The sequence below is a fragment of the Salvelinus sp. IW2-2015 genome, linkage group LG10 (assembly GCF_002910315.2).
Source record: "Salvelinus sp. IW2-2015 linkage group LG10, ASM291031v2, whole genome shotgun sequence".
Taxonomy (NCBI): Eukaryota; Metazoa; Chordata; class Actinopteri; order Salmoniformes; family Salmonidae; genus Salvelinus; species Salvelinus sp. IW2-2015.
This window is the reverse complement of record NC_036850.1, coordinates 6348788-6492966: the sequence shown is the minus strand read 5'-3', so window position 1 is coordinate 6492966 and position 144179 is coordinate 6348788. Positions and strand designations below refer to the sequence as shown.

Sequence of the window (144179 nt, the reverse complement as noted above, 5' to 3'; positions counted from 1 at the left end):
ACCCTGACTCTGCTTGCACAGAACGCAAGAGAAGTGACACAATTTCCCTWGTAAATATTGCCTGCTAACATGAATTTCTTTCAACTAAATATGCAGTTTAAAAAAAGATATACTTGTGTATTTATTTGAAGAAAGGCATTGATGTTTATGGTTAGGTACAYTGGTGCAACGATTGGGCTTTTTTCGCAAATGTGCTTTTGTTAAATCGTCAYCCGTTTTGGGAAGTAGGCTGTGAATCGATGATAAATTAACAGGCACCGCATTGATTATATTCAACGCAGGACAAGCTAGTTAAACTAGTAATATCATCAACCATGTGTAGTTAACTAGTGATTGTGAGGATTTGTTTTTTTAGAAGTTTAATGCTAGCTAGCAATCCTCGTGGATTGCAATGTAATCGGGCATAATCGCCATCCAAAAATGCTGATTACCGATTGTTATGAGAACTTGAAATCGGCCCTAATTAATCGTCCATGCCGATTTAATCGGTCGACCTCTATACCATAATTCACATAAGAATGCCTGGCCTCTAATCCGATAATTARAATGTGTGAAGTCTTTCTCCGCAAAAAAGATGTTACTCAGTCACTATCGATAGCAATCAATGATTAATATTATCTGGTGAGTTCTTACATGCCATACAATTTAATGCTTCAGTTCTATGCACCACTAGTGTTTCCTTTGCTGTGTAGCAACGCAACTGTTTGCTTTGGTTTGTGAAATTCTGTGGGAGTATCACCTTGTGTTCAGTGCACGACTGCTCTATATTTAGGAGTTGTACAGTGCATTCGGAAAGTATYCAGACCCCTTTACCACATGTTACCTTACAGCTGTCGTGTCTTTGGCATCATTAAAGTGAARACTGTTTATCAAATCAATATCAATTCTCTGTAATAATAATTACGTGATTACACTAATCATGGAAATGTAATTAACTAGGAAGTTGGGGCACCAAGGAAAATCTTCAGATTACAAAGTTATAATTTTCCTAATAACTCTTCAGATATTTAAAATCTGATCAATTAGTCGTCTAATTCATGAATTATTCTTTACCTCACGTTAGTCTCATTCCAAACATCGTAAATTGTTGGTTATCTRCACGAACCGAGCCTTTATTATGAATCATCCATACACCAATTGTCTTAATCATTTATTTACTAACTAAATAATCACAGAAATGCATAAACAAACAACACAGTAGATATGGATACAAGGAAATGATAGGGGAGGTTCCCTAGTGGGCTAAGCCGATATGACGGCTTGGTGGACAAAGGGAAGTGGGTGTGGACTGAAAAGGGCGGGAAAGACAAAAGGAGTCACTTCACAGTTGATAATTATATTAATTGAAATGCCAATCCTTTGCACATGAACGCTCACTCATTTGGGAATAATTACAATCAATATATATTTACGACCAGTGTGTCGTTATGATCTCTGTTGAAAGCATCAGTCCTTCTGTTGGAGAGTCAGTTCATCATCGTCTCTCTCTCTCTGCTTCCCTAAAGATCAAAGTCTTTCGTGGTTAGAATGGATGGAATGGATACAGTGTACCATTCAGATATGTTCTCATAGAATAGATGTTTCGGAGGTTGTCGGCATTCGCAATCCCAGGTTTACATCATTTCTAGCTGCAGACTAGTAATTAGTATCTAAAATTTGCTCTTATTCTGTAGGGATCGATAGTCTCAGTTTAACAATTTCCAGCCGTGYAGCCAATGCTCCACATGGTATGGTTAGGAATTCAATAACCTTTCGCAATCACAGCTCACGCTTTGGGTTTGCTTAGTCTTGGTACTCAAACCTGTGCCACCTCAGCTTACACAGAGGTATGCGTGGTCTGAAGAGGATTTCCTCAGGAGGGGTTTTTATTCGTAGCAATACAATTCTTTCACATTAAAGGTTTAACATTACATAATTTCACAAGAATTGGATGCRAACCCCATAATTGATAACTATCTCTCTGAATATCTACATTTATGTGTTTCCTGTCCTCTCTGAGGTCACCAAATGAAACACACTCGTCATACCCGTCCCTTAAGTGTCCANAAATGAAACACACTCGTCATACCCGTCCCTTAAGTGTCCACGGACCAATCCTACCTTCTCACAAGTGGGCATTTTGTATCAAATTCCCATTTGGGGATTTAGGAGTTCGCCATGTGAAATCCTTTGTTCTCTGTGTCTCTTTTTGCATTGCCAGGGGAGAGAGTCTCCTCCAGGAATGTACAACCTGAGACAACAGAACCTGGGTGTAGGAGAGAGAGGTGGATGCCACGATCTATACCCAGAAAGGGCCATATCATGACACAGCCTTGTTCTAAAATGTATTAAATAACACATTTTCCTCATCAATCTACACACAATACCCCATAATGACAAAGAGCAATTATTTTTGTTGACATTTTTGTATATTTATTTAAAATAAAAAATTACYTTATTTGCATRAGTATTCAGACACTTTGTATTGAGACTTSAAATTGAGCTCAGGTGCATCCGGTTTCSGTTGATCCTCCTTGATGTTTCTACAACTTGATTGGAGTCCACCTGAGGTAAATTCAATTGACTGRACATGATTTGGAAAGGCACACACCTGTCTATATAAAGTCACACAGTTGACAGTGCCTGTCATAGCAAAAGCCAAGCCATGAGGTCGAAGGTGTTGTCYGTAGAGCTCTGAGACAGGATTGTGTTGAGGCATTTAAGGCCCCCAAGAACACAGTGGCCTCCATCATTCTTAAATGGAAGAAGTTTGGAACCACCAAGACTCTTCCTAGTGCTGGCTGCCTGGCCAAACTGAGCAATTGGGGAGAAGGGCCTTGGTCAGGGAGGTGACCAAGAACCCGATGGTGACTCTGACAGTAGACTCGCCTCTGTTGAATTGGAGAACCTTCCAGAAGGACAACCATCTCTGCAACACTCCACAAATCAGGCCCTTATGGTAGACTCACAAGACGGAAGCCACTCCTCAGTCAAAGGCACATGACAGCCCGCTTTGTTTGCAAATGGCACCTAAATATTCTGACCATGAGAAACAAGATTCTCTGGTCTAATGAGCCAAGATTGAACGCTTTGGCCTGAATGCCAAGTGTCACGTCTGGAGAAGACCTGGCACCATCCCTACTGTGAAGCATGGTGGTGGCAGCATGATGCTGTTGGGATGTTTTTCAGCGGCAGGGACTGGGAGACTAGTCAGGATCGAGGCAAAGATGAATGGAGCAAAGACAGAGAGATCCTTGATGAAAACCTGCTCCAGAGCGTTCAGGACCTCAGACTGCTGCGACGGTTCACCTTCCAACGGGACACTGACCCTAAGCACACAGCCAAGACAACCCAGAAGTGGCTTTGGGACAAGTCTCAATGTCCTTGAGTGGCCCAGCCAGAGCCCGGATTTGAACCCGATCTAACATCTCTGGAGAGACCTGAAAATAGCTGTGCAGCAATGCTCCCCATCGCTGCCAAAGGTACGTTTTATAAAGTACTGAGTAAAGGGCCTGAATAGTTATGTGATATTTTTTTATAAACTTAAACTTATTTATTTGCTTAGTCATTATGGGGTATTGTGTGTAGATTGAGGGGGGGAAAATGTATTAAATACATTTTAGAATAAGGCTATATCGTAACAATGTGGAAAAGTCAAGATGTCTGGATACTTTCTGACTGCACTGTGTTGCAGAAATCCAACAAGGAAAGTATTTGCAGAACATTCTATGCTTGCTCAGACTTTGAACTGCGTTTTCAGTGAAAATAATAGCTGCACATGCTGCTCGTATACATTTAATCAGATTGACTACAAGTTTCCAGTGTGGTTTATGAGCTCTTGGCTTCTTGTTAATCTGACCCAATTTTGGAAGAAAACATGAGCCTGTGTTCATTCTCTTACTCGGTCAGCATGGGTAACATTCTGAGAAGAGCCATTTTCAGTACTCTGCATGTACATTAGAACTTAATCTCTCCAGGTAGTGTTTCTATCTCTAGATTTTGTCATTTTTGGGGGGATTAATCTAGCTGGAATGTTTGTCTAWGCAATGTAAGTTAACCAGTTCCACATGGTACATGTTCTCAAAGCCACGTCTAAGGGGGAGGGATGAAAGCACCCATAATGGGTTCTGAATGTGCTGCCATTTGGTATCCAGTTTACCTCTATGCTGTTCAGTCCACGGCCTACTTGCCCACAAATACTTGTTTCCAGCTCTGACTTGAGACGACTTGTGCCCTTTTCCATGAAGGGTTCAGCAGTGTTCGACCCAAAACCCTCTGTTAAACAGGACCTGCTGTCTTCTGTCAGCCATGCCCCCGCTGAGGATTTAATCTCCCCGAGATTTAAACAGACAAATTCCAGGTCTGCTAAGTGATCTGGATGAACTGAGCATACTGCCTAAACAAAGTTGGTGACCGGTGGAACGTAAACATCCTCTGACACAGGGATGATGTCCAAATGAAGGCCTGTAGCACATTTTTTTTTAACTAGGCAAGTCGATTTAAGAACAAATTCTTAAATCGACTTGGATAATGCTGGGCAAACTGTGCGCCGCCCTATGGGACTCTATCACGGCCGGATGTGATACAGCCTGGATTCGAACCACGGGCTGTAGTGACGCCACTGAGATGCAGTGCCTTAGACCACTGCACCACTCGGGAGCACATGGTCTGTTGCCTACAGGGCCTATGTGGAAGTTTGTTGCTCACTTATGTTCTTTCAAGTGTCAGGGGTCTTCCTTAATGCTTGTCATATACTTTGTTTTCCACAGCATTTAGGAAATCTCTTTATGGTCCTCTATAGAAAGGTTGCTTTCAAGATTTTTGTTACACAATATAAATTGAATAGAAAAGGAAGTCCGGCAAGGAATTTCATTTTATTCATTCCACCGCCTATTTTTGAGTATTGTTTTTCGACATTACTTTTTTAATTGTAATTTATAGGGTTCCAGAAATKCTAAAGATTGAGCATGTAATCTCTGAGTAGAGGCTACATGCAAAAAGACCCAGATACCTGAGTGTGTGTTTCTGCAGCCTGTCATGTTTACAGACTTAATTTTTTGTAGTATGAATTGTGTGTACTCTATAGGTGGCTGCTCTGCTTTCTGCTCTTATTCTTGTGATTTCAATATACACCCCTGATAACGGACACTATAATATCCCTAGATTCCATAAATGTATGGCATCTGTAGAAAAACATTTCATATTAGTATCTATTGAATCTGAGCCTTTGGCCCCTCCAGGGACTGAATTTGTATCAGTATGTTGAATCCAATGTGAYCTAGATTACTCAAGCTGCTGAAATGTCTTACTTACGCCGTCAGCTGGTTAGTGAATGGAGATTAGTGGTGGTTGACTCACTTGACCCCGCCTTACGAGCTGCTTGTTTTCCATCATCGTTCAGGGGTTATATTACTTGACCCCGGGGCCTCAATCACTGTTGTCGTGCTGCTTCCCCACACCACCCAACTTTTCCACTCTGAGATGGGTCCGAGATATTGACTTTTCAATTAGCAGGCCTTGCTGAAGTGAGCCTCTCATTTTCCTGTTTTGGCGTATTTGTGGGAAATGCCTCTCCTGCTAGCATACATTCCACAGCACCACCCCTCCTCTCCTTGCCAGCAGGAAGTTCAAGGATATTGAATGTCTAAACTGCAATACTCACCAAGGGTATTCTAAGGAAATTGCGATTGTAACATTTTAACATTAGCGAGGTTTCCATCCAATTGGGACACATTTCCATGTGAATTATTCTAGAATCCACATAAAGAAAATGTGTTTTTTTCCAGCCAGTGGTATGTTTACACCAAATGGACTTGTTGTGGATTAAAATCAGTGCGTGATGAAGTGCACACAATGTACCGTTAAGCTTATGTTTTCATGTACCGAATAAAAAAATCTGAAGTTCACTGTTTTCCCATTGCATTTTCAACTCTACCGATGTTTTGTTTTTGTCACAAACTGTTGTGTTAAATAGCATATGTATGTGTCTACTCTGGTCTTGGCATCTGCATTCTGGCCAGCAGCTTGCAGATACAGTGCAGGTTGGCTAGTCTACAGATTTGATATTTATGGATAAGAATATTTTTATTTGTCAAATGACAGTCAAGCATTGGTTATGTCACCAGAATAAGAGCCTCAATATTTATTGGAAAGCAGCATCAAACTCATCACCGTGCACTTTCACTGCCGTGTATTTATTACGGATCTCCGTTAGTTCCTGCCAAGGCAGCAGCTACTCTTGCTGGGGTCCAGCAACATTAAGGCAGTTGTAACATTTTTAAATGTTACAATACATTCACAACACATTAAGTGTGTCCCCTCAGGCTCCTACTCTACTACAACATATCTACAACACAAAATCCATGTTTATGTTTGTGTATAGTGCATGTGTCTGTTTGTGAAGCAACAGTCCCCRCTGTTCCATAAGGTGTATTTTTATCTGCCTTTTTTAAATATAATTTTACTGCTTACTTGATGTGGATTAGAGTTCCATGTAGTCATGGCTCTATGTAGTGCTGTGTGCCTCCCATAGTCTGTTCTGGACTTGGGGACTGTGAAGAGACCTCTGGTGGCATGTCTTGTGGGGTATGCATGGATGGTTGAGCTGTGCACCAGTAGTTCATACAGACAGCTCGGTGCATTCAACATGTCAATACCTCACAAATACAAGCGGTGATGAAGTCAGTCTCTCCTCCACTTCGAGCCAGGAGAGATTGTCATGCATATTATTGTTAGCTCTCTGTGTACATCCAAGGGCCAGCCGTGGTGCCCTGTTCTGAGCCAATTGCAATGTTCCTTAGTCCCTCTGTGGCAGTTGACCACATGACTGAACAGTAGTCAAGGTGCAACAACTAGGGCCTGTAGGACCTGCCCTGATGGTAGAGCAGTGCTTTATTATGGTGAGGTTAATTTATTTAATCTATCTTAATAAACTGCATGGTTTCCTGAGTCGTAGTGGGAGAACCAAACACCATATCAACACTTGACTCTAAATTTTTATTTATTTATTTTTATTTCACCTTTATTTAACCAGGTAGGCAAGTTGAGAACAAGTTCTCATTTACAATTGCGACCTGGCCAAGATAAAGCAAAGYAGTTCGACACATGCAACAACACAGAGTTACACATGGAGTAAAACAAACATACTGTCAATAATACAGTAGAAAAATAAGTCTATATACAATGTGAGGTGAGAAGGGAGGTGAAGGCAAAAAAAAAGGCCATGGTGGTGAAGTAAATACAATATAGCAAGTAAAACACTGGAATGGTTGATTTGCAGTGGAAGAATGTGCAAAGTAGAAAAATAATGGAGTGCAAAGGAGCAAAATAAATAAATACAGTAGGGGAAGAGGTAGTTGTTTGGGCTAAATTATAGATGGGCTATGTACAGGTGCAGTAATCTGTGAGCTGCTCTGACAGCTGGTGCTTAATGCTAGTGAGGGAGATAAGTGTTTCCAGTTTCAGAGATTTTTGCAGTTCGTTCCAGTCATTGGCAGCAGAGAACTGGAAGGAGGAAGAATTGGTTTTGGGGATGACCAGAGAGATATACCTGCTGGAGCGTGTGCTACAGGTGGGTGCTGCTATGGTCACCAGCGAGCTGAGATAAGGGGGGACTTTACCTAGCATGTACTTGTAGATGACCTGGAGCCAGTGRGTTTGGCGACGAGTATGAAGCGAGGGTATTGGAGGCTATTTTGTAAATTACATCTCCAAAGTCGAGGATTGGTAGGATGGTCAGTTTTACAAGGGTATGTTTGGCAGCATGAGTGAAGGATGCTTTGTTGCGGAATAGGAAGCCAATTCTAGATTTAACTTTGGATTGGAGATGCTTAATGTGAGTCTGGAAGGAGAGTTTACTGTCTAACCAGACACCTAGGTATTTGTAGTTGTCCACATATTCTAAGTCAGAGCCGTCCAGAGTAGTGATGTTGGACAGGCGGGCAGGTGCGGGCAGCGATCGGTTGAAGAGCATGCATTTAGTTTTACTTGTATTTAAGAGCAATTGGAGGCCACGGAAGGAGAGTTGTATGGCATTGAAGCTCGTCTGGAGGGTTGTTAACACAGTGTCCAAAGAAGGGCCAGAAGTATACAGAATGGTGTCGTCTGCATAGAGGTGGATCAGAGACTCAGCAGCAGCAAGAGCGACATCATTGATGTATACAGAGAAGAGAGTCAGTCCAATAATTGAACCCTGTGGCACCCCCATAGAGACTGCCAGAGGCCCAGACAACAGACCCTCCGATTTGACACACTGAACTTTATCAGAGAAGTAGTTGGTGAACCTGGCGAGGCAATCATTTGAGAAACCAAGGCTGTCGAGTCTGCCGATGAGGATGTGGTGATTGACAGAGTCGAAAGCCTTGGCCAGGTCAATGAATACGGCTGCACAGTATTGTTTCTTATCGATGGCGGTTAAGATATTGTTTAGGACCTTGAGCGTGGCTGAGGTGCACCCATGACCAGCTCTGAAACCAGATTGCATAGCGGAGAAGATATGGTGGGATTTGAAATGGTCGTTAATCTGTTTGTTGACTTGGCTTTCGAAGACCTTAGAAAGGCAGGGTAGGATAGATATAGGTCTGTAGCAGTTTGGGTCTAGAGTGTCTCCCCCTTTGAAGAGGGGGATGACCGCGGCAGCTTTCCAATCTTTGGGGATCTCAGACGACACGAAAGAGGGGTTGAACAGGCTAGTAATAGGGGTGGCAACAATTTCAGCAGATAGTTTTAGAAAGAAAGGGTCCAGATTATCTAGCTCGGCTGATTTGTAGGGGTCCAGATTTTGCAACTCTTTCAGAACATCAGCTGACTGGATTTGGGAGAAGGAGAAATGGGGAAGGCTTGGGCAAGTAGCTGTGGGGGGTGCAGTGCTGTTGACTGGGGTAGGGGTAGCCAGGTGGAAAGCATGGCCAGCCGTAGAAAAATGCTTATTGAAATTCTCAATTATAGGAAACACTTGTCACCACCGATAAATCCACTATCTTCAGTGCAGTGGGGAGCTGGGAGGAAATGTTCTTATTCTCCATGGACTTTACAGTGTCCCAGAACTTTTGAGTTTGTGTTGCAGGAAGCAAATTTCTGCTTGAAATAGCTAGCCTTGGTTTTTCTAACTGCCTGTGTATATTGGTTTCTAGCTTCCCTGAAAAGTTGCATATCACGGGGGCTGTTCGATGCTAATGCAGAACGCCATAGGATGTTTTTGTGTTGGTTAAGGGCAGTCAGGTCTGGAGAGAACCAWGGGCTATATCTGTTCCTGGTTCTAAATTTCYTGAATGGGGCATGCTTATTTAAGATGGTGAGGAAGGCATTTAAAAAAAAAACAGGCATCCTCTACTGACGGGATGAGATCAATATCCTTCCAGGATACCTCGGCCATGTCGATTAGAAAGGCCTGCTCGCTGTAGTGTTTCAGGGAGCGTTTGACCGCTGACCCATTACGGATGCAGGCAGTGATCGCTGAGATCTTGGTTGAAAACAGCAGAGGTATATTTGGAGGGCAAGTTGGTTAGGATGATATCTATCAGGGTGCCCGTGTTTACGGCTTTGGGGTGGTACCTGGTAGGTTCATTGATAATTTGTGTGAGATTGAGGGCATCAAGCTTAGATTGTAGGATGGCGGGGTGTTAAGCATGTTCCAGTTTAGGTCGCCTAGCAGCACGAGCTCTGAAGATAGATGGGGGGCAATCAGTTCACATATGGTGTCCAGAGGGTGGTCTATAGCAGGCGGCAACGGTGAGAGACTTGTTTTTAGAGGTGGATTTTTAAAAGAAGTTCAAATTGTTTGGGCACAGACCTGGATACTAAGGACAGAACTCTGCAGGCTATCTTTGCAGTAGATTGCAGTAAATTTACTTCGATATGATGGCTATTATATCAATATTTGCACATAAAGGTGTTTCCACTCCCAWTTCTGGCATAATTAATATAACATTTGTTTTTTTCCTTTTCCTAATTTTGTCATTTAACTGCAAGATGTAAATATTGTGCTTTTTATTGTTCCTGGATGCTGTTACCATAGTGATAACCAAAAGATACCTGTTATTCGGCCTTTATAAAATTACACCAAAACTTACGGTTTCCTTCAGCTGTCGTGATTTTCTTCTACGTACGATATGACTTCAATAAAACTGGATGGAATTATGGTTGTCTATCATATTTGTAGGTCCATTACCTATATAAATTCTCAGAATAAGGGTGTAGCTAGCCCATGTACAGTACATGACCTGCTCGTCGAACATCTCGTTCCAAAACCATGGGCATTTAATATGGAGTTTGTCCCCCCCTTTTCTGCTACAACAGCCTCCACTCTGCTGGGAAGGCTTTCCGCTAGTGTTGGAACTTTGCTGCGGGGACTTGCTTCCATTCAGCCACGAGCTTTAGTGAGGTTGGGTGACCTAGGCCTGGCTCGCAGTCGGCGTTCCAATTCCTCCCAAAGGTGTTCGATGGGATTGAGGTCAGGGCTTTGTGTGCAGGCCAGTCGAGTTCTTCCAAACCAATCTCGACAAACCATTTCTGAATGGACCTCGCTTTGTTAATGTGGACATTGTCATGCAGAAACAGGAGTGGGCACAGAATCATCTAGAATGCCCTTGTATACTGTATCGGGCCGAGACCGAATCTTGAAAAATGGCCCCAGACCAATATTCTTCCACCAAACTTCACAGTTGGCACTATTCATGTAGCTTTCTCCTGGCATCCGCCTAACCCAGATCCGTCCGGCAGACTGCCAGATGGTGAAGCGTGAATCATTTCTCCAGAGAACACATTTCATGAAGCTTCCGACGAACAGTTATTGTGCTKATGTTGTTCCCAGAGGCAGGTTGGAAATGAGTGTTGCAACTGAGGACAGACAGCGGTCCCCTTCTGTGAGCTTGTGTGGCTTACCACTTCATGGCTGAGCCTTTATTGCTCCTAGACATTTCCATTTCACCATAACAGCACTTAGTTGACCGGGGCAGCTCTAGCAGAGCAGACATTTGACCAACTGACTTGTTGGAAAGGTGGCATCCTATGACAGTGCCACGTTGAAAGTCACTGAGCACTTCAGTACGGGCCAATGTTTGTCTATGGAGATTGCATGGCTGTGTGCTCAATTTTATACACTTGTCAGCAACGGGTGTGGCTGAAGTAGCCAAAGCCACTCATTTGAAGGGGTGTCGACGTGTGTGTATACACTGAACAAAAATATAAATGCAACATGCATCAATTTAATGTTTTACTGAGTTGCAGTTCATATTAGGGAATCAGTCAATTTAATTAGGCCCTAATCTATGGATTTCACATGACTGGGAATACAGATATGCATCTGGTCGGATGCCTTTCAAAAAAGGTAGGGGCTTGCCTCAGAAAATCAGTTAGCATGTGGTGTGACCACCATTTTGCCCCATGCAGTGCGATGTTAAGTGTTGGTCCCATGTTTCATGAGCTGAAAGAAAAGATCCCAGAAATGTTCTATAAGCACAAGAAGCTTAATTCTCTCAAATGTTGTGCAGGAATTTGTTTACATCCCTGTTAGTGAGCATTTTCTCCTTTCCCAGATAATCCATTCACCTGACCAGGTGTGGCAAATCAAGAAGCTGATTTTAAACAGCATTGCACAGGTGCACCTTGTGCTGGGAACAATAAGGCCACTCTAAAATGTGCAGTTGTCACACAACACAATGCCACAGATTGTTTAGTGTTGCGTTTTTAGATTTTTGTTAAGCGTTTGTGCTGTACGAAGTCCACAGGTTTGTGGCCAAATCCGTTTGCAAAGTTACTTTTTAAAATGAATTTTTCCTTTCAATTGTGAGTTTTCAGACTTGATAGGGAGGCGGCTGGTGTTTAGCAGTGCAAAGTCACACCGTATAGCTTTGGTAATGAATGTCCCCAGAATCCCCAGTCTTCCTTCCAAGTTGTTGTCTGTCAAAGGAAGCAGTTCGACCTTGGCACCACTAGCTAATACAATCAGGAACGGGACCAGGGGAAGTGGATGTATAGGGAAGTGTGAACTCTGTACACGGTTCATTTTTTTTGAGTTGGGAATTTTAAAAATGGATCTAGATTTTGTTTTGACCATTGTTTTAATTTAAATTCAATATTAAATAATTTGGTCAATTGACCATGCAACAAGTGTTATTTTCAGGCATATGCGAGCTCAAGGAATGTGGATGTGTTAGAGTTTTTGCTCTTGAAAAACAATTTTTTGGTTGGCATTAGATAAGACCTGCTATTAATATGGCTGACTAAGTGTGGTGGTGGGTTAACCTCAATGACAGGTCGTCATTTATCTATCTCATGCAACCCCAGCCTGGCTGAGTGTCTGTCTCTGTCAGAGGATTGAGCCGAGGCAGACTAGTTTTAGAGGTGAGACCTGCTCTGTTACTTTCTCTCCCCTCACCCTACGGGATTACTGGATTACACCTTTAGGGTAGACTCATTAGCTCTGTGAGGAGAAGCTATGGGGCCTTTTCTACAGACTAAGGATGTGGCGTAATGCCAGTGGATCGCTTCATCAGAAAATACATGAAAGTTAGCAGGGTCAGGGTGAAAGAAGGGGGGAAATAAAAATACCGTCTAAATACTTAATACTGTTTAAAAAATATATATATATTCTGCCCAGCCACTGCTCTGGTATTAACCCTATGGATGCTTGCCAAGTAGGGCAGTGATTTACTTTTCCCTTGTGATGACAYAGTAGTTGCTGCTGTTGCTTTTGGCAATTTTTCCTGCATTTTTTTCTCTTGAATTTGACTCCCAGAAGTTTGAGTGGGTTGCACATAACTATATCCAGCTCCATAGTCCATCGACAGTCTTACATGTTGTTCTCGCCTCGGTTGTAACAGATAGCCGCCATCATTCTGTGCTGTAAAGGCGACCCCGAGATGTCTTCCAATGGAGACCTGCGAGACGTCGGGAGCTGCGAAAGCTTCTGGGAGGTAAGCTCGACAACTGCACCCTACACCCTCAGGGCTGCCAACCCTGTGGAGCTGACCAATCTAGTGTGGAAGTGGGACTACCACGGGACTGCCCCCTCGGGCAGCCTTCCATCGTTCGCATGGGCAACACGCATAATGAGTCCCTGCTGATTATACATTTCCATGTACCTAGCTACAAGAGGTTCCTCCCCTCATTAGCTCCTCTTTTKCCCCACCCCATCAAGTTATCACTTGCTCTGAGGGAAACTAGCAGCACTAGTCACCTGCTCTATGCATTAAAGGGTCCAGTGGTTGATTATGTAATATGTCTCTCAATTCAAGGGGCTTTATTGGCATGGGAAACATATGTTAACATTGCCAAAGCAAGTGAGGTAGATAATAAACAATAAAAATGAACAGTCAACATTTAACATACAGAAGTTTCAAAAGAATAAAGACATTACAAATGTCGTGTGTGTGTATATATATATATATATATATATATATATATATATATATATATATATATATATATATATATATATAGTGTTGTAACGATGTACAAATCTCTCTCCCTGGCCTGTGGCATTCCCATTTTAACCAGCAAACTAATCCGTCTGATTTTTGTGTGCTATGTTGACAGGTACAAACGTGTTAAAATTTCAGCTCATTTTGAATGGCTTCATAGATACGTATCCTCTGCAGCAGTCAACAAAATAAGCTGAGGCATTGACAGCTGTTTAAGTCTGACATTTACTGCAACCTAAGGCCACTCTTGATGACTGTCCAGATGTTCATGTGCTCTCTGTATTCAGAGGTCAACTGTGGGTTGTCAAATTTTCCCAGTCTTCTCTCTAACTGGTAAATTTGACTAAACCACAAGTCAACGGCCATATTTCCACAACTTTCTCCCTATTTAGCAGATCTTTCTTACACAAGTATATGTCCGTCTTTACTTAGCCGGGGCACTACAAGAGGACGGTGAAGCGTATCGACGATGGACACAAGCTGTGCAACGAGCTCGTCAGCTGCTTCACGGAGCGGGCCAAGATTGAGAAGGGATATTCCCAGCAGCTGAGTGACTGGGCCAAGAAGTGGAGGGGCGTGGTGGAGAAAGGTGAGTTGGCCTGGTAGTGGGGGGACTTTTTAGTTAAAACATTTTTTTAATGCGCAGCACAGAAAGTCCAATTCACTTATCAACCGAATGTCCCTGGTCAACCCTACAGCCTCTGGTCTGGCAGACTCACTAAACACACATGCTTCGTTTGTAAATTATGTCTAAATGTTTGAGTGAGCCCCTGACTTTCTGTAAATAAAAAAAACAAGATGGTTGTGCCATCTGGTTTGCTTAATATAAGGAATTTTATATTTTTACTTTTGATACTTAAGTATATTTTAAACCAAATACTTTTAGACTTTTACTCAAGTACAATTTTACTGGGTGACTTTTACTTGAGTCACCTTAATTTAAAATATCTTAAAATGTTTTGGTTACTACGTGATTTGTGTTATTTAATAGTTTTGATGTCCTAACTATTATTCTACAATGTAGAAAATAGTAAAAATAAAGAAAAAAACCTTGAATGTGTAGGTGTTCTAAAGCTTTTGACCGGTAGTGTAGTTTACTGGTTGGATAATGACTTGACTCTCATTGAATGACTTGGAGCCATGTGTTATTGGAGTGAAACGTGTCCGTTAACCCTGTGACTTCTCCCTACCTGAAGGGCCTCAGTATGGCACCCTGGAGAAGGCGTGGCATGCCTTCATGAATGCCGCTGATAGGCTGAGTGAGATCCACATGGAGCTGAAGGAGCACCTGGCTGTGGAGGACAGCGACAAGGTCCGTAACTGGCAGAAAGATGCCTTCCACAAGCAGATGATCGGAGGGTTCCGGGAGACAAAGGATGCAGAGGAAGGTTTCCGCAAGGCACAAAAACCCTGGGTTCGGAAACTGAAAGACGTGAGTGTTGCTCTACTTATTTTGCTTTTTTAAACCAGTTTAATCTTCGTACATAATCAACCCTGAATGACCAATAATAGATTAGTTGTACATATTGTGGTTAGATCTGTTTTTTTATTAGGATCCCCATCAGCTGTTGCGAAAGCAGAAGCTACTCTTCCTGGGGTCCACACCAAATATGACATAATACAGAACATTAATGTTGCTTGTCCCGTGTGGCTCAGTTGATAGAACCTGGATCTTGCAACGCCAGAGTTGTGGGTTCGATTCCCACAGGAGACCAGTATGAAAAATGTATGCACTGTAAGTCGCTCTGCATAAGAGCATCTGCTAAATGACTGAAAATGTAAAAAAAAAAAAAAAAAAAAAAGAATAATTAATTGACAAGAACATTCTCATCCATTTTAAAATGGCACACAGCTTACATACTTTTGTGTGTATACAGTGGGAAGAAGTATTTGATACACTGCCGATTTTGCAGGTTTTCCTACTTACAAAGCATGTAGAGGTCTGTAATTTTTATCATAGGTACACTTCAACTGTGAAAGACGGAATCTAAAACAAAAATCCAGAAAATCACATTGTATGATTTTTACGTAATTAATTTGCATTTTATTGCGTGACATAAGTATTTGTTACATCAGAAAAGCAGAACTTAATATTTGTTACAGAAACCTTTGTTTGCAATTACAGAGATCATACGTTTCCTGTAGTTCTTGACCAGGTTTGCACACACTGCAGCAGGGTTTTTGGCCCACTCCTCCATACAGACCTTCTCCAGATCCTTCAGGTTTCGGGGCTGTCCCTGGGCCATACGGACTTTCAGCTCCCTCCAAAGATTTTCTATTGGGTTCAGGTCTGGAGACTGGCTAGGCCACTCCAGGACCTTGAGATGCTTCTTACGGAGCCACTCCTTAGTTGCCCTGGCTGTGTGTTTCAGGTCGTTGTCATGCTGGAAGACCCAGCCACGACCCATCTTCAATGCTCTTACTGAGGGAAGGAGGTTGTTGGCCAAGATCTCGCGATACATGGCCCCATCCATCCTCCCCTCAATACGGTGCAGTCGTCCTGTCCCCTTTGCAGAAAAGCATCCCCAAAGAATGATGTTTCCACCTCCATGCTTCACTGTTGGGATGGTGTTCTTTGGGGTTGTACTCATCCTTCTTCTTCCTCCAAACACGGCGAGTGGAGTTCAGACCAAAAAGCTCTATTTTTGTCTCATCAGACCACATGACCTTATCCCATTCCTCCTCTGGATCATCCAGATGGTCATTGGCAAACTTCAGATGGGCCTGGACATGCGCTGGCTTGAGCAGGGGGACCTTGCGTGTGCTGCAGGATTTTAATCCATGACGGCGTAGTGTGTTACTAATGGTTTTCTTTGAGACTGTGGTCCCAGCTCTCTTCAGGTCATTGACCAGGTCCTGCCGTGTAGTTCTGGGCTGATCCCTCACCTTCCTCATGATCATTGATGCCCCACGAGGTGAGATCTTGCATGGAGCCCCAGACCGAGGGTGATTGACCGTCATCTTGAACTTCTTCCATTTTCTAATAATTGCACCAACAGTTGTTGCCTTCTCACCAAGCTGCTTGCCTATTGTCCTGTAGCCCATCCCAGCCTTGTGCAGGTCTACAATTTTATCCCTGATGTCCTTACACAGCTCTCTGGTCTTGGCCATTGTGGAGAGGTTGGAGTCTGTTTGATTGAGTGTGTGGACAGGTGCAGTTAATACAGGTAATGAGTGGAGAACAGGAGGGCTTCTTAAAGAAAAACTAACAGGTCTGTGAGAGCTGGAATTCTTACTGGTTGGTAGGTGATCAAATACTTATGTCATGCAATGAAATGCAAATTAATTACTTAAAAATCATACAATGTGATTTTCTGGATTTTTAGATTAGATTTTAGATTCCATCTCTCACAGTTGAAGTGTACCTATGATAAATATTACAGACCTCTACATGCTTTGTAAGTAGGAAACACTGCCGATTTTGCAGGTTATCAAATACTTGTTCTCCCCACTGTATATAGTGTATGTGGACACCCGTTCAAATTAGTAGATTTGGCTATTTCGTCCACACCCAGGTGTATAAAATCGAGGACACAGCCATGCAATCTCCATAGACAAACATTGGCAGTAGAATGGCCTTACTGAACAGCTCATTGACTTTCAACGTGGCACTGTCATAGGATGCCACCTTTCCAACAAGTCAGTTCGCAATTTCCTGCCCTGCCAGAGTTGCCCCGGTCAACTGTAAGTGCTGTTATTGTGAAGTGGAAATGGCTCAGCCGCGAGGAGGCAGGACACACAAGCTCACAGAACGGGACAGGCGAGTGCTGTAGCACGTAAAAATTCTGTCCTCGGTTGCAACACTCACTACCGTGTTCCAAACTGCCTCTGGAAGCAACGTCAGCACAGTAACTGTTCGTCGGGAGCTTCATGAAATGGGTTTCCATGGCCGAGCAGCTTGTGATCACCATGCGCAATGCACAGTGACGGCTGGAGTTGTGTAAAACTCACCGCCATTGGACTCTGGAGCAGTGGAAACATGTTCTCTGGAGTGATGAATCACGCTTCACCATCTGGCAGTCTGACAGACGAATCTGAGTTTGACGGATGCCAGGAGCGAGCTACCTGCCCCAATGCATAGTTTAATGGAGGAGGTATAATGGTCTGGGGCTGTTTTTCATGGTTTGGGCTAGGCCCCTTAGTTCCAGTGAAGGGAAATCTTAACGCTACAGCATACAATGACATTCTAGACGATTCTGTACTTTGTGGCAACAGTTTTGGGAAGGCCCTTTCCTGTTTCAGCATGCCAATGCCCCTAAGCACAAAGCGGGGTCCATACAGAAATGGTGTGTCGAGATTGGTGTGGAAGAACTTAACTGGCCTGCACAGAGCCCTGACCTCAACTCCATTGAACACCTTTGGGATGAATTGGAACTGACTTGCTGCACCCTCGACAACTACTGTGATTATTATTATTTGACCGTACTGGTCATTTATGAACATCTTGGACATGTTCTGTTATAATCTCCACCCGGCACAGCCAGAAGAGGACTGGCCAACCCTCATAGCCTGGTTCCTCTAGGTTTTGGCCTTTCTAGGGAGTTTTTCCAAGCCACCGTGCTTCTACACCTGCATTGCTTTCTGTTTGGGGTTTTAGGCTGGTTTTCTGTACAGCGCTTTGAGATATCAGCTGATGTACGAAGGGCTATATAAATAAATTTGATTTGAACGCCGACTGCGAGCCAGGCCTAGTCGCCCAACATAAGTGCCTGACCTCACTAATGCTCTTGTGGCTGAATGGAAGCAAGTCCCCGCAGCAATGTTCCAACATCTAGTATAAAGCCTTCCCAGCAGAGTGGAGGCTGTTATAGCAGCAAATGGGGGACCAACTCCATATTTAATGCCCATGATTTTGGAATGAGATGTTTGTCGAGCAGGTGTCCATATACTTTTGGTCATGTAGTGTATCAAAACATTCACATGAAATATCTAGGTCAAATAGGGGAGAGGCGTTGTGCCGTAAGGTGTTGCTTTATCTGTTTTCCGAAACCAGGATTGCTGTTGATTTACGCGATGGGAGTTCCATGCAATAATGGCTCTATATAATACTGTACGCCTTGAATTTGTCTCAGAGCTGTGTGTTAGTTGAATATGCAAACATTTAAGAATTTTCAACACTGACTGCGTCCCTTCTTTCTATAAACAGCCTCGCCTCAACTCTTAGCCAAGAGAGACTATTTATATTATCCCTCTGATTACAATGAAGAGCAAGATGTGCCTCTGTTCTGGGCCAGCTGCAGCTTAACTAGGTCTTTCTTTGCAGCACATGACCACGACCGGACAATAATCAGCATAAGACAAAACTAGAGCCTGCAGGACTTGCTTTTTGGAGTGTGGTGTGAAAAGCATTTTATTTATTATTGACAGAACTTGCCCCATCTTTACAACCATTGAATCTATGTTTTGACAATGACCGTTTGCAATCTAAGGTAACACCCAAGTAATTTGTTCTCATCGATTTGTTCAACAGCCACACTATTAATTACCAGATTCAGCTGAGGTCTAGATCCTAGGGAATGACTTGTACCAAATACAATAGATGTGTGGTTGGTGATGTAAACAGAGGAATTCCCCTGTCCAAGGTGGAGTCGTCTAAGAAGAGTTACCAGCAGGCCCGTAAAGAGGAGAAGACTGCTTTGACTCGCGAGACCCATGCCAAGGCTGACCCCACCAAGTCACAGGAAGAGGTCCGCAAATTTACAGACCGTGTTGAGAAATGCAACCAGGAAGCAGAGAAGGTACTGAAACTCCACATATGTGAACAATAAGTGTTCATCTAGGTAGTCATCAGGTTCCATAACATTTATTTTAGTCAAGAGGCTTGAGGTCATTTCGTTTTTTTTTCTTCTTTTCTTACATGCTGTACTTTAGCTGGAATCCTGATCCTTTATTTGAACCTACTGTTAACCCATGAAAACAAGTAACAAGCCAACCTCTTGAGGATTCAATATGTTTTTTCTACCAGCCTTATAGGTTCAGCTAATGGGACCGTCCAGTCTAAATAGCGGATGTGTCGGTGGAATTAGTGCAGTTACAAAGCTTTGTTTTAGTTGGTGTGCTGTCTAGAGGCAGCCTGTCATCAAGTGTGAAATTGTGGGTGGGGAAGCACATACCGACGCGCCTTTTAAAAAAAAAACATAACTGTTTGGCGTGATGAGGCTTGTCAGGTGGCAGCCTTGCAGTGACAAGCAGAAAGACCGAGAGCTCTTGTTTTTTTTGACTGGCTGGATCTGTGGAGGCTGTTAGTCTTCCACCATGTCTAAACTATAATGAGCTGTAGGATGTGCACTGTAAGGTCCCATTGAAGTCGAGTTAGTAATCAAAAGCTGTCCTATAAACAGAGCTCCACCTAATTTAAAATGTTGGGATAGTTTGTAATTTATACATTAAGTCCTGAGAAACTGGATTTGTCGGTTTACTTGCCCACAGCTAATCTCTTGAGACTACACCCCGTAACGGCTCTCTGTTTGCTCAGGGACGGCAGGCTCCTTCTCTGATAACCAACATGCCGAACATCATTAGCCACACCAAAGCCAAGTGCTTCCTGGCATCTGACAGGAAGTCTTTCAAATTTTATAAATATTTCAAATGGTATAACAGGACAAAGTACATAAACGTATATGGCTAATGCGCTTTTACCAATTACTCCCATTTTTTTTTTTTGTGCACGTAAAGATGGCGATGCTGTGATCTGTGTCTGAAGCTAGATGTATAGTGGGTTGTGTGTCTGGTTTTTAACTCCAGGCAAAGGAGCGCTATGAGAAGGCTTTGGAGGAGCTGAACCGCTGTAACCCACGCTACATGGAGGACATGGAGCAGGTGTTTGAGATCACCCAGGAGGCCGAGAAGAACAGACTGTGCTTCTTCAAGGAGGTCCTGCTGGACATTCACAAACATTTGGACCTCTCCAGCAAGGATGGGTATGACAATCACTCCTTCTGCTGACTAGTACCTCTACCCTTGTAAGTCAACTGTGAAATATCTTGAGTGAGGTCATCTTTTTGGTTTCCGGACACATCTATTTATAGTTAACAAACGTATCTTGGTTCATAAATATATTTCTTCAAAAATCAATCTTCCTCGTCTTGAGTTGGGCACTGGACATTCTTTGCCGCTTACAGGTAGGACGTTGAGACATTAGTCATGTTTAACAGTTGCATAAATTGCACAAGATTGAACAGTTAACTTTGGGCATCTAATAGTGCAACTAATTCGTAGAATTAGCCTACGTTTCTGTTCAACAGTATGTGTACACAAGGAGGGAATGTTCAACCGCTGGTGTTGTCCATTAACTACCAGTCTTTCATAACAGGACCTTACTCTATTTAGACAAGGGCCAGGTCACCATGGAACTGTTGATGGTTGGTCTGGTCTTCCGGCTGAGCAAATATTCAGTGAAATTTTGTCTTATCGCTTGTTATTACCAGAGATTGAGACGAACCTAGTAAAGTAAAAGTTGAGCTATGGGTTTGACTGGATGAAGTCCACCAATCCCACAACAAAAACACCCTCCGTCACACATTCCAACAAAATGTTACTGTGATTTCAGTTTTATTTGTGGAGCTCAGCATATCCTCCCCCCTTTTTTATTATTTTTATTTTTATTTTTTATAAATGTTCCTATAATGAAATGTTTTTGGGAACGTGTGCCCTCATTTTTCCACATACCCCTGTTATCCTGTGTATTCATACCCAAGATGTTCACATTAGATAATTGCGCTTTGCATCCGCACACGTGTTGAACCATCTTGCTCATTGACCACAGTATTGTGTTAAGTGCGGATAATGTGACTCCGGTGATTTAACAGAGGAATTTGTCCCTTAGATTCAAGGTCCTGTACCGTGACCTGGGCCAGACCATCACTGCAGCCAATGACAGCGAAGATCTGAGGTGGTGGAGAAACACCCATGGGCCTGGCATGAGCATGAACTGGCCACAGTTTGAGGTGAAGGACATTGTCTGTCTAACCTTTTTATGTAAACAAATTGTCTATTGACTTTGAGCAAACATGAGTTACAATGCAAATTGCATACTGTAAGCTTATAATAATAAATATGTTGCCTACATTTACTGATTATCAAATAGTATATATGAAACCCAAATGATCTGGTAAAGAAATGTTGTAAAAGGTGTTCACTGTTCATATAAATAAGAAATCTTCCCCATAGAGCCATATTGAGCTTTTGCTTAAACTGTTGGTAAATTCCAAATTGGGATGACACTGAATGGGCCCTTGTGTGACATGTGGACCTGAGTTGGTTCTGCAATGCTGTAGTGCGTTCTCAGAGCTGAAGCCTGCGCTGACCACCCCACACACTGCCCAAGGTTCCTAAGAACTGTCCATTTTTAAAACGGCTCCTCAGTCACCACCTTAACTCTACTGCATATGCAGGAGGCAATTTTTCTATTTTGTGGAAAATTCCAGCTACTGTGAACAAAAAAAATCCTCTACTTCATAATGATCAATTTAAAGCTGGCGATAGCTGGCTGGCACGCAGGAGCATGTTGATCTGGAAACCGGCATTGGTTTACAGTTCCAGGCAAAGCCACTGTGACGCTTGTGGAGAATGAGGCAGCTCTCCTCTGTCGCCTTAGGAATCTTTTGGCATTCCCACTGGTTTTCCCCAGACACAGGGGCCCCTTTGTCCTGGCTGGGGAGCAGCATAGCTCTCTGTAGTGGATCCAGCACTAGGCACAAGGCTTCAAAAGCCCTCTGGTTATTTAGTATCATCCCAAAGATGATGCATCAACATGTGACTGGTGAAACTGTATCCTCAGTTAACTGTTTTTGTATTATTTTTTTTTCTCCGCTTTTCATTTGTATGGTGATTTGGTTTAGATTACAGGTCTGTGAGGTGGCTGTTCTTTTGTGGTGTTTGGGTGTGGTTTTGACGGTATTGATTAAAAAAACACACTAAGCCAGATGAGTACAATAGATATTTCACTCGGTGGTGTTCAATATAAACTATACTGTTTAGAAGAAGCCTCTGTATGTGTGAGTAAACGGTATGTTACCAGCTGGTGATAGTTAGAAAACATCAAATAGTTCCATGCTTTTTGAAGTCTCATATAAATGTTTGTCCAGGAATGGTCCCCTGAGTCAAACCGCTCCATCTCCAACCAGAAGGCGAGGAACAGCCGGGCGGAGGACGTGGTCACCCTGACCAACATTGTCCCTTCAAGCGAGGAGGCACCCCAGACCCCTCAGGAGACCACCAGGTAACTGTGCGCTCTGTGACCTGCACATGACCTATCCGCCCTGCACTATCACTGTAGCTTCTGTACCAAATGAGTTGTTCAAATGTAGAGCTAGAGATGACTCTTTGTCCGACTGCACCACTATTCATGAATTGTCTTCTCAGCTTTAGGACAGGTACTTAACAATGTTAGTGTGACATTCCTCTTCTATAATACAATAGCTGCCTTGTGCATGGAGCAGGAAAGACTAATAATAGTAGTGGAGTACAGTGTCTTGTTATTCTGACTCACTGTTCCCACGGGACAATGGCTGTTTGAGGAGTACTTTATTTTTTATTTGTAATAAAGAATTAACACTGGTACTTGAGGCCAAGTGTTTTTTTTTTTTTCAATAACATAACAAACAAAAGGATGACATAATTATTCTTATGTTAACTTCCTGTTGGTTTGCGCCAACGACGTATACCTCTGAGGTGTTTAAACTCCAATTATTCCAGCTTTTTGAAAAACTGTGTTTGGCTTCTGCTACTATATTCGTCTTGTGTTCTTAACTCCATGGGGGACCACGGTTACTAACTTCCTGTATCCTCAGAGAGCTGCGGCCTCTAATTAGTGTTTGTACTAGTGCTGAGTCAGAGGCCTTGTGTCTGTGCCTGTTTTCATGCGTTTTGAATTTAACCTCCGTGTTCTGTTAAACATACATACACCAGTCACAGTAGATGTTCATACAGTGTCGCTCTAACTTGGCGTGTGAGCACGGAGATCAAATGAAGGTACATTGATTTAATGTGTCACCTTTCATAGAACTTGTTGGGGGGGGGGAAAACCTGTGGTCGCTACCACCCTCTGTTGGTTGAAGTTATTGCTACAGTGATGTAACGCGGGGCCATGTATTCTCATTATAAGACATTTTGTTTGATTTCTGGTTGAAGTCTCCATGTATGGAATCTAAAATGACACTTTAATTGTTTTCTTCATACAGTCCTTGTAGGACTACACAAAGTAATAGATTTGTTTAGCTTTTTTTGCCAAGGTATACTAACCCTCTGCCCTTTTTTTCCCCTTTCCTGTCAACAGAGGGGTGAAAGACTACTCATCAGACTGGTCTGACGAAGACATCCCCAGAAAGGTCATCGCTGCTAATGGGTTAGAGAAGGAAGAGGAGAAGGTAGAAGGTGTACGAGTTAGAGCGTTGTATGATTACACTGGGCAGGAGGCGGATGAGCTGAGCTTTAAAGCAGGTATTAATCCCTACTAATGCTTATTAATGTCACTGGACATCAACACAGACACACACACACACACACACACACACACACGAGGACCAATGTCTGCATGGCAGCCACAGCTCACTTTGTCTTGTTAAACTAGTGGCGTGGATATTAATTCACCATTTGTGGGAAGAAAAAATTATAATAATTTGTTAATTTGGTCAACATGGTGAAAATTTAAGGACAAACAACAGTGGGAGAATTAATACAAGTGTGATTTACACAACATGAGCATCAGATTTGAAGACACTGCAGCAATATAATTTGTATCCTACCACTTACCTTTAAAAAAATATATATATGTATTGTATAGGATCAGCCTTGGTTCCCGTTGGTCTGATTTATTTCCTGATATATCCTTGATATCATTTTCATAGGATATCCTGTTTGAAACATTATTGTATTTACAGCTTTGGTTGAAGATACTCATCCTAATTCTGGATGTTTAACATTCAAAATGGATGTGTACATAATAAGAATGCAATAAATGGTGTGTCAAGCTAAATGATTATCCTTTTTACACTCCTACACCTCAACACTGCAGGTAAGTGTTGCAATTGATAGTCATGACGATTATGGTTTTTGAAATGTGTATGAATTACCTTGAACTGAACCACGTCATTGGTCGAGACTTCACAAAATGCACTTCTTTATCCTAGAATGATTCCTGCCAGCCAAAAGGCACAGGGTAACGTTGTCCGTTATTTTGATTAGCAGCTAATTCCCATGATCACGACGACCCCAGGGGGACCCCCTTGTTATGCTAGTGAAAATAAAGCTGTCGTTAAGGCAGTGCTTGGCCCCTCTGATTGGTGGGGTCACACTCCAAAGTCTCCCTCCCAGTGGAGCTTAACCAGTCTGAGCCCCCGTTAGAGCCCAGTCTAACTGCGAGCTAATGTCCTTGTCTGGGGCGATCTCCTAGATTAGTAGATGTCTACACAGAGGGCGGTCGTGTACCCTTGGATTTGGAGAGGATAATAGGAGTTGAAGTGCCCATGTAGAGATATCTTAGTAGACCTTACTTTAACTCTGATCTGTACTGTGGCCTTGCTTTTGGTCTACTTTGGTTCCAGTCTTGATGGATCACAAAAATCCAAATGATTTGAAACAGGGCAGGGGTTAACAATCCTTTGGAGAAGGAATAAGCCCTTACACAATAAGCTGTTGCTTTCTTGAAGAGCACCTCAGACTAAACTAAGAGATGATATAGTCAATAATTAAGTAATTTCATTTGGATATGGCGAGAACATGATGTACACAGGTAATTATGTTGCCGCCTTGTGGTGGTCCCTGTAACAGATTCAGAAGTACATTACATGAATATGGATGCATGAAATGCACTGAAGATGTTTCACACTCCCAACAGGTGGTGTCAGTGGAATATTCTAGAAATGCATGGGACTGGAAGAAACAGTGTGAGTTATTATTAAGCATGTTCCCCTGTGCTTCCTGCTCTCTCATCACTCAGGTGAAGAGCTAATGAAGATGGGTGAGGAGGACGACCAGGGCTGGTGCAAAGGGCAGCTGGCCAACGGAGATGTGGGCCTTTACCCTGCTAACTACGTCCAGGTCGTCACATCCTGATGACCCACCCCCTTCCTGGGCAAAAAAATGCAGCCAATGGTACCACAGAGTACAGACATCATGAGAATTACCGACAGCAACACCAGCGCAGACAGTCCCCCAGAAGACTGCTTGTTGTATTTGTCGAGACAGCTGTTGCTCTTAATTTCAAGAATAATGAAACGGGGAATACAGTCCAAATTTTWAAACTGTTTCCGTAACTACTAGAGGATTAATACCAAGAATGGAGGTCATTATCCCATGGACTTTATCCTCTGTTTGTGAGAGACATAACCAGTACAGTGCCTTTTGAAAAGGATACCAGGGAAGGATGTCATCCTCTGCCATGTGACTGGCAGCACTCGGCAGTGGTTTAGGCTGGGTGACGATATGAGCGACCCCTGGAGGACAGGATGGTACACAGCAAGTTAACCGATCACGAGAGGGTGCCTCTGCAAGGATGCAGAAACGATCTCACACTTCAGTTGTGCGTCAACTTTTGACATTTCAATAGCTTTCACTCAAAGCACAATTCACAATTCAAGTATTTATTAAGATGAGATGGTATGCACAGTTTTTCACCTGTTACTTGCGGTTTCTTTACAATATGTTGTGTACTTCACATGTTCATTTTCCATAACTTTTAGTATGTAAAAGTACGTAGATACACATAATATTGATAAGGGTATGTTTGGGATAGTTAGTAGATTAAGGTTACAATGCATTCAAACCCACATTGGTTCGATGTGCTTGCTTTTTTTTCAGTCAAATAGCCATACTTGTTAGATGAGGGTATGAGAGTAATTCCATATCGCAAATTTTTACCTACAGTCACTTTTATTAGCATTATAATTTATTTTTCTTGTTTAAATCATTTTAATTATCATTTTTTGCATATGAACTAAACCAACTAAACCAGGGAGAGTAAGACTTGTATAAGTTGATTTAAACCTGTGGGAAGAAGTGAGATGCAGATGTGTACAGCTATGAGACTGTTTTGAGGGCGATGTGAACATGTCTGTCTCCACTGCTCTGCGCTCACTGTGAACATGGTTTTACATGAAACTACTAACAAGCAACAAGCTAATCTATGTACAATTCAGAAATAAACCGTTTAAATCATATCCCAATCCACCAGCTGACTTATTTTCACTTTTTAATCAAGTAGTATTGTCRAATGGATTCTTATGCTTGGAAATGAGTTGTGAACCACAACCATCTGTCTGGAGTTTAATAGAAAAAGTGAGATGAAGTAAATATCACATTTTCTCATTACACATCTTACTGAAGGATACTTTTTAAGACTAATGTCTAGACATTCATTGGTGAACCATGCCCTGTGAGAAACAGAATGGTGATTTACTATAAACCAGTGAACAAACAAGCCATTAAAATTACTGTGTCACATGGGCATAAAAATATTGGAACTTCCTGGATATTAGTCTGCACATTTGTAGTAGGTAGTAAATCTACATTTGTGCTGATAACATGACCTTGAACCCCTTGCATTCCCTGGAGTAGTGTACAGAACCATTTATATAGAATACATTTCCTTCAATGTAGTGACTGAGTTGCTTTGCAATAGCATTGGACTTGTGTGTTCGTTTGAACCAAAACATAATGAAAACAAAGACGGTGTTTACAGTAATGATGGTTATTGTTTCTAAACGAATTCTGAAATCATTTTATTTCTAAGGGATGTATGTATTGAAGTTGATGTTTGAATGTTAAAGTTTAAAAACTTGAATATAAATGCAAAAAATAGTGTGAAAAGCATCAACTGTAAACCATCGTTTTCATACATACACTGAGTATACATAACGGTAACACCTGTTCTTTCCATGATATAGACGGACCAGGTGAATCCAGGTGAAAGATATGATCACTTATTGATGTTAAATCCACTCAGTGTAGATGAAGGGGAAAAGACGGGTTAAAGAAGGATTTTTAATGCTTGAGACAATTGAGACCTGGATTGTTTATGTGCCATTGAGGGTGAATGGGCAAGACAAAAACTGTTGATTTTGAACAAGGTATGGTAGTAGGTGCCAGGCTCACCGGTTTGCGTCAAACCCAACAGCATTGCAGTTCTTTTCACGCTCAACAGTTTCCCGTGTGTATCAAGAATGGTCCACCACCCAAAGGACATCCAGCCAACTTGACACAATTGTGGGAAGCATTGGAGTCAACATAGGCCAGCTTCCCTGTGGACCGCTTTCGACCCCTTGTGGAGTCCATATCTCGACGAATTGAGGCTCTTCTGAGGGCAAAGGAAGGTTTTCCTAATGTTTGATGTACATGGCAATTTAGAGGAAGGATTGTTTTGGGGGGGTGCATGTCTGCAGACTATTTTGGCTGCACATGTCTGAGATGAGTGTTATTGATTTATAAAGTGTCAGGCAATTCAAAATGATTTATCTAAATCATCTGTCAGGATATATTTATGGTTTTTCTATGTTTATTCCACAACCAAAACATTCATTGATATTTTCAAAGACTATTTTATTTGGTGAAATAACTATTTATATTAAATGAACTCTGGATTATGGCTTTGACAAATGTGTGATAACCACAGAGACCTGGGTCAAGTACATTTATTTGAGGTGCACCTAATTTAGCTTGGAGTTTGCAATTTTGGTACTATTCCATTGGATCTATTCTTCAGGTCAAAAATTTGTCAGACAAAGACAAATATTTTAAAGTATTTGACCCAGGTTTGGCTAAATAATAAAATTAAATAATAATTTGCTATCACCTGTCTTGGAAGGCTACAGTAACCTGCACCTTACCAGATGTTTTAACTGCTGAGTGGTTATCTACCTAGATTCCAAGGAACCATCACAATCTCTCACGTTTAAACATTTTTATAATCTCAGTATCACGTGATCCATATCTCAAACAAATTAGTTGATTAAGCTTAAATAGGTAACACATTCCTACTTTGCGGTATCTGTGTATAACAGCAGAAGAGATCGTGCTCATCACTTCACCTGCAGTTTTTCCTACTTCAGTGCTGAACTGCTCAAAGCTAGCACAACTAYCAGTAAGAGTGTCCATGATTGAGTCTTTGAATCAAGAGATGGAGATAAAACTGTCCAGTTTGAGTGTTTGTTGCACCTCGTTCCAGTTGCTAGCTGCAGCGAACTGAAATGAGGAGCGACCCAGGGATGTGTGTGCTTTGGGGAACTTTAACAGAATGTGACTGGCAGAATGGGTGTTGTATGTAGAGGATGAGGGCTGCAGTAGATATCTCAGATGGGGGGGTGAGGCCTAAGAGGGTTTTATAAATAAGCATCAACCAGTGGGTCTTGCGACGGGTATACAGAGATTACCAGTTTACAGTGGAGTATAGAGTATGTGTCCTATAAGGAGCATTGGTGGCAAATCTGATGGCCGAATGGTAAAGAACATGTACCCGCTTGAGAGCACCCTTACCTGCCGATCTATAAATCATGTCTCCGTAATCTAGCATGGGTAGGATGGTCATCTRAATCAGGGTTAGTTTGGCAGCTGGGGTGAAAGGGGAGCGATTACGATAGAGGAAACCAAGTCTAGATTTAACTTTAGCCTGCAGCTTTGATATGTTCTGAGAGAAGGGTAGTGTACCGTCTAGCCATACTCCCAAGTACTTGTATGAGGTGACTACCTCAAGCTCTAAACCCTCAGAGGTAGTAATCACACCTGTCGGGAGAGGGGCATTCTTCTTACCACACCACATGACCTTTRTTTTGGAGGTGTTCAGAACAAGGTTAAGGGTAGAGAAAGCTTGTTGGACACTAAGAAAGCTTTGTTGAGCATTTAACTCACAATCCGGGGAGGGGCCAGCTGAGGATAAGACTGTATCATCTGCATATAAATGGATGAGAGAGCTTCCTACTGCCTGAGCTATGTTGCTAATGTAAATTAAGAAGAGCGTGGGGCCTAGGATCGAGCCTTGGGGTACTCCCTTGGTGACAGGCAGTGGCTGAGACAGCAGATGTTCTGACTTTATACACTGCACTCTTTGAGCGAGGTAGTTAGCAAACCAGGCCAAAGACCCCTCAGAGACMCCAATACTCCTTAGCCGGCCCACAAGAATGGTCTACTGTATCAAAAACTTTGGCAAAGTCAATAAAAATAGCAGCACAACATTGTTTAGAATCAAGGGCAATGGTGACATCCTTGAGGACCTTTAAGGTTGCAGTCCATAACCTGAGCAGAAACCAGATCGCATACCAGAGACAATACTTTTTTATTCATTATTATTTTACCCCTTTTTGTTCCCAATTTCATGGTATCCAATTGGTAATTAAAGTCTTGTCCCATCGCTGTAACTCCCGTACAGACTCGAGAGAGGCGAAGGTCGAGAGCCATGCGTTCTCCGAAACACAACCCAGCCAATCTGCACTGCTTCTTGACACAACGCCCGCTTAACCCGGAAGCCAGCCGCACCAATGTGTCGGAGAAAACACAGTACACCTGGCAACCATTTCAGCGTGGATTGCGCCCGGCCCACCACAGGAGTCGCTAGTGTGCGATGAGACAAGAACACCTCTGCCGGCCAAACCCTCCCCTAACCCGGACGATGCTGGGCCAGTTGTGCACCACCCCATGGCTCTCTTGGTCGCGGCCGGTTGCGACAGAGCCTGGACTCAAACCAGGATCTCTAGTGGCACAGCTAGCACTGCGATGCAGTGCCTTAGACACTCAAGAGGCCCTGCCAGAGAGAATACTATAGACATCAAGAAAGCCAGTCAGTTGATTACTGACAAGTTTTCCCAACACTTTTGATAAACAGGGCAAAATAGAAATAGACCTATAACAGCTAGGATCAGCTTGATCTCCCCTTTTTAAATAAAGGACGAACCGTGGCTGCCTTCCAAGCAATGGGAACCACCCCAGAAAGGAGAGAAAGGTTAAAAASGTTGGAGATAGGCTTGGCGATGATAGGGGCAGCAGCCTTAAAGAAGAAAGGGTCTAAACCATCTGACCCAGATGTTTTTTTKGGGTCAAGTTTCAGGAGCTCCTTTAGCACCTTGGACTCAGTGACTGCCTGTGTAACAGTATAGCTTCTGTCCCTCTCCTCGCCCCTACCTGGGCTCGAACCAGGGACCCTCTGCACACATCTACAACTGCCTCCCACGAAGCATCGTTACCCATTGCTCCACAAAAGCCGGGGCCCTTGCAGAGCAAGGGGAACAACTACTTCAAGGTCTCAGAGCGAGTGACGTCACCGATTTGAAACGCTATTAGCGCGCACCCCGCTAACTAGCTAGTCATTTCACATCGGTTACACCTGTAGGGTGAAATTTTGTAGCGGGGCAGGGGAAAAAGAGGGAGAAGCATCGAGGATAGTATCATTAGAAGGGGTGGGAGATGAGGAAATGTTGGACGGGCAAGGAGGCATGGCTGAGTCAAATAGGGATCCTGACTTAATGAAGTGGTGATTAAAGAGCTCAGCCATGTGCTTCTTGTCAGTAACAATCATCAACATTAAAGAACATGGGCAGCTGTGAGGAGCAGGGTTTATTCTCCAGGTCTTTAACTGTTTTCCAGAACTTCTTGGGGTTAGACCCACAGAGAGAGAACTGCTCCTTAAAGTAACTAACTTTGGCCTTCTGGATAGCCTGAGTGCACTAATTTCTCATTTGCCTGAACGAGAGCCAGTCAGCCTGAGTATGCRTGTGCCAAGCCTTTCGCCAAATGCAATTCTTGAGGTGGAGTAACTCTGCAAGATCACGGTCGAACCAGGGGCTGAACCCGTTTTTAATTCTCATTTTCTTTATGGGGGCTTGTTTGTTAACACTACCACTGAAAATATCAAAAAAGAAGGTCCAAGAGTCTTCGACAGAGGGGATCAAGCTGATTCTATACCATTTTACAGAGGCCAGTTCATGAAGGAAGGCTTGCTCATTAGTTTTTTTAGCAAGTGTCTATGACAAATCAGGACAGTTCGTTTCACTGAGAAGCCATTACGAACACAGGCTGTAGTGAAACAAATATTATGACTGCTTCCATTGCCATACTAAATAAATTGCATGTGTTATTTTATTGGTTGTAATTATGTAGTATCTTGTTTTTGCAGGATTTGAATGAGGTGACAACTGGAAATGAGGACATATACACCACAGGTAGGCCATAAATCATATTTTCTTGTAATGAGAAGACAAGCCAAGATAACATCTGAAACATTAATTCAACCTGCTACATGATCCAGTTATTGTACGATGATTACTCTAGATTGCCTTTCATGTTTTGTCTTCGTTACAGATACATTTGACAGTGATCTTGACGTCTCCGACRTAATTGAGGCAGCGAACGAGAACTTAGGTAAGATCTTACTTTAAGGATATGTATACAATCTATTGGATCTTGTGTCCACTATGCTGTCCGATGCACAGAAATATGTTTTCATTCTAATTAATATTTCTGTGGTCCAATAATGACACAAGGTGAAACCATGGCAAAGAACTCTGGATTGATGTTTACCATTATTTCCTACCATAGGCATTGACAGTCATGATCCACTCATCCTATTTGGAGACATTGCTATGGAAACTGGGGTCGGAATGCTTCCCCATGCACTGCTAGAGATTGCAAGTGGCCCAAAAGCAGGAATGGGGTTGTGCCTGTGTATATCTCTTCTTCATATAGTAAGTTACTTTCATTATGATTGCTGTTTAATTTCAAGGGTCCTAAATTCAGTGCTGTGAACATCGTCTTATTCTTTCTTTGCAGCTTTAGAGCAGCGAGATATCATCATAAAAGGACTGATCTCCTTCCACCTGTCTACCTGCATCCAATTTGTGTGGTGGAAGCAGGATCAAGATTATTTGCATTTCCACCCTGGAAATGAGTATGTTACAAGTAGACATTCGCACAGGGAGCCATACAAGCTAGAACAGCCACTGCTTTCAGGTATGCATTCTCAAAATTATGGTAAACTGCCAACCATCATTCCAAAGCCAGAATCTAATGTTCAAATTGGTAGGGCTCGACAGATGACTTGCCTGGACATCGTGAGGGTCAACAGGTTGTACTACTGCAGTGAGTATTTGGCTTTATTTGACTATATCTTACAATAGAAAATAAAAGTTATCTTTCAATTAGGGATGCACGATATATCGGTGAACATATCGGAATCGGACGATATTAGCTAAAAATGCCAACATCGGTATTTGCCCGATGTGTAGTTTTACACCGTTGTTAAAAACCGATGTCAAAGCTACCGTGCATACCTATATAACTTAGATACAAAACTACCGCCGCCACGTAAAATGTTGTGCAACACAGCATTCCTAACCTAGTCCACAATGTCTGCTGTGTGGATCGAGCAGTCAACAAGTCCAGCAGTCATTTGAAAGAGTAAGAAAATTTCAGCAAGACAACTCAAAGGCGAAATCCATTAAAACCAAGATAATGGATTTCATTGCCCTTGACAATCAACCGTTCTCTGTCGTGGGTGATGTTGGCTTTCCCCGACTGGTCGAGCACCAGTACACACTACCAAGTGCGCTATTTTTCAGATGTTGCCCTACAGGAGTTACACAGTAATAGCATCACTGCTATTAGCTTCACAACATACATACTATGGAACGCCGTTTGGGTCTTTGCGTGTCAAAAAAGATACAGTAGCACTGTCAAAGCTGTGCAAAAAAGTCTGCAAACCAGCAAACACCGCCCATGAACGATGTGTCTACAATACCGCGTTGGTAATAAAGCATAATTTGTTCGACCACAACTTCTGGGCTAGCTAGATTTAGCTTTGTACCTAGCTAGCACCAATACAACCAGCCTGAAAACAATGACCAGTAGAAACTGCAGTCATTTTCATTGTTCTTAGCAATGATTTAGGAATTCTTGTGAGTAGGTATTAGCTAGGTTGCCACTTTTTGTTCGCTTATTGAAATTGAACTTCAGTTCAGGAAAATAAATAGCTAGCCAGCTACTTAACCCTGTTGCCCAAAGCTAACATTTTAAGCAGCCAGCTAGCTTCATCTGGCTTGATCAGACTTGATCAGACCGGGCTATGTGCTGTGAAGCTAGCCACAATAAGGATTAGGCACAATAGTGGAATTTGCGGTTTGCTTTCAAAATAAAAGTATGTCATTGACAGTGATGCAAATGAATACAAATAGTAGAATTATGCAAATAGTACAATTGACTTAATATTGATGTCTGATAAATCTAAAATATCTCAGAGTGGAGTAATAGTCTATGGAATCAGTGATCATTTTATTACATTTTGCACAAGGAGGATTTTTTAAGATRCATTTAAGTGTCACAAAACCATTAGAATCGGAGGACTCAGAAAATACTGTGTAGAAAAGTTTAGGGAGGAAGTGGGTAAAATTGACTGGTCACCTGTGCTATATAGTGTAGGGGTAGACAGTGCCTGGGAAGTATTTAAATGTAGATTCCTTGATGTGGTGAATGTGATGGCTCCCATGGGACGGGTCAGGGTAAAGCAGAGATCTAGCCCTTGGTTTAATCATGAGATTCTAGAATCTATCCAAGCAAGGAATAAGGCCTTTAAAAAATTTAAGAACTCTCAAGAACAGCCTGATTTTGTCCTATATAAACGTCACAGAAATGAAGCACAGAGGAGGATGGATGAAGCTAAGAGGGGTTATTTTGCTTCGAAAATATTTGAAAACAAAAATGACCCTAAAAAGCTTTGGAAATCATTTAAGGAACTAGGCTGTAGTAGTACTACCAAAAATAAACTAAACAGTATTAKRCTGAACATCARRGGGGAGATGGTATATGAAAAAGCAGAGGTTGCCAATGAATTCAACTCTTTTTTTACTTCTGTTGCCAGCAAGCTGGTTAGCAAGCTGCCCACCAGTTCTGGTATGTATGGAAGCAACCAAGTCAAGAAGTATTATGTAGAGTTAGGGTTTCAGCCAAACTCTTTTTCTTTTGCAAAGGTAGCAACAGCCAAAATAGTCAGTATACTGGCAGAGTTTAAATGCTCCAAAGCCACAGGCCTGGGTAATATTCCTGCAAGGTTTCTAATAGATTCTGCTGATCCTGGAGAGAATTGTACATGAGCAAATGTATGAATATGTTAACAAACAGGGTCTAATGTATGATTTTCAGTCGGGTTTTAGAAAAACATACTCCACTGATTCATGTCTACTTTACTTGACTGACTTCATCAGGAAAGAGATTGATGAGGGAAATCTATGTGGAATGGTACTGCTTGACCTACAGAAGGCCTTTGATACAGTTAACCACTGTCTCCTAATCTCCAAACTGGAGGCACTGGGGTTAAGCAGTATCCCTCTAGGCTGGGTAAAGTCCTATTTATCAGGAAGGGAGCAAGTAGTAGAGGTTAATGGTTCACTGTCTCAGGCAAAACCACGTTTTCTTTATGCGGATGACTCTACACTTCTGGTSTCTCACAAAAGTAAAACTATGTTGGAGAGCATACTTAGCACAGAGCTTACTAACATTAGCAAATGGCTTGGAGATAATAAGCTATCTCTGCACTTAGGGAAAACTGAAGCAAGTATTTTTGGATCCAAACCTAAATTGTGTAGGTCGTCTGAAATCAGAGTGGAGTTAGGGGGTGAGGTGCCAACTACTAAAACCTCTGTCAGCTACTTGGGATGTATCCTTGATGGAAGCTTGGGAGGTGTGAGCATGGCCAATAAGGTGCTAGGGAAGGTTAATGCCAGGACTAAGTTTYTGGCTAGAAAGTCCAAGCTGCTTGATAAGGACTCCATGAAAGTGCTAGCTACTGCCCACATTCAATGCCATTTTGACTATGCTAGTACTTCCTGGTTTGGGGGCTTATCTAAATTTATGAAGGGGAAGCTCCAGATAGCCCAGAATAAGCTGATCAGGGTAGTATGAAGGTGAATCCACGTACTCACATAGGCAGGAGCTGCTTTCAGGAACTAAACTGGCTGMCTGTTGAGGCTAGGGTGTCCCAGATTAGACTAGGTTTGGTTTACAGGAGTATTTATGGTCCTGCTCCCAGATATCTAAGTGATTACTTTCCTCGTGTTAGGGATGCACACTATCACAGCACCAGATCAGGTGTTGCTGATGTGTGCTTATACAGGTTCAGGAGTAATGCTGGGAAAGGTACTTTCTTGTATACTGGAGCCTTAGAATGGAATTAGTTGCCTCTGCCTTTAAAACAACGTCGTCTCTGGACAGCTTTAAAAAATAAAGTAAAAATATGTGCCTTCTGTGCCCATATGAATAACCMCTATGATGTAACTGGAATGATGAGGTAGATGTTCTTCTTCTATGTTTTTGTTTTATTATTTCACTGCCATTCTGTGTTCGATCTTGTGTCAAGAGGACCACAATGGAAATAAGTCCCAGACTTTATTGTGTGTTATCCTCGATGATTTTATTCATGGGCATGTATGGCTTTTAAGTTGTATGTGTGCTTGTTTTTTTTTAAATGGCCGAATTAATWAACTAAACTATTCCATACTTTTATTTTGAAGGCTAACCGCAAAATCCACAATTGTTGCTAATCCTAATTGTGGCTAGCTTCACATAGATGGGCCAGACCAACATTATTCAAAGAATAACTGTTTTATAAATTAGGGTTATTTTAGATGACACCTAGCTATATAGTTAGCTAACTATAGCTACTGAAACAGATTATGTAGTTTTGCTACATAGTGTTTGGGGAAGTACATTGTTTGCATCCATGAGCTAGCTAGCTTTTTTTTATGACCAGCACTGTAGGTGCGCGAGACAACTTTACCAGCATCATAGCATATGTATCGATGCATCGTTGTGACATATGAAATACGAGTGATAGTGTAATCAATGTGTAATAACTATGTAAAAAATTTATGAATGCGTTAAATTATTATGTGACATGAAGTCATATTCAGGTCCTGATTAGTCAACAAGCTTATTTGACACGTCAAATAGTGTTATTTGACACGCAAAGACCCAAACGCCGTTCCATAGAAATCCTGGTTGAGAATGAAACGACTGAACAAATTAACAACGAAACAGCACAGCAAGTAAGTGAAATAAATAGATTTAGTTGATGTTTTACTGGTAATGGGGACAAAATAACCTTTTGGTTAGTGTGGTGTGTGTGTGTGTAACCTTTATTTATCTAGACAAGTCAGTTAAGAACAAACTCCCAATCACGGCCGGATGTTAATACAGCCTGGATTCGAACCAGGGACTGTACTGATGCCTCTTGCACTGAGATGCAGTGCCTTAGACCGCTGCATCCATGTGTGTGTGTTAACTATTTAACTGTACTAGAATGCATAAAAGGCAGATAAAATTCTACATATCGGTTATCGGGTATCGTTGTTTTGGTGCAATGAAAATATCAGATATCGGTAGTGGCCAAAAATGTAATATCAGTGCATCACTACTTTCAATCATGCATTTCATAACTTGAGAATAAAGGATTGCTTTTGTCAACTTTGTCAACACTGCTGATGGTGTGTCCCTTTTTAGTTTTTTGTATTTTCACCCCAATAGGAGGACACTTGAATAAATACATTTGGAAGACTACATCAGAGATTTCAACCAACAACTATTCGAAACAAAATCAAATACCAGCTAATCAATTAGCTTCTGAATGAGGTCAAATTCACTTCGCACAATACTCATCCCAGTCATTGCTTTAAATTGTGTTGTGGATGCTTCACCACCCAATTTGTGTCATGTTGACACTGTTATTGTGGATACTATTTTGGGTGATTGTAAGACATTCAGTAATCATTGTTTTATTGGGTTGGTTGTATGGGTAATGTTAATGTGATTTCATATCCCATGTTTTTATTTATTATTATTTATTTATTAGAATTCGGGAATCTTTACTATTACTGTACTGTATCTAGCTGCATTCATATTTGCTCAAAAAAATGTAACTGTATATACGCCATATTCTCTGTATTCCTTCCACTAGGTGGCATCTGAATCTCATGTACAGTTTATACATTATTTATTTAATGTCTTAAAACCAACTGTTTCCGTTACCGTAGAGAATTCCTTACCATTTGGACAGATTTTGTGGCTTCCCCTACACCTCCAATCAAACCAGGGACTTTTCTACAAAAATATAAGCACAATAAGTAAGGTAATATAGTGAATGCATACCACACACACACACACACACACACACACACACACACAAACACACAAATGGGTGTCAGACATGAATAAGCCAAACATACAAAAAATATATATAATCCGTACATCCAAGCATCCATAAATATACTGAAAAATGTCTGCCTCATCTTCCAAGAGTTGAAACCTTTCCGTAGGTTTCCAGGTAAGTCACACTGTTGGGATCTGTCAGTGACTCGCTGGTACCATCATCAACCTGATAATTGGTCTCACATTCGGTGATGGGTTAGAAGGAGGCCGCAAAAAAAAGGGGGAAACGAGTCAAGTACTGTACCCATACAGAACTATTTAGACCTAGAAGAACAGGGACAATGAAAAGAAAACATTGCACCAAATACAATTGTCCCTTTTTTTATGTGCAGCATCTACAAGTTAAATGGGCTTGTATAACTATCTTATGTTCCTCCACCTTAGCTATTTTTAGAGAAAGGAATGCGAACGTTCAGTAGATTGGACACAAAATGTGACGATATTGTAAAAGGATGGCAAAGTAAATGTGGTTGTGTTACTGCTGTAAGCCGTGGCAGGATGCTTTGGAGTGAGTGCTGAGCTTAGCAAGCCCGGAGGTGTTAGACAGCGCACAGTCCCAATTTACTTTCAGCCTCAGCACCTCCTGCTCGGCTCCGACTGTGAGCTGGAGAGGAGGGGTGTCTGGCACAGGGATTGAAAAGTGGTTCAAAGCACAGCGGAATGTTCATCCATTGAACTGATAAAATAACTTTAATCATCCCTCCCTTGCACAATCTCTCTCTTTCTCTCTCCTTTCCCTCCTGCTGCTCTTGTTTTACTTGAGTTAAATGACTCAACACACTAGCAAATACATTTTATATGAGCCTTTCACTCCATACTCTGCCATTTTTTTGTCATGCTTTGAATTAATTTGAGGTACAGTCATGTATAAACATCAACAAAAACTCTCCCGCAGAGCTGGAGATTATATTTTGGAGGCGCATGTTTGCTTGTCAACTCTTGCAAACATTCTGTAACCTAAGTGGTGTTTACTGTTAATACACACACCAAATGGCTCCAAGGGTCTAATAAACTGGCCTGTATTTTTCCTCTAATTATTAACTGTGTAAGGAAACTAGTTGAATTTATATTATTTATGATGATGACAGACTGCAGCTCCCAACATTAGGCTTATAAAGGAAGAGCATAGAAGGATGTGTGCGGATAGAGTATTTTGAAACCCTTATAGGTCTCATGATAAATGATTAATGTACAAACTTCCCATGTGATCAATGGCACCTTAAGTTTGCCTATGCCAGTCATAAATATGCAATTAAAATCCATTATCTAACCAGGAGGACTTAGGTTGTGTGATGGTTACAGATGGGCAATGGAGGAGAAAGACACTGAACCAAATAGCGGTTTCAAATGACATTAAAATAAAATGACGTAATCACTTTTTTTTGTCAAGTGGCATACATATTTAACATTCAGTAAATTTTTTGGTCTGCACAAATTATCCAGTTAATTTATTTAATACAATTAGGTATTCTTTCTAGTTATTTGCCATTTAAATTACAGCCATCAGGTTTTACAAAAGCTGTTGACCTAACTCCATGTGCACCGGAATAGCCTTGGATCCTCCCTATATGCCACTGACCAATATGAGTGTCAAAACCCCATGGAGAGCCAATGGCACAACACACGTACACATGAATAATTCAGAAGTTGTATTTTTTGGTCTTTGACAATATTGGATGTCGAATGGGTACCGTATGCTAGGCCAACTAGAGAGGGCTCTCTTAGTGACAATAAAGCTTGCCAGCTTGTAGCTCTAAAAAACAGAAATTAGTCACTGGTTCATTCAGCCATTCCAATGGGGGAAAGAATAGGGTTGTGGAATAAATGCAGAAATAATGTCTGAGGTTAACACAGGCTTAGGAGATCTTATACTTTTATGAATAATGAAGCCTTTATGTGCTTTAAAAAAATTACATAAATGCTTTAAAATTCAGAAAAAGTGACATTAGCTGATGAAGATGATCTATTAGAACAAAACGTATAAGATCTCCTAAGCCTGTGTTTACCACAGATCTTATTTTCAAAAACTCAATTTCCTTATTGGCTTTGTCCAACGAGCCGTGGCGGAGTTTTTGCCTACAAAAAGACGCCATTAATAGTTGTTCTCTTTTGCTTCCTGAATTTTCTTTAGAGAAAATAATGCAAATCACTCTTTGAATAAATCATGTAGATAATCATGGTTATAGAAAATGCCAGATTTCTCTCCCACCAAACAAAAACCTTTCTTATGAAATCCTGTATGGAGATGTGGTTTTTTGTGGCACCAGATAGGAATGGGGGGTTGAGATGAAGAGCCCTGTGTAGGGACCCCTTCTAACCCAACCCTATTTTCTCTACACTTCATGAGTTTACAGTGTTGAACATCAGATGAGGAGGGGTCTGTGACAGGGAACATGCTCACTCTCAGAGTGTGTGGGAGTGGGGAGTGAGAATGAGGAGGCTGGTTGGTCTCTTAGCAACAGCACGTTAACAGAGAAGAGAGAATGTCGAGGAAAACGATGCTCCAGAGTCCTATAGCGAGCTTCCACATAGTACATTTTATGAAAGGTGGATAGCCATGGAATGATAGCTTACTACAGTAAAGAGAAAAGGCTATTTATTTCTCATCCCTTGAGAATCAGTAAAGTAGGCTGCTTTTGAAAGCAATTGCCTACATGATACTTTGCTAGCCATATTTGAACTAAATGTTCTTGATGGCATGTACACTCAATGGCCAGTTTATTAGGTACACCACACCATTCACAAAAAATGAATCGCTCTTACAGAGTCACGTAGCCATGGCTTGCTATATGAAGCAGGCAGACAGGCATCGAGGCATTCAGTTACTGTTCGATTCAACATTAGAATGGGCAAAACGAGTGACCTAAGCGGCTTTGAGTTTGGTATGATTGTCGGTGCCAGATCCAGTATCTCAGAAACGGCCGCTCTTCTGGGCTTTTCACACGCGACAGTGTGTAGGGTTTACCGAGAGTGGTGCGACAAACAAAAAACATCCAGTCAGCGGCATTCCTGACAGCAAAAACAGCTCGTTGATGACAAAGGTCGAAGGAGAATGGCAAGAATCGTGCAAGCTAACAGGCAGGCCACAAACAGAAAAATAACAGCGCAGTACAACAGTGGTGTGCAGAAAGGCATCTTGGAAAGCACAATTCGTCGATCCTTGTCACAGATGGGATAATGCAGAAGACAACCACACCAGGTTCCAATCCTATCAGCTAAAAACAAGAAGAAGCAGTGTGCACGTGATCACCAACACTGGACATTTGAGGAGTGGAAAAGCATTGCCTGGTTGGACGAATCCCGGTTCCTGTTGTGTCCTGCTGATGGCAGAGTCATGATTTGGCGTAAGCAGCATGAGTCCATGGACCCTTCCTGCCTGGTGTCAACGGTACAGGCTGGTGGCGGTGGTGTACTAGTGTGGGGAATAATTTCCTGGCACACATTAGGTCCCTTGATACCAACTGAGCAACAATTGAACACCGCAGCGTATCTGAACATGGTTGCTGATCAAGTGCATCCCTTCGTGGCGAAGGGGGGTCCGACACAGTACTGAGTGTATTTGCCATGGTTTGAAGTCTAACTACAATTCCAGAATGTCTCACCAATCATTGTTTTCTTTCTGTTTTCTACCCCCAGTAGGCTATATTGTACTTAATGACCATAACAAACTATAGGTTTGAATGAAATGTATTTGGAACAGCAGCTGGGAACTATTTTCTCTCCCTCCACTCCCTGTATTCTCTTTGTAGCCCACTTTCACCATAGTAGTTCCAGTTCCAATACCTTTCTCTGTTTCTGTATCACTTTCCGCCAGACCTCTCTACATTATGTCCCTCCACCACCGGGGTGAAAATGGGCTGGAAGAAATCTCCCAAGTATTGGGTCAGTCTTGCCAGTCTACTGGCTTTTTACACCAAGGATAAGAGAAGGAGGGAGGGGTGGTTGATGAGAAGTGTATATTAGAACCTCAGCTGTACTGTCTCTCAAAAAAAAAAAAAATCCACTGGGAGTATTTATCTCATGCAAGGCCCTTGAGTGTGATATTACTAATTATTATAATTTATTAGGAGTGGTATTATAATTTACCAAATATCTTTTGACCCTATTTCAACATTTAATTGAATATTTTCTAGTTTTGTTTCAAAGGACCCTTGATAATTTGCTGCATTTTTTTCATTCATCACTTTATCTTTATGCATTCTTTTCTGGACGCAGTGCTTAACAAGCTCACCACAGATTATTAGTGCAAAAAATAAAACACTCAATTAAATAAAAACTGAACCTCAGTATATCTCTATTGAGTTACACAAGGATGAGAAGGAAGAAATGTGGCTGTAGATGGGTTGGCAGCTGTCTGCCACAGTACAGAGAGAATCTATAATTGGGCACCAAGGAGAAGCGCTTACATTTTTAAGATTATGCAGTCTGAAAATATTGCCACCTTAATATTCCTTGGTAATCTCTAAAATACTGTAGTCATAAGTGTGCTGTAAGATAATAACATTCAAGTGAAACCACATCCTCTGTAGATACAGTAAACTGTACACAGTAAGATACAGTAAGCAATGGCACATTGCAGGCTTTCTATTAAGTAAAATAGGATTGTCTACCAAAGATCCATTTCTATAAATATCCTTTTGTGAAACAATAACTGATTCCTCAGGGGACTGAGAGAAATTTGACACCCCACATTTCTCCCTCCCACAAAACTCAGTAGCCTGTAGATAAGCAGAGAGAATCAATCACACTGGTCTTGGGGATAATATTGGGAGGGAGACACTTAGCCGGTAAGGTCACTTTATTTCCTGGTTTGTGCCAATCCAATTGAGAACTCTGTCATTTCTGTCTTTCTCTGTCAGAATAAGTCAGACTCCTAATTAAGGCAGATAAAATCACACAAACTATTTTAGTATTCTACTTGTAAGGCAAGACAGCAAGGTGCAAAGCAAACATTCACAAACAGGTTCAAAGGCTCCTTGTTTTATTCTTAAGTCCATTGAAACCAGGCTTCCCACAGCGCTACTTTCATTCATCTGCTTGCTCTGTCCTCATATTTAGCCTCACATTGAAGTGTTGTACCATTTTCTTTTCAGGACAACAAGTAGAACACAAAACAATTTGACATAAACAGCTGCATTTGAGTTTTATTGACAAATGGCGACATAAATAAATGCATTTATAAGAATGCTGTAAGTACAGAAATTGTTGTTGATCGTCATAGAGGTGTGTGTTCRTGAGAGTCTCAGCTTTTCATAGATGGGTCATTATAATTTGTAGCTCAAACCACTCTGACTTTTCAGACATTTTTGTGAGAAGACCGTTTTCGGGATCCACCCTTGTCTAGCTCAGCGCCTGATAATCACACGACTAATGATTGGTATCGGCGGTTGTAGAATAAGTAGATGAGTCCAGTGCAACAGCCCAACAGTCTGTACCAAATCCTTTTAAGATGGTCATACCAAGGATCACATAGCTATTTGATTTTGAATTTTAGGACCCCTTTAGAATATTAAAAATATATATACTGCCATTAGCCAATAGAAACCCATTGAATAACAGATTCATACATGGAAAAACAAAGTCAAAAAATATCAAAAGGAAGTTTATTTTAAAGTGTCTGTCCTATGTCTGAGAGGTACTGTATAAGAAAGATCAGGAAATTATAATTCATTTTTTTACCCATATTTAACCCCTTTTTTGGTGGGGCACTAAACTAATTCCATATATCCATATATATACAGTACAGTATTTACATTTTTTTAAATTATTGGTAACTGGCAACCTTCAGAYGAGTCTCGTGAGGCTTGTGGGCACCCTAAAGCAAAACTTGTATGTATTCGTGAGAGCCTCATCTTTCCATAGAGGGTTCATATTAGTAAGTAGTCCAAGTTGTTTGGATGCTACAGACAGAAGTTGTCAGATCGGCGGTGCAGACTTCAGACGAGTCCCGTGAGCTTGTTGGGTCGTGGAGTTTCATCTTTCCATAGAGTGGACATATTGTAGGCCAAACCGTTAAGATCCTACAGACGTTTTCGTGAGAAGACTGATTTTCGGGATGTCTCATGCAGTGGAGACCCATCATTCAGGGCAGAGCCCCACCTCATTTAAGAAAAAATTAACAAAAATAATAATTTGCCTGTTTTACATGTTATTTTGCCATTCATTCATGTTACATATCAGTTTGCAATCAATGTAAAAAATAAAATAAAAAAATCCTTAAGTTAATAAAGCCGCATACAAACATTCTTGAGTAAGGCAGCTCCAAAATGCCGGTGTTTCAGCCTGGCTCAGTGCTTTCTGTAGTGGAGGGGCAGCCAGCAAAAGCACAAAGCTTTGGTAATCAAATCAAACTTTAGATGTCAACAGTCTTTAGAAATTGTTCAATGTTTTTCATTTGAGAAATTAAGAAGTAGTCCTATTCATTCCATGTGTCACTCAGAAGGTCTCTAGTCTTTTGGTGCGCGTGTTGTTTTTCTTCGGTATTGGAAACTGTTTATCCCGTCTTAAATTGTATCGATTATTTACATTTTAGGGTACCTGAGGTTGGATTAAAAACGTTGTTTGAAATGTTTGGACCAAATTTACAGGTAACTTATTAAATACTTTGTAGTCATGTTGGTCAGTCAAATGCGCCAAATAAATTGACATTTTGGGGATATAAAGAAGGAATTTATCCTTCTATATAACAAAACGACCATTCATTGTGTCACTGAGACATTTGGGATTGCAAAAAAATGAAGATCTTCAAAGGTAAGGCATTTATTATATCATTATTTCTGACTTTTGTGTCGCACCTGCCTGGTTGAAAAATGATTTTCGTGTTTTTGTATGCGGGGAGCTGTCCTCAGATAATCGCATGGTGTGCTTTCGCCGTAAAGCCTTTTTGAAATCTGACACAGCGGCTGGATGAACAAGAAGTTAAGCTTTATTTTGATGTATTACCCTTATATTTTCGTGAATGTTGAATATTTATATTTCTGTAGTTTGAATTTGGCGCTCTGAAATTTCACTGGATGTTGTCAAATCTATCTCGCTAACGGGATTGGCGCTTTAAGGGATCCCTAAGAGGTTTTAATGGGGGCCTGTTCGGCCTTGCTTTTCCTGTAGTCAACGATCAGCTCCTTTGTTTTGCTCACATTGAAGGAGAGGTTGTTGTCCTGGCAACCCACTGCCAGGTCTCTGACCTCCTCCCTATAGGGTGTCTCATCGTTGTTGGTAATCAGGCCTATCACTGTTGTGTCATTAGCAAACTTAATGATTGTGTTGGAGTCGTGTTTGTAGTGTAATCTTTAGTTGTGCCGTGATTGGCTCAGTGTTCTGTCACTCATTGGGACACTACTTCCCTACAGAATCTACAGGGAGAGCTAGGCAGTTCACCTTGGGCCACAGTTAAAATGATGTCATATCTACCGTAGCTTTGATTGGACTGATCATGTCAACATCATACTTTCAAAATCTTAGCTAGACAAACAGTCATCATCATGAATCATGTCGACTATCTGATGCAAAATACTTTTCAATCCTTGTCATATGAAGAGAAATTATAGATAAAATGTATCGGTGCTCATTGGCCATTGGACATAAACATTACACAACAAGTCTGACATCTCAAATTCAACAATGAGTGGTTTGGAAGGAATCAGTGGCTAACTGGGAGTGTTGCAAAGCAATCACTATTTTACTTCACCTGCCTGATATTCAGTGGAGAGGGTGTGTGGTCCAACTCTGGATTTAAGGATTTAAAACATCTGTGTGAAAGGGTTTCTTTTCCAAGAACACCATGAGCCAGAAATGGTTGAATACATTGGCCATGCTGTCAATCCAGCATGACTTCTGCTGCATTCAAAACAACTTGCAACTGGGAAATCTCCGACTTCAGTCCATTCAAGACAACTGGGAACTTTTTTTTGTTCCTACTTATCTTGAAAGCACCATAAATCCAGATGATGACAAAGTTTGCTCACAAGAAGGACCGCTGTGCCACCTTCCTGTTCAAGTGAGCACAGCAACAGGGAGTCCCAAAATATGTCTTGTATGCTGCTGCATAAATTGTGTAATATGCCAGGATACTGTATGTATACTGTAGCTAGGAAAGTAATACTAAGTGTATGTTTAAGTGATAATGCCCGAGAAGCCAGTGTTTGTTGGATATATTGGTACGGGTGTTGTCTCGGGCCGGCAAACTGTGCCAATATATCCAACAAACACCAGCTTCGAGGGCATTATCACTTTTATACAACAGGTAACCAACATATTCAAATAATGATTGACATATTTTCATWAAAAAATGATTCGTACTATTTCATCCTTCCACAAGATATAGTCCCAACACTAGAGACGTGACCCAGTCGTTCGTTCTTTTTGTTCTGTGTCTATGGACACGACCCAGTCGTTCGTTCTAAATGTTCCATTGCCATACTCACGTCAAAAGGTGCAGCCAGAATAACAGCAAAGTAGCTGCATTTGCATTTGTTTAAGCTGTTTTCTAGTTAAGATGTATTGCATTATAATGGTTGTTTTATTCGACAGAATAGAATATTCTGTTAACTATTGTGTGTGTGTGTTCTACTGAGGATGGGCCTCTATGAGATAACACTGACAGAGGAGATTTACGATGTCTTTGGGTGATAAAACCTAAAGAGCATTCCAGAGAACATGAGCTAATGGTTCTGTTCTATGCCGTACCAGGGAGAGACAGTTCTCTTTTGGAGTAAGAGGGCCAGACACTGGTCTTTACAATGAAAACTGTTGACACAGCAGTAACTGTCTGCTATGTTTTTTATATATCTTTCATACAACTCTTAACCTTTGTGAACTGTTCCTAAGATCTGTGGTTCGTCATGTAGGTTGAGAGGGGTGTATCTTGGCTATAAAATACTTTTGTACTTTTCAATGGTTCATTATAAATAGAGCATCATTGAGAGTCAAAAAGGCTATTGCAAAGCTCTTATTATTAAAGATGTAGTTTAAGTATAACTCTGACTGGTGTGTGAAGTTTGTAACTCTCCTCATTTGATAATGCAGAAATATGCCATCACAGTTCTTAGGGTTGTTGTCCTTTTGGAAGGTGAACCTTTGCCCCAGTCTGAGGTCCTGAGCGCTCTGGAGCAGGCTTTCATTAAGGATTTCTCTGTACTTTGCTCCGTTCATCTTTCCCTCAATCCTGACTAGTCTCAGTCCCTGCGCTGAATAACATCCCTACAGTATGATGCTGCCACCACCAACTCTAGGAAGAGTCTTGGTGGTTCCAATCTTCTTCCATTTAAGAATGATGGAGGCCACTGCGTTCTTGGGGACCTTCAATGCTGCAGAAATGTTTTGGTACCCTTCTCCAGATCTGTGCCTCGACACAATCTTGTCTCAGAGCTCTACGGACAAATCCTTCGACCTCATGGCTTGGTTGTTGCTCTGACATGCACTGTCAACTGTGGGACCATATAGACAGGTGTGTGCCTTTCCAAATCATGTCCATTCAATTGAATTTACCACAGGTGGACTCCAATCAAGTTGTACAAACATCTCAAGGATGATCAATGGAATTAGCATGCACCTGAGCTCAATTTCGAGTCTCGTAGCAAAGGGTCTGAATACTTATGTAAATAAGGTACCTGTATTTTATTTTTAATACATTTGAAAAAAAATCAAAAAACCTGTTTTTGCTTTGTTATTATGAGGTATTGTGTGTAGATTGATGAGAAAAAAAGTWATTTAAGCAATTTTAGAACTAGGCTGTAATRTAACAAAATGTGGAAAAAGTGAAGGGGTCTGAATACTTTCCAAATGCACTGTATAAGGGCAAACATTATGAATTTACTAAACATAAATGTAATAATGTTTGTGTATGGTTCAAAAGTCAAAACTCATGTCGGCATTCTTTATTACTGAAGGAGAATGCGGTTCTTATCGAGTTACAGAAATCCACAAGGAGTCAGTAGAAACCATATTTACAGTATTTAAGCAAGTCGGCCATATCAGCTTTGTTTTTGTTTTTTTAAAGGTAGTAAATGAGGCCGAATGAACTGTTTCACTGCCAGACAAGGCTCCGCTATAGCCAGGTGTAGCGGTGGTAAGCATTCACTCCATGGTACTCAAAGGAAAGCTCCACTGTCAGGACAGCTTTATGTAGGTGCCGTTATAGTGCAATTAATGTACAGTTGAAGTCGGAAGTTTACATACACTTAGGTTGGAGTCATTAAAACTCATTTTTCAACTACTCCACAAATTTCTTGTTAACAAACTATAGTTTTGGCAAGTCGGTTAGGACATCTACTTTGTACATGACACAAGTCATTTTTCCAACAATTGTTTACAGACAGATTATTTCACTTATAATTCACTGTATCACAATTCCAGTGGGTCAGAAGTTTACATACACTAAGTTGACTGTGCCTTCAAACAGCTTGGAAAATTCCAGAAAATGATGTCATGGCTTTAGAAGCTTCTGATAGGCTAATTGAAATAATTTGAGTCAATTGGAGGTGTACCTGTGGATGTATTTCAAGGCCTACCTTCAAACTCAGTGCCTCTTTGCTTGACATCATGGGAAAATCAAAAGAAATAAGCCAAGACTTCAGAAAAAAAATTGTAGACCCCCACGAGTCTGGTTCATCTTTGGGAGCAATTTCCAAACACCTGAAGGTACCACGTTCATCTGTACAAACAATAGTACGCAAGTATAAACACTATGGGACCACGCAGCTGTCATATCGCTCAGGAAGGAGACGCATTCTGTCTCCTAGAGATGAACGTACTTTGGTGCGAAAAGTGCAAATCAATCCCAGAACAACAGCAAAGGACCTTGTGAAGATACTGGAGGAAACAGGTACAAAATTATCTATATCCACAGTAAAAGGAGTTCTATATCGACATAACCTGAAAGGCCGCTCAGCAAGGAAGAAGCCACTGCTCCAAACCGCCATAAAAAAGCCAGACTGTGGTTTGCAACTGCACATGGGGACAAAGATCGTACTTTTTGGAGAAATGTCCTCTGGTCTGAGGAAACAAAAATAGAACTGTTTGGCCATAATGACCATCGTTATGTTTGGAGGAAAAAAAGGGGAGGCTTGCAAGCCGAAGAACACCATCCCAACTGTGAAGCACAGGTGTGGCAGCATCATGTTGTGGGGGTGCTTTGCTGCAGGAGGGACTGGTGCACTTCACAAATAGATGGCAACATGAGGGAGGAAAATTATGTGGATATATTGAAGCAACATCTCACGACACAGTCAGGAAGTTAAAGCTTGGTCGCAAATGGGTCTTCCAAATGGACAATGACCCCAAGCATACTTCCATAGTTGTGGCAAAATGGCTTAAGGACAACAAAGTCAAGGTATTATAGTGGCCATCACAAAGCCCTGACCTCAATCCCATAGATATTTGTGGGCAGAACTGAAAAAGTGTGTGCGAGCAAGGAGGCCTACAAACCCAACTCGTTCACCAGCTCTGTCAGGAGGAATGGGCCAAAATTCACCCAACTTATTGTGGGAAGCTTGTGGAAGGCTACCCAAAACGTTTGACCCAAGTTAACCAATTTAACGGCAATGCTTCCAAATACTAATTGAGTGTATGTAAACTTCTGACCCACTGGGAATGTGATGAAAAGAAATAAAATCTTAAATAAATCATTCTCTCTACTATTATTCTGACATTTCACATTCTTAAAATAAAGTGGTGATCCTAACTGACCTAAGACAGGGAATTTTTACTAAGAATAAATGTCAGGAATTGTGTAAAGCTGAGTTTAAATGTAGAAGGTGTATGTAAACTTTCGACGTCAACTGTATAGTTTAGTGTTGTGTAGTGGCTTTGCTGGCATGCATCTAAAATAATTGGTTGAGTTTTACATGCTAAAATCGCAACTGGTCTTATGGCCTGACAAACACTGCTGTAGCTTGGCCACCTTCCACCTCAGATGCGGATGTCTGCCATTGACGGAAGGCCACCATTGGCGGATGTGTTGAGATGCTGCATCTCAATCCAAAAATATATCTCTAATTTAAACAGACGGATTTTGATGTGGATGTTTTTATTATGCTACTTTGATTTTTGCAGGGGCGCGGACATCAACTCTAGGGTGTTTAAGACCACTACACTTGCCCCAAAAAAACGTCTCCACCTAAAAACATTCACGTGCATAGATCTACGCACATAAACATTTCTTTTTTCTTCAGAGGTTAGAAGTCCAAAACGCTCCTGCGTCATGGTGGGACTCAAGAGCTTTAGGGAACTAGCATGAAAATAGCGGAAATCAACAAAAGTAATTTACCCGCAAATGAAGAGTTTAATTCCAAAACACTATATATCAATTTTCAAAAATGTTGGTAAATGAGCTTTTATTGTTTTAAATAACTTTTGAAAGAAATTTGTGTTTTTTTACTATATTCATGACATGCGGTTTTTCAGTGACAGACATATATTTGTTTGAAATCTTTCATTTCAGAGTGACAAATAATCCCCCAAAAATTGCTAAATGCTATATATCCGCCTCACTCTGAGAAATTAGTATAACTGCTAGGTTTTACAATGTAACAAAGAACTACATGTTTAATAAAGAACTGTACAAATTATACATTTGTGACATCAATATATTAAAAACAAAATGTATAAATACAATAATATGTGATCTGTATGCAAAAAATTTACATTTGACATTTTATTTATTTAGCAGATGCTCATATCCAGAGCAACGTAAAATGTGTGCATTCATCTTAAGCTAGCTAGGTGAGAAATCCACATATTACAGTCAAATATACATTATAGAACGTTCCATTCCAGCTAAACAACGGATATGTATAATTTAGCAAAATAACACATTTTGAATACACATCTAAAATCTATTAATTAAAAATATGAGAGCAGAAATGTTTTACACAAACATAAGCAATCATTTCTGATGAAAAAAACACAAATGTAAAAAAATTGTGGATACAGTGTTTTGGTACCACGTGCTCCCAACTTGACCCGGTGTCTGTTGAATTTCATTGTTCCGGTAATTGAATGTAGAGARAGGAAAGTCAATTATAATATTGGGTTGTTCTGAAGCTGTTATCAGCCACAGAGGCAGGACGCTCTAGCCTAGATGAGGAAATGAGCTACAGAAATGACTGTTTAGGTCGGGGGTGGGGGGTTTGGGTGATGAGATGAGCAAACAAGAAAAAGCTACTGCAAACTTCTCAAACTTCATTCGCTACTGTTTAAGAGATACTCAGCCAGCCTCAGTTGTCCTGAGGACTAGCATGAACAGTTYTTGACAGTTCTAGACAAATGAATAAATAAATACACAACGTGTGAGCWTTGACAATGATTAAATATGCACATRGCTCTGTCTTYGATGTGGAAACAATATGCACAGCATCACATTTGAATTTTGTCCAGCAATTGTTTTTGCTTGTTTGAGCGTGAATGGTGCTGTATGACTGTTTGCACTCAGCATTGATGCTCATTATACAATGTAAAGTGCTGCACCATTCCTTTGCATAATTCATTCATGCTTATTAAGTGGGCAAGGTTGGTTTGCAGCAGCAGAATCATTAACAAAGCCAAACCCTGTATGACCAACTTGAGAGGAGACATTTTTTCACTGCTTTAAAAGATTTGGATTCTTCCAGCCCTCTGGTCTCAAAGTGTATAGAACTGTGATTCCAGTGTAGCAATACTTTTGAAGTATCTGATGTGGCAGGTGTATAGACAATTAGTTATTTGAGTGCATGGGAAACTGTGACACAATTTGAGCGAGCCCTTCATATCTCATGCATATTTGACTCTTGAGAAATCACTGGAAAAATATATAATTGAAATGAAGATGTGAATGGTATAGTGTATCTCCAATAGCCATGCCCACCAAAGTGTGTAACCACTGCAGCTTATAGACTAGAGTTGTCAGATCCTATTAGCGAGATAGGGCAGAACAGATCGAGGAGACATGCAAGCCTATTGGAAAGCCACAGGAGAGCTACGTGTGAGTCATGCGAGGAACCAATAGCACCGGGGAACTGCACACATGGTTGACCTTGAGAAAGGCATGAAATTCTTAAATATTGTATGACTACTAGCTCTCTATCCTCCCCTTCGCTCCCATTCAGGTCTCCCCTCTTGCCACCCATTTTTTTCTGTTGCAGTTTTAGCAAGATATTCATTATCGCTTGATGGTAATGATATGGCCTTTCTTGTCCAAACACTTACCCCTTAAACTGACATCATTCGTAGTGTGTAATTATCTAGGTAATTATCTAATGTGGTAGTTTTCACAGTAACAGCCTTCTCTCTTAATTGAAACAGTATCCCGAGACTTTGTATCCTTTGAATGGTTCTATCTATGACAATATTTCCATTGATATCCCTTTAAGAAGCAGATGACCATCAATTTCAAAGTATTCCTCATGTGTAAAGGGATCGATTGAGCAATTAATAAATTGCTCCCTGTCTTTTCCTGCATTCAATTCTAAATAGGTGGATGCTACATTTGTGTGTTCTTAATATACATCATATTCAGCCACTGCTGCAAATCACATTGGCTTCACTGCAGACCACTGTAGACCTTGTCCCGACCCTACTGGATTCTGAAATGCCTCACTGCATGACTTTAAAACGTCTCTGAGCTCTAATTTGTAACGATTGTCGTCGGGAGAAGGAGAAGAGGACCAAGGTGCAGCGTGGTAAGTATTCATAATACGTTATTTTAATAAATATGAACACTCTAACAAAACAACACGACAAACGAACAGTTCTATAAGGTGACGAAAACACTAAACAGAAAACAATCACCCACAACTCAAAGTGGGAAAACAGGCTACCTAAATATGGTTCTCAATCAGAGACAACGATAGACAGCTGCCTCTGATTGAGAACCACACATGGCCAAACACAAAGAAATAGACAACATAGAACACCAGGCATAGAATGCCCACCCAAACTCACGCCCTGACCAACCAAAATAGAGACATAAAAAGGATCTCTACGGTCAGGGCGTGACATAATTTATTGGAAGAGAATCTCTTCAGCCCTCTCCACATGAGGCCTTTAGTAATCTTACATGTCGGGATAATGTTCCAAAGACCTGGATTTACGACCATGATGTGAATGTCTTACTAAAAACGAAACTCATGTCTAATCAGTCAATCATCATTGTATTTCACTCTATATACCAAAAGAAAAACACATGCCTCATCCGATAGCTATTTGTAAACTTGTGACCTGTCTGCATGCCTGCCTGTTTGTAATAAGGCACCTCACCTCACCTGCACAGCTTGCAACCAATAGGCCATCTCCCCACTACTGATAGCATGTGGGGAAGTGAAACTGAGAGACTTTGAAAGGAGCAGATATTTATTTTTTTATTTTTGGGGGGTTCAATTTAACTAGGCAAGTCAGTTAAGAACAAATTCTTATTTACAATGACGGCCTACACCAGCCAAACCCAGATGACACTGGGCCAATTGTGCGACGCCCTTTGGGACTACCTATCACGGCCAGTTGTGATACAGCCTGGATTTGAACCAGGGTGTCTGTAGTGATGCCTCTAGCATTGAGATGCAGAGCCTTAGATCACTGTGCCACTCAGGAGCCCGCAGGAGTTTATAGAGGCATGATAATTGCCGCTCCATCTGCCAAACTGTCAGATGTTATGGGAACAGGGATTCATAACTTCCCTCCCTGTGCCAGAATATTAAAGCAGAAAGCAGTATGTTAAAAAAAAGTTACATAAAATAGGGAATAAATTAAGTCAATTGAGGGTGTGAAARAATCTCTTCCAATAACTGATTCATCATGCTGTTGTCATTCTTGTGAATAGAATAGAGTAAAGTGGAGAAAATCAGACTCCCTTTGTCACGATACCCTTTTCTCCTCTGTAGGGCAAGGCTATGTCACAGCCAAGCTGAAGTGAGTCATAGATTGATGATGGCTGTGCTTTTGAGGTTRGACAGTGGACTGCTTATACCTGCAAGGGCATCTTGTTAATGCCACCAAGCCTGTACAGTCTGTTCTTCTACACTGAGGAAGAACTGTRTCTGTCAGTCCAGTAGATCTAAGTGTTATGGTATGTGTCCTCCCTTTGTCGATATATTCATCCTTAAAAATTCAGTGTACATTCCTTGCTGTAATATATATCCTAATTACATCAATACAGATCATGCTCAATTAGATTACATGGATCAGATTACGAAAATCACATTGTTATTTTCATAGCAGGTGGAATAATTATGCCTGGAATGTTAGCTTACTTTGGAGATGGGGATGAGATAGGACAGGCGTGTGAAATCCCTTTGGTTTTGGGTGAAAGCACTTCCGTATGTAACAAGATTATAGACTGGAGTCAGGAAATGATTCTTCAGAATGTGAAGCATGAAGGCCACAATTTGTCAGGTGAGAATGAAATAAATCAGAACCATAGGACAAGAATGACGTGGACATGGGGTTGTGGATTCTCTTTCCAGGGATGATATTCACCTCGGTTGAATATTCCTATCGTGTGCAGATTCCAACACTACACTCATGACCAGCGTTATTTCTGTATTCCATCGTTGCCTCTTGCTGTGGCTAATCTGTCTTCATTTCAAAAGGATCATCTCGAATCTCCGTAAGATCCATTGCCAATAACAAATTGTGTACCAATTAGTTCCTCAGACTGTTCTACAAAAACAGCTAATGAGGAAAGTAGGCCAGCCCAACTCTCAAACAGTCTATGGTCTTAGGTATACGGTCTCAAAGGGTCCCCATGCCACCTCCAACAGTACGTACATTTCAAAGGGGCACGTGGTTTGTAGAACAATACTTTCCGCGCGCAGCCTTGTGAGGCCTGAAGATAGAACGGATGCTCCTTTCATCTCCTTCATGTTAATTGTTGAGATTAAAAACATTTATGAGTAGCGTCATTTTATGACACACATAAACAGTGCACATTTAGGAGAGATGTGAACAATAGGCGAAAAAGCACTGGCTTTTGACTGTGTACTGTGACTGCGTTCTTATTATAAATCAAGAATACAGAAACTATTCGGGACAGTATTGAGGTCCTTAGTGCAACATTGAGTAACCATTTGCAGATTGCTACCCTGAATTATTAACCAGGGGGAAATTGTGATCGCTTTAATGGAAATCACTTGTTACATCACTGTCCTATGGGAATATTCCATCCTCTTCTGCTGATCAAACCAGTCCTTCCTTTGCTCATCTCATCTACTTGCACATCATCTTCTGCACATCTATCACTCCAGTGTTAATGCTGAGTTGTAATTATTTCGCCACTATGGCCTATTTATTGCCTTACCTCCCTAATCTTACTACATTTGCACACACTGTATATCGATTTTTCTTTTGTGTTATTGACTGTACGTTTGTTTATCCCATGTGTAACTCTGTTGTTTTTGTCGCACTGCTTTGCTTTATCTTGGCCAGGTCGCAATTGTAAATGAGAACTTGTTAACTTGTTTACCTGGCTAAATAAAGGTGAAAACCTTTTTGTATTTTTATCCACATGCCACCAGCAGATACCTTCCATAGATGGGGATCCTAATAAAATAACAAATAGATCCCTCTGCATTACATTTTTATGCTTGGCATCCTTGAATAAGTGTTCGCTCAATAGGCCCTGATTTGAAACCAGAAGAGATATATTTAAGCAATAAACACGTCAGGTTTTTCCTCATAAACATTCCCTCCAACTTTMTCCCCTACCCTCCATAGCCATGATGTCAAAGTCATGTGTGACATGTTACACCAAGGAGAAAAGGAGGATGACAAATGCTAGGATAGAAAAGGCTCAGCATCCCTAGCCACGTCCTCCGAGCATGCGCAGACCAGCTGGCCGGTGTGTTTACGGACATATATCAATCGCTCCCTATCCCAGTCTGCTGTCCCCACATGCTTCAAGTTGGCCACCATTGTTCCTGTTGACTATAGCTCAGCATTCAACACCATAGTACCCTCCAAGCTCATCATTAAGCTTGAGGCCCTGGGTCTCAACCCCGCCCTGTGCAATTGGGTCCTGGACTTCCTGACGGGCTGCCCCCAGGTGGTGTAGGTAGGAGACAACATCTCCACTTCGCTGATCCTCAACACTGGGGCCCCACAAGGGTGCGTGCTCAGCTCCCTCCTGTACTCCTACAGGGAGGAGGTGAGGGTACTCGGAGTGTGGTATCAGGAAAACAACCTCTCACTCATCATCAATACAACAAAAGAGATGATCGTGAACTTCCGGAAACAGCAGAGGGAGCACCCCCCTATCCACATCGACAGGACAGCAGTGGAGAAGGTGGAAAGTTTTAAGTTCCTCAGCGTACACATCACGGACAAACTGAAATGGTCCACCCACACAGACAGTGTGGTGAAGAAGGCGCCTCTTCAACCTCAGGAGGCTGAAGAAATTTGTCTTGTCACCTAACACCCTCAAACTTTTACTGATGCACAATTGAGAGCATCCTGTCGGGCTGCATCACCGCCTGGTACAGCAACTGCACCGCCCACAACTGCCGGGCTCTCCAGAGAGTGGTGCGGTCTGCACAACGTATCACCGGGGGCAAACTACCTGCCTTCCAGGACACCTACAGCACCCGATGTCACAGGAAGGCCAAAAAGATTATCAAGGACAACAACCACCCGAGCCACTGCCTGTTTGTTCAACCTGCTACCGTCCAGAAGGCAAGGTCAGTACAGGTGCATCAAAGCTGGGACCGAGAGACTGACTGAAAAACAGCTTCTATCTCAAGGACATTAGACTGTTAAACAGCCATCACTAACACAGAGTGTCCATGTATGCAGCCTACATACGGACTTGAAATCATTGACCACTTTAATAAATCGATCACTAGTCACTTTAATAATGCCACTTTAATAATGTTTACATATCTTGCATTACTCATCTCATATGTATATACTGTATTTTATACCATCTATTGCATATATGCTCATCCATATATTTATATATAAACTGCTCAAAAAAATAAAGGGAACACTTAAACAACACAATGTAACTCCAAGTCAATCACACTTCTGTGAAATCAAACTGTCCACTTAGGAAGCAACACTGATTGACAATAAATKTCACATGCTGTTGTGCAAATGGAATAGACAACAGGTGGAAATTATAGGCAATTAGTAAGACCCCCAAAAAAGGAATGGTTCTGCAGGTGGTGACCACAGACCACTTCTCAGTTCCTATGCTTCCTGGCTGATGTTTGGTCACTTTTGAATGCTGCGGTGCTTTCACTCTAGTGGTAGCATGAGACGGAGTCTACAACCCACACAAGTGGCTCAGGTAGTGCAGCTCATCCAGGATGGCACATCAATGCGAGCTGTGGCAAGAAGGTTTGCTGTGTCTGTCAGCGTAGTGTCCAGAGCAGATGGGAGGCGCTACCAGGAGACAGGCAGTACATCAGGAGACGTGGAGGAGGCCGTAGGAGGGCAACAACCCAGCAACAGGACCGCTACCTCCGCCTTTGTGCAAGGAGGAGCTCTCCAGAGCCCTGCAAAATGACTCCAGCAGGCCACAAATGTGCATTGGTCTGCTCAAACGGTCAGAAACAGACTCCATGAGGGTGGTATGAGGGCCCGACGTCCACAGGTGGGGGTTGTTCTTACAGCCCAACACCGTGCAGGACGTTTGGCATTTGCCAGAGAACACCAAGATTGGCAAATTCGCCACTGGCGCCCTGTGTTCTTCACAGATGAAAGCAGGTTCACACTGAGCACATGTGACAGACGTGACAGAGTCTGGAGACGCCGTGGAGAACGTTCTGCTGCCTGCAACATCCTCCAGCATGACCGGTTTGGCGGTGGGTCAGTCATGGTGTGGGTGTGGCATTTCTTTGGGGGGCCGCACAGCCCTCCATGTGCTCGCCAGAGGTAGCCTGACTGCCATTAGGTACCGAGATGAGATTCTCAGACCCTTGTGAGACCATATGCTGGTGCGGTTGGCCCTGGGTTCCTACTAATGCAAGACAATGCTAGACCTCATGTGGCTGGAGTGCGTCAGCAGAGGAAGGCATTGATGCTATGGACTGGCCGCCGTTCCCCAGACCTGAATCCAATTGAGCACATCTGGGACATAAGTCTCGCTCCATCCACCAACGTTGCACGTTGCACCACAGACTGTCCAGGAGTTGGCGGATGCTTTAGTCCAGGTCTGGGAGGAGATCCCTCAGGAACCATCCGCCACCTCATCAGGAGCATCCCAGGCGTTGTAGGGAGGTCATACAGGCACGTGGAGGCCACACACACTACTGAGCCTCATATTTTTCTCCCCAATTTTTGTGGTATCCAATCGCTAGTAATTACTATCTTGTCTCATGCTACAACTCCCGTACGGGCTCGGGAGAGACGAAGGTCGAAGCACAACCCAACCAAGCCGCACTGCTTCTTAACACAGCGCGCCTCCAACCCGGAAGCCAGCCGCACCAATGTGTCCTACTGAGCCTCATTTTGACTTGTTTTAAGGACATTACATCAAAGTTGGATAAGCCTGTAGTGTGGTTTTCCACTTTAATTTTGAGTGTGACTCCAAATCCAGACCTCCATGGGTTAATAAATTTGTGTGATTTTGTTGTCAGCACATTCAACTATGTAAAGAAAAAAAGTATTTAATAAGAATATTTCATTCATTCAGATCTAGGATGTGTTATTTTAGTGTTCTCTTTATTTTGTTGAGCAGTGTATATATTCTTATTCCATCCCTTTACTTAGATTTGTGTGTATTAGTTAGTTGTTGTGGAATTGTTAGATTACTTGTTAGATATTGCTGCACTGTCGGAACTAGAAGCACAAGCATTTCGCTACACTCGCAATAACATCTGCTAACCATGTGTATGTGACCAATAAAATTGGATTTGATGTCACTTTACATTGTAATAACCATATTTTGTTCTCCGACTTTAAAATGATTGCTCATTACTGTCAACGTTGCCCTGAACTACCACTTGTCAATGTAATTTCCCATTCATAATAATAATAATGTTTTTGTTGAGATTACTTATCTYGCATTTTACGATATTTCAATGAGATTCTGTTTAAACCAGAACACATACCAATACATTTTCAGTAAATATTTTTTAAATCCACACTAGAGACCATTAAACGCCCATCAAACGTCAACCTGAACCTCTATGTGCCAGCCATTACCAGGCATGCAGCATTTATATTGACTCCGGTCTTATTGATTACCCAGGAAAGTGGAGGAAGAATGGAGGGCTACTGATCACAAAGAGTGAGAGAACGACAACTTTGGTGGCATCATCTCTGCCCTTGTTTGTTCTGAGCCAAAATTGGTCCTTTGCTGCAAACATAAACAGAATGGAGGTCTACATGGTGCTGAGTTAGCAGCACCTGCTGCTGGAACACTGTGTGTGCCAAATCCTGGGAAAGTTACACGTTGAAGGATTGCTCATTTAAATACGTGCAGTAGGAACATAATGTGACATTTGAATGAGAATATAAAATAAGTATTGTCAGATACATTTCAAATTGAGGGCATTACATGCTATCCTTCTTCCACCCTCTTCCCCACTGAGAATGAGGATAATGACTATAACAATGTGGATGAGTGTGAAATTGGCAACATTGTTGCAATATAACAAAGCCCTTCAGTGATTAAACCCTGACAGGCTCTCTCCTCCCCTTTCATGTGAACACGCACGCACGCACACACACACACACACACAGCCATTATGCACACACGCAAACAAACATTCACAAACATCCAATTAGAAAATATAGGCACATTCTGCAAACACTATCTGTTTGAGATACATGGAAGATCATGCCAAGATATCACATCAAAAATCCCCCCCACCTTTTCCAATCCCCCCTTGTGTCACCCCGCTTCCGAAAATGCCTTAGTAGAGGAGCGCTCTGCACTTCCAGAGTCTCCCTGATCAGATGAGGAGCCCCTTCATCACTCTCATATCCTCCAGTGAGTGTGTATATATATGTGGGTGTGCTGCTTACACAGCCTCCCAGACAGCAGCAGCAGGTTGATTCACACAAAGACAGTGAACGCTTCCTGGTGCAGAGCTCTTTTGGAGAACTTTTAGCATTTCTCTCCTACAACACAGTCTACTACAAAGAGGTAAGGACACCTTGAATGAAGGATTACTGCAGTATAGAGGGGGTTACTTTTTTTTCTCTTGCATGAAGTAGATGTTGTGCATTTTTAGAATCTTGTTGCGTCTAAGCAACATGCGTTATTTGTCTGCACCGATCTACAGCAACATCAATACGGATTCTGGACGGGGTGCCAAACACTGCTGAGTAAATAGGACTGTATCATTTTATCTATCATGTACCCCTCTTCATCTCAGGGAGGTGAGAGGATCGCTGTAGCCTTGAGATTGTGGTTTATTAGGTGACTCCAGCAACAATGCTCTCTGCCTATGCACATCCCCTGCTGTATTCTCAATTTCTCTTCCTTTGTTCATATTTGAGTGTTTCCAATGCATAGACCAGAAGAAGGTAATAACATCTCGCAGGAGGATGCGTGGGCATGGTATATAGAATATTCATCTACAGCACATGGAGAATGCTATCATCTCCCACCCAATCCCTGGTTCAGGTTGATCTGTCAACAGCAGTGGGAGGTATAGAGAAGAAAGGAGATGATAAAACGCAGAGGGGGCTTTAATCTTAACCAATTCCAATTGGTACATAAAAGCAGAAAGAAACATAGAGACAAACGCAAACTCGGTCAGGCAGGTGTCCTAGTCAGAGGGAATTAGTGTTTTCATTTATTTTTTCAAAATGTGAGTGGGAGGATTACAGTCTCAGTCATACACACATTCGGCAGAGTTGTCACTACGCATGTAGCTAAGTATCTAGATCTCTGGTTTTAACCACAAAAGTTTACAATACAAAACAAGACTGTTAAACGACAAAGTGTTTGATATTTCACACAGARGTAATATCAATGTCATTATGGTATTTTATCTTTTGTTGCTAATATTAAATCTTCCTAATTTTAAAATGTTCCAACGCAACTAATCTTGCCCTACTGCAGAGGTTTATGATACTGTAGGATAGAGGGATCTGGAAGGATAATTGTGCATAATTTACTGCATTGATTGATAGGAACTAGGAACATAAGCATTTCGCTGCACACACCAGAACACCTGCTAAACTGTGTACGCGACCAATACAATTTGATTTGATGATAATGCTGATGGGAGTATCATGTATATTGAGTACCCATACCATGTYCATCAAGGAAAGAGAGAAGTGGGCCTGACAGTTTCATCAATGGTGTAAAGTACTTAAGTAAAAAATACTTTAAAGTACTACTTAAGTCGTTTTTTTTTTGTATTTATATTTTTGACAACTTTTGCTTCACTACATTCCAAAAGAAAATAAATGTACTTTTTACTCCATACATTTTCCCTGACCCACAAAAGTACTCGTTATATTTTGAATGCTTAGCAGGACAGGAAAATGGTCTAATTCACACACTTATCAAGAATCCCTGGTCATCCCTACTGCCTCTGATCTGGCGGACTCACTAAACACATCCTAAAGTTTGTAAATTATGTCTGCGTGTTAGTGTGCCCCTAGCTAGCTGTGAATTTAAAAAAAACAAGAAAATAGCACTGTCTGGTTTTCTTAATATAAGGAATGTGAAATGATTTATACTTTTGATACTTAAGTATATTTAAAACCAAATACGTTTAGACTTTTACTCAAGTAGGATTTTACTGGGTGACTTTCACTTTTACTTGAGTCATTTTCTATGAAGATATCTTTACTTTTACTCAAGTATGACAATTGGGTACTTTTTCCACCACTGAGTTTCATACATTGTCCCATGGGCAGTGGTTGTTGTGTAGAGGTCCCTTCAGTCCCCAAACAGTGGCTGTGTTTGATACTCTTTGCTGCGAGTCTTCCTCAGCCCTTTAAATCTTGAGATCCATTTGAATCCAGTCCAACTATGGACCCGTTTGGGGAGCTGTCAAGTCAACTGCTCAGTGAGCCTCTTCTCTTCACACAATCAATATGTGAGATACTCACCAGGTGTCTTGCTCCTGTTGGTAGGGTGTAGATCGAACACAAACCGTGCTTCGCTGTTAATGGACTGTGTCTGTGTACTCCTGAGTCATTACTGCTGTCCCATTATAAATGATGGGACTGTGCATCAAGGGCCAGTCCAGGGAAAGCTTTTCCTCTCCGTTTTTATCATGGTATGGTATGCGCAAAACGTCAAATAGTTTCACAGATACAGATTCATTCTCAAGCCTGACATTTTAAAAAGCTCTTTGCTCTCATTTCCCCCTGTTCCTGGTTCTTTCTCTCCTACCCCGTTTGAGCCAATGACCCCAGATGGTGACAGATCCATGCCTCGTGTTAAGGCTCCACTTGAGCAGTGAGATGACATCTGGCGAGGATGTGACTAATAAGAGGGACAGAAGCGGCAGGGACCCGTCATATGATCTCAGATACCAGGGTCCTCTGAAGTCTTCACTTTGATATGCATCCACACTCAGGGGTAGATGTACTAAAATTGGCTTAACCATTGGTCAGTCACCTGCGCTGTCGAAGAAAATATCCATCTGATCCCCAATGTCAGTGGTGCAAAGATAATAAAAAACATCCTTATTCAAAGCAGATATCATGGCACAAGGCGAGACCCAGATGCAGACACAGGAGGCAGATGGTTGGAGTTTTACAATATTTATTAATCCAATAGGGTAAGGCAAGAGAATGATCGCGGACAGGCAAAAGGGTCAAAACCAGTTCAGAGTCCAAAAGGTACCGAAGGGCAGGCAGAATCAAGGTCAGGGCAGACAGGATGATCAGGCTGGTGGGAAAGTAGTCCAGAGTCAGACAGGGGTCAAAACCGGGAAGACTATCAAAAAGAGAATAGCAAAAAGGGGTACGGGAAAAACACACTGGTTGACTTGACGAACATACAAGACGAACTGGCACAGAGAGACAGGAAACACAGGGTTTAAATACACTGGGGGAAATAAGCGACACCTGGAGGGGGTGGAGACAATCACAGGAACAGGTGAAACAGATCTGGGCGTGACAGCAGAAGTAGGTGATGCTAAGCAGAAATGTACATTTTGGAAATGCAGAGAAGGGTGGTGAGTTTATTGAGAGGAAAATCTACAGTCAACACTTAACTTTAGCTTAAATTTACAATAACATGTAATATACGCACATCTTCCATTGATAAATGCACCAACTAAGCAAATGAACTGTTGTTCATAGATCAATGATAGGATGACAAAAGTTATGGTATCAGCCATATGTCTGGTGCCTACAGGGTTGTAACTATGGCATAGTGGCGGTACACCTCATTGTCATGCATGATTTACATGAATTACCACAGATAGCTGACAGAAGGATGCTATTATGCTGGAATTAGGATTGAGCAGGTTATTTTCAGAGGCTGATCATATGGGAGAGAGGGGACTATTTCACCACTTTATGCCTATGAGAGAGATTGAGTGGCTCGCTCATTGAGATTGCCTCTCATTACCTTCAGGTTGTGTGGCAATGATGTTCTTTGAAAGTGTAAAAACACATTTCACACATACATCTAATTTTAGTTACTATGAAAATGTAGGCTTTTAACTTGTTTTTTCTCTGTTGATTTTCACGAGTGGGATATACAGTATTATCCTCTGTGTAGTATATCCTGTAAGTGGAAATATAATAAGAAGTATAGAATAAAAATAGGAATAAATAAGAGAAGCCACTTCTCACATTTGAAAGTAGACCAAAGAAAAATGAGAACGCAATAAACAAATATAGATTTTGGTCAAATTTTGAATATGGATATGATTCCACTGTGTTTCTGTGTGCCTATTTCATTTAAACCTTGTGTATCATATAACATGAACCTGAAATATGCTGTAGCAACATGATGTCTGATTAACATAATCCTATATAAACAACTCCTGGTTGGCTGTTACTTTTAGGTTCTTTTTAAGAGGTGGTTATGCTGGGTTATTGAAAACCTAAATATCAGGGCATTATTATAAACACTGTTGATGTTTACCCTTGACAGCAGTGCTATTGCCATGGTCATGTGCTTGCGAAAATTAGTTTGTGCTTGATTACATGTTTTTGTGGGTCAATGCCAAATGTTGAGGTTTTTGTGATCCTGTCTTCCTGCTTACAAGATTCAGCAGACAAAGTGTTGTCCCGAAGCCACTCCTGCGTTATCTTGGCTGTGTGCTTAGTGTCGTTGTCCTGTTGGAAGGTGAACCTTCGCCCCCAGTCTGAGAACCTGCTCCAGAGCGCTCAGGACTTCATCAAGGATCTCTCTGTACTTTGCTTCATTCATCTATCCCTCGATCCTGATTAGTAACTCAGTCCCTGCCGCTGAAAAACATCCCCACAGCATGATGCTGCCACCACCATGCTTCACCATAGGGATGGTGCCAGGTTTCCTCCAGACTTGCTTGGCATTCAGGCCAAAGTGTTCAGTCTTGGTTTCATCAAATCTAATTGTATTAGTCACATTCCTTGAATACAACAGGTGTAGACCTTACAGCTTACTTACGAGCCCCTAACCAACAATGCAGTTAAAAAAATATATAGAAATAAATACAGATAATAAGAAATAAAAGTAACACGTAATTAAAGAGCAGCAGTAAAATAACAATAGCGAGACTATATACAGTGGGGTACTGGTACAGAGTCAATGTGCGGGGGCACCGGTTAGTTGAGGTAATATGTACATGTTGGTAGAGTTATTAAAGTGACTATGCATAGATGATAACAACAGAGAGTAGCAGCGGTGTAAAATAGGSGGGGGGGGGGGGGCAATGCAAATAGTCTGATTAGGTGTTCAGGAGTCTTATGGCTTGGGTGTAGAAGCTGTTTGGAAGCCTCTTGGACCTAGACTTGGCGCTCTGGTACCGCTTACCGTGTGGTAGCAGAGAGAACAGTGTATGACTAGGGTGGCTGGAGTCTTTGACAATTTTTAGGGCCTTCCTCTGACACTGCCTGGTATAGAGGTCCTGGATGGCAAGGAGCTTAGCCCCAGTGATGTACTGGGCCGTTCGCACTACCCTCTGTAGTGCCTTGTGGTCGGAGTGCCTTGCGGTCGGAGGCCTGAGCAGTTGCCATACCAGGCAGTGATGCAACCAGTCAGGATGCTCTCGGTGATGCAGCTGTAGAACCTTTTAAAGATCTGAGGAAAAATCTTTTCAGTCTCCTGAGGGGGAATAGGTTTTGTCGTGACCTCTTCACGACTGTCTTGGTGTGCTTGGACCATGTTAATTTGTTGGTGATGTGAACACCAAGGAACTTCAAGCTCTCAACCTGCTCCACTGCAGCCCTGTCGATGAGAATGGGGGCGTGCTCGGTCCTCTTTTTCCTGTAGTCCACAATCATCTCCTTTGTCTTGATCACATTGAGGGAGAGGTGGTTGTCCTGGCACCACACGCCCAGGTCTCTGACCTCCCTATATGCTGTCTCGTCGTTGTCGGTGATCAGGCCTACCACTGATGTGTCATCGGCAAACTTAATGATGGTGTTGGAGTCGTGCCTGGCCATGCAGTCATGAGTGAACAGAGAGTACAGGAGGGGACTGAGCACATACCCATGAGGGGCCCATGTGTTGAGGATCAGCGTAGCAGACGTGTTGTTGCCTACCCTTACCACCTGGATCCAGTTGCAGATGGAGGTGTCTAGTCCCAGGGTCCTTAGCTTATTGATGAGCTTTGAACACTGAGCTGTAGTCAGTGAATAGCATTCTCACATAGGTGTTCCTTTTGTCCAGGTGGGAAAGGGCAGTGTGGAGTGCAATAGAGATGCATCATCTGTGGATCTGTTGGGGCGGTATGGAAATTGGAGTGGGTCTAGAGTTTCTGGAACAATGGTGTTGATGTGAGCCATGACCAGCCTTTCAAAGCACTTCATGGCTACAGACGTGAGTGCTACGGGTCGGTAGTCATTTAGGCAGGTTACCTTAGTGTTCTTGGGCACAGGGACTGGTGGTCTGCTTAAAACATGTTGGTATTACAGACTCGGACAGGGAGAGGTTTAAAATGTCAGTGAAGAGAATCTTGAGAATCAGAGAATATTGTTTCTCATGGTTTAAGAGTCTTTAGGTGCCTTTTGGCAAACTCCAAGTGGGTTGTCATGTACCTTTTTAATGAGGAGTGGCTTCCGTCTGGCCACTCTACCATAAAGACCTAATTGGTGGAGTGCTGCAAAGATTGTTGTCCTTCTGGAAGTTTCTCCCATCTCCACAGAGAAACTCTGGAGCTCTGTCAGAGTGACCATCGGGTTCTTGGTCATCTCCCTGACCAAGGCCCTTCTCCCCAATTGCTTAGTTAGGATGGGCAGCCAGCTCTTGGAAGAGCCTTGGTGGTTCCAAATTTCTTCCATTTATTAATGATGGAGGCCACTGTGTTCTTGGGAACCTTTAATGCTGCAGAAATGTTTTCGTACCCTTCCCCAGATCTGTGCCTCAACACAATCCTGTCTCGGAGCTCTACAGACAGTTCCTTCAACCTCATGACTTGGTTCTTGCTCTGACATGCACTGTCAACTGTGGGACCTTATATAGACAGGTGTGTGCCTTTCCAAATCATGTCCAATCAATTGAATTTACCTCAGGTGGACTCCAATCAAGTTGTAGAAACATTCCAAGGATGATTAATGGAAACAGGATGCACCTGAGCTCAATTTTGAGTCTCATATAAAATGGTCTGAATACTAATGTAAATACGGTATGTGTTTTTTATTTTTAATACATTTGCAAAAAATTCTAAAAACCTGTTTTTGCTTTGTCATTATGGGGTATTGTGTGTAGATTGATGAGGAAAAAACAATAATTTAATACATTTTAGAATAAGGCTTTAACGTAACAAAATGTGGAATAAGTAAAGGGGTAAAGGGTGAATACTTTACGAATGCCCTGTATGTTGCACATATAACATATTATATTTGTTATATATTATGTGACATTTTACTTGAGTATACGAGAATATACTTCCAGAAAGTGATTAATATCATTGCAAACGTACGATTGGCTAATATTTACATTTAAGTAATATCCCTTCACTGAGAGTCTACGATTGCACTTATCTAAATTAACATTCTACAACCTATGCCCACTTATGGATCCATCGACACTCCAGGGATGAGACTATTTGGCCACCATTGGGACTTATTCATTTCTGAGCATTTGTTTGTTGTCACCTCTAGCAGATGGCTCAGCGTGGTGGAATGCTTTTCACCAACAGCATTAAAGTGAGGAAATGCTGCTCACTCTTAACTTATTTTGGACTCTCATAGCCCCTGGTTATTGCACAGTGTCCTGAAAAAAAACATGCACACACTCAAAATAGATTTCAAAATATTAAATAATTACCAACAAAGCTATCAACATTCAAAATAGAAGTGATTATGTATTCTGCTGATATTAGGTTGAATCGAAAAACATAATTGTAAATGCCTCCAATGTAATTAAAGATGTGATGAATATCTACACAGACAATGTCACATTCACTGTAAGGGCAAGACTCAGCCCTCAGTCAGCTTGCCATTTAGATTTATTCACTAGCGATTGATTCGTCTTTGGATGGAAACAGGGATGCTGCGCTCATGGAGCAGGTTTCAACATGTCACTCTGCATCAACCATGAAGAAATGAGCAACCTCTTTGCAGCAGGCTAGTCAAATGCAGAATGCAACAAATCTTTGAGGCTGCTGTCACACAATACTAGAACTGTCGTTCACTGATAGCCTCACAGCAGCTGAACCCCTCCCCCCCCAAAATATGTATCTAGTTGAAAACGGCGTATGTTGCATCGATTTTAGTCAGTGTACAAATGTACTACAATGTGTAAATAATATAATTTTTTATCATAAAGTCAGTATCTTCCAAAACTGAGATTTGCAACAGCTGTTATAATGAAAAAGGTTTGATTCACATGGCCTGACCATAATTATCACTGTGAGCTACAGACTCGTCTCTAGCCAGTAAAGGGTTAATGCATGTCATTGGATGAATGGATATTGTGGTTCGCCACCGCGTCTAATTACACAGCGTTGGGAACTTCTCCAGAACAACCAGAACAACCGCATTCCAGTGGCAGACTCAATGATCACTGTTTTGGTCAAAATGAGAATTGAGACGTTGCGCACACAACCCAACTACTTGTCAATATTCCAAAATGCATACCAATTTGCAAGCATCTTGTTGTATAACATGATTTGCTATGAAACTCTGCCAGACGGACACTCCGGTAATAGACAGTGAGAAAGTTGAAAAAATCAAAAGTCCAAATTAATTAGAGATTTCTTGATTTATCTTAGATTAATTCGGACTATTTTTGAGGGCGAAATCTTGCGACCGTGACTCGAGAAGGACAAGCAGCGATAACTGCTAGAGTACAATATAGCAAACATAACACCCACATCGAAACACACCGCCAAGACGCAAATCTCGTTCAACCCCCCCTTCAATGACAGAGGAAAGGAAGATAACTATGTGTATTGTGTTCATGTCAGTCCAAGTGCTGTTTATAAATAGTAATATCAATCCCATGGGATCTCATGTTTTTCTGTTTAATTCCTTCTTTTCTGTTTGAAATTATAAGACTCCCCATGGAATAACCTATTGTATGTTGATAAAGTCAATTTAAGACATGGTCTGAAACTCCTTCTGACAGGTCCACTTCTGTTATGGCTTTAGTGATGACTCCACACAGGCAGGAAGAGAAGATCTCATTAGTGTTTTGAACTTTAGTAGCCATACTAGGAAATTACTGTATGATATCGAAATCTGCCTGCATTGATCCTAAAATCAATATTTACTGCAACACACACAGACATTTGACAGATGACAGGACCTAGTAGACCAGACTTTGTTTACCCTCAATAAAAAAGAAACAGTCCGATTAGTGTGATTTGGATCAAGCCTTGACGATGATCGCTGGCGTGTTTCAAAGCAAGCCCCTTTGTCAAAGCACTATCACATTTACAAAGATATTGGGATCAATGTACTGTAGTGATGAGACAGGAGAGAATTAAGTCGTGATATAATTGATGTTGAGTAAACGGATGACTTTGGGTGAAGATGAATGTGTGTTTTCTCCAGTTGGTTTGGCACCTCGGCCAGCGGAGGGCAAATATTCTTGTCTATCTTTTTGTTCCTTCATTAGCCCGAGTAAAATGAAATGCTAATTAGGGACGTATTAAATGCTGCTTCCGTTTGGGGTAAACATATTTTCAAAGCAAGTGTCTCAGAGAAGATTGAATCCTCAATGGATCCAGGTGGTATTGAATCACGAATAACAATCTCACTTGTATCTGATTTTACTTCTCAATAGAGCTGGCAAAGACTTGAGCTATTCGATTGTTGACATACAGTCAATTTATATATACCCTGCACCATGGTATCTCGCTGCTACGGAACTGCTTTTTAACATGCACACAGTGCTCTCTTTTGGTCTGTTATGGTATATCTGTTGTGTATTATATTGAGATTAATTATACTGACTTTGTTGTTTAATTAACTGGGCCAAACTTTTTCCCAACAGGAAAGATGACTATATCAGCTAGCCGTCTCCTGATTGGCCTGATGTGTCAGGTAACCTGCACGTGGGCCTTCGCTCGCCTGCCCGAGGATGCAGAACTGCGTTCTGCCTTTTCAGTGGCACGCACCAGCAGCATGGAGGGTGGACCAAAGATGGTGGTGACCTTTGACAAGGAGTATGTTAACATCGGTGGGGACTTTGATCCAAAGGCAGGCATGTTCCGCTGCCGCATCCCGGGAGCATACTACTTCTCCTTCACAGTGGGGAAGTTCCCCAGTCGTGACCTGTCAGTCATGCTAATGAAGAACAGGAATGAGGTGCAGGCAATTGTGTATGATGAGAATGCGGGAGAGGAGCGTAAAGTGCAGAGCCAAAGCGCCATGCTGCAGCTGGACTTTGGTGACACAGTCTGGCTCCGCCTTCACGGTGATCCCCGCTATGCCATCTACAGCAACACAGGTCACTACACCACCTTTAACGGCTACCTAATCTACCCTGACACCTACACCTTCCAAGACCCCAAGCACGAGGACCCAACTCCCATGTATGGAAACGAGGCGAATGCCAATGACCACACCCTAACAGACCARGATRGGCTRGGAGAAAGGGACAACGTAGAGAAGAGAGAGGAKGTAGAGGATRAAGAGGAGGACCAGAGGTCAGCYTTCTCYGTTGGCCGCACTCAGAGCATCGTAGGGGTGGACCAGGGCTTCMCAGAGCACCGTCCTATCGCCTTTGACACAGACTTTGTCAACATTGGCGCTGACTTTAACGTCACCGAAGGTGTATTCACCTGCCGTATTCCAGGAGCCTACTTCTTCTCCTTCAATGCTGGCAAGCTTCCCCACAAAACCCTGTCAATCAAGCTGATGAAGAACCACCTGGAGGTGCAGGCCATGATCTACGATGACAGTGATACTGAGAAGGCTCTGCAGAGCCAAAGTCTGATGCTGTCTCTGCGCCGTGGTGATATCGTCTGGCTTTATAGCCACCAACGCAATGGCTTTGGAGCATACAGCAACCATGCCAAGTATATAACCTTCACTGGCTTCCTGGTCTATCCAGAAATACAAAAACCAGCCACCAATCAGCAGTAACAGCAGAGCCGGAAGGGACAGTGTCAAGAACACAGTTGGCTGTGGACCTACTACACTCAATTATTCTATGTCCAGCTAATTCTTTCAATGGGTGTACTTTGTCAAACTCCAACTTGCAGTCTTGCATTAATGAAGATGTTACTATGTGCTAGCATTTCTGATATTTTCAGGATATGATGTCTCAGTTAATACTTATTTGGATTTTTAACATACCTTTATCAATGTCTTGAAAGGCATGGTCAAATAATGGGGACACTTGTTTTGTGTCAAAATGAGTATTTTTCCTTCATTTCAGAGTGAGTTTCTGCTAAGGCCAGTGTCTGATCACAATGAAATAAAATGGCATTTTGAACCTAAAAGCATGACCAACATTTAGAATAAATGTCCTCTTACAGTGCAGGGCTGTCCATTGGATAAATAGACACCATACTCATCCTGGTTGTAGCTTGAAGTCTGAGCACATTCTCACAGAGCACATGCTAGTTTTGGACCCCGGGGCACCAGGCTCATAATTTGATTTCTAACTTAGAGTTTAATTTATTTCCTCAGATGGTGACCGCTGTGGAGAAAATTGAATTGCCTATATCATCCCTTATGATAATCGTGCCGGTTTAATTCACACACCCCCAAGAGAGAAAAATGCTGTTAAGATTGTGCCAGACTTCAGCAAATTACAGTCTCAGTTTGAGATTTTAAACATATAAAAATAGCATATAGTCCAATTGTAATGTTAATTTTACACTCCAGCAAATACTGTATTTTGATTCTCCACATGTCACACCCTGATCTGTTTCACCTGTTTTGTGCATGTCTCCACCCCCCACCAGGTGTCTCCCATTTGTCCCCATTATCCCCTGTGTATTTATACAAGTGTTTTCTGTTTGTCTGTTGCCAGTTAGTCTTGTCAGCGTGTTTTCCCTGTTTGAGTCGCTGTTTTCTAGTCTTCCCAGTTTTGACTGCTCTGACCCTGCCTGCCGTTCTGTACCTCCTTGACTCTCCACTGGATTACTGACCTCTACCTGCCCCCTTGTATAATAAATACGAGAACTGTACTATCCGCCTCCTGTGTCTGCATCTGGGTCACATCCTGAGTTGTGTGGGCCTATTGGGTTATGTACACCATCTCTGGGTAGTGTTCCTTCTCAGTTTGAATTAGCATCTTATCAAAAGGAATAAACACAAAATGTGACACTTGCTGAATAATGAGACTATTTCAGTAATAGTTAGTCTCCCAATTAATGGTAATCTACTATGCGAACAGCAGGTTGATGTTTGTCATGAATCTTGCCCTGGAGGCAGAACTGAGCCATTTCCGCTAGCTGCAGTCAAAATGTTATTTATAGGCTTTAGGGTTAGCAGTGTAGTTAAGGTTATGTTTAAAATCAGATTTGTATGACTTTGTGGCTGTGCCAGCTAGTGACTACTCAGCAGAGCTGCCTCCAGAACAAGATTCTTGAAGAATAATGCTTACCTGCCTGTGATTGCAGTGTCAGGCATATACTCACTCCTGTGGTGCTGCTGCCCTTACACAACCTACTTTTGGAGCACATCCTTCGTCACACTCTTGACTCCCTAATGCCCAAGTGTCACTAATTGTGGCAACTTTTGTACCCTGAGGCTGGAATGACTTTTTCGATACAGCAAATTTATTAAATATGAAACAGATGTATAATTTTTCAATTTGTATGGGAAAATTGTAGTTTAGCATTTGCTTTGTAGTTCTAATTTTAATCATTATGTGCATGGGAAATAGTCCTCATGTTGAGTGGACCAAATTTGTAGAACAGCTTTAATTATATTTAAAAACCACTAGCATGACAACTTTTGAGAGATTAACGAACCCACAAAAAGTATTATTTCTTAGAGCTCAGTGAGATCAATTTCCAGAGAGATAACCGGCATTATGATATTGGGAATTGAGTCTTGGAGAATATTTTGACTAATAATTTCATGCATGCTGTCATGGAGAATAATCGTCTAACAGCTTTGAAGATCTTTGTAATGAGACCGTATTTCTATCCATAACTTTTTGTTGTTGTAAATAACACATTGGTGACCTGTGCTTATATCTTTGTCCTTACAAAGGAATGATTGTAAACTGCATAAAATTTTGCCCTGGGTACATTCAACCCATGTGTTAGTAGTCTGCTTCTTGTTGGCTCCTTGAGATGTTAAAAATATTTCTTATACAATGGATGCTTTGGAACATGTGAAGCAGAATAAATAAAGTTAATGCTTATTTTTCTGTACTCTTATTGGTAGAAGGCACATCTATGTCAGTGAACTTGAACATGCCCGTAGAGAGAGCTTATAGCAGCATGATGCTAATCGACTCATGAGACATTAAACCTCAACAATATTCAAAATATACAAATCAATTTAATCCAATAATAACATTTAAATCATTTGTGGTCTTGAATATAAAAGTGTTAAAAAAATTCTATATAACCTGTACGGAACTGCTTTTTAACATGCACACAGTGCCCTCTTTTGGTCTGCTATGGTATGGCAGGTAAGGTCTGTTTCTACTAGTGCTACAGTCTACTAGAGTTTAAACATACAGTCAAAATGTAATCTCTACTCAGCACATCCAACTAATAAATAAATATCAAAGACAAACAAATAAATGTTTACCTTTTGTTTTTATTTACATAAATATTTAAGTGGGCTCAAGCGGGACATGGGTCCATCAACAGTACAGTCATTATATATAGGTGTGGGCATTTTATCTCTGGTAGATGGTTACTTGTCAGCTGGCTTATCCCCAGCTGGCAGCTCAGGTGCCTTGGCCTCACGGTGGGCTGGGAACACCTCCCATGGGCTGTTCAGGTCAAACTTCCGAAACTCCTGTGAGAGCTCCACAGGCTCTGCCACCACACGCTTCACCTCATCATCATAACGCACCTGAGATGTACCAGATGGACAGAATGAATAATATGGTAGATACCAGTGGAGGTTGATGATGGTAGAACAGCTCATAAGAATGGCTGGAACAGAGCAAATGGAAATGGCACCAAACACATGGAAACCATATGTTTGATGCATTTGATACCATTCCACTCATTCAGCCATTGTCACGAGCCCGTCCTCCCCAATTAAGGTGCCACCAACCTCCTGTGGTAGATACAACACTTCAGTAATGTGAAGTCACATGTACAGATCTTAGGATAGCATTAGGTTATAATTCGGCCTTTAATGCATGTAAACTACATGGGACACTTCTCAGCATTCACATCTGACCTTACCTCCACAAATCCAGACAGTGGGAAGTCCTTCCTAAATGGATGCCCCTCAAACCCATAATCTGTCAGAATACGTCTCAGGTCAGGGTGGTTGGCGAAGAAAACTCCATACATGTCCCACACCTAATGACAAGCACAAAACATATCCTTTCATAGTGTTGGAAAGGGAGGGTATATTTCTGAAAACTTTCTAAGTTTCCCAGTAAACTACCAGAATTTTGGTAACATTCATGTTGTTTTTATGACATCTAGTGGCCTTTTTGGGTACTTCAGATTATCCAGGTGTCTGTAGTTATAGCTGGCCCTCTGTGTGGCCTTATACTCTGTGGGGCCATCAACTTAGTGAATATCATTGTTGTTTAATATATGAGTTTCAGTATGAAATATCCATTATATTTCCCCCCCCACACTTAATTTACTATGTCAATATGTATTTGTTATAAATATATTGGTGCCAAACTGCTGGCAGTTGTGAAAAATGTCAATAGTTGGAAAAATTAATTAATTAAAAGAGTTAATTGAAATAATGCCATTGTTGATTAGATGCTCTTTATCAATAATTATGTATTTTCTCTTGAACCATATGGCCTCCACTAAAAACTCATGTAGAATATGAACAGATACAAAAATGTATACTATGAGAATTTTTTATTTTTTATTAGAGTATAACTGACCAAAATTACAATAGATTTCCATAGATTACCTGTTAATTACCGAAGATTCCAGTAACTTTGGTAAATTACTGCTAGTTTTACAAACCTATCCTTTCATGAGCATTTGCCTTTGGCAGGCAAAACATAAATCCTGAGCTGCCAACACAAAAAAATGGTACATTAAAATCTTTTAACCCTTCAAGCAAAGCATTCTTACGATGTCACTGTCAGACTTACCTCCCTCTCGTACCAGTTGGCTGCGTTGTGGACTGACACAGAGGAGTCTACTGGGGTGAGCTCGTCGGTGTAGGTCTTCAAACGGATCCGGGAGTTGTAGCGCAGGGAGAGCAGGTTGTACACAATCTATTCACCATCAAAGAAAACAGACTTAGGCATATATATAAAAAAAAAAAAAAAACTCTGAATAGAGATCAGGGTTCGTCAAAACAATCTGGTTAAATTCTTACTTATGGGGCTGGGGGTATGGAAGGAATGGTACCTCAAAGCGATTCTGGCGGGTGGGAATGTCCACTGCAGTAAGGTCAATCATGTTTCGGAACTGAGCGTTGCTGTGGTCTCTCAGAAAGGTCAACACAGGGACGACCCCGTCAGGATGGATCATCACCTCCAACTCATTGTAACACGTCACCTGAAGATATAACATGCATCCTTGTGAAGCTCATATGGCTTCAAAATGACATACAACTAGCTATACAAAACATCAAGCTTTCTAAGAAGGTAAATTAAGATTACGATTACTTTAGTGGTCAATTGTACACAAGGTCCAACCGAAATTAACTGCTTTTAACCCAAACCCTCAAATTTTTGGAGAGGTGCGGGGGGCTGCCACACTGGGTGCCCGGGGACCTGTTGTTGTGGGGGGTTAAGGGCCTTGCTCAAGGGCACAATGGCATCTAGGATTTGACACCAGCAACTTTCCGGTTGCCAGCTTAATTCCCAAGTGTGGGCTCCTTTCTAGCCTTATGTGTATGTTCCCAATGTTTTAGATGCACCATACGCATTTAGGATTTACAGTATAGTTTCCCTAAATGGTTGCTCAATCATGGTATGATTGTGTGGATGTCTTCGTGTTAAAGCTGACTGTATTCATTACAGTTGGTGCAATTACATTATCTTACCTGGACTTGCTGCACATATTTAGGAAGCATTTCAGCCACATATTCTCCAAAAGTAGCAAGTTGGTTATGGGTGACCGCATCCTTGGGTCTGACAGTGGCTACATAGAGATGGGCACATGAAATTGATTCAAATAAAGGAAGAGGCGATACAGTTATTGTTGCACTCAATCATTACATTTACATTACATTTAAGTCATTTAGCAGACGCTCTTATCCAGAGCGAATTGTATTCAGTGTCGCAAAGATCACTGACGGAATTGAAAGCTAAATGGTTAGTTAACTATACTACATTGGGGATGGACTAGGACTTTGCGGGTTCAACATACTGATGATGATGATTATCTGCAATGTACACCATAAAGACAAATGCCACGGCCTGGGTGAATTCTATTATACACTGGTATACTCACGTTTTGTTTCAGTAGTCTCGGATCTCGCTTGCACGAGACATGGGCTTTGATTGGCAACTGTAACATATTACATAAAATAGCATTACATACACAATGGCTAGCTAATGTTAAAACAGGTTGGATTACCAGCATGGTCCTCTCCTCTGAGCTAGTTGACTGCTCGCTAACTAGCAGCTAAGTTACTAACACTTTCACGTTACTTGACTCAGTTATGGCTACATAACATTGTCATAACAAGAATATTGCTAGCTAATACACTACATGACCAAAAGTATATGGACACCTGCTCGTCGAACACCTCATTCAAAAATCATGGGCATTAATATGGAGTTGGTCCCTCCCCCATTTGCTGCTATAACAGCCTCCACTTTTCTGGGAAGGCTTTATACTAGATGTTTGAACATTTGCTGCGGGGTCTTGCTTCCATTCAGCCACAAGAGCATTAGGCATGGCTCGCAGTCAGCTTTCCAATTCATCACAAAGGTGTTCAATGGGGTTGAGGTCAGGGCTCTGTGCAGGCCAGTTAAGTTCTTCCACACCAATCTCAACAAATCATTTCTGTATAGACCTCACTTTGTGCAAAGGGGCATTGTCATCCTGAAATAGGAAAGGGCCTTCCCCAAACTGTTGCCAAAGTTGAAAGCACCGAATCATCTAGAATGTCATTGTATGCTGTAGCGTTAAGATTTCCCTTCACTGGAACTAAGGGTCCTAGCCCGAACCAAGAACAGCCCCAAACCATTATTCCTCCTCCACCGAACTTTACAGTTGGCACTATGCATTAGGGCAGGTAGTGTTCTCCTTGCATCCGCCAAAACCAGATTTGTCTGTTGGACTGCCAGATGGTAAAGCGTGATTCATCACTCCAGAAAACACATTTCCACTGCTCCAGAGTCCAATGGCAGTGAGCTTTACACCACTTCAGCCAACGCTTGGCATTGGACATTGTGATGTTAGACTTGTGTGGCTGCTCGACCATGGAAAACCCATTTCATGAAGCTCCCGACGAACAGTTCTTGTGCTGACATTGCCTCCAGTGGCAGTTTGGAACTAGGTAGTGAGTGTTGCAACCGAGGACAGACGATATTTACACACTAAAGCACTCGGTGGTCCAGTTCTGTGAGCTTGGGTGGCCTGCCACTTCCCGGCTGAGCCGTTGTTGCTCCTAGACGTTTCCACTTCACAATAACAGCACTTACAGTTGACCAGGGCGGCTCTAGCAGACAAACTGACAACGGTGCCACGTTGAAAGTCACTGAGCTCTTCAGTATGGCCATTCTACTGCCAATGTTTGTCTATGGAGATTGCATGGCGGCGTGCTCGATTTTATACACCTGTCAGCAAAGGGTGGCCGAAATTGCCGAATCCACAAATTTTAAGGGGTGTCCACATACCTTTGTGTATATATAGTGTATACAAGGCATACATGCCTGTTAGTGTCAGTTTATAACTGACATTACAATGTGCGTTCCAGACGTCGTCTGTTTCGGTCGTACTGCGCAGATAATCAAAATCGGACTTGCGTTCACAAGCTTCTAGATGGGCAGTGACAACTAAAATCCCGACCTGGAACATAACCACTGACTTGCTAGTAAATTTGATGGAAGGTCAAGTGAGAATCGGCCGACTACAGATAGCGCGATCTTAACAACAATATAAGTACGTTATCACGCACATTAACTAAACATTAAGACAGCATGTTAGTGCACAGTTACCACTCGAAATGTACTTACGATTCAAAGTCCTGCTGAAACCTCCGCGAACAAAACGCACTAACGATGCCGCCATGTTTTTTCAATGACGTAATCCATTTTCTTCTGTTTTTTTTTTATTGCACATCCGCATTTTAGAGTAGGCGTTCCCTGGCGGAAATATGCAGATGAGTGCTAGTACGCGCGGATAGGATCTCGCTAGGTCGTGCTTGGCTTTGCTTTTTCTGCCCACTATGACTAATTTGTTCACGTTGTAAACGACAGGCTGTGGTCCATCTTGGTTTAGTTATATAAATCTTTGTTAAAAGTTTTTGCATCACCGCCATTTACAGATGAAGTGATGCAGTAGAATCAACGGTTGATGGTCTTTGTTTTACCATTTACTTTTAATGCAAATTTCAGACAGGTAATTTAACATGGGATAGATCTCATCAAGAGCTATCTGATACTATACTAATTTTTATCCAAAATGTATACTAGCCTGGTTGCTGGTCTCTGTTCAGGTACATTCAACTCCTTGTGGAATGTTAAGACTGATATCCAGGGCTACACGTAGTCTGCTGTTGTGAGGCCAGTAGCAGGTACTGCCAAATTCTCTAAAACGGTGGCTTATGGTTGAGAAATTAACATAAAATTCTCTTGCCACAGCTCTGCTGGACATTCCTGCAGTCAGCATGCCAATTGCATGCTCCCTCAACTTGCGACATCTGTGGCATTGTGTTGTGACAAAACTGCACATTTTAAAGTGGCCCTTTGTCCCCAGCATAAGGTGCACCTATGTAATGATCACACTGTTTAGTCAGTTTCTTCATATGCCACACCTGTCAGGTGTAAGGATTATCTGAGCAAAGGAGAAATGCTCACTAACAAGGATGCAAACAAATGTGTGCACACAATTTTAGAGAAATAACCTTTTTGTGCATATGGAACCTTTCTGTGATCTTTTATTTCAGCTCATGAAAAATGGGACCAACACTTTACATGTTGCATTTATATTTTTGTTCAGCATAATTCGATACTGTCCTGTGGATATTGCCTCACATTCTTACCGCCAAAAGGACCAACTGCACAAACTGCTTAAGTACGTTAACATATCATTTTATTCAACCTCCTGGTTGAATATCGTGAGAGAACTTTCCTGATTCAAACGCTCATTTCAACATCGGCTTTCCAGATAATTAGGCTACATGTTCACTCCGGTTATGTTTCCATGGATGAAGTATCAATAGCTATTCTTTTATAATAAGTCATTATTTTCCAATATATACAGTGGGGAGAACAAGTATTTGATACACTGCCGATTTTGCAGTTTTTCCTACTTACAAAGCATGTAGAGGTCTGTAATTCTTATCATAGGTACACTTCAACTGTGAGAGACGGAATCTAAAACAAAAATCCAGAAAATCACATTGTATGATTTTTAAGTAATTAATTTGCATTTTATTGCATGACATAAGTATTTGATACATCAGAAAAGCAGAACTTAATATTTGGTACAGAAACCTTTGTTTGCAATTACAGAGATCATACGTTTCCTGTAGTTCTTGACCAGGTTTGCACACACTGCAGCAGGGATTTTGGCCCACTCCTCCATACAGACCTTCTCCAGATCCTTCAGGTTTCGGGGCTGTCGCTGGGCAATACTGACTTTCAGCTCCCTCCAGGGAAGGAGGTTGTTGGCCAAGATCTCGCGATACATGGCCCCATCCATCCTCCCCTCAATACGGTGCAGTCGTCCTGTCCCCTTTGCAGAAAAGCATCTCCAAAGAATGATGTTTCCACCTCCATGCTTCACGGTTGGGATGGTGTTCTTGGGGTTGGACTCATCCTTCTTCTTCCTCCAAACACGGCGAGTGGAGTTCAGACCAGAAAGCTCTATTCTTGTCTCAGACCACATGACCTTCTCCCGTTCCTCCTCTGGATAATCCAGATGGTCATTGGCAAACTTCAGACGGGCCTGGAAATGCGCTGGCTTGAGCAGGGGGACCTTGCGTGCGCTGCGGGATTTTAATCCATGACGGCGTAGTGTGTTACTAATGGTTTTCTTTGAGACTGTGGTCCCAGCTCTCTTCAGGTCATTGACCAGGTCCTGCCGTGTAGTTCTGGGCTGATCCCTCACCTTCCTCATGATCATTGATGCCCCACGAGGTGAGATCTTGCATGGAGCTCCAGACCGAGGGTGATTGACCGTCACCTTGAACTTCTTCCATTTTCTAATAATTGCACTAACAGTTGTTGCCTTCTCACCAAGCTGCTTGCCTATTGTCCTGTAGCCCATCCCAGCCTTGTGCAGGTCTACAATTTTATCCTTGATGTCCTTACACAGCTCCCTGGTTTTGGCCATTGTGGAGAGGTTGGAGTCTGTTTTATTGAGTGTGTGGACAGGTGTCTTTTATACAGGTAACGAGTAGAGAACAGGAGGGCTTCTTAAAGAAAAACTAACAGGTCTGTGAGAGCCAGAATTCTTACTGGTTGGTAGGTGATCAAATACTTATGTCATGCAATAAAATGCAAATTAATTACTTAAAAATCATACAATGTGATTTTCTGCATTTTTGTTTTAGATTCCGTCTCTCACAGTTGAAGTGTACCTATGATAAAAATTACAGACCTCTACCTGCTTTGTAAGTAGGAAAACCTGCTAAATCGGCAGTGTTTCAAATACTTGTTCTCCCCACTGTACATAAACACACAATCAGTGAAATTTGTAACAAAAAAAAAAAAATTAACATAGAAATTGTAATCAAATTTCCTATTAAGGAAGAAAAAATGTTATGTAGAAACATGCTTTTAAAATACACCCACCCCACCCCCTCACCCACCTGTCAGTACTTTGATGGGGATTGCATTTTATTATACCTCATGTTCTGATGAGCTGTGATAAAACATTTGAATTATACAATGCACTTGATCCAGTTGAGTAACAAAACAATGTAATAAAGAATAAGCTCAAGGTCAAAAAACTCTTCAAGAAGAATATGGTTTGTTTTGACAAAGCTCATTTTACAGTTTCTGTAGGAGTGCAATAAAGTATGCTGGCAGCCTCTCAACAATCTTAAATGGAACCCCACACCACAGACTTGCTGATGGTACCGCCGAAGCATCTCCAGCTGTGTAGAACAAATTATTACATGTGGTCGGACAGAGGCCAACATCTGACATGCTTCCTCTGGACCCTAGCAGTGTACCTGTAAACAGACCAACAAACTGATGTACAAGTTCGGTAGATAACTAATTCAGTACTAGTGATGATCAGGATAGCCAGCAGTGGCAATCTATGGAAAGCAAAGACTGTCGTTTGCTGGCCAAAGCCACTGACTCACCTGTATGATGTATGCAGCAGCTAGTGTAGCACTGCGACAGCCTTACAGTGGCCGTAGACACTGGAGCCCTTTTCCCGGTGACTGAGTGCGAACTCCACTCCTCTGTGCAGGTTCTCTAGACTGGGCACCCCGGTCAGGTCCACTGTGCTTAGTCGCAGCTGCGCCACCCCCTCAGCTTTCCACTCCAGTTTCAAAACAAACAAAGCTGTTTCTAATACAACTTCACATTTCCTATGATAAAACTCACAAGCCATGTTTCTTGCCCACATGAACATACCAGACATGTCCCTGACCTTGTGTTCAAGAGCACCACGAAGCTCCTGTTTTTAAATCAGAGGTTCTGTATTTATGTGGCAATTAAGCTACTGTACAAACAGATAGAGTAGGGCGAACCCACCTAGACAGGCTTTTGTTCTAACTCTGCTCTACCACACCTGAATCAGTTTATCAAAATCCTGATGATTAGCAGCTGAGTAGGTAGATTATTGAGCAGAACTGAAATGAGTCCACATCTCTCTCCAAGAGGAGGGTCATTAGATTTCCATAGGAAATAAATCATCAGCTCACCTCAGCTGAGTTGCAGAATAATTTTGTTTCATATTCCTCATTCATGGTTATCACCCACCTGACATTTTCTGTCTGTGTGACCTTCCTGGTCCCGTCCCTCAAGTCAGTGAGTCAACACAGGAAGGAGTAATGGATGGATTGTTCATTTATTTCCAAGCTGCAATCATGCGACACACACACACAGTATGGATGAATGATGAGTAGTCAACTGGATATAAATAGCACCCCCACAGCAATTCTCCATAGATCTGCGGTACAATATACCAACAAAATAACAATGGAAATGTCTATCAAAGTCATTATCATATAGTGGATTCAACAATCCCTAATTCACTATAATACAAATATATTGTTTCCATGTGTAATCTCATATTCACATCAGAACGAACGATCATCCACTTAAGTATTCAACATATATCAAATGAACCCGACAAATCACTCAACGTCACACTCTTGTGGCGAAGAAATTCAATACACCTAGAATGTACCATATTTTCCTAAGCAAACAAAACCAGGCCAAAACGCTGCTAGCTGGTGCTCATAAATGTATAAAACATTCTTTATACATTTGTCATAAATTACCTGCACTCATGGGACACACACAGTATGGCTGCATGATGAGTAGTCGACGGGATACAAATAACACTCCTAAAGAATATGCATTTTCAAGTTAGCTACCAACTTCAAAGAGGGAACTTTAGCAAAAAACCCACATGGCAAACTAAGATTCGGCAAATAACATAAAGAGTGGCTTATTTCACGCCACACCAACAACATGTGTTACTAATAACATACAGTGCTGATGTAAAAGGTGGATTTTATGATGAAACGATATAATTTCTATCCCGGGACCTTTCAACTCACCTACAGCAACTCTCCATAGAGCTATGGAACACCCAGAATCCCATACCTTTATTACAGTGTGTATTAGACAATGTAAACACAGTAATCCACCAGGTGGAATAATACCCATTTTATGCAGGAATTGAACAACTTAAATATATCTTTACATCTGCACCAGCTGGAAGTAGAAAATAATGTTGATGTCAATTTCTTTTTCTCCATTACAAAATCAGTAGCGCGTGCCTGCCAGCTAGAAGTAGTAGACTGGACTGGAGTTCACATAACTAACATTCATCAGCTAGCTACCTCCTTAGTCATTGATTTGAAAGGCAGTGCTTCTCTTTATGCTTCGGGTCTACAGGGTTCCCGAGTGGCACAGCTTCTCAGTGCAAGAGGCCTTAATACAGTCCCTGGTTCGAATCCAGGCTGTATCACATCTGGCCGTGATTGGGAGTCCCATTGGGCAGCGCACAATTGGCCCAGCGTCGTCCGGGTTAGGCCGTCATTGTAAATAAGAATGTTCTTAACTTACTTGCCTAGTTAAAGGTTAAATAATTTAAAACAGTATCCTTGCTAATGCGCCAGACACGTTCACACTTAAATTTACAGCGTAGTCAGCACCAATGTTAAAGCAAATTCCAAATCCGAGATAAATGCATGGCCCAAACCAACAACATCTAAATGACTGGTAGGAAAACGTGTTGTTCCAGAGGTACTATTCAACCTAACTGGCAAATTACCCAATATCTGTGCAATTAACAGGCTAATTACCTAGTATCTGTGCGTTAGAGATGTCAGCGACGAGTGTCTCCTCTCTAACAGTTAGCTCATATTCAAACTCTCATTAAACAGCTCTGCAAGCGTTATGTAAAAATACGTTCGGTATTTAACAAATGTGGGGTTTCGCTGAGCAACTAGCTTAATTTACTCCCGTGACCCCCGGTATGTACTTCCAAAACAAGATACAAAAATATTTTACAAGCAACAGGGAAAAAACACTCTTCGGCACCTCCAATATATTGAGCTGTCGTAGACTTCCGACTTGTGCATAGCAGTAAGGTTAGTGCTATTCGGGATCCTTGGGATGTGAGTGAATAGGCACTCTTTCGATTGCGTGTACATTTTTATTTTGTGAGTAACGAACCTATTTTGACATCATAACGCTTGCAGAGCTGTCTAGTTTGAATCGGAGCTTACTGAGCCTTGGAGAGGAGACATGTCATACTCATCATCAACATCTTTAAAAGCATATACTGGGGCAGGATCAGCCAGCTGTCAAAACCTGCGAACTATCAGCTGAGAAACATGACCATCTGTGTAATTGCTTCAGATGCAGTGTTGTACAACCTACTTCTGAGAATTAGTTTCAAATGCTGCTCAACATGTTGTTTTTCCCTTGCACCCGGAGAAGGGGCAACTTACATCAAAACACATTGATCAACATAAGTTGAATAGCAACACAATCATTTTGCAACTGACCATTGAGCTATAAAATAACAGGATGACTACATAACATCCTCCCATGAGAAAGAATCTAGAACGTACCATGTTGTGACACAGGGGACACTTGTTATTCTAAATGGCACAATGGGTCTAAAGGCGACTCGAAAACGCAAGGAAAGTTGTAAAATATAATGCACATTTACAACAAATATTTTGCTAACGTTGTTTGGTCCAACATTCACTTCAACTAAAAAAACATAATCGACGGTCACACCCCCAATCCCCTGTTTCCGAGAGTTTGATGGTAAATGCAGGAAAGACCGCCATTTTGCAAGATAGAAGTACAAGTCTAAAAGTGAGCTGGTGAAGAAAATAATCGAAATAATAAGCCACCAAACATACACTTAGCAAATACTGATAACACACCGTGTTGGCTAAACACATAGGTAGTCGCATTTAAAGTTAAGACATCACACAGGTAAGTAGGGTTGAAGTAAAATTATTTGCCAGCTAGTTTATCTAGCTATCAAATGTGTTATCCAATGCTAGATAGCGGTGCACATTTGGCTTGTTTATGGATCTGTCAGCTGGCTTAGCAAAGAGGGTCACAAACAACGTGCGTCATTAAACTGCTTTCCAGAAAGCTATCTATCTATTTGCTAAATGGAACCATTCTTACCCAACAATAAATACAAACTGCTAACGAATACTTTCCAAACACTCATGGTTCTTATTTTGATAATGTTTGCATTTAGCTAACAGAAGACTGAAATAGCCTGTCAGTGTGCTTATCAACAAGCTAACGTTACTAGTACCACCGAGCCTGGTTCTAAACAGCTAAGTTAGCCTAACACACTACAGCACTTGCTGTTTCACAGAACAGCTACTGTTAGCTACCAAATCTGGTAAAATATTGGATTCGATGCTCAATGCACTTGAAATAAACAAGCAAAACATATATTTATTTCTGCTCGCCTAACGTTAGAACAAAAATGGCGAAATAAATAGGCTGGTTAACCGTTTCACAATTAATTTCTAAATGTTGACTCGAGACGATATTCTGAAGTATCTGTTGAATATTTCAAATTTGTACAACCCTTGCATGAATTACTAGAATAGCTAGTAACGTTCGTTAACTAGCTAAATGAGGGGTGAGGTCTACTTTTCTCGAACGTCTGTCCTCAGGCCACATACGAGTGAGTTGCAACAGTGGCAGTTCAAAAACAGTGTTTGAGGCTTGTGTTCTTCAGAGCAACTATTTAAGTTGCCAATGTATAGTAATTATTATTGTTAGATACCACGACAAAACACATTTTTCTGACTGGTGTCTTCATAAAAGTGACTTTGATGATTCTCTCTGTAGTACACCGGTGAGTCACTCCTACAGTACGCTGTGTCCATATACAATGTTCCCTATTTTAAAATCTATCGTTTTCATTCATAAGAATCTAGCTGCCTATTGCAGATGTTATGTGTCTAAATAATTTCTAATGGATGATAACTGGGGTTCTACAAGTTCGTTTGTAGTAATGACTCATTTTATGAGATGGCGTTTGGTCAGACCAGTGGTCATAACCTCACATTACATTTTCATTATGCATACAATATGCAACATAAGTCATGTTTGAAGTATTGCCATTTACAGAAATTGATTGCATACAAATAATGTAGTCTTCATGTCACTGTCTGGTGCATTGCAATGTGACCTACAGCACTGGTAATGTGCTACACTGGATGGGGGTGGTGGCAGTATGCTTGACAAGTTGAAGGTGGCCTGTGTTAGTTATTCAATGCAGCTGAGTTGTCATGGAGCCATGGTGTCCTCCAAACTGGAGAACTTGACTATTTATGTTAGCAGGTTTAGATCTCAGAAGCAAATAATCAGCTCTGACTCTTGTCTTATTGCTTAAAATGCCAAAAGTGAGAATCAATGGCTGTTATGTCAGTCACACAGATTTGGTCATTTTATGTCTCTATTTGTTAACAGGATAAAGGGGGAAGAACCATTACCTACGTGACAAGCAAACCCAGGGTAAGTCATCAGGCTAGTCATTCTCAGACAATCTTCTCTCTGTCATCTACTGCTTAGAGGCAGACTACATCCTCAAAGTCATTTTAAGTAATGGGCTCAGCTGGCTTAAAATGGTTTTCAGAGAGTAGTAGTTGTAGTAGTAGCCTATTGGGTCACTGAAACAATATGGCTATTTCAATGCCTTGATGCAGGGCAAGTAGGCTATTTAAGTCATGGCTTAAATAGCCAGAGATTCATTTTCATCATATGGGCAGAAAAAGCACAAGCGGTTCTAAACATAATTACCCATCGTAGCCTTCTTATGGCCAAATTGAAATGTTTCTAACAGAAGAAATATAAAAAGCAAATACATGAGGACTTTGGAGATTAGGGGGACATTATCAGACCAAAGGTGAGGACACAACAGTTCACCTGACACAAGGCTGAATCCAAACATTACACTTTTGATTGTATGTGCATTTTACATTTACTGTACTTCACAGCATTTGCCAATAATGAAATCTGAAAATACTCTGAATATTCTTAATTTGTTGCTGAATATATTCATTGAAATGTTGGGGTAGGTGCAACAAGAATAAACAATTTTAAGGGTTTGAATGAGAGGTCTAACTGGTTTCTCCAAGTGGCCACACACCTTGCTAAACTGTTCCTAAGTAATTTCAATGCACTTTCATGACTCAAGGAAAGAGCCTTCGACTATAAGGCACTTTGCTTTTAGCTCTCCTAGCTTTACGATTGAGGAACTGAAGCATGCACACTTGTAGTTTTTTGTTTGGAACACCCATCACACAATTAATATTGTTTACACATTCCAAAAACATTATTTTATAAATCCCAATCTGGGTCAGGTGGGAATCATTTGAAAACGCATTCTATTGCCAAAATGTTTTGCTAAGCTATAAAATACGATCTTACTTTGTTCAGCTTTCACAAGGCAGTTCAGACAAACAAATTGTAATTTTGGTGCTTATATAATTGAGTCATGAGTGCATTCAAGTGCTTGTACCTGGGAATAAAAATGGCATGCCCATACTCCATTACTTCACAATAATGCTTTGCATCCCCCCAATGGTCCAAATGTGGAATCCGTACCATTATATTCTGAGCTAGCCATTAAAAAAGTATGGTCCACAGATCTAAGTGAATCTGAACAACCCTTTAACTGGAACAGAATATGGAAAAATATGACCTTGGCGTCCTGAAATCTAAACCATCAATTGTATACATTTAAAGTTTGTTCAGACTGTATTTCACACCAAGGAAAACTTATGACGAAATTGGCCCTAACTCCCAACTGTTCACTGTGTCCCGTAAATCCAGTAAGCACATTCCTTCATATGATGTAGAAGTGCCATGCAGTTAAGCTTCTTGGGAGGAAGTGCATGAATGTAAATATGAAATGCATTGCATCTTCTATGTTACTTAACAATGACAGCTCCTTTAATCTCTGTCGGAGATAATTATTGCTGGCAGGCAGCACTGCCGCAAAAAAATGTTGGCTCTTTGATAGCAAACAGCCCACTCTCAAATCGCCAGTGGATACAGTCACTGTTAGAAGTTATAACATTAGAATTATTGGCGGTGAGAATGAATGGTGCTAGTCAAGGAACAATTGAGGCCTGGACAAATACTTGACTCTGTAAAGAATAATCTCAGCTAAAGCCCAACACATACATACAAACAAAATATACACTCAGTGGCCAGTTTATTAGGTAAACGTTCACAAAAATGGTTCGCTCCTACAGATGGTGAGTCACGTGGCCGTGCTTGCTATTTTAAAGCAGGCAGACGGGCATTGAGTTACTGTTCGATTGAAAGTTACAATGTGCAAAACGGGTTAAGGGGTGGTGGGCGTTGGTAGATAGAGATACGGGAGGGGGGACTGCAAACCAACTTGTGTTGCTGGGTGGGAAGGGGTTTTTCCTTTCTTTACATACCAACTTTATTATTGCAAAATCATGTTATCAATATGATTTCTCTATATATTCATACTTTTTAATTGTTTTGCTTTAGCGTGGCAGCCTGTGGTATAAACTGTGTAAATATATATGAATATCATACGTACCCCCACAAAAAAAGACAAAGCAAGTAAAGTAAAAGTAAAAAGTGCGTTCAAGTCTGTGTTCTGCGGCCAATTTTTGGGGGCAGTTTGTATCCCAGCCTTATTGTTAACGTACCTGCGTTATGTTGCACCATAAGGCTGGGATGCAAACCACAAAAAATAATTGGCCGCAGGACAAGTACTTGAATGCACTTTTTTATTTTAGCACTATCACTTACGTTTTAAAACAGTTGGACTGATTGTTGATTTAATCAGAAGAAAAACATTTTTTTTGCCATGAGATCTTGTGGTGACAAGTTGCAGAGGTGTTGTGCCTTTTGTTGTTGAGGCAATTAGCCAGCAACATATATGACGTTGGACAGTTTCCATATGTCACACTAATATGGATTTTACACACTTGTGCTTGTTTTTATAAACCCTTTGTTCCTGTAACTGTGGTGTCCACAATTGTAATGATGATAATGTTATGAACAATAACAATAGCCTACGGTGTCATTGCAAGAAATGGTTGTGTATGAGGCCTTAGATTTAGCCTTTTTTGTCAACATGTTTTAGATGCCATTTTGAAAGAGAGACACAAAGGTGTTATGGAGTAAATCAACGGCTGAGGGAGGGTAGATGACTGCTCTTGGCTGAATTTTCACATAGGTGTGACACACCCCCTCGTTTTATGTCAAAAGGAATGAAAAAATACTTAATATTTTGTTTCCCACTGACCAGTCTCAGAGAAAATACAGTGCATAAAGAAAGTATTCACACCCCTTGACTTTTCCATATTTTGTTGTTACAGCCTGAATTTAAAATGGATTAAATAGAGACATTGTGTCACTGGCCTACACACAATACCCCATCATTTCAAAGTGGGATTGTTTTTTGAAATTTTTTAAAAATGAATTAAAACTGAAATGTCTTGATTCAATAAGTATGCAACCCCTTTGCTATGCCAAGCCTAAATAAGTTCAGGAGTAAAAATGTGCTTAACTTCTAGTTGCACACAATCCCGGATCCGGGAGCACCCCCATCAGTAAAAAAGCTGACTAGCATAGCCTAGCATAGCGTCACAAGTAAATACTAGCATCTAAATATCATTAAATCACAAGTCCAAGACACCAGATGAAAGATACATGGATGTGAATCCAGCCATCATTTCTGATTTTTAAAATGTTTTACAGAGAAGACACAATATGTAAATCTATTAGCTAACCACGATAGCAAAAGACACAACTTTTTTTCCCCACCATTTTTTTCCTGCATAGGTAGCTATCACAATTTCGACCGAATAAAGATATAAATAGCCACTAACCAAGAAACAACTTCATCAGATGACAGTCTGATAACATATTTATTGTATAGCATATGTTTTGTTTGAAAAATGTGCATATTTCAGGTATAAATCATAGTTTACCATTGCAGCCACCATCACAACTCTCACCAAAGCAACTAGAATAACTACAGAGACCAACGTGAATTACCTAAATACTCATCATAAAACATTTATGAAAAATACACAGCGTACAGCAAATGAAAGACAAAGATCTTGTGAATCCAGCCAATATTTCAGATTTTTTAAGTGTTTTACAGCGAAAACACAATATAGCATTATATTAGCTTACTACAATAGCGAACCACATAACAGCATTGATTCAAGCCAACAATAGCGATAACGAATAAACCAGCAAAAGATATACATTTTTTCACTAACCTTCTCAAACTTCTTCAAATGACAGTCCTATAACATCATATTACACAATACATATAGAGTTTGTTCGAAAATGTGCATATTTAGCAGCACAAATCGTGGTTATACAATGAGAAAAGTAGCCAAGCTGCCAACAATATGTCAGAAGAAATCTTGGGAGAGGCACCTAATCTAATCAGGAACTAATCATAAACTTGACTAAAAAATACAGGTTGGACAGCAAATGAAAGATACATTAGTTCTTAATGCAACCGCTGTGTTAGATTTTTTAAATTAACGTTACTACGACATACAGCGTGCGTTAAAGCCAGACCGCATCGAAATCAATGGCGGAATAGGAGTTTTACATTTTTCAACAGAACAACGAATTAACATCATAAATAGTTCTTACTTTTTGATGAGCTTCCATCAGAATCTTGTGCAAGTTGTCCTTTGTCCAAAAGAATCGTTGCTCGGTTGTAGATTGTCGCCTTCAACTTTGGAATTAGCTGTAAACATTAGCCATGTGGCGAAGACGTGCCCAACTCACTATTGCGCAGCACAAAGAAAATTTCGAAAATCGCAATATCCTCACATAAACTGAAATAACTCGGTTTAAAATAACTACGTTATGATGTTTCTAACACCTATATCGAATAAAATCAGAGCCGGATATATCTAAGGGCTATAACGGGGGCTTTCTAGAACGCCATCCTGGGGTCTGTCTTGCGTCATGGCGAACGAAGGAAAGAGAGGACATCACGTTCCGAGCCTATTTATAAGGCCTCAGATCTGCCTAGCAACTCCATTCCAAATCTCACTATTTGCTGACATCCAGGGGAAGGCGTATGCAGTGCATCTCAACCAATAGAAGACAGGCAAATTAATAAACCGACCTCAGAACAGCCTGCATGATTTCAGACTTCTCACTTCCTCACAGGAAAATTGCTCCAACTCGAGTTCTGTTTAACTCACAGATATAATTCAAACGGTTTTAGAAACTAGAGTGTTTTCTATCCAATAGTAATAATAATATGCATATTGTACGAGCAAGAATTGAGTACGAGGCAGTTTAATTTGGGAACAAATGTTTTACAAAGTGCAAATAGCACCCCCTATTGACAAAAGGTTAACAATGCACGTAATAAGTTGCATGGACTCTGTGTGCAATAATAGTGTTTAACATGATTTTTGAATGACTACCTTAGCACTGTACCCCCATACATACAATTATCTGCAAGGTCCCTCAGTAAATTTCAAACACGGATTCACCCCACAAAACCAGGGAGGTTTTCCAATGCCTCGCAATGAAGGGCACCTATTGGTCGATGGTCTAAAAAAAATAAAAAATAAAAGCCGACATTGAATATCCCTTAGAGCATGGTGAAGTTATTAATTGCACTTTGGGTGGTGTATCAATACACCCAGTCACTACAAAGATACAGGTGTCATTCCTAACTCAGTTGTCGGAGAGGAAGGAAACCTCTCAGGGATTTTACCAAGAGGCCAAAGGTGATTTTTAAAACAATTAGAGTTCAATGGCTGTGATTGGAGTACTGAGCATGGATCAACAACATTGTAGTTACTCCACAATACTAACCTAATTGACAAAGGGAAAAGAAGGAAACCTGGACAGAATAAAAAGGCCAAATCTACACTGTAGTTGCTTACCAAGAAGCCTTTGAATGTTGAGTTAAATCTACTTAAATCTATGGCTTGGGCAGTTTCCAGATTGTCATACCTTCATACCGACCTTGTATTGTGCCATACTGGGATATTCTGTAATACCAGCACTGGACACAAGGGGGCGCTGTTTTCAAAACCTAATACTCTGTTATCCGAAGGTTAGCAATGCTAACAAGTACATGTAAAATCCTATAGAGAATGCTAAAATGCTGACCTAACGTATTCAAGTTACTCAAATGCTACACAGTTTGCTGCACGCACTAAACAAATAACCAGCAGTCTCTTATCGTTGTGTGCTTGTGAACAAACACCACGTGACTGGACTACCGTATACTTTATAATAATGTGACAGGTGCTGCAGGTAGCCTAGTGGTTAGAGCATTGGGCCAGTAACCGAAAGGTTGCTAGATTGAATCCCCGAGCTGACAGGGTAAAAATCTGTCATTAACCCACTGTTCCTAGGCCGTCATTGTAAATAAGAATTTGTTCTTAACTGACTTGCCTAGTTAAATAAAGGTTACACACACACCACACTGACAAAAATATATTTTGTTAGCATTTACGTATGTCCCCATTACCAGTAAAACATAATCAAAACCTATTTCTTTCACTTACTTGCTGTGCTGTTTTGTTGTTCATTTGTTCAGTCATTTTCATTCTCAACCAGGATTTCTATGGAACCCCATTTGGGTCTTTTCGTGTCAAAAAAGATACACGTCAAATAACACAACATCTGTAGGCAAACCGAAAATTCCACTATTGTGGCTAGCTTCACAACACATAACCTGGTCCGGTCGAGCCTCACTAGCCAGATGACGCTAGCTGGCTGCTTATAACGTTAGCTTTGGGCAACAGGGTTAAGTAGCTGGCTAGCTATTTATTTTCATGATCTAAAGTTCAATTTCAATAGGGGAACAACAAGTGGCAACCTAGCTAATACTTACTCACAAGGATTCCTGTATCGTTGCTACGAATAATGAACATGGCTGCAGTTTCTTCTGGTCATTGTTTTCAGGCTGGTTGTGTTGGTGCTAGCTAGGTACCAAGCTAAAGCTAGCTACCCCAGAAGTTGCGGTCGAAATAAATGATGCCTTATTACCTACGTGGTATTGTAGACACATCGTTCGTGGCTGGTGTTTGCTTGTTTGCAGACTTTTTTTGTACATATTTGACAGTGCTATTGTATCTTTTTTGACACGCAAAGACCCAAACGGCGTTACATAGTATGTATGTCGTGAAGCTAATAGCAGTGACGCTATTACTGTGTAACTCCGGTAGGGCAACATCTGAGGAATGGCGCACTTGGTAGTGTGTACCGGTACTCGACCAGTCGGCGAAAGCCAACATCACCCACAACAGAGAGCGGTTGATTGTCAAGGGCAACGAATTCCATTATCTTGGCTTTAATGGATTTTGCCTTTGAGTTGTGTCGCTGAAATGTTCTTTTTCAAATGACTACTCAACTTGTTGACTGGTTGATCCACACAGCAGACATTGTGAGGGCTAGGTTAGAAATGCTGTGTTGCACGTGTAGCTCAACATTTTACGTGGCGTTATTACGTCATGTACCTATATAGTTATGCACGGTAGGTTTGACATTGTTTTTTTTTTTTTACACCGGCTAGACATTGGGCCGATACGATGTTGGCATTTTTAGCTAATATCGTCCGATTCCGATATGTTGACCGATTTTATATTGTGCCTCTAATATTTGCATATCACTTGTGAATGATTCCCAGCTTAAGGCAAGAACCAGCGCATGCTTTTTTGGGTGACTTTTTCCAATTGTAGTCGTACATCTCATGTAGCTTAGCCCATAGGCCTATATATTTTGATAAGGTTTGTATCACAACTAAAGTGGCCAAATAACTACTTAAAATGAAATGCATTAATCCGCTTTACAACTGGTGTAGAGCCTAACTGGCATACTATACACACGTTTGTGGAAGATAATTTTCACCATAAAAATGCACCTTTTTATAAAATCATTTACATGAAGAATTGCATTTGTGATCACTTTTGAGAGTGGTGTTTTCCTGTTATGGAAGATTCACGCCTATAGTCTACTGCCATGTACGCATTGCTGCGCTTATAATGTGAAGAAATGGCCTAGTAGTTTATCAACATTTTAAGCTAAACGTTCTCATCTGTTGTCAGGCTCATTGCTTAAAACATTTTTTGATGCTAGTGGCTGTATTATTGGGATCTATCGCATCCCACAACTGTCCCAGACTATGTTTGGAATATGTATTTCTCGCATAGAATATATCAACTTTTGTACTATGGACGATAGTAGATTGACCAAGACTAGTGCTTTTGCTGTTCGTTAAGCCTACTCATCTTGTTGGCTGACGAAAAGTAAATGTGGACAATTCTTCCAATATCTTCAATATGTACATCGGAATTGGATAAGGACACGTGCAGTTTCATTCCCGATTTTTCGGTCTTCACTTGTAGCCTGTGCGAAAGACCCAATCACATGACAGAGAGCCATGTGAGTGAGAGGTGCTTCGGCGTGCAGCCGGGAGAAGGGAATTATAATTTTTATATTCAACCCAAAGGCACAACAGCCACTGGCCACAAAAGGAATGGATTTTTTGTTTGTACTTGTCAAATTGTGAATGAGACTGAAGTGTGTACAGCATAAGCAAAAAACAAAGCAGAGCTCATGCCTTTCATGCAACTTTTTTCAAATCATCATTAGTCGCAGTATGCAGCCTTAGAATGTATAAAACATCTAAACATATAGCCCAACATTTGTATCACAACTAAAGTTATATAAATAACTCTAAATTAAACAAACATATAGGAGTATCTGTTTCTTTAACTGCTCAACATAGAATAGCCGCATATGCGCACTTCCTCAAATCGTTTGGAGAAAATAGCCTTTCTATTTTATTCAGCTATGTTCAATTTTATTCTTCATAGAACTCTATGGCATTATTTTATACTAAGCAAATCTTGTCTGCTAAATGAACTAGTGTAGCCCACAGCCATATTGCATAGCCAGAACTCAGAGTATTGTCGTGACTTTACTTACATTAATCTGATGACTGTTATTTATCTAATCAACTATGTTTAATTGTTACCTGATTTTTATTTTATTATGATTTTTAAATAAATAAAAAAAGTTATTTATTTTTATTTTTTATGAATCATGTAACAATGAACTCATTAGGAATTGGGGCTCCACGAGAGCGGTTCTTTTAAGGAGTTACCAACTCTAAAGATCTTAACCTATCACATCTATAAACAGTCAACTTATTAATCATAACCTCGTATCATATCATCATTGTGAGCAGTCGTAACCTCCTGAATCTGCAAAAACCCCAGCCTTATGATTCAGTACTACACAAATTGGTTAAAATATTTATTTACTAGCTAAGTAAATGGAAACACAGGATACACATACACACTTAATACGTTAGAAACAACACGATATGGTGGCTTCTTACAAAAGACATGACGGGCGAGAGAGAGGGACGGAGACACAATACTTTGGTACATTTAGAAATTACTCTCGCTGTAATCATATACTTTGCACATGAACCGCCGCTCGTTTGGAGTAAGAAATCATGAATGTATTTATGTGTAAGTGTCTTGGTTCTTGGTGTATTTCTGTCGGTCCCAGGCCTTGTTGGGAAAGGTTGTTGGGTCTTTTTTTGCAGAACGCTTGTAAGGCTCTGATTGTCCAAAAGGGGTCCCCATCCGTCTTCTACTGTTAATCTCTGCTATCATCCGGTATCCTGTGACTTGTCACGTAGAACAGAACTACAGAGTTGATTTCTCTTCCATTTGCTACTGAAGCTAGTCAGCCTGTCGATGGTTCCCATTGGGGTGATGAAAGTAGCGTGCTACGGTGATTTAAGAAGAGTAGTGGAATGGTCCCGCTTAACCTCTCTAGGGTATGTGGGACGGTAGCGTCTCACCTCGTCAACAGCCAGTGAAACTGCAGGGTGCCAAATTCAAAACAACAGAAATCCCATAATTTAAATTCCTCAAACATACATGTATTTTACACCATTTTAAAGATACACTTGTTATAAATCCAGCCACAGTGTCCGATTTCAAAAAGGCTTTACGACGAAAGCAAACCAAACGATTATGTTAGGTCAGAGCCAAGTCACAGAAAAACACAGCCATTTTTCCAGCCAAAGAGAGGAGTCACAAAAAGCAGAAATATAGATAAAATTAATTACTAACCTTTGATTTTCATCAGATGACACTCAGGACTTCATGTTACACAATACATGTATGTTTTGTTCGGTAAAGTTCATATTTATATCCAAAAATCTGAGAACGCGCCAATGTAATGTTCAGTAGTTCCAAAACATCCGGTGATTTTGCAGAGAGCAACATCCATTTACAGAAATAGTCATCATAAATGTTGATGAAAATACAAGTGTTATACATGCAATTTTAGATCCACTTCTCCTTAATGCAACCGCTGTGTCAGATTTAAAAAAAACTTTACGGAAAAAGCAAACCATGCAATAATCTGAGTACGGCGNAATTTTAGATCCACTTCTCCTTAATGCAACCGCTGTGTCAGATTTAAAAAAAACTTTACGGAAAAAGCAAACCATGCAATAATCTGAGTACGGCGCTAAGACGACAAATCAACCCAAAGAGATATCCGCCATGTTGGAGTCAACATAACTCAGAAATAGCATTATAAATATTCCTTTACCTTTGATGATCTTCATCAGAATGCACTCCCAGGAATCCCAGTTCCACAATAAATGTTTGTTTTGTTCGATAATGTCCATCATTTATGTCCAAATTCCTCCTTGTTGTTCGCGTGTTCAGTACACAATCTAAACTCACGACGCGCGGGCAGGTCCAGGCAAAAGTTCAGACAAAGTCATATTACAGTCCGTAGAAACATGTCAAACTAAGTATAGAATCAATCTTTAGGATGTTTTTAACAAATCTTCAATAATGTTCCAACCGGAGAATTCCTTTGTCTTCAGAAATGCGATGGAACAGAGCTCGCTCTCATGTGAACGCGCATGTTCAGCTCATGGCAGACCTTACTCAATCCCCTCTCATTCGGCCCCATTTCACAGTAGAAGCATCAAACAAGGTTCTAAAGATTGTTGACATCTAGTGGAAGCCTTAGGAAGTGCAACATGACCCCATTTCCACTGTATATTGGATAAGCAAAGAGTTGGAAAAACTAAAAACCTCAGATTTCCTACTTCCTGGTTGGATTGTTTCTCAGGTTTGCCAGGTTTGCCTGCCATATGAGTTCTGTTATACTCACAGACATCATTCAAACAGTTTTAGAAACTTCAGAGTGTTTCAATCTAAATCTAATAATATGCATATCCTAGCATCTGGGCCTGAGTAGCAGGCAGTTTACTCTGGGCACGCTTTTCATCCGGATGTGAAAATACTGCCCCCTACCCCAAAAGTTAAGTTCACTTTTCTAGATACTTTACTTAGGACCGCTAATCAGCCGTACCAGTGATTGTCCGGGAGGTGATGTTATTGTCTCTACCTCGTTGAGATTTCAGAGTTCGAACCACTTTGGAAGTGAGCTGCAGCTCAACGTCTCATATGTTAATTCTTAACCCATCGTTTTATACAGTTCGTTCAAAAGGAGTGGTTTGTGAGGCTGACATGCTCTCTGACCTCACTCAAGGGGGCGGTGACCTCTTACTTGTACAAAGTAATGGGAACAATTTCCTCTTTATAGTTTCTAAGATCACATCCCTCTTAACAAAAACACACATTTTTCATATTTCATGCACAACTCATCGGATGGACACTTCACACATCGTGTGTATACTTTTCAAGTTACAGTATTTCCTTTAACATTTTTATTGACATCACAAAATAACAACCAATCAACATTAGTGGTCTTTGGGTCGCCTCTGACCATTCCCCACGTTCTATGTTAGAAATATTTTTCCAGTATCCGCTCTAGAATGTGTTAGTTTTGGCGGGAAAATGTCTATTTAACAAAGGCACATTACTGTGTGAATTTGGAGAGGGAGATGGCTGAATGTATTTACAACATGGTGTGAGCTGTCAACCCCCCACCAGCCCCACCAAGACTGTTCCTAGAGCTGGCTGCCCCGCCAAACTTAGCAATTGAGGGAGAAGGGCCTTGGTCAGGGAGGTGACCAGGAACCTGATGGTCACCCTGGCAGAGCTCTAGAATTCCTCTGTGGAGATGGGAGAAACATCCAGAAGGACAACTAACTCTGCAGCATTCCACCAATCAGGCCTTTATGGTAGAGTGGCCAGACGGAAGCCACTCCTCAGTAAAAGGCACATGACAGCCCGCTCGGAGTTTGCCAAAAGGCATCTAAAAGACTCAGACCATGAGAAACATGATTCTCTGGTCTGATAAAACCAAGATTTAATGCGAAGTGTCACATCTGGAGGAAACCTGGCACCATCCCTACGGTGAAGCATGGTGATGCCAGCATCATGCTGTGGAGATGTTTTTCAGCTGCAGGTTCTGGGAGACTAGTCAGGATCAAGGCAAAGATGAACGGAGCAAAGTACAGAGAGATCCTTGATGAAAACCTGCTCCAGAGTGCTCAGGACCTCGGACTGGGGTGAAATTTCACGACCCTAAGCACACAGCCAAGACACCGCAGGAGTGGCTTTGGGACAAGTCTCAATGTCCTTGAGTGGCCCAGCCAGAGCCTGGACTTGAACCCGGTTGGACATCTCTGGAGAGACCTGAAAATACCTGTGCAGCGACACTCCCCATCCAACTGACAGAGCTTGAGAGGCTCTGCAGAGAAGAATGGGAGTAACTCCCCAAATACAGATGTGCCCAGCTTGAAGCGTCATACCCAAGAAGACTCAAGGCTGTAATAGCTGCCAAAGGTGCTTCAAGAAAGCACTGAGTAAAGGGTCTGAATACTTATGTAAATGTAATTTAAAAAAAATATTTGTTTTAATAAATTGGTAAAAACATTTGTAAACCTGTTTTTGCTTTTTCATTTATGGAGTATTGTGTGTAAATTGAGGGGTAAAAAAACAATTAAATCAATTTTAGAATAAGGAAAAAGTGGAAAAAGTCAGGCGGTTTGAATACTTTCGGGAGGCACTGTATATGGAAAAATACATGTTTAAAATTTTTACCAATCGATTGGTCGAAAGAACAGGTGACTTTCAGTCAACCAAGATTTTTTGTTCTCTGGCATAGCCTTAAATGGAATGCCATACCTCACTGTTACCACCTCTATTTAGATAATGGTTATGATTGCATTACATTTGCATTTTAGTCATTTAGCAGATGCTCTTACCCAGAGCAACTTACAGTAAGTGTTGAGTGCACACAATTTAGTCAGTTATCAGTTGCCACCTTCATCCACCTTTCCATCCATTTGGGAGACGTAAACACTTTGCTAGTCTTAATCAACGTAAGGTCAAAATCGAAGTAAGCATACACTTGTTCAGAAAACAATGTGTTTGAATCATCTTACGAATTGTTCGAACATGTAAGTAGCTTAAATCGGCATATTTGATCTGCGCAGGGGCAAAAACCGGTAGCGCAAACCTCTTATACGCTAGTGAAGTGATTTAAGAAAAACAAAGTATACATCTTTCGCATGCATCTTTCGCATCAAATAGAACATGGTCCCTGTGGTAGAACTTTTTTTGTTGTTGCCCATTTTATGCATTTATTTTAGTCCCATCAGGTAGCCTGAGTTCAGATGTGTCTGTGTAAACGGGATTATTTGCGAAATTGTCTTGCAAAGTATTTAAACATTTTTAAAGGAACTTTTATTATATTCATGTGATTATCCACAATAATCATATTAACCGTACTCATTGAGGGGTTTCACACCTTGTAATGAGCTTTCAATGCATTATTGTGACGCTATTTCATTTTGGTTATTCATGGCAATGGCGAACTTGTCAGAGGTGTTTCTTGTCCCAAGAATGCGTGTTTGTTGTAACCCTGCAAGACTCCTTAGCAACTGTTTTTTAAAGGTAATGTCTATTCGTGGCAACTCCCAGGTTCCTTGTTTGCTCATTTGAATTTTCCCATCCCCTACTATCACCACCCCTGTCGATCTTTGGTGTGCTTATTGTTTCTGTACTGCTCCCAGCATAGCCGAAGATTACATTTTTGGACGGCAGAGCTGTTCTCAGACACATATATTACCCTCCGTAATAACCGTTTCCGTTTGATTGCAGCCAAGTAGGGAGTGGTCTGCCACTGGTAATATTTATCAGCTTTTTAAATTTCTTCTTTAATGGAAGTATTTAGCAGATGGAGAGCTGCAAGACAAATGAGGTTTTAACAGAACTAGGTGCGTTTCTCTCTGAACTGCCTCTAGCCATGACTGGCCTTTCCCATTTTAGTGTCTGGTGGGTATGTCCAAAAAGTTGATCACTAGTGTGAAACCATCAACAAATTAATCTTGTGTACAGATCAAAACTATTTTACCTCATGAAAATATCTATCCGGATTCTAAACTGTCTTATCTGGACAATAGTGCGAAAATAAATAAATCTGAAATGTTTTTTCCCCACTTTTTAAACAACTAATTGACTGAGGTCAGGTCCGTTATTTGAATTCCATTTTTAGTTTGTTTTTTCTGAGCTCAATGCTCAGTTTCTCTAGAGATCAAGCCCGAACTGTGCAATGCAGTTGGGTGGTAGTTTCCAACAGGCCAATATTCTACATAGTTTAGCGCAGAATACTTTTTATAATTAACTACAATGACCATAATCCTTTCCATGTATAATTGTCCAGTCTGTGTGGGCATGGAGACAAAGGGAAGAACTCAGTCTAGAGGGCAGTTGCTTCGTGAGGTATCTCTACCTGAAAATACAAAATCAAATGTTATTTGTCACATGCACCGAATACAGGTGCAGACCTTACTGTGAAATGCTTACTTTCAAGCCCTTAACTCTTATTTTTCTTAACTGCATTGTTGGTTAAGACAATATTTACTAAATAAACTAAAGTAAAAAATAAATAAGACAAACAATAAAATGACAATAACGAGGCTTTATACAGGGGGTACCGATCTAAGTCATTGATAGTTGTTATTCAGCAGTCATTAAATTATGACTTTAATTTTTAGAACTACTAAAATAGTGATTTTGTCAGACAGCGTAAGCCTTAGCTCAATAGAGAAGATGACTTGGAATGAAATAATAAAGACATCAAATAAACATGTATGCTGAACAAAAATATTAACACAACATGTAAAGTGTTGGTCCCATGTTTATTGAGTTGAAATTAAAGATCACAAATGTTCCATATGCATAAAAAGCTTATTTTTCTCAATTTGTGCACAAGTTTGTTTACTGCCTTGTTAGTGAGCATTTCTCCTTTGCCACTCCTGTCAGGTGGATGGATTATCTTGGCATGTCAAGAAGCTGATTACACATCATGATCATTACACAGGTGCACCTTGTACTGGGGACAATAAAAGGCCACTGTAAAATGTGCAGTTTTGTCACACAACACAATGCTACAGATGTATCAAGTTTTGAGGGAGTGTGCAGTTGGCATGCTGACTGCAGCAATGTCCACCAGAGCTGTTGCCAGAGAATTTAATGTTAATTTCTCTACCATAAGCCACTTCCAACGTCGTTTTAGAGAATTTGGCAGTAGGTCCAACCGACCTCACAACCGTAGACCACGTGTAACCACGCCAGCCCAAGACCTACACACCCCGCTTCTTCACCTGCGGGATCGTCTGAGACCAGCCACCCAGACAGCTGATGAAACGGATTATATCTGTCTGTAATAAAGCCCTTTTGTGGACAGAAACTCATTATGTTTGGCTGCGCCTTGCTCCAGTGGTTGGGCAAGTCTCCCAAGTGGGTGGGCTTTTGTCCTCCCTGCCCAGTCATGTGAAATTCATAGATTAATTTCAATTGACTGATTTCCTTATGAGCTGTACCTCAGTAAAATCATAGAAATTCTTGCATGCTGTGTTTTTATGTTTTTGTTCAGTATAATATATACACAACTGAAATATTTTATTAAAGTAATGTGAATAAATGATGGTAAATAAGTGATAAGCAATAATGGGCAGTCACTACCATCATGGTTCTTTTTCTTAATTGTTTTGGTGCATTTAATGTCCCCAAGAAATGTGCGAAACCAAAATTGAAAAACCTTGATATAAAAAAAAATGTGCGAAACCAAAACGATCCAATTTTAATAAAAATAATAAACACTATTCGCTCAGCACTACTGGACAAATTCCAGGCTTGCTAACATGTGTACCTGTTAACCAGGGATCATCAACTGAGGGCCCGCGGACCACATTTAAAAAATGTATTTTAGGTTTTGGAAATGAGACTAAACTCACTAGGAATTCACCTCAAAATTATTTTAATTTAGGAAATCTATTCCCAAGTATTTCCACTCAGAGACATGATTGTGTACGAATGTAATCAAGGTTTGAAATGATTGTTTTTGTCTTATGCAATATCTGTTCGGGCTTCTTGCATCAATTTGCAGAGTACAAATTATTAATAATTATTTTCCGCCTCCCCCTCCCCCCAGCCCGTGGCTGAATCTAGTTGATGACCCCTGCTGTAAACCCTTTGGGTGCGTTGTCCACTAACACCAATCAAGCCAGACGGAAGAGATTTTACAGTTAGATAGGACTCATTGCATGGCTGTACTGAGAACAGATCAAGAATTAATAGTACTCAGTGAACAAATCTACCCTAGCCCAGGATTGGTGAATTGCTTGGTTCAGAAAATTAATTGGCCATGTGAAAGGATAATGCATTTCTCGCCAATTATGTCTGTTGCTGGGGTACCACAGTTGACAGCAAAGTGAACACATGCTTGTCTGAGAGTAGAGGCCTATGATTGTTTCCCTTTTTATCAAATGTAATTTTCACTTGAGTCATGGAAGATCTGCACAATGTGTAGTTGAGTAGTATCAAGGACTCATTTTCTCTCCTATTGGTGTTTATAAAAAAAAGACTATCCTAGTATTCATTTATTTATTTATGAAAAGTAATCATAACCTTTAAAGGTATATCCTGTACTTTTTGTTGTATTGTTGTTGTTGTACTTTTACCCATTTTTCTCCCCAATTTCGTGATATCCAATTGGTAGTTAGTTTTGTCCCATCGCTGCAACTACCCTACAGACTCGAGAGGTGAAGTTCGAGAGCCATGCATCCTCCGAAAAATACCCTACCAGTCCGCAGTGCTTCTTGACACGCTGCTCGCTTAACCCGGAAGCCAGCCGCACCAATGTGTCAGATGAAACACTGTCCAGCTGGTGACCGCAGTCAGCTTGCAGATGCCTGACCCGCCACGAGTCACTAGAGCGCGATGGGACAAGGAAATCTCGGGCGGCCAAACCCTGCCCTAACCCGGACAAAGCTGGGCCAATTGTGCGCCACCTCATGGGTCTCCCGGTCACGGCCGGCTGTGACACAGCCTGGGATCGAACCCGGGTCTGTAGTGACGCCTCAAGCACTGCAATGCACTGCCTTAGACTGCTGCGCAATTTGGGAGGCAATCTCCGGTTATTTTGTATACTTTTTAGCCAGTAGTTCTGAAAGTAGCACCCACAAGCCAAAAACGGTTCCCAAAATGGTCCCCGACTGACTGTGCACCACGTCATTGCTCTCTCTCGCTCTGTGTGTGCATCTTGCTAGCTGTCACTCAAATGGCAAGGGGTTGAAGCTCATTGGCCGGGACTCTAATTGCTAGGGGGCTGGCACACGTGGGAGGAAATGTAGAGAAAATGGTACTACACAGCTTCCAGAAAACAGTTGCTTTCAAACTAGGGATTCGTGGCTAATTGAGGTATGACAGTAATTCTGCTCATAGTGTATACATGTATAAACACATTGACACATCCAGCCCGAAGCGGGAGGTTTAAAAAAAAATATATATACTGGTCGCCAAATTACTGGAGCGTGTGTAACCAGTGTGAAATGGCTAGCTAGTTAGCGGGGTGCGCGCCAATAGCATTTCAATCGGTGAAGTCACTTGCTCTGAGACCTTGAAGTAGTTGTTTCCCTTGCTCTGCAAGGGCTGCGGCGCGATAGGTAACAATGCTTCGAGGGTGACTGTGGCGAGGAGAGGGACGGAAGCAATACTGTTACACATGTCTTTAAACACTCTTTGGCATGATGGAGTAGCTATGGACATCTGGTATGTAAACAGTCCTGAATCTTGGGGCCTTTCAACAACACAGCTAGCCCATTGTATAAGCGTAAATGTCGGTGTACTTCGTGTCAGAAAGCAGTTTTTCGCCTTTACACCCCAGGGTAGTTGTAATCTAACCAGATGCCTTGTTCTTAGATAACACATTGACCTAGCTTCTCACATCCCATAAGTGAGTTGTGCAAGTAATTCAGAGAAGCACAAAGCAACTCAGACTACCAATACATTTTTTATATGTAGGCCAAGGAGCTGGCAGTATTTTTAGGTCCACTCATTTCATATCCTCAACGCAATAAGGCAAATCACTCTGCTCTAGTAGCTGTGCACTCCATGTAACGTTCTCTAGGTTCCCTGCCCTTGTTTGCATCCAGAAAGAACGACAATGTACAGTATAGCCTACATGCAGTGCTTGTAATTTATTTGTTATAATATCATTATTGTCTGTCCAATTTTGTCATGTACATTTTGATTTCTCTCATATCTTCCATGTGCATGTTACACTTTTTCCTTGGCCAAACTCTGGATGTCTTTGTCTCAGCCACTGCAAGTCCTTTCCATCCACTGTTTGTGTTTTTCTTGTGACTACATGGGTGTCATGTTTGTCCTGTGCTGTTTGGTGTGTTTCTGTAGTGGTTGTGAAAGGCACTGGATGGATAGTATCGACGCTGAGGGGTTGTACCTGTCCACGGAGCAGCATGGGCAGCCAAAATGTGAGCTTCCCCAAACTGCCCTGGAGGTGCCTACCATGGGGGGGTAAGAACTTTTTCTCTCCCTTGCTTTTTCCACTTAAGTGGACCCTCTGCCTACACTTGTATGCTTTGGGTCAACATGCCACACAAGTGCTAATTCTGGTGCTGAAATGCAGTAGAGGACACTAACTATAGTAGTAGATACTAGTTGGGTCTACAAGTAGTGGTTAAGAATTGCATGTGAAGCATGGTAGTGTATCAAGATTCTAAAGTTGAAAAGCCTTAAGATGTTTCGAGCAGACATTTTGGAAAATGACTCCTGCATCTGTTATTCTATAATGTAGACACTAGTGTTGCACGGGATACTGAAAATGTTCAGTACTAGAACATGAAAAACCTTTCGGTACTGAAATGTTTTTGGTACTTGTGTCAAATGTGTTTCTCGGATCAACTCTATCTGCACAGCCAATGTCCCCCTTATAGTGCGAGACACGCACTGTGCCTGCTCCACTTACTAATTGTTAGCCTGTACTGGGATCTGGACTGCATCATGTTAGCTCCAAATTCATGCTGCACAGAAGTTAACACACTTGAATAATGTGACACTGCATGTAGAAATGCTGAAACTGTTAATTACAGTTTGCAAAACAACGTCCATAGAGGCTAGAACACTTTATAATGCGAGAAGATACTGGTAGCTTTGTAAGCTAACTTGTCTTGGTAGCTTACAGCTGAAGCTAACGTCAATTGAAAATATGCTGATTTCAAAGCTGATTTCCACCATAAACTGTTGAATTGGGGGTCCCTCCCCCCTTGTTTTGGGGGGGTCCAGTGTGCCCCCCAGATATTTTTATGTAGAAGGACTGAGAAGCTCAAGTGACTTTTTAAAACGATATTCTACTCCTAAATGAATTAAAATTCAATTATGCTGACACCATCTAAAATATAGTTTCCACTTCCAGAAATAAGCTCATTAACATATTGGTAAAATGATTTTTGCAAATTTGACCAAGCATATAGCCTATGCACGATCAATATTGAGGTATGCTATTAAGCATTATCACCTGTAGCCCAACTGATACAGTATAAATAAACTATAAATAAGTAGGGTGAAGCGTGGGGTTGCCTATTGGGCTAATGATTAGCCAGGTCCTAAATGGGATATTCTAACTAGTTAGCATCCTATTGATGAATTTTATGTCTAAAAATGTTTTGCATCAACACAGTGAATAGAATGTAGGCCAACCTGTTAGGGTGACTTGGGGTAACACGCCCCCTGCCTGTACTTCTCACAGAAACCACTTCATGTCCTTATTTTTTCCTATAACACTTTCCCTGGTTGCCACAACTTTTGCTCAACCAGAAAATGTCTGTCTACTCACTATTTGTCTGTCTATCAATCAATGAAATGTATTTGTAAGTCCCTTTTTACATCAGCAGATGTCACAAAATGCTAAACAGAGACCCAGACTAAAATCTCAAACAGCAAGCAAAGCAGAGGTAGAAGCACAGTGGCAAGGAAAAACTCCCTAGAAAGGCAGGAACCTAGGAAGAAACCTAGAGAGGAACCAAGCTCTGAAGGGGTGGCCAGTCATCTTCTGGCTGTGCCGGGTGGAGATTATAAGAGTACATGGCCATTGAGGCCAGATTGTTCTTCAAGATGTTCAAACGTTAAAGATGACCAGCAGGGTCAAATAATAGTCACATTGGTTGTAGAGGGTGCAACAGGTCAGTACCAGGAGTAAATCTGTTGGCTTTTCAAAGCCGATCATTCAGAGGTCAAGACAGCAGGTGCAGTAGAGAGAGATTTTAAAACGGCAGGTCCGGGACAAGGTAGCACATCCGGTGAACAGGTCAGGGTTCCATAGGCAGAACATTTGAAACTGGAGCAGATGGACTGTGGACAGCCAGGAGTCATCAGGCCAGGTAGTCCTGAGGCATGATCCTAAATAAAGTTGAATGGAAAGCTGGGATCCCCCTCTATTCAACAAAGGCCATTAAAACGTCTCTTTTCGCAATTGCAAGTATTGTTGTGGATTGACTGCTTGTCCCTCCCTATGGCACACGGCACTCATAGAACACACACCTAGGTAAATGGATAAAATATAATATTATTGTGTCTGATTTTTCTATTCATTAATTGTTTTGTTTGCAGAGGAAAAGTATTTTTTTCATATTCCGTATTATGTTGGTGCCACAGTAAAATGACTGCAGCGGAAACAATGTCATGATACTAAACTTGGTATCGAAGTCAAAATTCTGCTATCTTGACAACCCTATTAGACACATTGTGACAATAGTATGTAATGGTGTAAAACTAGGCTATTAATCAGTATGCATTCATAAGTTAGGCCTATGTCTCCTATTCCCCATATCATGACTGTCTGTGTGGTCTACTTGTTGTCCCCCACGATGAAATCAGGAAGGGGACTGTGGATCTGTCTCCGTCCGTTAGTGCTTTCATACATTAGTTTGTTCGTACGTGATATCTCAGACAGCACTGGCCCGATTTGAACCGTCTAGAGTAAATGTCTGCGCCACTGTGGAAATCAAATTAGCATATAAAATCAAAAATCAGTCCGTTTTAAGCTAGATATGTTTTTCTGCATTGGACCCGTCTCAATCCACCACATCCGCCGATGTCGCGCTTACTCATCTGCGGTGAAAGGTGACAGATGGAGTGGTGTTTGTCAGACCATGAGATATCCCGGAAATCGGTCTTTTCACAAAATTGTTGGTAGCGTTTGGCCTACAAACGATTATGTTTTAAACTCTCACGAACACGATGGTGTTCTCCGTTTTGCTCTACGACCCCCACAAGCGTGAAACACCAGTCTCAACGTCAACAGTGAAGAGGCCTTCTAGGCCGAGTTCCTCTGTCCAGTGTCAGTGTTCTTTTGCCCATCTTTTCTTTTTTTGGCCAGTCTGAGACATGACTTTTTCTTTTCAACTCTGCCTAGATGGCCAGCATGCTGGAGTCGTATCTTCACTGTTGACGTTGAGGCTGGTGTTTTGCGGGTACTATTTAATGAAGCTGCCAGATGAGGACTTGTGAGGTGTATGTTTCTCAAACTAGAGACACTAATGTACTTGTCCTCTTGCTCAGTTGTGCACCGGGGCCTCCCACTCCTCTTTCTATTCTGGTTAGAGCCAGTTTGCGCTGTTCTGTGAAGGGACTAGTACACAGCGTTGTACGAGATCTTCAGTTTCTTGGCAATTTCTCACATGGAATAGCCTTCATTTCTCAAAACAAGAATAGACTGACGAGTTTCAGAAGAAAGTTATTTGTTTCTGGCCATTTTGAGCCTGTAATTGAACCCCAAAATGATGATGCTCCAGATACTGCTATTCTAAAGAAGGCCAGTTTTATTGCTTCTTTAATAAGGATAATAGTTGTCAGCTGTGCTAACATAATTGAAAAAGGGTTTCCTAATGATCAATTAGCCTTTTTAAAATGATCAACTTGGATTAGCTAACACAACGTTTCATTGGAACACAGGAGTGATGGTTGCTGATAATGGGCATCTGTACGCCTATGTAGATATTCCATAAAAAATCTGCCGTTTCCAGCTACAATAGTCATTTACAACATTAACAATGTCTTCACTGTATTTCTGATCAATTTGTTGTTATTTTAATGGACAAAAATGTGGTTTTCTAAGTGACCCAAAACTTTTGAACGGTAGTGTGTATATACAGTTGAAGTCGGAAGTTTACATACACTTAGGTTGGAGTCATTAAAACTCTTTTTTTTCAACCACTCCACAATTTTCTTGTCAAAACTATAGTTTGTTAACAAGTCGGTTAGGACATAAGCAATTTTCCCAACAATTGTTTAGATTATTTAACTTATAATTCACTATCACAATTCCAGTGGGTCAGAAGTTTACATACACTAAGTTGACTGTGCCTTTTATACAGCTTGGAACATTCCAGAAAATGATGTCATGGCTTTAGTAGCTTCTGATAGGCTAATTGACATAATTTGAGTCAATTGGAGGTGTACCTGTGGATGTATTTCAAGGCCTGCCTTCAAACTGTGCCTCTTTGCTTGACATCATGGGATAATCCAAAGAAATCAGCCAGACATCAGGAAAAAAAATTGTAGACCTCCACAAGTCTGGCTCATCCTTGGGAGCATTTCCCAAATGCCTGAAGGTACCACGTGCATCTGTACGAACAATAGTACGCAACTATAAACACCATGGGACTACGCAGCCATCATACCGCTCAGGAAGGAGACGCGTTCTGTCTCTTAGAGATGAACGTACTTTGGTGCGGAAAGTGCAAATCAATCCCAGAACAACAGCAAAGGACCTTGTGAAGATGCTGGAGGAAACAGGTACAAAAGTATCTATATCCACAGTAAAACGAGTCGTATATCGACATAACCAGAAAGGCCGCTCAGCAAGGAAGAAGGCACTGCTCCAAAACCGCCATGAAAAAGCCAGACTACGTTTTGCAACTGCACATAGGGACAAAAATCGTATTTTTTTTGGAGAAATGTCCTCTGGTCTGAAGAAACAAAAATGGAACTGTTCGGCCACAATGACCATCGTTATGTTTGGAGGAAAAATGGGGAGGCTTGCATGCCAAAGAACACCATCCCAACCGTGAAACACGGGGGTGGCAGCATCATGTTGTGGGGGTGCTTTGCTGCAGGAGGGACTGGTGCAAATAGATGGCATCATGAGGTAGGACAATTGTGGATATATTGAAGCAACATCTCAAGACATCAGTCAGGAAGTTAAAACTTGATCGCAAGTGGGTCTTCCAAATGGACAGTGACCCAAAGCATACTTCCAAAGTTGTGGCAAAATGGCTTAAGGACAGCGAAGTCAAGGTGTTGGAGTGGCCATCAGAAAGCCCTGACCTCAATCCGATAGAAAACTTGTGGGTAGAACTGAAAAAGCGTGTGCGAGCAAGGAGGCCTACAAACCTGACTCGGTTACACCAGCTCTGTCAGGAGGAATGGGCCAAAATTCACCCAACTTATTGTGGGAAGCTTGTGGATGACCACCTGAAACATTTGACCCAAGTTAAACAATTTAAAGGCAATGCTACCAAATACTAATTGAGTGCATGTAAACTTCTGACCCACTGAGAATGTGATGCAAAAAATAAAAGCTGAAATAAATCATTCTCTCTACAATTATTCTGACATTTCRCATTCTTAAAATAGTAGTGATCCTAACTGACCTAAGACAGAGGATTTTTGCTAGGATTAAATGTCAGGAATTGTGAAACTGAGTTTAAATGTATTTGGCTAAGGTGTATGTAAACTTACGACTTCAACTGTATACACAGCTCTGTATACACAGTTTCTCTGGTTTTACTATTTATAGGTATGTGTTTTGGTAAACTGAAATGTTTTGTTTTATTCTATAAACTACTGACAACATTTCTCCCAAATTCCAAATAAAAATGGTCGTTTAGAGCATTTATTTGCATAAAATGACAACTGGTCAAAATAACAAAAAAGATAGTGTTGTCAGACCTCGAATAATGCAAAGAAAATTTGTTCATATTCCTTTTTAAGCAGCACAATACTAATGTTTTAACTTAGGAAGAGTTCAGAAATCAATATTTGGTGGAATAAACCTGATTTTTCAATCACCGCTTTCATGCGTCTTGGCATGCTCTCCACCAGTCTTTCAGATTGATTTTGGGTGACTTTATACCACTCCAGGCACAAAAATTCAAGCAGCTCGGCTTTGTTTGATGGCTTGTGACAATCCATCTTCCTCTTGATCACATTCCAGAGGTTTTCAATGGGGTTCAGGTCTGGAGATTGGGCTGGCCATGACAGGGTCTTGATCTGGTGGTTAGATTGACCCGGCTGTGTGGCATGGATCATTGTCCTGCTGGAAAAACCAATCCTCAGAGTTGGGGAACATTGTCAGAGCAGAAGGAAGCAAGTTTTCTTCCAGGACACCCTTGTACATGGCTTGATTCATGTGTCCTTCACAAAGACAAATCTGCCTGATTCCAGCCTTGCTGAAGCACCCCCAGATCCTCCACCAAATTTCACAGGGGGTGCGAGACCTGGAGAGGCCCACAAGCCACAGTGTCTCACACCCACTGTGAAATTTGGTGAAGTACACAGCATTTTGTACTGGCTGGCATTTTGTATTCCTAATTGACCCAGCATGTAACTTGCTTGACATTGTACAGAAATGGTCACAAAAGCTTGAAAGCAGTGTTTGCTATAAAATAAGTAGGGCGTATTAAATCGTAATGGTGGTTTTAAAACCGCTCTGGTTGTTGTGATTGCGCAACAAAAGAAATGGCAAGTTTATTGTGCCATCCACTGCCCAGGTTGTTTACACAGGTTCCCCTCCTTGTTTGTGTTCGCTGCCATGCCTGTGGCGTTTCTACGGTCAGAGGGTTAGGGTGGGAGTTAATGCGACCAATGTCATATGACCCAGCCCCCCCCCTCCCCCAACTGCGCTGAACAACAGGGTGACCGTGTCCCAGTGCCGGAACCTGATTGTCTCCCCAGCCTCATATTAGTGCAGGGATTACCAGCTCGCTCCAGTTCCCCATTCATTCTGGACAGTCACTCGCCCTTATCAGCCTCAATCTGACACTCTATTTATCTGACGCTGCACCCAGTTCTGCTTGGCTAAGAGAAATGCTCACAAAAAGCCCCAGCCCATCAGCACTTTATTTGTGGGACCCGGGGCCACAGCTTTTAGTGGCCTGCCTACTCTTCTGTTACTCTAGACCCAGTTTGTTGGACAGTGAGGATTTGTTTTGTGTTATACTCTGGTTCAACGTTTCACCGTTGTCCAATTAATTGAAGTTGTTGGTTCTTTACCATTTATGTTACTTCTCGTATTTTTGGATCAGCCTCCATGTGGTTTCGCCATAGTTTTTCCACAGCAGCCTCCTGCTGAGAAGTTTCTGAGAAGGCTCTAGTGGTTTGCAGTGTATTGACTTTTCTGGCGTGAAAAAGTGTGATCAAGTTTGTTTTAATTTTTCTTTGGAAAAGGGAACATGGGCTCTTTTAAGCTGGATTTTTTGCCTGAGATGATGGTGGACCATTGTTCTTTGAATTCTAGTCCTGTGTGAGTAGTTTATTTATTTATTTATTTAGCAATGAGTTAATAAGCTTATTGCTTGTACGTGATGTTTAAAAAAAAAAATAAAAAAAAATGCTTTTCAGAAATGGATTTGAGCTGTAGTTCCCCCCCCCCCCCCCCCCCCATTTCGTTTTGGTGTCATTTTGGGGGGAGGGGTGATGGTAGGCTATATATTGGTTCCACCTGGTATTCCGCCGTGTATTTTCAGCTGTACAGACTGATACTCAATTTCTTGATCTGTAGTTTAGTCCCAGCATGTGACTTGACATTTTTGTGCTTGCCATAATGTTCCAGTCCAAAACTTGGCGCTTTAAATTTGATATGTAGGTGTTGGAGGCGAAAATGGTGGTAGAGCGAGTTTTCAACAGGTGCATACTCCCCAAGTGCCCCCCATAATGGTTCATAGTCTGTATTCCGTATGCAGTGCAGTTAAATTATAAAAATGTAGTTTTTTATCCAGATCGACTTACAACCAGTAGGTATTGTACATGTCAGAGGCTTTAAAACAAGTGGTCTAACCTATGTCATAACCATGGCAGTCTGTCAATTTCTCTACAGGGAAATCGTTAGGAAAGGTTGCTGCTTATTATTTGTTGAGCTTGCGTTTTTACTTTTAAAGATATAAACATTTTAGGTTAGATGTAACGTACACATTAGGGCTTTAGAGTGGGTTAATGTGAAGGGAATTAATAGGCTACTAACAGTTGTTGTCATACGTTTGAAACTAAAGCAGGTTTGAGCTAATGGTTAGAGCTTAGGGTTGGGCAGTATCCATTTAAGTGATAATGCCCGAGAAGGCGGTGTTTGTTGGCTATATTGGCACGGGTGTTGTTAGGCCCRARACAATATATTTTGGCCGGCAAACCGTGACAATATATCCAACAAACACCGGCTTCGAGGGCGTTATCACTTTTATACAACGTGTTACCAACATTCAAATAATGATCGACATGGTTTCATTAAAACATTATTTTGATGAATGCCCGAGAAGCCGGTCTTTGTAGATATATTGGCATGGGTGTCTCCTTTGGGTCCAGATGATTCTTTGTGTCCTCGTTCTATGCGAGAGTGGCGTATCTGAGAGAATGCGTTATAATATTGTTTTCCAGTAGCCTAATAAGGAGTGCAACTTAGAAATAACACAAACAGGCTATAAACAACATACCTTGGCTTAGACGTTCTTGTCTGTTTTTACGAAGAATGAGTTGGGCTTTAGTTGTCTGTTCCCCTCTCTTCCTCTTCGACCCAGATGTAACTGGAGGTCGAACCACACTTTCTGGACCAGACCCCTTGGTGTACCCGCATTCAGAGCCTGGGAGTTTTGGAGCTGGGCAATGTCCTTATCGGTGATGGGAGGGTGGCTGTTTGTGATATATTTTCCTTGTCGCCTTAGCTGTTTGATGTTGCCCAAAAATACATGATTCGAGGTGGTAAATTCAGTGTCCTTCATAAGGCACCAGCTGCGACCGATGGGTGGGTGTTTTAGAAACCTGTTGAGCCCACTACGTAGTGCCAGGTATCTACTTATGCTGTACTGCTCCCACCTTCCCATTTCGTGCATTTCCTTAACTGTCGGAGAAGGATGTTAAACTCTTCCTTAGTGACAGTTTTGACGTCAACAACTTTTTTCCCCTTCTCTTCTAGCCATCCCTTGACGCAACGCACAACCCAGTTTGTATTCTTAACTGCCTTTTTTGTTGTGGCTTTTCTCTAGATCATTCAATGCAGTGTCCTCCAAATCTGCATGCCTGGGTATTATTGCCATCTCTTTTTCCCATTAATCTATAGTTATGCCACCGAAAATATCAAAATAAATGTTCCACTCATCCATTTTAGTTTTCGCATCAAATAATCGATTTAGCCAGTCATCTGAAAAAGGTTTTGTATGTTGCTATGTAGGGTTGCACATTTTGGGGAATATTCAGAGGTGGAAACATTTCGTGGGAATTAACGGGAGTATATGGGAATTAACGGTGTGTCTGTTGTCCCTTGTGTCTGCTCTTGTAGAATACTGGTTGAGGGGTGGAGATGATGTAGGTAATTATTCCTTGCCCACGAACATTCAACCACCCATCAGAGATGATTGCAATACAGTCTGTTTCTCTGACTACCTTCCATCATTGAGTCAAAAAAACTTCTGATTCCAGGAGGACCATTAGCTGTTGCTATCGATAAGGTGTCTGATTCATAATTTTCACCTCGAATAGAAGTAGAGAGACTTGTCAGAGGTTGCTTGTTGTGAGCGCTGAGGGAATTTTATGCACTTGGCCAGATGATTCTGCATCTTTGTTGCATTCTTCACATATGATTTGGCACAGTATTTGCAAATGTACACAGCTTATCCTTCTATGTTAGCTGCAGTGAAATGTCTCCACACATCAGATAGTGCCCGTGGCATGTTCCTGTAAAGATTATAAAAAGATGAGTAAAAAAAAACAAATACAATTCCATGTAGAGTTAAGAAGTTAGATTAAACAACTCYTTTGTAMGATGTTTTAAAATGAAACGTGTATGGAAACAGGTGAGTTAACACTCCTCAGTTTGCAGGCTCATGCAAGCTAAAACCCACATGGTAGCAAAAACTAACTAGCAGAAATTGTTAAGTTAGAAATGCTTAATTGTCGGTGTAGAGGACCTTGTGCATTTCAGTTAAAATAACAACCCAATGTTTATATCCCAGGACAAATTAGCTAGCAACAGCAAGCTAACTATTTAAATTGGCATAAATGTTTAATGCTTTTCGACCTGTCCCCAAATTCATTTAGTTGGTTCAGAGTTTGTTTTCATATTTCAACCTGCGTGTCCTGATCGCATCTGGTGTGTGGGGACAAAATCAACATGCATGCGATACTGCACGCTCGCGTGTGGTCTGGTCAACATGTTAGACAGTCTTGATTGGACTACTTTGACCATATGGAGGTACAGTTTGTCAATCGAAAACCTAGTTGGTTTGTGCTTGCATTCTAAATKATATTTAAATGGCTTTTTATATTAATTCATACTCATTATGAATTTGACATGGATGGACTTGATGTAGACTAGTATTTTCTTGTTTTGTTCTGTGCGGCCTTCAACATGGCATGAGATGAATAATTGTTTGGTTATGAATGATCAGATCTCCCAAAGCAAATTTCACATTCAAGATCATTCTCTTTAGAGCTATTGGTCTTAGTTGCGTAGGTCAATTCTCTGCTGGCAGTATGCATTTGGTGCTGTATGTTTTTGTATGCATGTTAGAACGTTTCATCAGATGGCACCTCTTTCAACTGACACTTAATAATTACTTGACTACAACGTATGCAGTGCTACTGAAATAGTCTAGACTTGATTGTACATTTCTGCAAAACAGCCTTTGCTCAGATGCAATTTTGTGAAGCTTCCAGCTGCTTAGTCGATTATGCAAATATGTTATTTCCAGCAGGGACATATTTAATGCGCCATTGGGGAAGACGGCTCATAAATGTATCTTCTGTTGCCCAAGTTCACATCATGTAGCCATATTATAGAAACTTATCTTCTTTCTCTCTCAGAGCAAAGAAGATGAACGGGACCCTGGACCACCCGGACCAGCCCGACATCGATGCTATCAAGATGTTCGTTGGCCAGATCCCACGGTCCTGGGCAGAGGAACAGCTGCGGGAGCTTTTTGAGCCTTACGGCGCCGTCTACGAAATCAATGTCTTGCGTGACAGGAGTCAAAATCCCCCACAAAGCAAAGGTGACAGTGCTGTCTTGAGTTCTTCACCAGAGGTGTCCATTACACTCCCCCCTCACCCTATCCAGAATTCCATGCCTTTTTTTATATGTATTGGCTGTGTTGCTGAATTCTCTGGAATTCTGTTACCGATAGCTAAACAACGGAAGCTTCTGCGTATTTGCGGGATTCTCTACTTTACTACTCCCTCCGCTGCCGCAGCATATCAAAGGAGCAGGAATCAGACAGGCAGTCTAAATGGCGATTTAATGTTATTTTTTCATCATCATTGAAAAGTTTGACTGAGTTGGAGGAAGATGGGCAGTCAAAATAGTGTKTTTCTTTTTCAGTTTTTAAAAGATGTAGGATATTTGTGGTTAAAACAGATTCGTTTTTTCTCCAATGCAATGTGTAGGCTGCGCCCTACTTGTGCTACTGCAATATCCTTAGTTACAACAGACTGAAAAGGTTGTGGCCTACATCCTAAATTAGCCTACAAAATATATATTTTTGGAATGTTGATTCAAATTGCAGGTTTTTATATCAGCTGTTCAGAAATATGATACTCGGATGTAAGCTAGTCTACATCATCATGTCAATCAAATTGGTTGATGGGAAGGGTTCAGAAGAGGGAGAGAAACGTGAAGGGAGATGTGTGCGTGAACTAACACATGTACAGAACATGTTCTTTAGCTCTGGGGAAGAGGCATAGATGACCCACCAATACTCTCAATGTCATTTTATAATTGAGTAACATTTACTTTGTCTAATAACTGTTTATATCCCCAAACAGGTTGTTGTTTCATAACATATTACACTCGCAAATCTGCATTGGAAGCACAAAATGCTCTTCACAACATGAAAATTCTCCCAGGGGTGAGTAGGTTTGGTAGAAATTTTAACTTCCTCAGTAAATTGAATTGGGTAGCTTGCCAGGTTGTAATAGAGAACAGTCAGTGCTGCTGTTCAGCTTTTATCTCTAGAGATGTAGGACCCTATAAAATCTGTTGTATATTTTTCCTGTTTACTTCGTTTTTTCCCAAATTCCGTTTTCTCTATTTTTTGTTTTTCAAGGTTTCCATTTCCCCCAGTTTATTTATTTTTATCACACTTGTTTAAATAGAAAACAACTAAATGGATTTCTTTAAGTCCACAACAATGGTTAAACCACATCAGAAGACTGCTTTTGAGCTCTCGATTTTTTATTTTTTAGATGTAGATATTTACCCTTTAATATCAGTGGCACCTAGCAAGATGTTTTTGTAGCGCACATGTGGTGATAGTTTGCAGAACAAATACTGCATTCTGCCAGGTAAGCATAGGCTATTTTGTAGTTTAACATTTAATTGAGAAGGTTTTTGGGAAAGCCTTTCCATCTACCAGAATTATGTTCTTTAGCATCATTGTTAATGGCTGCACAAAGTGGTAGACGCGTGCACCAGACATAGTCAGGGGAAATTCTCGTTGCCTCTTAATAAGAAAGTTGCAGGAAATACCCATCACTGATGCATTCTGTTCATGTCTTATGATAAACGTGGGCAAATTTAAACAATGTTCCATACATTTAGTTTATTCCCTATGAAGTTTAATACATTTAAATATTGTGGAATTCCGTTTTAATGTCTGGATTCCTTCTGTGTTCTCCACATCGCAGATTTTATAGGGCCCTAGAGATGCCAACCACACATCCATTTATACCTATCAAGGCAGTATCTGTCAGCGCTTCTTCCTTCCTTTAAATTCAATGTCTTTCCTCAACAGATGCATCACCCCATTCAGATGAAGCCAGCTGACAGTGAGAAGAATAATGGTGAGTATAGCTACATCTCTGCAGGCAGGGGAGCCGGTGGATGGTGTGGTAATTCTGTTTTTATGTTGAAGCCCTACCATTTTAGAAGCTGCCCTTGTTGTTGTATGTTGTCTCTAATGCAGTTACTCATTGTTTGTTGAAACAACCTTTTCTTCTTCATTGTCTCTATCAGCGGTGGAAGACAGGAAGTTGTTCATAGGAATGATATCGAAAAAGTGTAATGAGAATGACATCAGACTTATGTTCTCGCCGTACGGACAGATCGAGGAATGTAGAATACTACGTGGGCCGGATGGACTGAGCCGTGGTGAGGCAGATTCAGTTCACCTTTCATCCTCATCGTCACACACACACTCACCTGCAACAAGATGCACCCAAACACACATACACATTTATTCTATCAGTTATACTATGAGGACTAGTCATTGTTTTAACATGAATCTCTCTACACGCGGTACGTACACTCCCACACACTCACTCTAAAATAGTTGCATACAGATGGGTGATAAGTCATTACTCTCATTTGTCCTCTTGTGTACAAATCCCACGTATCTTCCATACAAATCCTCTCACAGAAAATGTACCAATCTCAAGGTCATCACTTCGAGATGTAGCATATTGACTTAAATTCTAGTTATTTATGATCCAAATATCTGTTAGACACTGTTCCAAGTGTGTTTTTGGAGGGCTGTTTAATTAAAACAAGAACTTACCAGACTCCATAGCATGCTGCAGTATGCTTTCCATTATCTGTTTCTAAATGCTGTCAGGAGTCAGGACCGTGTATGTCAACCATTTACGAGTTGTTCCCCTTCTGCAGGTTGTGCGTTTATAACTTTTACAGCAAGACAGATGGCACAATCAACAATCAAATCCATGCACCAATCACAAACTATGGAGGTAAGCATTGAACCTGCACACCTCCCATTCTTCAGAAACAGAATCTACACTGAACAAAAATATAAATGGAACATGTAAAGTGTTGGTCCCATGTTTCATGAGCTGAATTAAAAGATTCCAGAAATGTTCCATATGCACATAAAGCTTATTTCTCAAAAGTTGGCCTTTCTCCTTTGCCAAGATAACCATCCACTGGACAGGTGTGGCATATCAAGAAGCTGATTAAACAGCATGATCATTACACAGGTGCACCTTGTACTGTGGACAATAAAAGGCCACTCTAAAATGTGCARTTTTGTCCCACAACACAATGCCACAGATGTCTTTTAGTTTTGAGAGAGTGTGAAATTGTTATGCTGACTGCAGGAATGTCCACCAGAGCTGTTGCCAGATAATTGAGTGTTAATTTCTCTACCATAAACCTCCTCCAACATCGTTTTAGAGAATCTGACAGTACGTCCAACCGGCCTCACAACCGCAGACCACGTGTGGGCAAGCGGTTTGCTGATGTCAACGTTGTGACCATGGTGGCGGTGGGGTTATGGTATATGCAGGCATTAGCTATGGACAACAAACACAATTGCATTTTATCGATGGCAATTTTAATGCGCAGAGATACCGTGATGAGATCCTGAGGCCCATTGTCGTGCCATTCATCCGCTGCCATCACCTCATGTTTCAGCATAATAATGCACAGCCCCGTGTCACAAGGATCTGGACACAATTCCTGGAAGCTGAAAATGTCCCAGTTCTTCCATGGCCTGCATGCTCACCAGACATGTCACCCATTGAGTATGTTTGGGATGCCCTGGATCGACGTGTACGACAGCGTCTTCCCACCAATATCCAGCAACTTCGCACAGCCATTGAAGAGGAGTGAGACAACATTCCACTGGCCACAATCAGCAGCCTGATCAAGTATATGCAAAGAAGATGTGTCGCGCTGCATGAGGCAAATGGTGGTCACACCAGATACTGACTGGATTTCTGATCGACGCCCCTACCTTTTTTTTAAAGGTATCTGTGACCAACAGATGCATGTCTGAATTCCAAGTCATGTGAAATCCATACATTAGGGCCTAATTTATTTATTTCAATTGTCTCTGTCGTGGGCGATGTCTGCTTTGGCCGACTGTTCGAGCTCCGGTACACCTGTTGCCCTACTGGAGTTGCACAGTAACAGCGTCACTGCCATTAGCTTCACGACATACTATCTAACGCCGTTTGGATCTTTGCGTGTCCTAATATGAACTGTAACAGTCAAGTCTTTGAAATTGTTGCATTTATTTTTTGCTTTTATATTTTTGTTCAGTATAACATAATAACCTGCTTTTTCCCTCTATGCCTTACTTATATGATTGGCTGGCCCATTACTCAAGTAATGCCATTTTGAAATTGCTGTTATCGTGCTAGAGGAATATCGAAGATAGTTTCCAAATGACACTTTGCTGTCTATCCCGACTTTTTAGGGCTGCTCGTCTCCCATCGTAGTGAAGTTTGCCGACACGCAGAAGGACAAGGAGCAGAAGCGCATTGCCCAGCAGCTTCAGCAGCAGATGCAGCAGCTCAACACTGCCTCAATGTGGGGGAATCTGACTGGGCTCAACTCTCTGGGACCACAGTATCTGGCAGTAAGTGACCACCTCCTCCGGCGCCATCCCCAGCAGAGCTTTGGCCGACTGTTCGAGCTCCGGTACACCTGTTGCCCTACTGGAGTTGCAGAGTAACAGCGTCACTGCCATTAGCTTCACGACATACTATCTAACGCCGTTTGGATCTTTGCGTGTCAAAAAAGATGAGTCAAATAAGCTTTAAATTTGACATGTCAAATAACACAGTTCTATTATAGAATGTTGTGTGTTCTGAATTTGCACATGCACACGACACCACTACAATCAGAATTACATAAACGCACACAATAGGTCATACATTGGTTACTGACATGATAGAAAAGTCCCTAGTGGGCTAAACTGATATGACGGCTTGGTAGACAAAGGAAAGGGGTGGGAACGGTTCAAGAGCGGCAAACTCAGAGTGGATTCACTACATACAGTTGAATATTTCATCGTAAATATGGACACTTAACACCCTAACAACTGCTCAATTGGATTTTAGAAATGCAATTGACATATTTACGAGTGTATGTCTTGGTTGTCCCTCTCTGCGAACGCCGGTCCGTCTGCTGGATAGTCAGTCGACAAAGTCTTTGGTTTGTCCACCAGAGATCAAAGTCTGTCGTATTTGTTATAATGGACTCTTCAGAGTACCAATCGGAAGTGTTCTTAATAGAGGTCGACCGATTATGATTTTTCAACACCGATACCGATTATTGGAGGACCAAAAAAATTCGATACCGATTTAAAAAAATATATATATAAATAAATAAAATAAAGTTATTAATTTAAAAAAAAAAAGTTTAATGTATTTGTAATAATGACCATTACAACAATACTGAATGAACACTTATTTTAACTTAATATAATACATCAATAAAATCAATTTAGCCTCAAATAAATAATGAAACATGTTCAATTTGGTTTAAATAATGCAAAAACAAAGTGTTGGAGAAGAAAGTAAAAGTGCAATATTTGCCATGTAAGAAAGCTAACGTTTAAGTTCCTTGCTCAGAACATGAGAACATATGAAAGCTGGTGGTTCCTTTTAACATGAGTCTTCAATATTCCCAGGTAAGAAGTTTTAGGTTGTAGTTATTATAGGACTTTTTCTCTCCATACGATTTCTATTTCATATACCTTTGACTATTTGATGTTCTTATAGGCACTTTAGTATATACCAGGAATTTTTGATGGTTGTAAAACCTGTGGTGGGAGAGAGAGTGAGAAGGGGGAGCCACGATGTACACCCAAAAGGGCCACGTCATGACACTAGTGACTGATGTGGTGTACTCAATGCCATTGGAAGAATCACGGAACATATTCCAGTCTGTGCAAGCAAAACAGTCCTGTAGCTTAGCATCTGCTTCATCTGACCACTTTCTTATTGACTGAGTCACTGGTGCTTCCTGCTTTAGTTTTTGCTTGTAAACAGGAATCAGGAGGATAGAATTATGTTCTGATTTGCCAAATGGAGGGCGAGGGAGAGCTTTGTACTTGTATCTGTGTCTGGAGTTTTCTTATTTTTTAATTTTTTCCCCCCTCTGTTTGCACATRTGACATGCTGATAGAAATTTGGTAAAACGGATTTAAGTTTCCCTGCATTACAGTCCCCGGCCTCTAGGAGCGCCGCCTCTGGATGAGCATTTTCCTGTTTGCTTATGGCCGTATACAGCTCATTGAGTGCGGTCTTAGTGCCAGCATCGGTCTGCGGTGGTATATAGACAGCTACGAAAAATKTTGATAWACTCTCTTGGTGAATGGTGTGGTCTACAGCTTAACATGAGATACTCTACCTCCAGTGAGCAAAATCTAGAGATTTCCTTAAATTTCGTGCACCAGCTGTTGTTTACAAATATGCATAGGCCTCCGCCCCTTGTCTTACCAGAGGCTGCTGTTCTATCCTCCCGAAAAAGCTTAAAAGCCGCCAGCTGTATGTTAATCATATCGTCGTTCAGCCATGACTCTGTGAACATAAGATATTACAGTTTTTAATGTCCCGTTGGTAGGATATACATGCTCGTAGTTTGTTTATTTTATTTTGATTGATTGTAAGTTGGCTAATAGACTGATGGTAAAGGTAGATTACCCTCTTGGCGACGGATCCTTACAAGGCACCCGGACTGTCGTCCACGATACCTCYGTCTTTTCCTCCTGCGAATGACGTTCTTGTCGGGTGTCTGGAGTAAATCCTTCCCGTCCGACTCGTTGAAGAATTCCTCCAGTACGAGGGGAGTAATCGCTGCCCTGATATCAATAAGTTATTTTTGGTCATAAGACACGATGGCAGAAACATTATGTACAAAAGAAGTTAGAAATAATGCGAAAAAACATACACAATAGCACAATTGGTTACGGGATCGTAAAACGGTGGCTATGTCCTTCGGCGCTATTATGTGACAAATCTTGAATTAGAGCATGCACGCGTGAGCAGTCTTTCCCTCTCTCATCAATTGTTGCTTACCAATTCCATTCAAAATAGATAATCCTGTTATATAGATAGATAGATCTCTCACACAGTACCAGTCAAAAGTTTGGACACCTACTCATTCCAGGGTTTCTTTATTTTTACTATTTTCTACATTGTAGAATAATAGTGAAGACATCAMAACTATGAAATAACACATGGAATCATGTAGTAACAAAAAAAGTGTTAAACAAATATATTTGAGATTCTTCAAAGTAGTCACCCTTTGCCTTGATGACAGCTTTCTTGGCCCAAGCAAGTCTCTTCTTTTTATTGGTGTCCTTTAGCAGTGGTTTCTTTGCAGCAATTTGACCATGAAGGCCTGATTCACGCAGTCTCATTTTTTACATTTACATTTTAGTCATTTAGCAGACGCTCTTATTCAGAGAGACTTACAGTAGAGAGCATACATTTTATTWAATKTTTTTACATACTGAGACAAGGATATCCCTACSGGCCAAACCCTCCCTACCGGCCAAACCCTCCCTAACCCGGACGACGCTATGCCAATTGTGCGTCGCCCCACGGATCTCCCGGTTGCGGCCCGGGTGCGACAGAGCCTGGGCGCGAACCCAGCCCAGCCTGGGCGCGAACCCAGAGACTCTGGTGGCGCAGCTAGCACTGCAATGCAGTGCCCTAGACCACTGCGCCTCTCCTCTGAACAGTTGATGTTGAGATGTCTATTACTTGAACTCTGTGAAGCATTTATTTGGGCTGCAATCTGAGGTGCAGTTAAATCTTATGAACTCTGCAGCAGAGGTAACTCTGGGTCTTCCTTTCCTGTGGCGGTCCTCATGAGAGCCAGTTTCATCATAGCGCTTGATGGTTTTTGCGACTGCACTTGAAGAAACTTTCAAATCTCTTGACATATTCCAGATTAACTGACCTTCATGTCTTAAAGTAATGATGGACTGTTGTTTCTCATTGCTTATTTGAGCTGTTCTTGCAATAATATGGACTTCGTATTTTACCAAATAGGGCTATCTTCTTTGTACCACCCGCTACCTTGTCAMAACACAACTGATTGGCTCAAATGCATTAAGAAGGWAAGAAATTCCACAAATTAACTTAACAAGACACACCTGTTAATTGAAATGTATTCCCAGTGACTACCTCATGAAGCTGGTTGAGGGAATGCCAAGAGTGTGCAAAGTTGTCAAGGCTAATGGCAGCTACTTTGAAGAGTCTCAAATATAAAATATATTTTGATTTGAACACTTTTTTGGTTACGACATGATTCAGTATGTGTTAATTCATTGTTTTGATGTCTTCACTACAATGTAGAAAATTGTAACAATAAAGAAACCCTTGAATGAGTAGGTGTTCAAACTTTTGACTGGTAGTGTGTGTGTGTGTGTGTGTGTGTGTGTGTATATATAGTGTGTATATATAGTGTGTATATATAGTGTGTATATATAGTGTGTATATGTATGTGTATATACAGTGGGGAGAACAAGTATTTGATACACTGCCGATTTTGTAGGTTTTCCTACTTACAAAGCATGTAGAGGTCTGTAATTTTTATCATAAGTACACTTGAACTGTGAGAGACGGAATCTAAAACAAAAATCCAGAAAATCACATTGTTTGATTTTTAAGTAATTAATTTGCATTTTATTGCATGACATAAGTATTTGATACATCAGAAAAGCAGAACTTAATATTTGGTACAGAAACCTTTGTTTGCAATTACAGAGATCATACGTTTCCTGTAGTTCTTGACCAGGTTTGCACACACTGCAGCAGGGATTTTGGCCCACTCCTCCATACAGACCTTATCCAGATCCTTCAGGTTTCGGGGCTGTTCCACATTTTATGTTACAGCCTTATTCAAAAATGTATTAAATAGTTTTTTCCGCCCTCATCAATCTACACACACTACCCCATAATGACCAAGCCAAAACAGTATTTTTTATGTCTGGTAATTTATGTATGACCCCCCCCCCCCCAGAAATATCACTTTTTCTGACCCTTTACCCAGTACCTTTTCAAGCACCTTTGGCAGCGATTACAGCCTTGAGTCTTCTTGGGTATGATGCTACAAGCTTAGCACACCTGTATTTGGGGACTTTCTCCCATTCTTCTCAGCAGATCCTCTCAAGCTGTCAGTTGGATAGGGAGTGTCGCTGCACAGCTATTTTCAGCTCTCTCCAGAGATGTTCAAGTCCGGGATCTGGCTGGGCCACTCAAGAACATTCAGAGACTTGTACCGAAGCCACACCTGCGTTGTCTTGGCTGTGTGCTTAGGGTCGTTGTCATGTTGGAAGGTGAGCGCTCTGAAGAAGGTTTTCATCAAGGATCTCTCTGTACTTTGATCTGTTCATCTTTGCCTCCATCCTGACTAGTCTCCCAGTCCCTGTTGCTGAAAAACATCCCCATAGCATGATGCTGCCACCACCATGCTTCATGGTAGGGATGATGCCAGGTTTCCTCCAGATGTGACGCTTGGCATTCAGGCCAAAGAGTTCAAATCTTGGTTTCATCAGACCAGAGAATCTTGTTGCTCATGGTCTGAGAGTCCTTTAGGTGCCTTTTGGCAAACTCCAAACGGGCTCCTTTTGCTGAGGAGTGGCTTCCGTCTGGCCACTCTACCGTAAAGGCCTGATTGGTGGAGTGCTGCAGAGATGGTTGTCCTTCTGGAAGTTTCTCCCATCTCCACAGTGGAACTCTGGAGCTCTGTCAGTGACCTTCGGGTTCTTGATCACCTCCCTGACCAAGGCCCTTATGAATGCACCTGTCTTCGCTTTGTCGTTATGGGGTATTGTGTATTGATTGATGAGGAAAAACATTTTATTTAATTCATTTTAGAATAAGGCTGTAACGTAACAAAATTAGGAAAAAGGGAAGCAGTCTGAATACATTCCAAATTCATTGTAGCTAGCTACATCTATGGGCTTTTACGTTTTTCTGTCGTGCGTAATGCTTAGTCGCCTATATGTCATATGTATTGGCTAACGTCACAATCATTTGTGCTTTTTTGGGCTTGGGATTAAAAAATGTATTTTTATGTAGGGCTCATAAAATGTATTTAAAGTATGGCTCATCAGGCTCAGGTTGCATCAGGCTTGCATTTTCGACCAAAGCTCTTATCAAATCACTTTATATGCTTTTGAATGACTCTTCCGGTTTAACTATCTGCGTTGCCCCCCTTTTGCATTAACTCTTTTGACTCACATATGCTGCTACTGTTTATTATATATCCTGTTTCCTAGTCACTTTATCCCTACCTATATTTACATATCTGCCTCGTACCCCTGCCCTTCAATTTGTTGTTAGACTTGATTTGACATAAGGTTTTTATTGATTGAACATTGTTAGTTTTGCCTCCGTAAGTATTCTCCCTGACCTTAGAGTAGACACATGATCTGTTTCTTCTGTTTGAGTCGGGCATTTTCTTCATCCAGCTCCCTCCCTCCCTCCTTGCTTGTGTTTGGTTTGCTGTCTTTCTAGACAGAGATTTATATTTTCATCGTTTCCAATGATCTATGTTGGATGGCCATCTAGTCTCAACTCGCCTAAAGACCTGATATGTTTTCAATTGGCATCTTTAATTCTAAATGGGGAGTGGATCTCCTGACCCTCCAATTATGTGGCCAGTCCAATATAAACGGCAGAGCTTTCTGCGATGTAAGTGCTGCTCCATGGGTGTGCTGTGAATCTTCCAACCTCTTCCTTTTCTTCGCTGTCTTGCCTTCCATTTAAATCCTCTTAACTCTCATTTCATCCCACTCACTGTTTCCCAGCGTCATGTTTTCTCTGGATTTGTTTTTTACCTTCTAATTTTCTCTGTGATTCTTCCCCTCTCTTTATCACCAACATTTACACCTCCACTCTTTCCTGTTCTTTTACCCTTCATCTGTCCTACTCACCCACTTTACCTTTTTTTTTCTCTCTGCGATTTCTTTCCTGAAAGCACAGTCCCGGATGCAGTCCTGACCCTTTTGTGTTCTCTGTTTTGGTGTAATGTCTAGCTTTATTTACAGCTCCTCCAGCAGTCTGCCACCTCTGGGAATGCCCTCAACAACCTTCATCCCATGTCTGGTATGTCAGGTAAAAACAGACATTTCCCACCTCTCTTCCTCCTTCCCCCCTTTCCATTCTTACACCTGCACGCTAAATGTGTTTTCCTCCCCCATCCAACTGCCACGTGTAGTGTGCCTGGTGAAGATGTGCGTTATTGATACGGCTGAGTGCGTCATTCTCTGCATGTCTGAACTCCCAAGTAATCTGTTCAGTGTGCTGTGTTTGTCAAGCAGTGGTGAGGGACCATGTTCAAAACCGGCTCCTCATTTATGAATTGAGTTTTGAGCTGAAACGCGCTGCCACTAGGAAACTCCAGACGTAAACACTAACACACAAACTGGTGTTTTTTCATCTGGTTTCTAGCAGTGTGTCTGCTGCAGCGAGTGGCTACTTATCGAATTCATCATAGCAAGAACTGAGTAATTAATGTTTTCATTCCAATATGATAACCACGGGGTATGTCATGGGGCAAGCTACAATTGTTCAAGATTTTACAAAGCCTGCTTAAATTTCATATTGAAACTTCATCCGAGTTGATTCAAACTGTTTACCTCGTTACCAAAGTCAGCTCATTATCCCACTTCTTGACTTACCCCACATATCACTGCATTGTTGTATCTGCTTGTGTTTTGGCCAGTGCTCTAGTTGTGTTTATTGAATGGGCTGCTAAGTTTCTACTTTTGCCTCCCATCTCACCCATTTCAGATTGTGTTGGAAAGGTACCTGCAACTCTCTGCTTTAAGCTTCACATGTTGTAAAGCAAAAACAGTGATTGCATGACTCAGTGTAACCTATATATTGACCTAAGCGAGATCTAGGTGCCATAGCCCGTATTAAGTGCAGATTATGCGTGTGTCTCAGGGCTGAATGCCATGCAGAACCTGGCTGCCCTGGCAGCAGCGGCCAGCGCCACACAGGCCACGCCCACGGGCAGCAGCGGTCTCACCACCTCTAGCAGTCCCCTCAGCGTGCTCACCAGCTCAGGTACGAGTACTGGACAGCAGGCACACTCATCATGGGACGCCTACAAGGGTTGGTCCCGCTTTTTATCTCTCACCCCATCCCCCCTCACCTGTATGTATCTTTAACCTCATTCCACTGACTTGCCTCTGTAAACACTGTTGGTTGTTTCTCATTTACCTTTCCTCCTGTTGCCTTCCCATCCCTAGTCTCTGCTTTATGTTCCCTGGTCTGTGAATTGAGACTTTGAAGTCCTACTAGCGTAGTCAAATGGTGGCGTTTTCCTCCAAGTGATTAAATGTTTTGGGGTTGACTCATCTCCACAGCAGGATCGTCACCCACCTCCTGTAACAACAACTCAATGAACGCCATGGCCTCCTTAGGGGCGCTGCAGTCTTTGGCTGCAGGGGCTGGAGCCGGCCTCAACATGGGCTCGCTTGCAGGTTAGCAGACTCAAAACATATTTGTATGCATTAATTTACCACAAATATATTACCTCAAATTTTAAGAGTGCATGATACATATACAAGGTATTCTAGCCCTAATCTTGTAACAGAGCTCCTGTGTCTAGGGATGGCAGCCCTGAACGGCGGTCTAGGCAGCGGGGGCATGTCGAACGGAACTGGTAGCACCATGGAGGCCCTTACCCAGGCCTACTCTGGGATCCAGCAGTACGCTGCTGCTGCCCTCCCCAGCCTCTACAACCAGAGCCTGCTCTCCCAACAGAGTGTCAGTGCTGCAGGAAGCCAGAAGGAAGGCAAGTAGGGGGATAGAGATGGGGCATGAAAGGGTTTGACTGGGGGTGTGGGGATAGGGAGATTTGTGTTAACTGAAATGTCTGCTCTACAGGGATCACGTGCTACGCTGTGATTGATGTTTGATTGTAGTACTAGTGCAAGGGATATTAAGAGCTTAGTTATAGATTACATAATTTTTGATGTGACCTTAGTGTGGGATATTGGTGAAAATATGTATTGTCACCTGCTGAGGGTTCTGTCTTGTTTTAAATATGCTGCAACAGCAAGCGACAGTCGGAGCACGGGTAAGATTTAATTGCAACACTCTGAAATGTTTTCACAGTACTCAGTGGCGGATTTAGGTATAGGCGGCATCTTGCCGTGGTCGGCACGGGGCGCCCGCCCCMAAAAAATCAGAATGGTGACATTTGCGCGATCGGTTTTCTGTCACTCTTTTGCACGTCACGACAATGATATCATGTCACCGTGTGGGGCTGTGGGTCAATTGACCTTGTCGGAGTGGGCGCCCTGATTCTAGTCTGTGAGCTAGGCAGGCTACTGCCTGGGAAGGTCTCCCACTCAGAAGTATGAGATGGGGCGGGGGTAGGTTGACCTCAGGGCTCCCCCCTGGAACCCTGAAGTAGGGTGGTGGGGTAATCTATCAAATAGCACACCTCTAACTTTGTACAGTAGTAATGCAATTAGTAAAATCAATCACACTACGAAATGCTACCAAATATACCACAATTCATTCATAATACTRWGAATATATAGTTAATTTTTTCTGGTTTGTGTGAAATCGTTAAGAATAATATTAAACCAGTCTGCACACCACCAAGGTGAATTGGTTTAGTCTTGACTCTTGGTTGACAGTGTTGGGGGATGGGTAATGTATTGACGCTTGAGTGCAAAATCAACACAAATGGGGGGGGGGGTTCGCCCAGGGAGCCATACAAGCTTGAACCGCCACTGACAGTACTTGTTGTAGAAAATGTCGTTTTAAAATTAGCATAAATCTGTATCAGAAGGCGCCTCAGATAACATTTTGAAATGCTGTTAGTCTGTCAAAAACAAAATTGTTGCCTCTGGCTTAGTTGTATTCATTACCATCTTGTTGTGTCAGACATTGTAATACATGATTTCCTGCTCTGCTCACTTAAGGCCCTGAGGGAGCCAACTTGTTCATCTACCACCTCCCCCAGGAGTTTGGAGACCAGGATCTGCTCCAGATGTTCATGCCCTTTGGCAACGTTATTTCCGCTAAGGTGTTCATTGACAAGCAGACCAACCTCAGCAAGTGTTTTGGTAAGCTGGAGGATGGGGAAAACAGCACATCACTGTGTATATAGTGTGTTCTTATTATGAAGGTAAGGATTGATTTGTATCTTGCATACGACTTTTATCTGGACTCTCTTACAGGCTTTGTGAGTTACGACAATCCAGTCTCATCCCAGGCCGCCATTCAGTCGATGAACGGTTTCCAAATTGGCATGAAGCGACTAAAGGTGCAGCTGAAGAGATCCAAAAATGACAGCAAGCCATACTGAATGCTTTCTCTCAATTGGACTTGGTTAGGATTTTTTTTCTTTTTCTGGTAAGTGGAGTGTGAATAAGAAACTAAAACCCTGCTGCAAACCCCTACCCTCTCCTCATTCTTCCCTCTCCCTTTGCGCATTTCAAGATTACCACTTTGCTGGGGTCACTCCTTTTTATTCTCTGTATTAACAAACGCAAGCAGAAAACAAAAACAACATGCAAAAGGATGTTGCTCAACTGAAACTGGATACCTACATTCTGTTTTTGTTTTTGAATTTTTCTTTTTTAAACATAATTGTATTTGTTCATTTTAAGGTGTCATTAGTTTGCTGTGTAAAAGTTAAGTCATAATGATGTTGCACAATGACAGCCAGTTGCCAAAATATCCCCTTGATTTTTACCCCTGCTCCCACCACCACCTAATCATGCCCCCTGACCCAACTCCAAATTAATCCCATCATAACCAAACCAGCCCCACGGTTGCGTTCTTAAACGCTCTGATGCGTCATGCAGAGCCTTCCAGAAAACTGCCTTTTTGAAATGAGGATGGACATACCATGCACCGGATAATGGCAAGAAAACAATAGCCGTTTGCCAACTGCAATTATCTACATGTACGCAAGATCTGACTTCACTCCAGTAGATGAGCCATTTTTTTTTTTTAATTTGTTTTATTTATAAGTTGCCTGAAAAGTCTATTTGTGATGCTGTACCAGGAATACATTGCATACAGTAGGCTTTTACTCATTATTTTTGTTTGTTTGTTTATTTATTTATTTATTAATTAACCAACAAGAAGCTTGAATTTCTGTTCTCAACATACTTTGGAGCAAAATATAGTTTTTTACAACTCTGAATGAATTGATTTGTAAGACGTCAGCAGTATTGCCTTGACTGCTTTTGTGAGATATTTAACTTGCCAACCTCTTGATTGGTCTCAGGACAATGTCACAACGCCACACCCTTGCTTTAGGCATGTAGTGTAGTTTATCTGAAATATTTCACCCTTTTTTTCAATTGAATATCTGAGAGAGAATATGAGGTCCTGCGTCATTAACAAATACTGTGCTATGTGTGTGAAGGGGGGAGTAATTGGGTCCTACTTTAAGTTTTAATTAACACAGCCACTATGATGTCATCTGGCTTAAGTCATTTTATTCCCCATCTGTCAGATGTGTACATTTGGCCTTCTGTCTAATGCTGCCCTTCACATGTCGTCTTTTATGTGAGGAACAGTGACTTTAATAGCGGCAATAACTTAGTCTCTACTCTCCCATGATCTTTAACTTCAAACGAGCATTCCGCCCCATTTAGAAAAATTCACATTAAATCTATTTCCTTTCTGTTTTTAGCTGTCAGTTCAAGTAGAACATCCGTCCTACTTCTAACACTAAATGGAATATCACTTGGCATTTTAGGCTTGCGGCAATCGAGTGTCCTGGAAAAGAGCAACATTGGGACTTTTCGAAGTTAACATTTGTCAGATTCATCCTAAATTATCCAATCAGCTCTACTGATTACTGATGCAAAAAATAATGCTCTAATTAGATACTATAATTGATTTGTATTTAATTTTTTTCTCTCGTTAACCAAAATGTTTTGTAATTATTCATCATCCGCAGTTCAAGTAGTCTGCTCTACCTCTCAGAGCTGGTTAGATGAGACTACTCCCTCAAAATACTGGCATCCCTGCAGATTTTTACTCCAGTGTGTGTGTGTTTATTAACTAAAAACGCTAGCATTTCATGATTGGCGACGTTAAATAAATGTTAATCACTACAACAAACACAGTAATCCGTTTCTTAGACTTCCATTAACTTATAAAGTGTTTTATAGAAATGGAAAGAAGCAATTGTCCAGATGATGTATATTACAAAACTATTATGCCTTTTCTATTTTTATAAAGGTTTTATACTTCTCCCGAGTGTCGGGAACTATTTATTGCCTACATTATTTCTCTGAATTGAAATGATTGTTTCAAGAATATTCAACAGTATTTTGTAGAATCCTAATGTGACGTTGGTTGCTACATTTAAATATGTGAGGGTTAAACTACTGACCTGTGTATCCCTATTCAAGTGTTTACTGTTAATGTGCAACAAGTGAAAATGTTGTATGATCAGTGAGTAGGATTTGCCAGTTGCTAAAGATTTCGAAACTGTAGTCCCCTTGCATTTTAAGAATGGAATATATTATAGGGAAAATCAATATTTTACTTGAGTTCAACCTAGATGTGTGCCTATTTAACTATAATTTCCATGTGCATAACAATACCAACTGAGAAAATAGGCTTAAGCAGGGTTACTGTAAGGTTAAGTCCAGGGTATTTGCTGCCATTAAAATAAGTCCAAAGACTGAATCTCAACTGATGGGTGCACATAGTTGTTGTACATGAACTTAACCATCACTGTAAACTTTGCTGTACATCTCATACTTTTGCTTTGTATGAAAGGCATCATTTTGCGTAAGCTTACAGAAGTGTAATTCTTAAGAATAGCAGCAGATTATGGTAGAGAGAACTCGAGAAGATGCCAAACACTCACAGAAAAGCTGTTTTGTTTATGTGAAACAGACTAATGTAGTCTTAAAGTGTTATAGCTTAAACGTTTTTACTCATTTGTTTTATAAATTGTCTTCAGTTTGTTTGCGCTGTCTTACCCTTTCTGTATTGTATTGACAAACTGCCTTATTTAAAAAGAAAGTTACCTCCTTGCCACTTAAAGTACAGATACTGTACTTCACTCACTTTTGTATTGTGCCCTCGAGAAAAGCTCCTTTGCTGTGGATGTAATTTAGCTGTATTGCATTGCATATGATGGAATTATGAACAGATGAAGCACACAATCAAGAGAAATGTTGACTGAGATTAGTTGACAATCAGCTCTCCTAGATCATTCTAGCAAAGCACAATTAATCTAATATTGCTGGCTCGTAACCCAGGTGACTATCATTACAAGCAATGAATAGCAAGAAATTGCTATTTTTACAATCAGTAAGAAAATATTTTTAAAAAGCACATTGGGACAGATGGAGCTAAACCCCTTGGGAGGATTATTTCCTGAAATTGGAATATTACTGATCATTTTATATATTTTCCTTTATTTTTTCGACTACTGTATTAAAAGTCCTCAAACATAATACTAAGTCACAAATGTTGACTGTACAGTAGTAGGCAGTCAGTGTGGTGTCTCGGTGTTGTGTCCTGTAAATTCTCACCTCAATTCTCTGTTCGCATGTTGCTTGTGTTCCCCCTCTGTCCTTTCGCCTCTTCTGTCTCACATTAAATGTTCTGTGTTTAGATTGTGTATCTGGTAGTGACCCCCTCCCCTCCCCATGCAAAGATAATCATTTATGATTTTCTTTTTTCTTCYCYCTCCTTTTTCCGTTGTTGCTTTAACCTAAGTTTGTCTCCCTGTTTTGTTTTATTCTAGATATCTTCGTGCCCGTTTGTTCATCGTTTGCCTAGCATGTTGATGTGACGTCAAAAGTTCATCGTCCAGTTCGTTGTCCTCTGCACTTCTATGCCGCTTGAAATGTTCACCTTTTTTGACCTTTTGTTAGCTTTTGGTGTTTATTGGAAAATGTTTTTGTTTGTTCTGTTTCTCTTTTGTCCTTTGTGCTGCCAATTGGGTGCGCTAGAAAGACTGCCAAGAAAATAAATGTATAAAGCTACATGAGTTGTTACAAGCAAAAAAAGAGAATCTATTTCTCGAGAACTTACTGACATAACCACTAGATTTTTCCAAATCGGTTTATTTTTTGTTTCATTTTACCTTAATAGGAAACTCGTTTATTTTTCCCTTTATGTTTTGAGCGGTCTTCCTAGCGCCTCCCCACACTACGTTTTTGTTTTGTGTCTGAAAGCAACCAATCAATTTATAGAAACTACTTTTGCGTGTGGGTGTTTTTTTCTCTTGTAAGTTCTAAGCTTTTTTAGGATGTCTTTGGTCATATTTTGCTGAACTGGGGATGACTTTGTAATTTTGTGTTAGGTTAGTTGGTATGAAGGTAATTTTTGGGGAGTTTCTAATGAGTGACAACGATATACACTTGAATCACCGTTTTTGTCTTTCAGTGTGTGTAGTCATCACAGGCACATGTTTTCATTTCCTTTTGTGTGGAAATCATCCTTAGTCTGAATAATAAAATATAAAAAATGAGCAGAATTGAGTTTCTTTTCAGTTATATATATTTAGCATGCTCGTTTTTTTGTAACTGCACTGAAATCCTCAGCAAAATGTGATTGACTTTTTTTAATAGACTAAAAAAAGTTATGAATAAACTAGTGCCAAACGATGCTGGTGGTCACATTTATCTCTTACACGTTGCCCTTTRAAGTTAAGATCTGGGCAACAAAAGTAGGGGTTGGTTTCTTTTTCAACGTTGATGTGATGGGTTGTACCTCGTAGGTTTTCGTGTGTGTTTAGACTGATTTTAGAGACCCCTATTTTATATTAGGACTTGAGGTGAAGTTAGGTGTTGGAATTATTTGGATTTTTCTGTAGTACAAGTATTCCTCAAACTAGATAAAACCAGGTTAGAAAGCATGTGCCCTTAAAGGCTTATTTGTTTCAACTTTGGGATTAATTCTGTTGGGAGTGTTTTTGTTTCTCATAATAAAGGCTAAACACTACCTTTTCATGCAGTTCCTGATAAACTTTGTATTTTACTCCCAGAGAGCACTGTTTTTATTAGYATACCTTGTCTTTAATATAGTTGTATTGCATTGGCACAGTGTGTAGCATGTGAAGTGATGCTTTATCTGACCTGAGTTTGTCTGATAACTTTAGGCATGTTAAATGTGTGTCGTTGTGCGTTAACGTCATCAATTTGCTTTACTTGGGAAATATGAATCCTTTCTACTGTCATCATTTCAGTGGTCCACATGTATACAAACCATTGTCTTTGCAGTAGTTAAAACATGGCTCCATCCCTGTTTAACATCAGGGCCCTCTTCTCAAACCAGGATTGGGTTTTAGAAATGGAACCTCTAACCACATTATAGAACTGTCACATGTTCTGTACTCAGAACTACCCTTTTAATTATTTTCACCATTAAAAACCACTTCTCTGGGTTATTGATCTCCCATTGTTCAACAAAAATGGGTTGGATGGATTCTCCTTAAATGAATTGACCTGCAGAAAAAAAAGACACATTGGATTGACTGGGTCATTTAATTTTAATATTATGTGACRGATTGTATTTCCAGATTTGTCAGCTGCTAGGTCTGAGTTTAAATGTGATCCTAAAAAACAAACCTGTTGGATATTTTTTGCATTATTATTGGTACAAAGTGACTGATTTTCTATTTAACATTTGGTTTGTACAGTTGCCTTTTCTACTAGAACAAAGTTATTATATTTCACAATGTGACATTGAAATTCAAGAAAGTTCAAACATGTAGAGCTTAGTTGCCACATGACCAAACCTTAGTCTGTACAGCTGTAATATTAATTGATAAGAATGAAATTCTGTGAAGTCGCCTTTCGTTGAATTCAATTAAAAGCTTTTCTTTCTATATATTTTTGTTTTGTTTTACAATGTTGTGATTTTGCTGTGAGGCATAGACATTGCTGAATTTATTAGATGGCCAGAACAGTTGCTTTTTTAATAATTTCAGTTCAATATTGTCTTAAATGTTTTTGATTTAAGGATAACACTTGTCTCCACAGGCGTGAAGCTAAGTGCACACTCAATAAGCAGTTGTTTTGTGAGCCAAAATTGTGATCCTATTTGGTTGGTTTGTTTATGTACAATTAAAATGTTAAAAAATTAATATTAACATTGTCTGACTATTTGCCCTTTTTCTCTAAAGGAAATATTAAGGCATAATGTGTTGAAATATGTGAGTCAACTAGAAAAGGTAAATTTCCTTAAGAACATAATTATTTTTGCTTGCATCAAAGCACATTTCAGGGTAGAGGAACACCGCTGCATCACAGCTGACAGATCCCTGTTGAGAGCCTGTCATCCCTCAACTGCAAGTGTAGCTAAATTCTTTAGGTGGGGATACCTGCTGGTATCTTGATTTACTGTCATTTGTAAAAGCAGGAAACCTTTTCAATTTAGGCCTAAAATAAGCCCATTCACCTGCTGGGTGTCTGACGATCCTACGTGGCATGAGTATAGCCTCCATTATGATTACCATTGGACAACCTAGAGAGGACTGGCACGCAAGGCTAGACTATGGCGGGTGATAAGGGCTGAAATTAAGTCTCGTGAAGCTACTGCCACCTCACGAAGTCACCTAATGTCTTCCTAGTGCCATAAAATACCACCATGAATTAACATGGACTGTCAATGGAGACAAGATTTTTTCTAAGGCGGCAAACTGCCAACATGTTCCCGTCACGTGACACGTACATAACATGTAGACGTAGTGTTCGCGTCGTGACATGTCATGTAGATGTGTTCACGTCACGTGTCAGTTTGCTTGTCAGTTTATTATGAACGATCTTACCATGAACGCCTTAACGTCTACGTGTGTTACGCGTCACGTTAGTTTAAGTGTCTGTTTAGTTTATTATTAAAGATCTCACCATGAATGCCTTATAAATGTACATGATTTCTAAAATAGGCATACCGCCTCAATACAAAAATTATTTTGGTAGTTGATATCGCAGCCAGCCACCATTACTCACATCAATACAGACACAAGGGCTTCTTTGTTGGAGGTAGCCCTATTCAGAAATAAGAGGTAGCTTGGTCTCTAGTGGCGCATTTAAAACAACTCAGAACTCGTCAATCTCTGACTTCCGACTTCAGTGTGTTCAAGACAACTGGGAACTTGGAATAAAACGAGCTCAGACTGGGATATTTTTTTTGGAATGGTCATCCAACTCGGAATTCCAATTCAGAAACTCTGGCATCTCTTTGACCTGAAAATCACTGTCATGATTTGACCTCGTTTTYCCCCCCCCACTTCCCAGTTTACCGGATTAACAGACACAATCACTGTCACCATGCAATCCKTAGGCTATACATTTCTGTGGAGATGTCTTATGGTTAAAAGCAGGGTTCGAATTGAGGGGGTATGTGAGGATATAGGTCTAACCGTTGTTATAGGGACGGGCAGAAAGCATATGCTACCCCTTATTTGCTTAGCCATAGGAAAACAACGGTCCAGATTATATAAAGCGATCTACGATTATTTCCACAGTCAAAGGTCTTGCTCAGCCTCAACATCACAGGAAAATGTGGTTTGTTTAGTAAATGCTCCGCAATTTAAAATAATAGTGGTAGGCTATGCCTACAGCAAAATACCAAAAAGTTAGAATCGTTATGGGTCTATGCGTAGACCAAACAGTTTAACCGATAAAAACAAGTATTATTCTGGAGAATCCAATTGAATCAGGCTATTCATTTCAGTGCAGTTGCGTTCTTTTGCATAACCTTAGCCTAAACCGAACCGAGAACGCCTGTTTTGATCCGAGATCATGATGAAGCCTGAACATTTCAGCTGTTTGTCATTGATTTAGCCCACAATCACCCACAGATTTGATACACATGAAGACCTATATTTAATCTGGATTTGACAAACAAAAGCCTGACTAGAATCCTGTCTAGTCTAATTTGTTACCAATTAGGCTAAATGTATTCCTATTAATAAGCTTTTTTTCCCCAATTAATTTGAATAGGCTAACCATTGCGATTCATTTTATTTACCACAATCTGCTTTTTATGAATAAACAGGCATCAGGGTAAAAAATATAATTTCTATGCCCCCCGCACACATTAATCTTACTTACTTTACAGATCACAAAGTCAGCTAATTTCCACTCCGTTCATATGCAATTACATTTGATTCATACCCTGGCTTGTCTGGCTGGCATGTTTTCATTTAAGCAGGCCTTCCCTTATCTACACTGAAATAATATTATTTCAGTAGTCCTCTATTATGATTTAAAAATTATAGCTCATTAGTACACCCTTGTGGTTAAATATATATCTATATGTCCTATGTTACAACAATGTTGAGCTAACACATACCATCAAGGGATACGTTACAATTTACTCCGCGTTGCGTCGTGCATAAGAACAGCCTTTAGTCGTGATATTTTGGCCATATACCACACCCCCTCGTGCCTTACTGCTTAAGTATACCACGGCTGTCAGCCAATCAGCATTCAGGGCTCGAACCACCCAGTATATAAATATATGTAACACACTATACTATCAGTGTCAATTCGATTTTTTTTTTTAATTGCTGGAGGTTTATGCAAAACAATGCTACTACCATTACATTAATCACTAACATGTAAGCTGACATTGACTAAAACCAACTAGCCTAGAGCTAGCTAGCGCTTATCCAAGCTAAATTTGGTTAGCATCAAGATAGCGAACTGTTAAATGCTATTTTCATACAAACACATTTTATCGTGACATCGCATATTTATGTATATTACCTAAAGTAAACTGAGCCTTTGTTCATAGAAAATAAAACAAATTGATCTAAACCGTTGGGGAAAAAGTACAGAAAGGTCGGACGCCATCTTAATCCCTTCTCTTAACCTAACTCCATTACTTACAATTGGGAAAATACCAACCAGTTTTTCACTCGGTTAAAACTCTCTTCAACTGCCTTCAAACCTCACCAACCTCATGCACTATGTAACTAACCATGTTACCTCAATATTTTAAGTCATATTGCACTTTTGCACATTACATACCTGAATTAATAGGGTAAAATGATGAGACGGAGAAAAGTTTGTTTGAAGAAGATTGAAGAAATCTCCAAGACATCACGATCTCACTCACTCCATTGATGTAACAGCTCCCCCTAGCGGCAGTAATCATATACATACTGCAATGAAACAGCAGGGAGCAGGTCTCGAACCCTCAACCTTCTAGCCCGAAGTCGACTGTGCCACAAAAGCATGCTTGAGTGGCAGAGTCGATATCCGCGCTTATAAACCATGCCGTGAGGTGTTGAGGGAAAGACAGATTACCTATAGACTGTACATAAACTTTTCTAGGCAATTAGCGATAATAGGAAATACACAAGCCATAGGCTACAGCTACACTGTAACTTAAGGGAGCAACTTCGGAATGTCGGCTTGCACGGGAAAAACTACATTTCTAACATTTATGGTTGAGATTTAATTAATATAACCTATGCACCTTATGACTTTCATTAACATGCAGACGTTAGTAAGGCATTGATATGACGACATGTTAGTTACACGCAGGTGTAACGCAGATGTTAGTAAGGCGTTGGTGTCATGTCAGTCAGACGTTCAATGGTAGGCGACAGCCACACAGTGGTAAGGCTTAATTATGTCTCATATCACCCCCTACACCAGACAATGGAAACAGGAGACAGAGGGCTGTGAGACATGGGTTTAATTCTGGACACATGAAAAGTGGGATGTGTACGGGGCAACAGAAGACGAACAGCAGAGGGGCTAATGACCTTGGAGATGGGGAAAGGGCCGATAAACCAGAGTTTGCGGGATTCCACCCAGAGGGGCAGATCCTGGGTGGACAGCCATACCTTCTGCCTGAGACGATACCGGGGAGCCGGGGTCCGGTGGCGATCCGCTTGTCGTCGATACCTGGAGGTGGTCTTGAGAAGGRCCGACCGGGGTCTCTTCCAGGTACGAAGACAGCGGCGGACAAACATCTGGGCCGAAGGTATGCCGACCTCTTCTGCTCAGGGAAGAGCGGGGGCTGATACACCAGGGAACACTCGAAGGGCGATAGACCCGTGGCAGAGCAAGGAAGGGTGTTGCGGGCGTATTCGATGATACAAGTTGGCAAATCACAGGAAATGTTGCAGCTGCACCCTGGACATAGGCTGGGGCCAATCCACCACCGCTCTCACCTTCCCGGGACCCATTTGCACACTCCCTGCAGGGATGTAACCCAGAAAGGGGATGGTGAAGCGATGAAATTTGCACWTTTCTGCTTTTACAAAAAGCTGGTTTTCCTGGAGGCGTTGGAGAACATGTCGGACGTGGAGCACGTGTTCTTGGGCGGAGCGGGAGAAGATGAAGATGTCATCGAGGTAGACCAAGACGAATCGGTTCAACATGTCACGGACCACATCATTAACCAGAGCCTGGAACACAGCAGGGGCGTTGGTAAGGCCAAATGGCATGACAAGATACTCGTAGTGACCGCTGGCCGTGTTGAAGCCTGTCTTCCACTCGTCCCCTTCCTGTATACCCACCAGGTGGTAGGCGTTCCATAGTTCCAGCTTGGAGAACACGGTGGTCCCCTGGAGTGGCTCGAAGGCCGAGGAGATGAGTGGTAGCGAGTAGCGGTTCTTCACTGTGATGTCGTTGAGACCACGGTAGTCGATGCACGGGCGCAGGGTTTTGTCCTTCTCCACAAAGAAGAACCCTGCGCTGGCGGGGGAGGCAGAAGGACTAATRAACCCTGCAGCTAGGGAGGCCTCAATGTAGGTCTCCATATGCTTGTTCTCCGGGCCCGACAGGGTACAGTCGTCCCCGGGGCGGAGTGGTGCCTGGGAAAAGGTCAATCCCACAGTCATATGGTCGGTGCGGCGGAAGCAAAGTGGCCCGGGCATTACTGAACACCTCCCGATGGTCCTAGTACTACATGGAAAATACGGAGAGGTCCGGGGCAACTGGCGTGGCARAACGGGCTCCAGCCAATGATGGCACCAGCAGACCCGTCAATGAGGGGATTGTGTCGCTGGAACCAGGAGAATCCCAATACCACGGGAAACTGAGGAGATTTATTGAGCAGGAATTTAATCATCTCGCTGTGATTCCCTGACCCACGTTGGTTGATGGGGGTGGTATTGTGGGTGACCCAGCATATAGAGCGCCCTTCCAGCACTCTAACATCCAAGGGAATGGAGAGGGGCTGGGTGGGGATGTCCAGCTCGGAAGCCAGGGTAGCGTTCAAGAGTCGATGAGTTTCCGGAGAGATTGACTGGTTCCTCCACAGCAAAATGGCTTGAAAAGGGGTGTGAGTAAGGGGAGATGAAAAGTTCTCCGTATGGCCCACCAGAGTACTCGCTCCTACCGGTGAGCCTGGTCCTTTAGTGGACAGGTGGAGATGAAATGACCAGTAGTCCCGCAATACAGGCAACTCTTAGTGTATAGCCGTTCAGCTGGAGACAGCCATGCTCTGCTTAGTTGCATAGGCTCGGGAAGAGGTGGCTCGGGAAGAGGTGAATCGGCAGTCTTCGGAAGAACTCGGGTAGCCTCGGGTTCTCTCGGCAACGGAGCCGTCGTGGACTTCCGGGATGCCTTAGAGGCAAGGTGGAATCAACTCTCCTCTCCTTCCTTCCTTCCCATAGTCGCCCATCGATCCGAATGGTCAAGACGAGGAGCGTGTCGAGATCTGTCGGTAGTACCCGGGCTGCAAGCTCGTCCTTTACTTCCTCCGATACTCTGTGCAGGAACATGTCGAACAGCGCTTCCGGGTTCCAGGCACTCTCAGCTGCCAACGTCCGGAAATCCACCGCATAGTCTGCCAAACTGCGGGAGTCTTTCCAAAGTTGGAGTAACTTCCGGGCAGCCTCTCTCCCGGACAATGGAGCCTCAAACTTTCTTTACCTCCGCCACAAACTCCTCCAAACATACGGCCGACTGTTGTGCCCATACTGCTGCAGCCCAGGCGAGAGCCCTACTGGACAGCAGYGCGAAGAGGTACGCTATCTTAGAGTGGTCTGAGGGGAAGGAGGAGGGCTGCAGCTCGATGATGAGGGGACACTGAGCGAGAAACGCCCAACAGGTGCCCGATTCTCCATCGAAGCGTTCCGGGGGAGGTAAGTGGGCTCCCGGGAAACCGGGGTGACGGCACTGCTAACAGCCGGGTTACTGAGGGGCTGGGAGTTTACCTTTGTGGTAGGCTGCCTAATAGACAACCCTCCCGGAATTGCTCCAGAAATGTGTTCAATGCTTGGTCATGGCGTTCGGCCAAGGTCTCCTCGTGCCTTCCAATGGTGGCTCCTTGGGAGGAGATGGCATTGCGATGCTGGTCCGAGTCTGCTGGGTCAATCATGGCCAGTTCGTACTATCACATTTCAAGACCCAGATGCAGACAGTGTCGAAGTAACAAAAATGTATTACTAATACAGGAGCAGGCAAAATGACAGGTCAGGGGTAGGCAGAGGTCAGTAATCCAGATAGGGTTCAAAAGGTCCAGAACGGCAGGCAGTCTCAAGGTCAGAGCAGGCAGGGGTCAATAGTCCAGTGTGGTGTGGCAAGGTACAGAACGGCAGGCAGACTCAAGGCAGGCAGAAAGGTCAAAACCGGGATTTTTTTTAAACAGGAACTAGAACAGACAGGAGCAAGGGGAAAATAAAACGAATTGACAAACGAACGAACTCACAAAACAAAACGAACTGACAACAGACAAATAGGGAACACAGGTATAAATACACTGGGGATAATGAGGGCGGTGGAGACAGGCACAAAGACAGGTGAAACATCAGGGTGTGACAGGACAGGTATTTCAATGGTTGCAGCACTGGTCTGCTTCTGTTATTATAAATATCTCTACCAATGCATATAAAAAAAGATGTCACACAATCTTGACAAGGAAATGAACATTCATTACAGTAATATTAAACTGTAAATAGACAATTCACAGCCAACTCTGTGTTTTGGCACCCCACTGTGACTTTCATTATTTGACCAACTGGTAGTCCCTCCTAAAAAACAATGAGCTGTTGCTTTTCCACAGAGGTGTCTACAGACACTGTGTTCTGTTTGTTTTTGCCAAAGTGTTGAGAGGCTTGGAAAAGTCCTCATGGGAACCTACAAAAATATAGTTTTTAATGTATTTATTTTGGAATAAAAAGTATGCCTTATCAAATCACATGCTTCGTAAACAACAGGGGTAGACGAACAGTGAAAATGCTTATTACGGGACCTTCCAAACAATTCAAGAAAAAATGAAATCGTAGAAAAAATGAAAATAAATCAAATGATAACTGGGTTATATACACTGTGTACCAGTAATAAGTCGATGTGCTGGGGTATGAGGTAATTGAGGTAGATTTAAGCGGTAAGGCATTATTGCTATTATAAACTGGTTACCAACGTAATTACAGCAGTAAAACTGAATGTTTTGTCATACCCATCGTATACAGTCTGATATACAACGGCTGTCAGCCAATCAGCATTCAGGGCTCGAACCACCCAGTTTATAAATGTGCATATAGGTAGGGATAAAGTGACTAGGCAACAGGATAGATACGGAGTATGTGATGAGTCAAACAGATTAGTGCAAAAAGGGTCAATGCAGATATTCCAGGTAGCTATTGGTTAACTATTTAACTAACTATTTAGAAGTCTTATCGCTTTGGGGTAGAAGCTGTCCGGGGCCCTGTTGGTTCCAGACTTCGTGCATCAGTACCGCTTGCTGTGCAGTAGCAGAGAGAACAGTTTATGACTTGAGTGGCTGGCGTCTTTGACAATCTAAGATTATTATTGGTATATGTTATTCTTTAGGTATGTGGCAGTATATTTCTCATGTATTCACACTTATTTCTGACTTACACTACTACATTGATGTATTCAATACTTATTTTGCAAAAAAAACTTGTGAAATGTTGGGGTCTTAAAGCTGCAATATGTCATTTTTGGGGCGATGACCAAATTCACATAGAAATGTGCGTTATACATCTAATTGAAAGCGGTAAATATGTTCTATGTGCGCTATTTGCTTCCTGTTCTTGCTTCCTGTTCTTAAATTTTATTTTTTTAAATTTAAATTTCGGTTTTGCACACCAGCTTCAAACAGCTGAAAATACAATATTTTTGGTTATGGGAAATATATTTCACACGGTTYAGATGGTACGATAATACATCTCTACACTATACTTGCCTGTTTTGTCACATTGCATGAAATTAGGCGATCTATTMGAATTTTAGCAAGCAGGAAATGTCGGAGCGACATCTGTATAGTCATTGTGCATCTTCCATTTCCTAATAATTTTTTTTAATGGAACACTTTTTATTTGATAGGAATCCGGGGAATGTAATGACTGTAACACCTAATATTGACAGGCAAGATGGCGCTGACTTTGAGAAAAGGATATCTGGAGATGCTGAGAACGTGTTGGAGATTACAAACACGTCATGTGAAAATTCCTGTTCTTAATCAAATGGGTAGGTTGTTCACCCGTATGTCGACAAATCTAAACTGGTCAAGTTATCCGTGCAATGTATTATCTCTGGAATAGAGCAAGCTAAATGTGCACATTAGCAAACCATTAGCCGGTTAGGCTACATCTCACAAGCTTGATGAGTATGTTGTGTTGAAATCCAAAGGCAAAACAGCAGCTTTCATTAATACGTCTCATCTGTATAACATTTGTCGCAATTTAATATATTGAGCATCATCTTGGTGTGTAAATAATTTATAGCCAGTGAATAGTTACACAACAAGCTTGTATTTCAGACAATGAATAGGATCAATCTCTCCCAGAGGGAATAAACTAACTGAATAATCTGTCATTCAGGATTTCTGTGTCCTGCAATAGCACGTCATCGAAGTTCTCAGAGCAAATTACCATCAAGGTACAGTATATCCACTCAACTTCATAATGTAAAATGATTATGTATTACTTCGTACTCCATATTGATTCTAGATTACAATTATTTCTGTGTGATGTCTGATCTCAAATCATTTAAAGAGAACACCTTCACCCACCCAAAATATTATAGAATCAAAATAACGCAATTTCGGCTCATGTTCCCCAGCAGTTATGTACCACCGACGTCCTTATCCAGACCACTGTGGCCAGAATTGTCCTATATCAGCAGTGACGAAAAGGAGAGGCAGCACAAAGGTGGGGGAAAGGATGACCGATGTACACTAATTGTTGCTTTCTGAATGCTTTCTCAGTTTTGATAAAGCAAAACCTACATTAAACACACATCAAAGACAATTTATGTGAAATATGTGTCCTTTAAAACATTTTAACACAGGCCTATTTTGTAGTGAAAGAGACATAACATTTCAGCCTAGGGCTAAATCAATCTTTAGATTCAGTGTTTTTGTAATTTACTGTGTCTGAATGATCACTCTCCCATTGCCTTTCAGTGGTTCTAGAAAATGTGAACACCCTTCTTGCAAAGGAAGACTATGGAAGGCTTTTTGCAGTTCTCCATTTTGCAAGTCGACAGTGGAAAGTGACAAATGAAGACCTGATCCTCATTGAAAACCACATTGATGCTGAATGTGGTGACAGGATTAGACTTGAGAAGGTCTGTGTCCTTTATATTCTTAGTGTCATTACTATTTGGAAGGGAAACATTTTCCACACATGCCAAATCTTTTTAGCCTTGTCCCAGTTCTTTTTATGCTCTTACCAACTCAATTGCTGCACTTTTTAATGGACAAAATCCTTCCATCTAATAGGTGCTGCTGGTTGGTGGAGAAGAGTTCACACTGATTGGGAGGCCCCTACTCGGGTAAGTTTTCTAGTTCTATATCATCAACTGGGTGGGCGGATTATGCATGTTTGGGTTTTGAATGTAGGCAGTGTCCATTTTGAATATACTGCTCTAATTTTCTAATTTCTAACAGTCATTTCCCTTCTTTTTGCATGTAGTCGTGATTTGGTCAGAGTAGAGGCAACTGTCATTGAGAAGACTGAATCCT

The 144179-nt window shown here is 41.3% G+C and overlaps 5 protein-coding genes and 1 long non-coding RNA gene across 50 annotated transcripts in view; 4 read left to right on the top strand and 2 right to left on the bottom strand.

The window, feature by feature from the left end:
- The window catches only part of LOC111969214 (protein kinase C and casein kinase II substrate protein 3), a 36417-nt gene extending 10797 nt beyond the window's left edge, over positions 1-25620 (top strand). For all 5 annotated transcript variants that reach the window (XM_023995208.2, XM_023995209.2, XM_070445353.1 and 2 more), the window contains 9 exons: positions 12801-12893; positions 13833-13989; positions 14597-14832; positions 18983-19138; positions 20145-20320; positions 21226-21346; positions 22487-22620; positions 23677-23840; positions 25339-25620. In XM_023995208.2, the coding sequence (XP_023850976.1) occupies positions 12840-12893; positions 13833-13989; positions 14597-14832; positions 18983-19138; positions 20145-20320; positions 21226-21346; positions 22487-22620; positions 23677-23840; positions 25339-25454 (1314 nt within the window). In that variant the 5' untranslated portion in view covers positions 12801-12839 and the 3' untranslated portion in view covers positions 25455-25620. The remainder of the gene's footprint in view (positions 1-12800; positions 12894-13832; positions 13990-14596; positions 14833-18982; positions 19139-20144; positions 20321-21225; positions 21347-22486; positions 22621-23676; positions 23841-25338) is intronic.
- Positions 25621-59542: 33922 nt separating this feature from the next.
- Positions 59543-70616, top strand: LOC111969212 (complement C1q tumor necrosis factor-related protein 4-like). 2 transcript variants are annotated; one of them, XM_023995203.2, is made up of 2 exons: positions 59543-59631; positions 69055-70616. In XM_023995203.2, exon 2 carries the CDS (start codon positions 69060-69062, stop codon positions 70146-70148), a length of 1089 nt encoding a protein of 362 aa, XP_023850971.1. In that variant the 5' UTR covers positions 59543-59631; positions 69055-69059; the 3' UTR covers positions 70149-70616. The 2 variants fall into 2 exon arrangements, with proteins under 2 accessions (XP_023850971.1, XP_023850972.1); XM_023995204.2 differs by lacking the exon at positions 59543-59631 and adding an exon at positions 62597-62632.
- A 2155-nt stretch (positions 70617-72771) lies between these two features.
- Positions 72772-77435, bottom strand: LOC111969213 (NADH dehydrogenase [ubiquinone] iron-sulfur protein 3, mitochondrial). Its single transcript, XM_023995205.2, has 7 exons — positions 77326-77435; positions 75593-75649; positions 75183-75280; positions 74543-74692; positions 74281-74406; positions 73394-73513; positions 72772-73052 (listed from the first exon to the last, which is right to left on the bottom strand). The coding sequence occupies exons 1-7, from the start codon at positions 77378-77380 to the stop codon at positions 72891-72893; spliced, it is 768 nt and encodes a 255-aa protein (XP_023850973.1). The 5' UTR covers positions 77381-77435; the 3' UTR covers positions 72772-72890.
- A 2977-nt stretch (positions 77436-80412) lies between these two features.
- On the bottom strand, positions 80413-83066 carry LOC111969557 (uncharacterized). Its single transcript, XR_002878000.2, has 4 exons — positions 82809-83066; positions 81253-81351; positions 80628-80809; positions 80413-80492 (listed from the first exon to the last, which is right to left on the bottom strand). It is a non-coding gene; the product is annotated as an uncharacterized lncRNA (long non-coding RNA).
- Positions 83067-83791: 725 nt separating this feature from the next.
- LOC111969210 (CUGBP Elav-like family member 1) lies at positions 83792-134364 on the top strand. 40 transcript variants are annotated; one of them, XM_023995173.2, is made up of 17 exons: positions 83792-83958; positions 85468-85512; positions 103704-103826; positions 114378-114565; positions 115335-115417; positions 116303-116351; positions 116524-116658; positions 117172-117251; positions 118721-118882; positions 125303-125381; positions 126216-126386; positions 126641-126757; positions 126871-127071; positions 127336-127356; positions 128213-128356; positions 128471-128645; positions 132019-134364. In XM_023995173.2, exons 3-16 carry the CDS (start codon positions 103723-103725, stop codon positions 128596-128598), a joined length of 1662 nt encoding a protein of 553 aa, XP_023850941.1. In that variant the 5' UTR covers positions 83792-83958; positions 85468-85512; positions 103704-103722; the 3' UTR covers positions 128599-128645; positions 132019-134364. The 40 variants fall into 40 exon arrangements, with proteins under 40 accessions (XP_023850941.1, XP_023850943.1, XP_023850949.1 ...); XM_023995175.2 differs by having other exon boundaries at positions 116524-116655; positions 128471-134364; XM_023995181.2 differs by having other exon boundaries at positions 125315-125372; positions 128471-134364.
- An 8190-nt stretch (positions 134365-142554) lies between these two features.
- The window catches only part of LOC111969209 (large ribosomal subunit protein bL21m), a 4293-nt gene continuing 2668 nt past the window's right edge, over positions 142555-144179 (top strand). The window contains exons 1-6 of the mRNA XM_023995171.2: positions 142555-142681; positions 143035-143092; positions 143279-143364; positions 143619-143782; positions 143937-143989; positions 144130-144179. The exon at positions 144130-144179 is cut by the window's right edge and continues 54 nt beyond it. Of these exons, the coding sequence (XP_023850939.1) occupies positions 142585-142681; positions 143035-143092; positions 143279-143364; positions 143619-143782; positions 143937-143989; positions 144130-144179 (508 nt within the window). The 5' untranslated portion in view covers positions 142555-142584. The remainder of the gene's footprint in view (positions 142682-143034; positions 143093-143278; positions 143365-143618; positions 143783-143936; positions 143990-144129) is intronic.

Bases quoted from the DNA above. Each gene is read 5' to 3' on its own strand.
- LOC111969213 (XM_023995205.2), bottom strand. From the start codon at position 77,380: ATGGCGGCATCGTTAGTGCGTTTTGTTCGCGGAGGTTTCAGCAGGACT. The intron at 74,693-75,182 runs GTAAGATAATGT...TTATATCTTCAG, and splicing joins AATATGTGCAGCAAGTCCAG to GTGACGTGTTACAATGAGTT. The intron at 73,514-74,280 runs GTAAGTCTGACA...GCTTGTCATTAG, and splicing joins CCAACTGGTACGAGAGGGAG to GTGTGGGACATGTATGGAGT.
- LOC111969210 (XM_023995173.2), top strand. From the start codon at position 103,723: ATGGATAGTATCGACGCTGAGGGGTTGTACCTGTCCACGGAGCAGCAT. The intron at 117,252-118,720 runs GTAAGCATTGAA...CCGACTTTTTAG, and splicing joins ACCAATCACAAACTATGGAG to GGCTGCTCGTCTCCCATCGT. The intron at 126,758-126,870 runs GTTAGCAGACTC...ATCTTGTAACAG, and splicing joins CAACATGGGCTCGCTTGCAG to AGCTCCTGTGTCTAGGGATG.